The sequence below is a fragment of the Equus asinus genome, chromosome 8, assembly GCF_041296235.1.
Source record: "Equus asinus isolate D_3611 breed Donkey chromosome 8, EquAss-T2T_v2, whole genome shotgun sequence".
NCBI lineage: Eukaryota > Metazoa > Chordata > Mammalia > Perissodactyla > Equidae > Equus > Equus asinus.
The window spans coordinates 23883345-24024899 of record NC_091797.1 but is presented as its reverse complement, the minus strand read 5'-3'; the positions used below and the strand labels follow the sequence as shown (position 1 = coordinate 24024899).

Genomic DNA, 141555 nt, shown 5'->3' with positions numbered 1-141555 from the left:
TCTCCAAGGGCTCAACAGGCCAGAGGCGGGAGGCCTCTTAGCAGCTAGCACGGAAGCAGGGCCTGGGCTGAGGATGAGCGAGCCTCCGGTGCCCAGATGGACAGAGAGTGTGCAAGGCTTGTGTCTGGACAAGAAGAGGCTAGTATCAGTCTCTGCCCTTCACACCTGTGTTTGCCAGACTCAGGCCGTAGAGAGCCATCCCCTCCTGGATAAGCTCGCCTCATTTCACTGAGCCAGGAGAACTCGTAGGAAGGGAGGTTACTGAATTTGGGAATGAGCTTTGCTGGGGAGACAGGAGAAGTAAAACTGACACCCAAGGCTGTGTGACCTTGGGCAACTTGCTTTCCCTCTCTGGACTTCAGTGTCTTTATAATGATAAGAAGCAGGTTAGTCCCTAAAGTCCCTTTGTCTTGGATCCTAGAGGGCTAGGAGCTGAACAAATGAGAAAGTAGGCACTCCCCCACCGAGGATTTGGGTTGGTGGCAGGAGGAGAGAAGACAGCTGGAACCAGGAGGGCTGAGCCAGGAGCTCCTGCCCAACTCACCGTTTAAATGGGCATCAGACCCTCAGGTGTTGACAATAATGTCCCCTGACAAGAGGTGACGTTTGCCCAGTGTCCTGATGTGCTGGCACTATTCTAAGAGTTTTCCATGGTTAATCATTTAACTCGCACAACAACCCTATGGGGTAGACAATATTATTATTCCCACTTTATAGATGGAGAAACTGAGGCATGGGGCTATTAAGTCACTTGCCCTGGGTCCCACACCAGCTGAGGCTGGAACACAGGCAGCCTGGCTCCCAAGCCCATCTTCTCAACATACCCAATACTGCCTCTCTGCAGTGTAAACAGCTCTTTCCCATAGTCCTCTCCTCTGATCTGGAGGCCTAGAGCAGGCGGTCAGCAAACCGTGGCCTGCAAGCCCCAGAGACAGTGCAGCTGGCCGACTGTTCTTGCAGATGAAGTTGTGTTGGCACACAGCCACACCCATTTTTCTATTGTCTGCCTTTCAGAGTTGTCTACTCAAACAGAGTTGAGTGGATGTAGCAGAGACCAGGTGGCCTGCAAAGCATAAGACACGAACTTTCTGGCCCTGTGCAGATCAAGGCTGGCAGTTCCCAGCTAGCACCTGCACAGCCTGGACCAGGAGGCCGCTCTGCCACTTGCCATGTGACTCCAGCTAAGCTGCTTTTCTGAACCTCAGTTTCCCCATCTGTAAAATGGGCTTGTTTGGGGAATTTGGTGAGCCAGTGCATGCATACACAAAATGCTCAGCCCGGGGCAGGTGCTGCGTAAGGATCAGTTGCTCTCATTGCTCACAGTGTGATGAAAATGATGATAAAGCCCGTGACACCTCTAAGGACCACGCAGGGACCTTTATCCCCACTTCCTGGGTGGGGAAATCCAGGCGCAGGGAGAGGAAGCGGTTTGCCCAGAGTTTCAGGAAGAGTGAGGCAGAGCCCACGTCTCCCCAGTCCGAGTGCCCCCACCCCTCTCTCCCCTGCCCCGATCCGCTGCCGGGTCTCATTTGTGTTCGCTGGCGTGCGGAGCAGCCTGTCTGTTTGTGAGTTTTCCGTGTCTGTAAGCACCCACAACCGCGCAGAGCTCGCCGGCACAGACATTTGTCAAAGATGACACGCCAGTCATCCATGCCACCAGAGACAGTGACAGATGCGCTCTCTGGCGCCGCCGTCCAGGCAGCCGAGGATGGATGGGGCCCTGGCGCCCGCTCCGGCGGCTGCGCGGGACCGCGGACCAGGCAAGAGACGAATTACAGCCTCGTGAGCGGGCGGGCGAGGAGGTTCAGAGCCTCCAGTTGGTCTCGCCTCCCCCCTCCCAGCCTGAAAGCCCTTCTCGGCCCTCCCTGCTCCTACCCCCTTCTCCAGGCCTGCCCAAACCTGATGTCCGCTTAGGACTTGTGTGGGGTCACAGACAAGGAGCTGGGTGCTAAGGGATTTGAATTCTTTTCGTAATAATAAAAATAATAGCCAACACCTATATACGCTGCACTCTCCTAAATCTTATCCTTAGCCATCCCCTGGTAGAGGTACGGGAAACTGAGGCCAGAGAGGTTAGGGGAGTCCTCCAAGGTCACACAGCAAGTGGCAGAGGCAGGGCTGGAATCCAGAAGTCTGACTCCAGAGTCCGCTGCCCCTCGGGACTACAATCTGAGGGTCTGGGGTAGAGAGGAAATTACGGTGGCTCAGGACAGACAACAGGAAGAGGAAACAAAGGATCCAGCTTCCCATCCAGGTTCCGTGTAACCTGCTGAGTGGTCAGCAACGGGTCGCCCTGTCTGATTTCTCCTCCTGCACGATAAGCAGCAGCAGCTGCCCAGTCTTGCGGGTCCCAGACCAGCTCCAAGGCCAGGTGCTCTCGGTTCTTCTGGGAACCCCAGGACTGGCTCCTCTGCCTTCATACATTCGCAGCCTCCACCCAGTAATTCCAACCTGCATCTCCCCCTCCTGCCTCCCAGAGTACCATCTCATAGCTCATTAAACTGTCACCTCTGTGTCCCCAGGGCAAGTTTACAGTCCTCTGAGACTTTGTGGGGATGTTTATGGCTAGTGACAGCAAAGGGGAGAGGCCCCATAAAACAGAAGAGAGACAGACAGAGCTCTAAAAAGGTTGCTCAAGTCTTGCTCAAACGCTCCCCACGGGGGATTCACAGGCTCAGGATGACCTGCTTCCCTCCGCTTCTGGAGGAGGGCGTTAGAAAGATGCAGCCTGGCGTCTGGCTCAGCCAACCACTCGCTGTGGGACCTTGCAGAAGCCCCCTCCTTTCTCTGAGCCTTAGTTTCCTCATCTGTAAAATGGGGACAATGATGGCATCTATCCCATAAAACACAAGGGGCCAGCCCAGAGGTGTAGTAGTTAAGTTCGGTACACTCCGCTGCAGCGCCCCGGGGTTCGTGGGGTCAGACCCCAGGCACAGACCTGCACTGCTCATCAAGCCATGCTGTGGCAGTGACCCACATACAAGATAGAGGGAGACTGGCACAGATGTTAGCTCAGGGCCAATCTTCCTCAAGCAAAAAGAGGAGGATTGGCAACAGCTATTAGCTCAGGGCCAGTCTTCCTCACCAAAGGGAAAAAGAAAAAAGAAAAACCCTTATAACAATGCCTGATACATAGTGAGAGCTTGATAAATGCCAACTGTTGTTATTCCCTGGTTTTCAGTGTCCTCAATGGGGAAATGAAGGGGTGGGCTTCCTGCTGTGTAGGAGCTTCTGGCTCGAACACTATGTGATGGAGTAACACTCCTGTGATGCCTCTTTATCTCCTCCCACTCGCCTCTCTCCTTTGTATCCGTGAGCCACAGCCAACCGCTTTACTCACAAGGGTGTGGGGAAAAGGGACTATACAAATGGGAGCCTTTACATTGTTTTTTATTTTTACTTTTCTTTTTTTGAGGAAGGTTAGCCCTGAACTAACATCTGTCACCAATCCTCCTCTTTTTGCTGAGGAAGACTGGCGATGAGCTAACATCCATGCCCATCTTCCTCCACTTTATATGCAAGATGCCTGCCACAGCATGGCTTGATAAGTGGTGTCATGTCCACACCCGGGATCTGAACCGGCGAACCCTGGGCTGCCGAAGCAGAACGTGTGAACTCAACTGCTATGCCACCGGGCCGACCCCGAGCCTTTACATTCTTATTCACAGCGGTGAATTGTTCCAGCTGCAACTTCCCCATCAAATGGAGCCACCTCCGTGGGTCAGCACAGCTGGGGAACCTGAGCTATGGTGGCAGCTCCCGGAGGACCACACCCTGCGGTGACGGACCTCAGGACCTGTCCCCCAGCTGCAGTGGGAAGCAGTGCATGCTATCCCACCTGCGTGGACCCACCACGTCAGCCCAATGTTCACCATTTCCCGGGGATCCATACAGAGGATGCCCACGCTGGGAGAGAATTTCTTTTGCTGTTCAAGCTCCGTAAACACTTGCAAAGTCATTTTGTTTTTCAATCTGTGGGCAGGATGCCACCAAACCAGGGAACATCATTAAATAGACCTTGAGGGGTTCTTTCTTCAGCTTTTGGGGGATAGGGTGGGGTTTGGTGTTGGCATTTTTTTTCCCCACCAATGCTTTTTGGATAAACACATAAATCAGCATCATCTATATTCATTAGCTAACGTGCCTTGTTCAATACAAAATTACCCCTGTTTTGCATGATTTTCCCCCCTTGTGATTAATATAAATGACTTAAGTTAATTATGTTTCTCTTCATGGAAAAATGTATTTGTCAAAGAGCTGAGACATCAATAAAAAAGAAGGGCAGGATTGCAAACGAACAGTCAGTGTACGAGGGAGGAAGCAGGCTCGCCCGTCGGGTGGTGTCGCTCTGATTGAGTAGGCACACTTTATATTTACCAACAGTGACAAAAGCATTTTTCTTGGTTAAGCACTCGCGGATTCTGATGAGCTAGATTGATGTCATCATTATTAACAATGATGACACCGCAGGCATAGAGAGAATGGTTTTCTCCAGGATCCCAACGAATGCCATGGGTTAAGTCTCACCTCTCCTTCCCGGGGACATTTTACCAGCCAACCCACCAAAACTGGCCCAGCATGCGGACTTTGAGAGAGAGAGACAGGGAGGCAAATGCAGACAATCGGAGTGAGTGTGAGAGGGAGAGAAATGAAGAAAAGCCAACCATGAGGCTGTTATGGAGTCCCAGAGCAAGAAGGAAGCTTGGAGATAGACAGCCCACACGCCTCACTGGGCCAGTGATGAGACTAAGGTCCAGAGAGGGGAAGGGACTTGCCCAAGGGCACAGAGCGTGTTCGTGGCAGTACTCTTGATGCCCAGACCCTCGCCTTTTCCCTATGTTCTGCTGCCCCCCTCGCCACCAGGGGTCAAGGGCTCCCTTCTCTCTTGAGAAGGTAGGCAGTGGTCCAGCACGGGGTCCCTCAGATTGCTGGAGAGTCAGGGCCCCAGGGAGATCTCTGGGTTACCGACTGTTTCTATGGCATCTGGAATGCCTCTGCCCCACCCCGCCTGTCTTTGGTTTGGGTTTCCTGAAAGCAGACTGGGAGAGAAGATCACGGTGCTGGTGGTTTATTTGAGAGGTGATCCCAACACACTCAGGTGAGGTGGAGAGGAAGCGAGACAGGGAGGGAGGAAAGCCAATATAGGGGGGTACTATTGAGGGGGTTGCTGCTCAGGCACCTTCACTTACTCCCACTGGGAGTGACTCTAGAGAGCGTGCCTCTGTGCTGTCCCAATGCTGGCCAGGGGAGCAAAAGTATTTACTCACTCATTCCTTGGGGCTTTCATGTCCAGCCCCTCTGGGTCACCCTGCATCCAGGCTGAGCAAGCTCCCAGGGTCCTAGGAAAACCCAGAGAACCCAGGACCTGGGCATGTGAGTGGGAAGAACCAGTGTGCACGGCCACCGTCTATCACAGATGCAGGTGAACTTGGAGCAGGGCCGAGAAGACGTGGGCGGGGCAGCCACAAGGTCAGCTCCGCCACCCTTGTCTAAATGCTCCCAGCCCTCGAGGACCCTCTCTCTCCAAGTAAACAAGATCCTCTTGTCCTCTGATGATCAGAAACCGTTTATCTGGCTTTTACCACAGGTCATCTTTTACTTTATTTATCTACTTAGGTATCCTTTCTGTCTCCCCAAATATACTAAAAGTTGTTCAGTGGAAAATTTAAGGCCATAGCCATTTAGTCATTCCACAGCTACTGTGTGCCAGGCCCTATTTAAGGCACTAGAAATACAAGACCAAAGATAGAGAAAATCATTGTCCTCGAGAAGCTTGCATTTTAGGGGTGGATGCACATAGACAATAAACAAATAAATACCATAATTTCAAGTAGTGACAAGCGAGTGGTCCAAGGGAAAACAACAGGATGATGGGGTAACTGCCGTGGGAGGTGGGGGTACTGGGGACATGTGAGCAAAAGCCTGAATGGAATAAAAGAATGAGCCATGCAAGAATCTGGTAGAAGATTATTCAGTCAGAGTAAACCTCAATGCAAAGGCCTTAAGAGCAAGAATAAGCTTAGCCTGTTTAAGGAATAATAAGAAGCCTGGTGTGACACTCAGCAGAGTGAAGGAGAAAGTGGTAGGAGATGAGGGAAGAGAGGGCCAGATCATGCAGGATCTCATCTTTAAATAATGCCTGACTCAAAAAAGGTACTCAAAGCAAGTGGGCTGGCTGGATAGATAGGTTGGTGGATGGATGGATGGATGGATGGATGGATGGATGGATGGATGGGTGGATGGATGGATGGATGGGCGGGTGGGTGGATGGGTGAATAGGAATAATGATACACCAATGAATGAAGAAAGGAGAAAATTCTATGGGAAGAATCGTGTGGCACCAATTGTGCATTTAAAGCAAGACTTAGCAGAAAAAATGAATTCTATACCAAAAGTACCTAATGAGCTGTTAGGCCAAGGAGGCTATTTAAGGAGAAATATCCCTCTCTGGGCCTCAGCCAGTGAGAATCCTAGAAGTTTGAGTGTCTTTATCTTTCTTCATATTCCCTCCACGGGCCCATGGTGAGTACCCAATGACATTAAATGGCATTACAGGAGTGTCAATTAACCTTTGGTGACTAGAAGCTAGTGAATTATCCCCTCCATCATATATGACCATGTTTACTTATCAGGGCCCCATTTTTAATCCCAGTCTTCTAATTAAATCTTGCCACCACAGTCCATTAGTGAGGAATATGGAGGAGATGTGGGTGTGGGTATAATTTAATCCAACAGTTGTTTATTGAGCACTTACTATGCACTTGGCAAGTTGCTAGGTTCTACAAGAGAAGAGAGTGTTAGCGAAGGGGCCCAAGGTACTTATGCTATCAACCAAAGCAAATTCACATAGACAATGGAGAAACAATAACATATTAATTTTCACTCGCTGACTAACCAGGGTAACTTTTCCCACTAGTTTTTATTTAGGAAAATCAGACCAATCATAAGAAAATTCTGGGTTGTTCTTTTTTTAACCAAAATACCCAGGTGTGCTGTGGCCTAGATCTTGATGCAGCTGGATGTCTTTGGGAAAGTCTCCTAAACCAATCTCCTTGTGTGTAAAAGGAGTTGTTCTCATCCAGGAACTCTCTAGATTCCAGTGGTAACATTGTCTCATCTATGATCCTCCAGACATTCCAGGCCTAGACATGAGAATGAGTTTCCACAATGATGGTTCAAAGTCCCTCTAAGATTATCATTCACCAGAGAAAGGTTCCATTATGTTCACGAGAATTTGTTTCCTGAGTCTTCAAAGGGGACCAACAAGATCTTCCTGCATGTACAAGCAGTTATAAGGCACAGCACTGTATGTGCACTGAGATGAGAGAGAGTAAACCAAATACTTCAGAATTCAGAGGAAGGCAGGCTATATTCATGGGGTGACCAAGTGGGAGGCATTTGATCTGGACCCCAAAAGCTGGGTAATCTTTTGAAAGTAGGAGAAAGGAGGAAGGTAACCACTTCAAGGAGAAATCTTCCACCCTTCCTACCTGCTCGGGGTGCTACCTTACAAAGATGTGATGTAACAGCCATATTGAGGCCACAAGGCATCACAGATACAAGCAGAATGGAAGGGCAGAAGGATGGACTAAACCAGGATCCTAGGTGAACCAGCACTGTGATGGCCTTCCGCCAGCCCTTTCATTAAACCTTCTGGTTTCTTCCACGCTTAGTTAGGTTTCTGTTATTTCACTGAAAGCATCCCAGCTCTATCCTACCCTCTGTGGCACTTACCCTTCACGGTACTCTCTTCTGGGTATGTGTGATTGACCTGTACACTCCTCTGCTTTTCCTCCTCTAGGCTGTAGCCCCTTCATCTCTGTATCCCAAACTCTTCCCCCTGAGCCTTTTCCTTCTAGTAATCCTAGAACTTTTCCTTCCCCACACAGTAGGAGCTTAGATTATGATTAATAAAGGAATGAAAGAAAGACCACCTAGAAATATTGTGTAATGCCAATAAAAACCATTGCACTCCAAGGATTGCTTTGCAAATACCTTTTTCATTAAGCCAAATAACTCTGGCAGTGACCTGAAAACAAACATTTGAAACAGGCACAGAAGACTTCCAAAAATTAAAACACTTTGCACTGAGGGGGAGAAAAATGTATTTAACCAAAACAGCACCTGCAGGAGTTATTAACATTTTCAAATTAGGGGAACTTTGAGCTTTTACGGCATTAACACATAGCACATGCCATTTAGACATCGGAAGATTCAAAAAGAGCTTTTCAAAACTTGTTTGTTTTAAATAGATGAGATGCATGCACACACACACACGCACACACACGCACACGCATGCACCAAGAGCACTCAGCTTCCACACAGTCATCTGCCTCTGTGGTACTGACTCCTTGCCACCATCAATCTTTTTTGGTGCCAGAAAGCCTGCAGATGCTGTTGCTGGGGCAACGGGAGAATCCTGGTACAGACTCCATTGTTAGCCTGGCCTCAGTCTCTCCTCCTGTGATTAACCCCAACTAGCAGAACATGCCCTTCTTTGTTCTTCCTCAACTTACTGGATCCCAACTGTGTCTCTTCACTTTCTAGTGTAGGGGAGGAAGACATTTCCTCTACCTGCTCTGGGTCCTTCTGGTTGGACAATGAATTAAATTCACATGGGACAGAATAACAGGAGAAAATTAAACAAAACTTTATAACATGTATACATGGGAGAGGCTTAGGCAAACTTAGCAACTGGCCAAAATGGCAGAAGCTCTCCCCTTAAATACCTCCCTCAGCTAAAGACAAAGGAGGACGTTGAGGGTGGGGGAAGTCAGTTATGGCAGATTACCAGAAAACCACAGTAAACAAGAGTAAGATTATTATGCAGACTTGAGTCCTTGACTTCTACATTGATGAGAGTTTCTAGAGATAAGGTCATCCCCCCTTCCCAGTATAGAGAGGGAGACACCTTTAGAGATGGAGATTTCCTTTACAAATGTAAATGTCTCTTAACAAAGGGTAAGTAAATTCTACTTTTCAGAGTTTCTTTCCTGTCTGCAGTTTTTAAAAGTAGCCGGCCCAAAATATTCCTCATGCCAAAGAGACATATCTTGGGATGGCCAATTCCAGTCCTTCACACTAGCTTACGTTACTCACAGCCCACCTCCAGCCATTTTCCAAGCATGGGTCCTCACTCTCCATCCAACTGTACTCCAAGCTCCCCAAGGAGGGAGAGATGAGGTCTCATATTTCTTTTGTCAGAACCTCTTTCTAGAAGCTCTTCACTCCTTGGTTGAGCTCATCCAGTTCCATGGGTTAAATTCCACTGATGTGATGACAGCTCCCACATTTCCATCTCCAGCCAGAGCCTCTCTGCTGAGCTCTGTAATCGCAGAGCCAGCTACGTGTTTGGCTCACCATGTGGACATTTTGAGACATCTCAAGCTTGATATGGCCAAAGTAATACTCCTAATCCTCCGTGTTCTGCTGCATCCTTCAGGTCTAATCTTACTGCCCAAGGTGGGAGTCGTCTGCCTGCCGCAAGACAGGCCAATAGTCAAGAGGCAAGGTGATAGGAGAGAAAGGGTTTTTTATTACAGCTTGCTAGCAAGGGGGAAGATGGCTGACTAATGTCCAAAAGAACCATCTTACAGAGCAAAGACTATAGGCCAGTGATATACCAGGGTAGTCTCCAGGTGGGGGAGGCATCTGATCTCCCTGGGAGCAGACATCTGGTCTTAATGCCTAACAGTCTTTTGTTTTGCTGGATATGCATCAGAGACCAGAGCAATGCCCTGTACCCTGATCTTTCAGTTGTCATTGATGGTGGCTATCAGCATAGACTCTGCCTGGGGATTGTCACATGCCTAAGGAACTCAAAAGAACAAAGTTATCAACTTATAGCAGCTGGGAGGGGCCATAAAATCTACAAAGCCTATCTGGGTTAGTTAATCAGAGGTCATTCAAAGTTACAATATGGTTTTTTTCTACAATATGGTTTCCCTTATGTCAACCTTGCATTGAGCCAGTATCATTAACTTAGGCATCACTTCCCTAGACTTTATATACATTTTAAACATTATATTTTATATATACAAAGGAAGAGTCCTTTTACATATTATTAAAGAAAGGTCAGGCCCTCTCTGTCCCCTCTTTTATAATATTGGGGAGGAAGAAAATTCCTCTACCCTCTAGGTCCTTCTGGCCAGGCTACAAATTAAATTCACAAGACACAGAATAATGGAAGAAAATCAAACAAAACTTTATAACGTGTATGAGTGGGAGAAACCCAGGAAAGCTGAGTAACTTGGCCATCTAGCCAAAGCTGCCACCTTAAATATTATCTTCAGCTAAAGGCAAAGGAGGATTTTGGGGGTAGTGGTTTGGGATTCCAGAGGGGAGGAAGACAATTCACATGAAGGTGGAAAGGCAAATGTTTGTTAAACAAATTTTGCTGGGCTAAAAATGGGCTTGTTAGTGCCTTTCTATCACACCTATTTTACATTATACTGTAGTTAGCTTATGGTATCAGCTCTTCCTGGAACGTGCCTTCTATATTAAATTCTTTTCTTTTTTTGAGAAAGATTAGCCCTGAGCTAACATCTGCTGCCAATCCTCCTCTTTTTGCTGAGGAAGACTGGCCCTGAGCTAACATCCATGCCCATATTCCTCTACTTTTTATATGTGGAACTCCTACCACAGCATGGCTTGCCAAGCAGTGCCATGTCTGCACCCAGGATCCGAATTGGCAAACCCTGGGCTGCTGAAGCAGAATGTGCGCACTTAACCATGGCACCCCTGGGCCAGCCCCCTATGTTAAATTCTTTAGGCAGTTTGGGGGAAGGTCAAATGTTCTTCCTGAGTCTTCTGAGCCTTTATTGTCTTCAGCTGGAAATAATCTGCATACCAGAGAGGTGCATCTTAGGGCAGCCTGCCCTGAACCCCATCAATAAGCATCCTAGATTTTCCTTTGCAAATCTTGCCTCCCATTATCAGGGTATCTTTCTGGGTGGATAGTCCATTGACAGTTGTCTGTCTTGCTGGATTTTAAGTCCCATGGGGCATAGATCAGCCTGATTTGCTCATCACTGTCTCCTAGTTCCTGGTACTGTACCTAAATCAATAAACATTTGTTAAGGAAAGGCATGGGGTCTGCCTGCCCTACCTAGTATATGGGATCTGTCTCTGAATACGATTGGTGCACAATATATGGCCTGGGGGCTACCTGGTGATGAAAGCTTGAGCACTTTCTTCGTGTCAGGCACTGAGGTCAGCCCTTTTCTTGGGTTACCTCATGTCATTCTTGCAACAACCCAGAGAGGTAGGTTGCATTGCTATTCCCATTCCACAGATGAGGAAATATGACTCAGAGAGGAATGGAGCGTGTCTGAGGTCAGGCGCATCCTGCAGAGGGCAGAGCTCTGACGAGCCCTCATCTCACAAACACCAGCAGTGTACGGATACTGAGGGGCTCTGTAAGGAAAACGCCCTGGCTTGGTGTCAGAAGACCTGGGTTTGGGTCTCAGCTGTGCCCTTTGTAAGTGTCTTTGGCCCTTGAGCCACCTCTTGATTTCTGCAAGCCTCAGTTCCCTCTTCCATGTCGTTAACCTCCGTAACAAAGTGGGAGATGCTGCACACAAAAGCCCCTTACACTGCGTGCAGAACAGCTCTACAAATGAAGCGCAGGATTGCCGCTCCCTCCGGAGCAACTGCGCTCCGTGTGCTCTGGGCTGTTCCTCTGATCTTGAACTCTCTCGCTGCCTTCTGGTAGAATCAAACACAGGAGGCTGCAGGCTGAATGAGGTGCAGAGGTATTTTGTTTCACTCACAGAATGCTTAAACCATTTTTTTTTCATTTGTTGCGTACGCATTAAGAGCTTTCATCTAAGGGTCCAGATTTTTACCTTCTCTTGAAAAACTGGAAGCTCCTGCCATGCTGGGCCCACAGTTTCATGCAGCATCGAGTGGCATCAATCAGTTGGAGCTCAGAGGTGGTCATGCTCTCCAGTTTGTCACTGTCCCCACCTGAGGCTGGGAATCAGGTGTCACTTATCGTGTTGCTTGTTTCTTCTTCTTCTTCTCTCAGTGAGGACACATTTTTCTGCATCAGTGTCTACAGCAGAACTGGGAAAACCAAGCCTGAACCCCCAGGATAGCATAGTACGAGATGATATGAGTGAGTGTAATTCTTGGGGCAAGTGAAGAATGATTGTAGGGGCTTAATATTGCTAAGTGTGTGCGTTTCAAAACAATACAGCCTTAACAAAATTCAGCAAAAATGCACCCCCTGCCCCAGCTCCGCTCTGCTATGCTACCTCTCCGGCCCTCGTGAGATTTTGCATTTCACATGCCTGTTTTGGCTAAACAAGGAGCTTTCTGGCCAAAGGTACGCAGTGAATCTACAATACCGAGTCACTGCCTCCTCCCTCTCAGTTAACCAATGTCTTCAAGATCCTGCCCAACGACCACTAGCACGGGGTCCCCAAGACCCTGAGCACCTGTTGACAGGAAGCTTCAGGCCAATGAACCAGGCCCCAGGTGTCCTGTACCCTCTAGTTTCTGAGGTACCCAAGAATCCCAAGGGAAACCGGGTGATGACAACTAGTGAGAGAGAATAATTCTGCCAGACTCCTGCACTACACTTACCAGTTTGCAAAGCGCTCTCATTCATTCAACGTTTAATCAGTAACTCCATGTCAGGGCTCTCATAGACCACGCACTAGTAAGCACTGTGAGTGTGGTGTTATATGAGGTATGTGATTAGGAATGGGATTGTATTCTTTTTGTTTTTAAAGATTGGCACCTGAGCTAACAACTGTTGTCAATCTTCTTTTTCTCTTCTTCTTCTTCTTCTCCTCAAAGCCCCCGAGCACATAGCTATATATTCTAGTTGTGAGTGCCTCTGGTTGTGCTATATGGGACGCTGCCTCAGCAAGGCTTGATGAGCAGTGCCTTGTCCACGCCCAGGATCCGAACCCGTGAAACCCTGGGCCACCGAAGCAGAGTGCGCAAACTTAACTACTCGGCCACGGGGCCGGCCCTAGATTGTATTCTTGAGTTCTCTTTCTGTTAGTTCGTGATTAGAGTATAGAAATGCAACCGATTTTTGTAAGTTGATTTTGCACCCTGCAACATTGCTGTAATTGTTGATTATTTCTAATAGTTTTCCGATAGATTTTTTTAGGGTTTTCTATACATAAAACCATGTCATCTGCAAACACCGAGAGAGGAAACATTCTCAGAGCTAACATTTCTATAGCACTTTGCCAGGAACCAGCAGCTGTTCTAGGCACACTCCATAGAGCTACTCGTTTCCTCATCACGGTCATTCTGTGAGATAAGGACTGCTGTTCTCCCCATTTCACAGATGAGGACACTGAGGCTTCAGAGGTTAAGCATCTTGCTCAAGGCTAGTGGTGGGGCCAGCTGTCTGACTCAGAGCAGCATGAGATCAGCTTCTGTGACCACAGATTGGGAAGCTGAGATCCTCACCAGTGGAGATCCCCAAGGCCGAGACCACAAGGCTGGTCGTACCACTTCTTGGCCCTGGGAGCTTCTCCCTTGCCACTCCAGAGCTCAGAGGCACCTAGTCATAGGAGAAGAAATCAACACTGGTTGCTCTGGTCTGAGAATGCCAGGGCTGCACTAGCAGGATTTGCAGGTCCTGAGGTAACTTGCACGTCCTATTGGAAGTTTTCCTCATGGAAACAATGGAAATCAATGCAGTAAATACAGTTGTAATGAACTGGCCTGCTCACACTCGCTGCCTCCTCTAAGGAAGAGGAAATCAGGAGAGACACATATTGGTTCCAGCTCCATCACGTCCTTCTCCCTCACTGGGTCCTCCCACTGGGAATCCTCCTTGCTCCCGTCCACAGCATTTGAGATGTTCTGGGGTTTTTACTGGATGCTCTCTGTCACTGTGTCTGTGAGAATTCAGTGCGGCTAAGATTTAAGAACCAGAAGGAGTTTAACTTTGGCCAAGCATCCGTCATGGCGGCCCTGCCTTCTAGAGGACTCTTCACGGACCTCCAGGCCACAAGAGACCTAGAGAGTACCAGGTGATCATCTCATGTCACACATGTGGAAACTGAGGCACAGAGAGGCGAGGAACACACAGCAAAGGGTCAGCACACCTCTCCAGCAATGGGGCACCCTACCTTCTTAGACAGATACACAGGAATCTCTTGCACAGAAAGGCCTTGACCCCTGAGAAGCAGCATGGCACTGCCCTTGGCTTTGGCATCACACTGCTGGAGTTTGAATGCCCCACCCCCATATCCTAGCTGTACAAGACCTTGAGAAAGTTGATTGACCCACCAGTGACTCAGTCTTCTCATGTGTAAAGTGGGGATGACTGTAAAAGTATCTATTCCACTGAGTTGTTGAAAGTTTTAATAATATAGGAAAAACAGTTAGAATTGTACAAACAGTAAGTGCTCAGTAAATGTTAGTGATGGGCATGATCCTGAAAGATGGTATCCCTGGGGCTCAGAGCTGCTACTAGAGGAGCTTAGCTTCCCCAGGTTGAGAACTCTGGGGCAGGACATGAACTGATGCTGCACTGAGAACCAGTCTGTCTAAGACAGAAATGGCCTCTCTTGGTTTCACAGCTGTCGATCCTGTTCCCTGGGTAAGTGGTAAGATTGAAAGTTCTTGAAGGCAGGAGACAGCTCTAGTTATCTTTTTGTTGCATAACACAGTGTTGAGTGCAAATGGTGTGCCTTAATCCTGGATCTTTAGTCGAGGCCCACCTGCTTATATCCTGTGCCTGCCTGATCATGAAAACCAGCCTTCACGCCAGGTGGGGTCTAAGGAATTAGTCCAGTTGAGTCTCACCAGTTTCTGCCCTTGGCCCTCGGGTTTGGGTCTTGACTCTGTTCTACCACTTGAACCTCTGTCTCTGGACTGCCCACATTTGGTGTTCTTTCCAAGTTTTCTTGCATGCCTTCTCACTTAGCACAAACTTTCCCCCATGCATTTCCAGACCTTTCCATCCCAAGTGTATATCATTGACTCGGGGAAGAACTGCTGGTTCCAGGTCTCAACCCCAGGAATTCTCACCTATCCCCACCCCTCAACACACACACACACACACACACACACCCCAACCCCCTCAACTGCTACCAAGCCAGGAGGTAGACATCAGTAGTTCTCATTTCCATCCATTCACTCCCTGTCTGCCCTTGCCTAATTTCTAAGAGCTGAGAATGCTTATATTCACTTTCCCAACGTATCTGACCCAATCCTGGTCACATAGGGTAGAAGTCTGGCCTCCCAGAAGATTTCCCCTCTTAAGATAATGGAGGAATCTGTGAGGAGAATCCCCCTTCCTTCTTGCCTTGAGAGGCCCTGATGCTTGGACCTGCAGCCGCCATCTTACAACATGAGGAAAAGGCCACGAAAATTGCAGAGATACTGCCCAGAGAACCATCAAAACTGAATTGCTAAATGAACCAATTCTAGAGCTGCCAGTCTCTGGATTTCTTATTATAAGAAACAATTAAGTTTCCATATTTCTTAAGCCAATTTTAGTCAAGAGTTCTGTTACATGCAGATAAAGGCATTCCAAAGCTTTATCAGGTAAACATCGGTCTGCCTACCACAAACTCCATCGAGGTGTGGTGGATTGAACTTTGCAGATAGATTGAAGAACAGATTCTCTAATGTGATCTAATAGGAGTCTGCGCAGAAAATTCAAGAATCCCAGTATGTGGGAGGAATTTGAAATGTCATTCACGTCTGACATACAGACCAATGGAATAGAAATAAACCCTTATGTTTATAGTCAGTTGATTTTCAGCAAGGGTGCTGAGACAATTCAATGGGAAAACAGTAATCTTTTTGCCAAATGATGCTGGGATAACTGTAGATCCACATGCTAAATATGAATTTGGAACCCTATCTCACACCATATACAAAAATTAGCTCAAATGCATCAAAGATCTAAATGTAAGAGCTAAAATTACTAAACTCTTAGATGAAAACATAGTCATAAATCTTCATGATATTGGATTAGCCGATGTTTTCTTAGGTATGGCACCAGAGGTAGCAAAAGAAAGAATACGTAAATTAGACATCATCAAAATTAAAAACTTTTGTACTTCAAGGGAAACCATCAAGAAAATGAAAAGTTAACTCACAGAACGGGAGAACATTTTTGTAAATCTTATATCTGATAATGGATTTGTATCCAGAAAGTACAAAGAACTCTTACAACTCAATAATAAAAAAGAAAAAGAACCTAATTAAAAATTGGACAAAGGATCTGAATAGACATTTCTTCAACAAAAGATATACAAATAGCCAAAAAGCTCATTAAAAGATGCCCAACATCCAAACTGGACAGCCACATGAAAGAGAATGAAAGTAGACCATTATCTTACACCATACACAAAAATAAGCTCAAAATGAATCAAAGACTTGAAGGTAAGACCTGAAACCATAAAACTTCTGGAAGAAAATATAGGCAGTACACTCTTTGATATCAACCTTAAAATGATCTTTTCGAACACCATGTCATCTCAGACAAGGGAAACAAAAGAACAAATAAACAAGTGGGACTTCATCAGACTAAAGAGCTTCTGCAAAGCAAAGGAAACCAGGATCAAAACAAAAAGACAACCCACCAACTGGGATAAAATATTTGCAAATCACATATCCGACAAAGGGTTAATCTCCATAATATATAAAGAACTCACACAACTGAACAACAAAAAAAACAAACAAATTGATCAAAAAATAGGCAGAGGATATGAACAGACATTTCTCCAAAGAAGATATACAAACGGCCAATAGGCACATGTGAAGATATTCAACATCACTAATCATCAGGGAAATGCAAATCAAAACTACACTAAGATATCACCTTACACCCATTAAAGTTGCTATAATCACTAAGACAAAAAATAACAAATGTTGGAGAGGGTGTGAAGAAAAGGGAATGTCCACACACTGCTGATGGGAATGCAAACTGGTACAACCACTATGGAAAACAGTATGGAGATTTCTCAAAAAATTAAAAATAGAAATACCATATAATCCAGCTATCCCGCTACTGGGTATCTATCCAAAGAACTTGAAATCAACAATTCAAAGAGACTTATGCACCCCTATGTTCATTGCAGCATTATGCACAATAGCCAAGACATGGGAGCAACCCTTGTGCCCATTGATCAATGACTGGATAAAGAAGATGTGGTGTACATATACAATGGAATACTACTCAGCCATAAACAAAGACAAAATCGTCCCATTTGCAACAACATGGATGGACCTGGAGGGTATTATGTTAAGTGAAATAAGCCAGGCAGAGAAAGACAAACACCATATGATTTCACTCATATGTGGAAGATAAACACAAAGACAAAGAGAACAGTTCAGTGGTTACCAGGGGAAGGGGCTGGAGGGTGAGCACAGGGGGTGAAGGGGAGCAGCTATATGGTGACAGACAAGAAACAACGTACAACTGAAATTCCACAATGTTGGAAACTATTATGACCTCAGTAAAAGAAAAAAGATGCCCAATATCATTAATAATCAAGGAAACACAAATCAAAACCACAATGAGATCCCACTTTGCACCCACTAGGATGGCTATTACCAAAAAGACAAACAATATCAAGTGCTGGAGAAGATGTGGAGAAACTGGAACATGCATAAAGTACTGGTAGAAATGTGAAATGATGCAGCAACTTTGGAAAACAGTCTGATAGTTCCTCAAAAGGTTAAACATGGAGTTACCTACTCAGGAGAAATTAAAACATATGCCCAGACGAAAACTTGCACATGAATGTTCATAACAGCATTATCCTTAACAGCCAAAAAGTGGAAACAACCCAAATGTCCATCAACTGATGAACTGATAAATAAAATATGGTATATCCATATATGGACTATTATTCAGCAATAATAGGGAATGAACTACTGATACATTCTACAGCATGGCATGGATAAACCTTGAAAAGGATACATAAAAAGGACACCCGTTGGGGTCGGCCTCACAGCATGGTGGTTGAGTTCGGAGCGCTCTGCTTCAGCAGCCCAAGTTCACAGGTTTGGATCCCGGACACTGACCTACAACACTTGTCAGCCATGCTGTAGTGGGGACCCACAAACAAAAATAGAGGAAGGTTGGCACAAATGTTAGCTCAGGGCGAATCTTCCTCAGCAGAATAAAGAAAAAGGAAAAAAACAGACCTATTGTCTATAATTCCACTTATATGAAATGTCCAGAATAGACAAATCTCTAGAAACAGAAAGTAGGTTCCTGTTGTTAGGGCTAGGGAGGGGGAGGGCCTGGAGGAAGGGGGTGACTGTTAAAGGGTAGGAGGCTTCTTTTTGGGGTGATGAAAATGTTATAAAATTGATTATGGAAATGGTTGCGCAACTCTGTGAATATATTTCAAAACCATTGAATTGTACATTTTAAATGATGAATTTTATGGTATGTCAATTATATCTCAAAAAACCTTTTTTAAAAAAATCATCCATATCCAACACAAAGTCCTGAGCAAGCTCTTCCCTGATGGGGTTCCTGGGAGCTAGAGCAGTCAGGAGCTGAGGAACTACCAAATCTAGCAAGCAGAGAGAGTAAGAACTTGAGCCGAAACGGGAGAGCTACAAGAACGACAAGCTGAGTAAACCGGTTCAGGAGGCAGGGTTGGAAGGGTTCTCTAAGACAAAGACGACAAAGACACTAACCCGCACCGCTCCAGCACCCGTGGAGGACATCACTACCCATCACAGCATTCATCTCTGCGCAACCCAGAGGTAAGAGTATACCACTACTCAACCAGCCCTTTAGGCAGCCCCCACTGGCCCATAAGAACTGGCACATGGGATGAAATATGTTTGCCATTCTCCACCTAGGACAATGGTACCAAGAGGGAATTTTGTAAAATGTTTGAAGCCACATTCATGGGCAAAGAGGAAACCACTGGGCCATTGGAACAATCTATTCCAGCCCCTGAGATGATGCTAGAGTTCCTCTAAAGCTAGGATGTCCCTTCCAGGGTATCTTAGCACTGCTCGGCGTAGCTCATTTCATCTTGGAGCACCTGAGTCTGTTGGAAAGATTATATTGATTTGAAAGCTATTTCACCAGAGCTTCCCTCTCCATTCTCATCCTATTCCAATTTAATCCCTTGGAACCACATGAATTTATTCATTCAACAAGTATCTATAGCATATCCGTTCCTATCTATATCTTTGTCTACCATGTGTCAGGTACCAGGCCCCGAGAGGGCTGATGGAAGAAGAGGATACGCCATTAATATTTTAGCATGGATTGATTCAGTTGATTGTTTTGCCTCCAATAGTGGGCTGAAATCATCTTCTTGGGGGGGGGGGGAGTTTCCCTGGTTGGGGTAGACAGCATGGATGCATGGGGTGTCTGGGGGAGCATCAAGAGACAGGCAAAATTTAACTCATATAAAGCCTTAAGTACCAACAACAAAATTGAAAGCACCATAGACTCTTGAGCAAAGAGCACAAGAAAAAGGTTACTGGAAGAAATACAAGTGGACAATAAACAAAGGGAAAAAGTTCTGTCTCATAAGCAATCAAAGAAATGTAAAACAAAGCTATGAAATTTTGGTTTTCATCCATAATATTAACAATAAGTTTAAAATATAATAGTCAATGCTAGCAAAAGTGTGATAAGATAGACACAAACATATGCCTCTTGTTGGAATGCAAACTGGTACATCTGTGACAAGCAGTTGAACAATACGCTCTTTCATCCAGTCATGCCACCCTTATGCTTAGAACTCAGAGATTCAGACAGGCGTTTATAAAGATGTTCTTCAAAGAGTCTTTGTACAAGCCAAAAATGGGAACAACTTAGAGGTCCTGCAAGAGAGGAATGGTTACATACATTATGTTACGTCCACATTCTAGAATAGATTTTGAAATAGTTGAACGGCATGGGGAAATGCCCATAATACAGTGTTACACTTAAAAGTCAGGGTCCAACATCAAGATGTAGTTAGTGCCTATAAATACAAAGTCTTCACCAAACCATAGAAATATGACTGGAAAGAAATACAGTCACGCATCGCTTAACAATGGGGTAAGTTCAGAGAAATGCATCGTTGGGCAATTTTGTCGTTGTGCAAACATCATAGAGTGTGCTTACACAAACCTAGATGGCCTAGCCTACGACACACCCAGGCTATATGGTTCTAATCTTACGGGACCACCGTTGTATGTGCAACCCATTGTTGACCGAAACGTCCTCATGCAGCGCATGGCTGTAGCCACAAAGCAGACAAAGGAGTGGTCAGTAACGTAGATCTCTTTCTTTAGTCTTTGCTAGATTTTTCACATTTCCTCAAATGATCATAAATTGTCCTTGTTGGAGAAAAAAAGAAGCTGTATTATTATTTTAAAAAGAAAAAAAGAGAGCAGTCAAAGATCTTAAGTCACCCTGGCTCTTTCTGTTACCAGCTGAGCCTTCAGAGGCCTCATTCATAAAAAAGGACGATTGTACCTAAACTGCTTCACAGGCTTGCTGTGAAGATAAAATAAGAAAATGTATGTGACGTGCTTTGTAAATGGCAAAGCACTGTACAAATGTCAGCTGTTGTTAACATTATAACACAAATTAAGTCCAATAATCCGAGAGAAGAGAGAAGATACCCACAACAAGATACCTCGGGCTTTGACATAAGAACTAGGAAAATACAAGAATGAGCTAAGAATAGAAGGAAGGGAAAAGGGCACAGGAATCCTGAACAATGTTCACTAGCATCTCTCAGGAAGCCCAGGGAAAAGGTTTAACAAGAAGCCAGAAAAAAAACACCTTACAAGGCAACCAAATGTCAATAGTGCTCATGGGCTAACAAGCCACATAAGATGGTCAGTCTTTGTTTTAAAAAATCTGAAAACTGAGAAGTATTCAAATTGGAAGAAAGAGGGAGTTTGCTCATTGTGACAGGCAGATGAAAATCAGACGTAACTTAGGTCAAAATGTATTGGAAAAGCATCTTACAGGATCTGACTTGACTCCAAAAGTAAAAATAAGCCTACCAGGGGAGAAAACGTGAGTGGAAGAGGGTACTAATTCTGACGGGTCCAGGACTGGACTCAGAAGTGACAAAGACCCAGCAAAATGACTCAAATTCCTCACCTTGCAAAGGAAGATGCTTGTGGCCTGCCAACCCTGGCCATTCCCTCCTGTTTGAAACTGTCTCTGGTTTTAGCTTCTAAGACCCTCACCTGTCGCGCTTGCCTGCAGCTCCTACTCAAACTTCCCTTCCTCGTGCTGACCCCCACACTGCGCCTGCTCCAAGGGTCCTCTGTCTCTCCCTGCTCTTTCCAAGTCCCACTTTCTCCCTGTCCCCAGCTGACACCTACAAAGCTTCATCTCCACAGGGCCCTTACCTCAACTCCCATGCCATCTCTCCAGCTGCCCTTGGGCACACGCCCTTAGACGCCCCGCTGCCACTTCACGTCAGGCTTGCCTAAAGCCAAATGCATCTTCTTAAAAACTAAACAAACAAGCAAAACCCGATTCAATAGACCCTCATGTGCTCTCCCTGATAATAGTTCCACTGGGAACACTGGCTTCCTCTTGTGCTTCTTCCTCTTTTCCAAAACCAAGCTCATCACGCCCCAAATCCTATTGATACAACCTTTCATATTTTTCTTATATCAGGCCTTCCCCTGCGCCCAGGCAGTCCAGATCTTTATAGGCTCCAGCAGCGGCCGCCTGATGGGTCTGCTCATGGCATCTGCTCTCCTCAGTCCCTTCCACACTTGATCTTAGACAAAAGGCTGAGAAGCCATCCTCAGTCCCTTCTAAATGCCGCAAAGACAGCTTCCCAGGATGACACCTTCTCCTGACTTGGGTTCTTCCAACCAAGTGACTACCACACACCTGTTAGATAAAGAACAAATGCTTTGCCCGGCGTTCAAAGCTCTTGAGCCCTAGCTAAGGGCTGGACAAATGACTTGGCCAAGTCCAGTTGAAGGGCTGGGTCAAGATTAGATTTCAAACCGGAAGCCTAGGGTTATCAGTTGTTAAGAGCTGGTTGAGTGTGGGCAGGGTTGTTAATGGTCAAAAAAAGGTCCAGTCTGGGGAGGGAATGTAATTGCCAACATCTGAGCACAAAGCGGACAGGTCAACAGAGTCATTCTAGAGATGGGAAGAATGTGTACAGAGACGAGAAGCGGGAGAGTGGACTCCAGAAACAATGACCAGAGGGGCAGAAGCTGGAGTTGGAGCCAGAGGCCCTTCAGCACGAGCAGGTGGGAAGTGCGCCTGCTCAGAGCCCTGAGGCTGATGTGGGGCAACGTGATGCACCTGCAGCCAGCGTTGCTGGGCGCTTGCTGCCCGCGTAGTGCTCACTCCTCTCCACACATGTAAGGTAAGCTGCAGCTCTGACAGAGGCAAGCGTGCAGCTTCTGGAAAGTTCACCAAAACTAGTTCTTTGGGCACATTTCTCCTCTGCATGAGCCGTGCTCACTGCCCTTCAGGACAGCTACGTGTCCCCATCATTTCCCCAGCCTAGAACATCCTCGACCCCACAATGTCTAATTCTCATCCAACCCTCCCTGGCACAACTCAAGTCCCACATCCACCCCCCATTTGTGAGAATTTTCTCCCTTCTGAGTTCCATGTAAGAAAGAAGCCAGGGGAATAGAGGATTTGCTGCGTCTGAATCTGTGCTACTCCTTTGGCATTGAAACTGCCTCCGGTTGTCTGGGACATTTACGTGTTTATGGCTTCCCTTCTGAGGCAGATGCTGTTGGCTGGCTAACCAAACAGCCATTCCCAACCTTGCCTACCTCCACCAAAGAGACTGGGAAGCCTAACACTCATGTTCCCAGCCTCTCATACTGCTAGGGTGGCCATGTGACACAGTTGTAGCCAATGATAGATGGGCTCAAGTCTTGCATGGTGGGGTTGAGGGTGGGGTTCTTCTGAAAAGTACTTTTCCGAATAAAAGAGACAGAAGCAGTTGATGCCCTACACTTCCTTTTTGTTCCTACCTCAAAAATGGGCATGAAGCTTGGGGCTCAAGCAGCCATTTTGTGACCATGAGGCAACAAGCACAAGGATGAAAAGCCAGTTGCTAAAAATGGACCTACAAGGCCTGGTCCCCAAGGACATTATTGAGCAGCTAAACCAACATCGGCATTCATCCACCTCCAGACTATTTATTATTAAAAAATTAAATAAAATCATTTGTCTAATTCACTTTTGGTTAATTTTTCTGTTACTTGCAGCTGAAAGCATTCCTAACTCAATCATCTTCCTTACCAGACTGTGAGCTGTTTGATGGCAAGGGCCATATCTTCTACATCTTGCTTCCTCCGGCATCCAATATAGGAGCTAGCCTATAACCAACCTCAATAACCATCCAGCTAGCAGATAGGAAAGGATGGGAGGAAGTTTTCTGCCCTTCAAAGTGTCTACTGAAGGAGACAAGACATGCGTATTAGATGAAATAGTGGTAAATAAGTAAGATGTTATAGACCTAATTGAAAAAATATATATAAATAAATCCTGCTGACCAGATGGCACCCACCCAAGAGCTCCAAAGGGTGTAATTGCAGAAACGTTGGCCCAAATGTACGACCTGTGATTATGAAACGCCGTGGGTCCCAGAAGCCTGGATGATGGGCAAAGTCCCTCCCACCTACAAAGCCACCTGTGGGGGAGCCTGGGAACCAGAGAGCAGTGGGTCTGTCTCCTGCTCCAAACACATTGGCAGAATCTGTAAGAGACATCACAGGACACCTGAGGCCCATGAACTTGGTGGAAAGCTGGCATGGCTCTTCCTAAGGGAGACTCAGAAAAGGCTAATCTGTGAATTCTCTTTTAAAGGAGAGCTAATAGAGAGGCAGGATGCGAGCGGGAGGGAGGGGACCAGTGCACAGGGTGTATTTAGAATTTCAAAAAATCTGTAGCATCATTTTAAAGCACAGACTCATAAATATTCATCTGCTCTGGGATGGGTGAGGCTGTGACCTCGAATCTGGAAATAGACAGGAGGATTAAATAAGCACGTGTCTTAACAGAGGCTAACGGTGGGCTCCCACGGGAATCACACTGGGACCAGTAGGACTGTTTTGGAACTCTCTGGAAGAGGGAGTATTCACAGCAGCACATCTTCATCTACATGTGATCCCAGCACAAAGCTCGGAAAGTGGGGGTCGGGTTGCCAGATAAAATACAGGACTACAGGTATATTCGAAGTTCAGAGAGACAACAAATAATCGTGTAGTATAAATAGATCCCAAACGTAGGCATGCCTCACGCAGTAGTTGGGACACACTTATATGACACAATTATTCACTGGTTCCCTGAAATGTGATTGTTACTGGGTGGTTTGGGGATTTTTTGTGTTTTTCCTTTTTTTCTTTTTTGCGTCTTTTATTTTTTGCTAAATCTGGTGACCGTAGACAGAGAGAAATGGAGGGAAGCTGGAAGAGCTACATGAGTGGGCCTAGAGGACATAGAGTGGTGGCAGAGGGATGCTGGCCAAGACACTGGAGGAGGAGTGATGGCAGCCAAACCTGAGACCCTGAGCCTTCAGGACCTTGGGGGTGGGGGAGGGAGCAGTAGTTAAAAGACGCAAGCAGTATAGCCTAGGGGTTAAGAGCGCAGACTCTGAAACCAGGCTGTTGAGGTTCAAACCCTTGCTCTGACATTTACCAGCTGGGTATTTTGGAGTAGTTGCTTAACCACTCTGTGCCTCAGTTCCCTTATCTTCAAACTAACATTATAAGAGTACCCACTTTGTCGGTTGCTGAGGATTAAATGGACTGACACATGTAAGGTGCCTAGAACAGAGTCCGGCCCATGTGAATATCAGTTATCATCACATGCGAGCTGAGCCGGAACAGGTCTGCACACTGGCGTTTACATCTGTCTAGCAGTTTCCCAAAGGCCAGCCCGGCCGGAACGACCAGGTTTGCCACTCCTTTGTCAGTCAGTGCCCTGTTGGACAGCCACATCGCACACCTGAGGGCTGACTGGCTGGGGGTTGCAGGAATGTGGAGTGGGCTTTCTTGGGGGCAACCATCCTGCCCACAGGTCACACTTCCTGGTCCCCAGCACCCCAGCTCCCCTTCGTCTGTCCCTGCCAGGAGCAGCAAGAGTCTTCCTTCCCGACATCTGTAGTCAGCTCTGCATCCCCAAGCCCAGCGGCCCACAGCCTGGTGTTAAATCAAGGAGGGCCCAGGGCCAGCAGCCTCTGCGATGTGCTCTGCTGGGGCTGCACGGCGAGCACTGGCCTGCCCGGCCCCCCGTGTTGTAGACCACGGCCTGACCCCCCTCCCTCCCGGACCCAGGGCTCCTGGCTTGCTACCGACCACAGGGCAGCACATTCTTTGGCCCCTCCGGACCCCACCTGGCCTCCAGATCTGTCCTGGCTTGACCTTGGGTGATTATAAGTCCTTGACCTTCTGCTTGCCTGTCCTTGTCCTTAGGTCCCCAGTTCACCCTCTCCTGCCCACTGGACTCATCCAGAGTGGGCTCTGCCTTCCCTTGAGTGGGGAAGCAAGAGAATGAAGTAACTAGTCACTGCCTTTAGGTCAAAAGGGAGCTTAGTACAGCTCCTAGATAGACCCCACCTCCCTTCTCTGCTTCCGTAGATCTTCCGTTCCACGATCCGGAAGGGAGTGTGGGCGTGGTGGCCTGTAGGGAACACATTTAAAGTTTAAAGATAGACAGAATTTAGGAATTCTATCCAGGTCAGCTACCAGATAAGTCGGGGCTGAGGCCTGGGGCGACTTCAGGAGCAACACAAGTCCACAGGCAGCAGAGTGAGGAGCTACGGAGGTGATTCCAGAAGGAGCATCTTGGAGACAAGTCCAATTTTAAAAGCAGGAAGATGAGAAATTAGAACCCTCACACACTGCTGGTGGGAATGTAAAATGGTGCACCTGCTGTGGAAAACCATTTGGTGGTTCCTCAATAAGCGCAATATAGTATTAGCACATGACTCAGCAATTCCACTCCCAAAAACTTGTTCGTGAATGTTTATAGAAGCTCTATTCACAAGAGCCAAAACATGGAAACCACCCAAAATGTCATCAACAGATGAATGGGTAAACAAAATGAGCTATGTCCACACAATGGAGTATAATTCAGCCATAAAAAGAGGTGAAGTATTGATCCGTGCCACAATGTGAATGAACTTGAAAGCATTATGCCAAGTGAAAGAAGCCAGACACAAAAGGCCACATAGCGTATGATTCCATCTATATGAAATGTCCAGAATAGACAAATCTATGGAGACAGAGAACAGACCAGTGGTTACAAGGGGCCTGGGGGGAGGGTCCGATGGGTGGGTAACAACTAAGAGGTGTGAAGTTTCCTTTTGGGGGAATGAAAATGTTCTGAAATTGATGGTAGTGTTAATGCCCAACTGTGAATATGCTAAAAGATATTGAATTACACACTTTAAAAGGTGAATTTTGTGGTATGTGAATTATATCTTAATAAAGCTATTAAAAAAAAAAGTTGACAGGTGGTTCAATTCTGTGAGAGCAGACCAAGAGAAAGAATAAAGAAATAATTCACCGAGGAAGAAGGGAATTCCATAACACCCCATCCTGGTGGCCGTGGAAAGCCCAAAATGTGGGCGATAAACCCTCTTCTGTCTCATTGCCGGATTATTTTCCTCTCTCAGCCCCTTGGTGCTACGTCTGCACCTCACACACTCTGTTTCTCCTTGAGCGGAATCCGATTATAATTGTTGGCCGGCCCGCTGCTCCCCTGCTGGACCGTGTGATCTCAGAGAGCTGAGAACATTCTCCATTTGTCTCTCTATCTCCAGCACCTGGCATCCGGTTAGTGGTCAATAAAGAAGTGCCGAATCGATATAGATCTTACAAATCCTGGTCTCTTTTATCTAAAGATCTTACTCTCTCAGGAGAAGCTGGGAACACTAATTGCCTTGGGGAGAAGAGTCAGGTGGTTGGGGAGAGGGATGGGAAAGACTTCTTGCAGGCTCTTTTATACGTTTTGAATTTTATGCATGCCAACACATTACCTATTCCAAAAAGAAATTAATTTAATTTTTTAAATTGTTTAAACATGCAACACGTATTAGCAAAGACACAGAATTCATGCATGTGACAAAATGGAGAAGGCCAGAACATGACAGAGGTCTCAGGAGAGCAGACCCAGGCAGCACCCCTTAGTGGGAGGTTCAGGGAGTGGGGTGCAAGCCCCTGGAAAAGAATGGTGGGAGATTTATGGCTCCCTTCCCAAAACTCTAAGGAGGCCATCAGATCTCTTCATTCTCTCTTGGTAGTAACAGCAAGTCTCCCTGGGCACTGCGAGCCTCAGCAATCAGACCACTGTCGGTCCCAGCGTCAACACAGATTCGTCAGGATCACGTGGCATTCACATCCTCACCAGCACCCCACCCATCTGCTCAGAAGGCCCACCAGGGCTGCAGTGGCCACAAACAAGGAGAGAGGCCTCATAGCAGAGCATCTAATCAATTGACTGGTACAGAATGTGAGGCCCAGCCCTCATCACCGAAGGAGGCATGCCTGGAGGCAGGGGCAGAGGGAAACATTGTCCCCCTGCCCCACCCTCCTCAGGCCCCCTCCCACACAAGGCGCCTGGACCCTCATGCTGCACCCTCTTGGCCCTGGCAGTGACCCCTGTGGCAGTGAGAAAATAGAGACCACGAGACTCAAATAGTCCCAAAGGACAGTAGCCCTCACAGTGAGCCAGTATCTGGTCGGGGTGTGCTTTGAAATGTCCTGTTGATGTCCCAGGCTCCCCGTCCTCCCAGGAAGTGTGCTAGAGGCAAGTGTGTGTCTCTCGGTCACCCATCACCAGCCCCAGCTCAGACCCAGCACCGGGCAGGCACTCGGGACTCGTTTAGCTAGCGGTGAGTGAGTACTTACCGGTGCGGGCACCGCTCTGATTTATTTAATCTTGACGTCAGCCTTGTGAGGCCAGTGCTATATTCCCATTTTACAAATGAGTCACAGAGACCTTAAAGTAACTTGCCCAGGAGCCCAGAGCTAACTGAGGGACAGAAGCAGGACTCACATTCAGCCAGCTCCAGAATCCATTAGCTTAACCAAAACGCTGTACCATGATTCACACGAGAGAGGCTGAGCATGTGCATCGGGGGAAGGTGGGATGGGGTGGAAGGAAGAAAGAATAGAAGGGGGAAAGGGGGAAGGGATGGAGGAGGACCAGAGTTCCCTAGGTCCCAGGCACTTAATCTCCACTTTGAGAGGCGGCAGCTCTATTTGGTCAGTGCCTGAGATGGGCCCAGGCTGTGCAAACTCTCAAGAGATGAATAAGCCAGAATATTAGTTCACCAATTCCAGAGAGAACTATAACTTCCGAGAAAACCAGAACCTCATGTCCATCGGTGGGAGGCCAATGTCCATGGGAAATGAATTATTCTCATCAGAAGCTTGCGTGGTAAGCAAGGACCCGGTGCCAGGGAGCAGCAGGATGATGTTAATGGCTCCTGTCGGTGAGTTATGATTGCCTGATGCTCCCGGCTCCTCTCGGGCCGCCTGTCAAGCAGAGCGGATGTTCCTGTCAGCCAGACGGGCCCCCTTGCTCTGGACAGCACTGGAAAAACACCAACAAATCACTGCTCCCTGGGGTCCCCTTCCTCTCAACGATGCACAGACCACCCCCCTTTTGTTAACACCTTTGTTCCCAGACAAGGCACACTGTGATCGATTAGATTTCACAATTGATTAGGTTTCACCATCACAGATGCTTGACTCCATTATGCATGGCTTCTGCTTACTGGTTTTTCCCTCAGAGGACAACCAGGTTCTGAAAAAAAGGAAAAAACAAAACATTACTCTGACCTATGGGACATTCATACCTTATTCTCAGGCCTGTCGCTGCTTTCAGCTCCCAAGTCGGCTGTGGCTCCCTGTCCCAGGAAAGGGTCTGATTTTTGTCCCCAGAGTATGAATATATTGGGCACTGGTTGGAAGTGACACATGATGAGATGGGGTGACAGCCATGCCCTGGCGTGAGCAGGCAAATGCCGACTCCAGTGCAAAGGGATGAACTGTAATTTTTAAAAAATTGTGACTCCACTTAAGCAAGTCTGATGCAGTCCTGGCTGCTCATGAAGTCCATGGATAGGCGGCCTAGCTCACAGATTCTCCCTGGTGCACGACGAGACACTTTACCAACAGCAGAATTTTCTGATACCACTGCTCAGAGCAACATTTAAACTCACAGAGTACTTGCTGTGTTCTAGATGCTGTGTCAAACTGTAGCATGCATGCATGCATTAGTTATCTGTTGCTGTGTAACAAATTACCCCAAGATGCAGCAACTTAACGCAACACACATTTATTGTCTCACAGTTTCTATGGGTCCTGCCACAACTCAGCTGGGTCCTCGGGCCCTAACGAACCTGCAGTCTCATCTCAAGCCTCCACAGGAAGGATCCACTTCCAAGCTCACCCACATGGCTGTTGTCAAGATTTGCTTCCTCTTGAGCTGCTGGACTCCATTCCTCATGGAGCTCTCATGTGCTTTTGGTCCGAGACCTCCACAGTTCCCTACCATGCGCACCTCTCCACAGAGCGTCTTGTGACATGGCAGCTTGCTTCATCAGAGCGAGCAAGTGAGAGAGCAAGAGGGAGTACCAGCAAGAGAGAGTGCCAGCAAGACGGGAGCCACGCCTTCTCTAATCTTATCGTGGAAGTGACATCCATCACTTTGCCATATTCTATTTGTTAGAATCAAGTCACTAAGTCCCACACACACTCAAAGAGAAGGGACACACAGCGGGTGAATACCAAGAGGTAGGGATAATCGGGAGCACATGATCTCCTCAAAGCAACCCTATGAGGTAGATGCTACTGTTATTGTCTGCATTTCACAGATGGCAGAAGCTGAAACTCAGAGAGGTTAAGTAAGTTGTCCAAGGTCACACAGTTCATTGATAGTGGAACCAGAACTTGAACACAAATCTGTTTTATAACCATTCACTGGACTTCAGCCTGATTCGGGAGGTTTCTGGAGTCAAGTGATTTTCCCATAGTGATCCCAAGATCCTACCAGAAGAAAGGGCACCCATTCTGTCATGGGGTAAGGTTGGTTGCCTCCAATTTAGCATGAGAGGCACTGGAATAGAACTCAAATATTAGTGGCTGCAGCATCAAGACGAAGATCTGAGTCTTTCCCAGTCTAGACTTTAACCTCAGGCCTGCTGCAGACAGGGCTCACGCTCCTCCACCCGGCTCTGTCAGCGTACGGCAGCACCTCACTTCTGGTCCCCGCTGGTTTCCCTGGCCTGTCATTACAGCTTGTGATTGTCTATCTATTTTCCTTGGCAATCTGCCCAATGATATGACCTTGTAACTATCTGACTCAGCTCAATAATGGCTCATAAACATTTAATAAACTCTAGTATGTGCCAAGCATCAAGCGATGCGGAGAAAAATCAGACACTGTGCGCACCCTCAAGAAATTTCCGGAATCTAGCATTGCACTGTCCAAGACAGTAGCTACTGGCTGCATACGGCTACTGAGCACTGAAATGAGATGTGCTGTGACTGTAAAATAACAAAGGGTTTCAAAGACTAATATGAGAAAAGGTAAAAATAGCTCATTCATAATTTTTATATTGATTCCATGTGAAAAGATAAGATTTGGGGTGTATTAAGTAAAACATGCTATTGAAATTAATTTCACATCTTTTTACCTTTTTAATGTAGCTCCAAGAAAATTTAAAATTGCATAGGCAGCTCACTTTTGTGGCTTGTGCTATATTTTTGGGGGCAGCGCTGGTCTAGAGATAGAGTCAGATGATGACAATCATTCACTGATGGCTCGCTCTGTGCCTGGCCCTGTCTCTACACACGCTCCTCACTGGACACACGTCGTTTCATTTAATCCTCATGATAAACTCACGCCGCGGGTATCTTTATCCCTTTGCAGCTAAGGTGATGACCCACAGGGCTGAAGCAACTTGCCCAAAGTGCCACCGTAAGTGGGTGAGCAAATCCACCAGAGATGAACTCACATCCATGCTACTCAGTGACAGCCGCTGTAGTGGAGGAACAGGACCAGGAGGGGGCGCCCAAGAGAAAGTGGGGACTCCACCGTGGAGGGCTGAGGAAGCCCTCCAGATGGAGATGGCACTTGGCTGAGTGAGCCTGGAATAAAGACGTCCAAGTGGCCAAGAAGCAGAAAGGGCTTTTGGAGCAGAGGAAGAGCAGGTGGGAAGTCACAGAAGCATGAAACTGCCTGGTGTGTTCAGGGAATGGCAGACAGTGAGATGGCTTGAGCTCAGGGAGACGGCAGAGGGAGATAAGCCAAGTGAGATAAGCAGGAGCTCTGCAGGGAGAGGCCTGCATGCCACACATGGGAGTTTGGACTTCATCCTGCTGGTCGGTAGTCTCAACTCTGGCTGCACATTGGACTGCTAGAAGAACTTTTTTTTTTTTTTTTTTTTGGTGAGGAAGATTGGCCCTGAGCTAACATCTGTTGTCAATCTTCCTCTACTTTGTATGTCGGTCACTGCCATAGCATGGCCACTGAGGAGTTGTACAGGTCCGCACCCAGGCTGCCAAAGCAGAGCACACCAAACTTAACCACCAGGCCATGGGGTCAGCCCCTGGAAGAACATTTGTAAAATACCAATACCCAGGGACCATCCCAGAGAAAATAAATCAGAAAATCAGAGGAGGTGGTGTCAGGGTGGCCCAGGCCCCAGAGTTTGTTAATCTCTCCTTCAAGTGATTCTCAGGTGCAGCCCAGGCTGAGAACCTCTCCATAGTATTGGGAATTTGTGGAGGAGCTTTAAGAAATGGAGTCAAATGATCACAGTTCTGTCTTAGGAAGATCATTCTGAAGGTTTACTGGAAGTGAGTGAGCCTGGAGGCGGGGCTTCTAGGCAGAGGTCCACTGAAATAGTTCAGATCAGGGATGCTGAGGCCCAAGGGTGTGTAGCCAAATGCAGTGACTGGTTGTGGGGTTGGGGTGAGGCACCCTCAGAGAGAGGACACTGCTCTGGTTCTGGCCACCTTCAACCATCACCTCTTAATCATGAGTCCCCAGACTCAATGACATTCAACTGCCTGATAGATCTCTCCCACCAGGGGTCCCACAGGGGTCTCCAGCTCATTGCATCCCATGGAACTATTGGAACTATTATATTCCCTCAGAGCCTGCGCCTGCTTGTTGTCCTAATGCTCCCCATGGCTCTAGAAACCCCACAGCCCTCGAGCCAACATCGGCTCCTCCATCTCCCCCTCTTTCCATATCCAATCAGTCACCAAGGATGATTCTTCTGCCCTCAAAGCCCCTCAGAGTTGCTCCTTCTCAGGCCTTTCATTCAGTGCCCAAACCACTAAGATGTTCCCTGTGGCAACACTGGCTGGCTACCCAAGCCACAGCCCCATTCCTTCTTCAGAGAACCCAGACGTTAACTAGGCATCAGGCAACGATGTGCCCACCCCCTGGGATGAATCCATTTTGGTCGAGGCCGCCATTTGTAATCCTGGCTGCACATTAGAACCACTTGGGGTTTTTAAAAAAATCCCAGCGCTCAGGCCCCACTGCTTGAAATCCTGATTCAACAGGTGGGGTGTAGGGCTCAGACATTACATACATATATTAGAATCACCTTGAGATTTATAGTTTTTTGTATACATAAACTCTCCCAAGGTGATTCTGCTACATAGGCAGAGACCCATCGCTCTAAACCAGTAGTTCTATGTAAAAACTTGCTAGAAATGCACATTCTTGGGCCCCACCCCAGACCCACTAAGTCAGGCCCTTGGCACCCAGCAACCTGTGTTTTAACAAGCCCTCCAAGTTTCAACAAGCCCACTCAAATTTGAGAACCACCAGTCTACACCAGTCACGGTGACCCCGTTCCCTCCTGCTGGGGAGGGGTTTTCAGGAGGCCTGCAACCCGGTTCTGGCCGATGAAACGCGAGGGAAAGTCTTCTAGGAGGATTCTCGGAAAACATTTTTCCTACCTGGTAGGAAAAGGGAGCCACACAGAGAGAAAACTCTCCTTCTTCCCGAGGGAGGGAACAGATACACAGGTGGTGACACTGGGGTCTTCTGGCCTCCTTAGTTTCCTGGACGACCAGCTAGATAACTGCTCAGCACCAGGAGGCAGACGAGGCTTGCCATCGGGAGCACTAGGCAAGAACACGCAGGTGAGCTCAGAGCCTGCGGTGGCCCGCCTCTCCCAACACCTGCGTGCAGCTCCCAGCTGGAGCTCCCCAACGCTCGGGGCTGTGGTCACCCAAGTCCACTCCTCAGAGGTCAGTCGTTGCTGAGCTGGCTCAGGGCCCACTCATGGCTGAGGTCAGTCTACCACGCCCTCCGAAAAATGCTGTGACTACGCCCCAGCAGCTCAAGGACACTCCACAGGTGCTTTCTCTCGCCTCTGCGTGGAACCCTCTCATTCTTGTCTGGCATCACAGCTTCCCAGACTTTTGTCTTCCACCTGGACCCCACCTCTCACCTGCCCCTCTGAATCTATGCTTCAGTGGCAGTTCGGCCTGGGTTCCTCTTTCCTCTGCATCCTCCAGGTCACTCCTTACCTACTTCATTCTCTCACAGCCAGCACCCTGGACTTCCCTGCATCCAGAAGCAGAGTTCAGACAAGTGGTTCCTTTGCCTCTTAATCCTATACCACTCCCCACCCTGGAATCTAGGCCCTACACAACCTGCCTCCGACCGACCTCTCTGTAGGATCCCTCAACAGTCTACACACTCTCCACCCCTCTGTTGTTTTTGCCCCTTTGCGTTTTTCTTCATGTTCCTCCTGGGCCTGGAATGTCCTCTCCCACCCACTCTACCTGGGGAAATTCGGTCCGCCCCCTCGGGCCCACCTGCAATGACGGGACTTGGTGGAGTTCCACAGGATTCTCTCCCGGCTGGACAGACTCTCCGCAGCCTTTCAACCCCCAGGGGCTGTGAACTCTCTTAGAGTTCTCGTCTTTCCAGGCTTCTGTCATAGTCCTCGCAGGCCTGTCTCATCCCTGCTATGAATGAAGGCTCACAAAAGCTCCACGATAATCCCTTCCATCCCCTTTCAGACCTGAGCACTGTTACCAGCTCTGTGACTAGTATGATGGCTTTCCCCTAAATGCATTTGAACACCATAGCTGCTTTTTTCTGACCAAGGCAAACGAGCAAGTCTTGCTGTGAAGATGCATCCCCACCAAGCTGCTCCATTTTGCTGCTACCTTAGCTGTCAGAGGAGGGCCGAGGCCTCCAGGTCACTGGAACGATGTAATTTGTTGAGTCAGCCAAAGGGCCGATAAGCAACACACCACTCGATAGGGGAGTGACTGGGAGTGTGCAAACTCCTATATTCCTTTGCAGAGCCTCCCGAGCGGGGTGCTGAGGATGGATTTCCGCTTGGCCTGCACACCACAGCCCACTGGGTAGCCACCTAGGGCCGTGGTTGGGCTGGAACCCTCGACCCCAGTGGGTGGTACAAATATCATTTTCTGTGCATTGATGAAAAGCAAAAGGCTGAAATGACCTCCTTTAGGGGCGTCAAATTCCTAGACCCCTAAAGTCTAATGTCTTAAGAGTTTAATCCTATAAAGCTTCAACTGTCCTACTGATGAACACCAAATAAAGCGATTTGAAAATGAAAATAGGATAAAAATGAGGAATTGAGATAGGAATAGGCTGGTTGAAAATTGTGATGAAAGGTTGCAATGGATTGGGACTAGGACAGAATAGGTTAGAAGGAACAAGAACGGTGGCAGGTCTAGCATGAATCGTGGCAAGAACAGGAGGCGATCGATGGATGGGATTGGTGTGAACCGAGAATGCGGTGGGCGGGGTGGGGGAGTCAGGCTTCTTCCATAAAGCCCAGCTGGCTTCCTCAGTGTTTCCCTTTCCTCCATCCTCCCAGCCTCTGACTGGTGGCCGAGCAAGATGAGCCTTGCTCCTGGTCAATGTCCAAACTACAGGACAAAAGCGGCCCTTCCCGGTTCACTCTATTTAAGGCCGTGTTTGTAACTGATCCCGCTCTGGAAAAGCCTATTTAGCATGAAGGTGCAATGCTTCGTGACCCACTCTCTATTTTTTTTTTTTTTTGCTTTATTCCCCAGCACTAAACATGACTTCAGGATCTCCCCACTTTTTAAACGCCCAAGAGCCAAATCTTTATATTTCCACGCTGAGTTGGCCCTCTCTCTCTCTGCCTTCCCGAGGCCACGACGAGGCGAGCCGCATGGCTGTTCTCGCCAGTTCTTTTTTCGTTCCTGTTACCACGGGGCCCTTCTGCCCTCCCGTCTCCCTCTCTTGGCAACTCACCGTCCTTTCCAATTTAAGCTGAAATCAGACTCCTTCTGCCTTGTCTTTGCTTTCCCACCTCCTGTGGCCTCTCTTGTCATTTATTATTTAGCTCAATCACCTTATTATATATGCACAAGAACCATTTCTGAATATGGCTGGTGTCAAAAAAAAATGAGGATCCAAACCAGAAGCAAACTCACCTCTTCTCAACCCGCCTCCCAGCTCCATTGTCATTCTGCTCCAGTCCTGGGCCCAGGGCCCCAGAGCCGCCAACAAGTGAGCGCGGATCTGGCCGAGAAATCCTCAAGCCCAATTAACAACTTCTCAGGTTGGACACAATGGAAAATTTCCGGACGGCTACTTACAGACAGCCTTCAGTTTATGTAAGAGACGTCTTCATGAAGGCAGACGTTTGAGTGAAATTCCATATGCGATTCCAAAGAGAATAAGTAGAAAGCACACAGGATGATTGATTCAGAGGCCCAAGTTCTATTTTTCAGTTAATGTCCATCATTAACTTACTCCTGGACCTTTAGCCTCTCCAGGCCTCAGTTTCCTCATCTGTAATACAAGGGAGCTAGACCCTGGTTCCTCAAGTTTCTATCAGTGTGAAAATTCTAAAAATCATATTTACCCAATGAGCCACATGATTCAATTGGAGATCCATTCCTATAGTTAAAGTTCAGCTCGCTCCTAATCAATAGGTAATAAGGAGCACTTGCTATGCTGCTGCTCCTCATTAAAAGGAACATTAGATTAGCCTGGTGACTCCCTCACTGTGTAGATGAAGAGGCCAGAGCCCGGAGAGGAGAAGCAGCTAGCCCAAGGTCACACAGCCAGTGAGCGGCAGAGTCAGACTAGAACTCACGACTCAAGTCCTCCCCGGAGGCTTCAGACACCACGGAGCAAGGAAGATCCATCCCCCCGCCCTTTCTTACTCCTGAACCACAGAATCTGAGAGCACAATAAAAGGGTGGCTGTTTTTTGCCACTAAGTTTTGGGGTGGTTTTTTACGTGGCCATTGATAACTCCAAGACTTAGTGAACTCTCACACTGGCTAACAACTTAGCTTGGGGCCCCTGCCCCTGAGCGACCAGTGCTGGAAGTGCGTCACTCACAGCAACGTGCCGAAGGTAGAGAGGTTGCTCCTGCCGCCTCACTCCCCGGGGTCCCCACTCTGCCTTCATTGCAGTCATTCACACGGCTTTCACCCCACTCCCCGGGCCTAACTCTTCCCTTCCCCCACAGTCCTCTGTTTAAATCATGAATGTCAGGCTCATCACACTGGGTGGGAAGTGAGTTATTTACGTCTCTTCATAGCCTGTGAGCGTACAGGGGCGCGGCTGTGTTCTGTGCATTTCCCCAAGCCAACGTCTTGCACGGAGTGGGCATGAGATAAATGCATGTGGAACAAAACTGGCAAAGACCACGTGACCAGCCGCTTGCCCGGACCTCCCTAACAAGCAGCCGGCTCGGCACCTCCTCCTGGTCCTCCTCCAGGCAGGGCACGGTTGTTTCCTCTCCAGGCGGGCTCCAGCTCCTTCACATCAGCCCAAGAGCAGGGATGACGCCATGCTGCAACGGGGGACAAAGAAAGCCAGAGAGAACTCAGCCAGCTGGAACCGGGACCAGGAGAGAGTTGAACCATTCTGGAGAACCAGACGTGTGTTTTGTTAGTTGCTGACTTTATGAACGTACACATCCTGAAACCCTGGTTAATTTTCTTGTCCAAACAAGAAAGGAGGTTTAAAATTATTGGCTCCGGGAGTCATACTGTCCTTCAGCAGGTTCTGTTATAAACTTTGCAACTCCAAGGTCTGATTCAGTGGAGAGCTGGAAAAGTTCCTGGTTGCTAAGAGACCAGAGAGCAAATTACCAGCTCACAAAAGACCCAGGAAGGCCAGTAAAAAACAAAACAAGGTAGCAAGTGGGCCTCCTCAAAATCAAAATAAGGTAAATAAACCACCTAGGAGAGTGTCTGATGGGAAAAGACAATTATAAATACTCAGGCTGAAATGTAACCACGCACTATAGGTAGCTACATTCTATCTTAGGGTTTTGTCCCTTGAAGAAAACAGCAGGGGAGCCCCTTCCAGTCCTGAAATTCTGTATCTATGAGTCAGAAGGGAAAACAAACTGTCCCAGTTGATAAAAGCAAAAAAAGTGGACTAAGCCTGCCTGTTTCCCAAGCTCTCCCTGCCAGGGGGGTGAATGGGCTGCCTGTGGTTGTGGTCCAGAAACATCCTTGCAAGACGAACAAAAGCCTGCCTCCAGGAAAGGTTTCTGATTGCTGCTGGTGAGGGGCCCCAGAGCCACAATGGAGAGCGCTGGCCTGCACAAGAATAGGACATGCATGCCAGGACCCAATCTGGGTGTAAATCAAGGGTGAGAATTATTTTATTTTTTGGTGAGGAAGATTGTCACTGAGCTAACATCTGTGCCAATCTTCCTCTATTTTATGTGGGAGGCCGGCACAGTGTGGCTTGATGAGCCACACTAAGTCTGCGCCCGGGATCCGAAACTGCAAACCCTGGGGCCACCAAAGCAGAGCGCATGAACTTAACCACTACGCCATCAGGCCGGGGCTTGCAAAAAGAAAGAACAATGAGAAAAGTACCAAATGGGTTCCAGGTACTCATTTTGTTAAAGTGCTGGGATTTTCAGTCCATTTCTTTTCTGGCCGGATGATTTAATAAAATATTAAAATTCTTTCTAACGATGAAGAGGAAAAAAGCATGCACATCTCTCTCAGTGAATCACATCTGTGGTGGAAAATTCAGCTGCTCGGACAGAAAGACTTCCTAAGACCCCACTGCTCAGCTGGACAAATGGGAAAATCCTCTAAGTGGAAATGACCAGCCCCTTGAGAGAGGAGTTTGAAAATCTTCGGTGACCACAGAGGAGTCACAGTCATCTGAGTTTTGGAGTTCAGAGAAGAAATGAAGTTGGGGCAAAGAAAGGAGGGTGGGAAGGATGGGGGATCTGGAAGATAGGAATTGGGAGAAAATTAAGTTACCAATAGGCATACGTCAGGGAGCTGTGGAGCGATGTAGTTAATTGCTATGTGATTGAATGCTTTCCACTTATCAATACTTGTTGGACAGCAAAAGGATTTCAGGATATGAAGGCTCCAACAAGCATGAAATAATCTGTAGGGGAAAATATACAATTCCCCACATGGTAGCTTCCTTCAGATCTTTTCTGACAGTCTGGTTTGTCAGACTTCAAACGGCATGCAACTGCTATGTTTTAGGCAGAACTGGTAGGCTCCTGTGAAAGACTGTATTATTGTCCCTAACGTTCAGTGTCTCTCCCTGTGGGAGAAATATACACCTCCACTCTATTGTGCATAGCAGGGGCCACATGACTGGTTTGTCCCAGGAAATGTGAGCAGAAGCCACACATGTCACTTGCAGGTATAAGTTTTAAGAGCTAGCACATGGTTTTCTGGCTTTTCTTTCCCCTGCTAGCATGATGAACATTCATGGTCTAGATAGTGTCTTATCCAACAGCCGTGGTCCCCAAGAGGAGAGGACATGGAGCAGAGCTGAAATTGATGGCAGTGGACATGTAGCATGGGTGAGAAGTAAGGCTCTGTTGTAAGCCATAGAGATTTGTGGCTATTTGTGCTATTACTGCAGCAAAACCAGGACTATCTCAGTAATGCACCTCCCACGGAACTAGAAAGTGGCCACACTCGTCTTTACCCAAACTTTCTCGCTACCTGGCCACAGTCTCACCATTAAGGAACGGCCATTGTGCTCCAGGTGGCCCACTTAGAATTCAGACATGTTGCCCTGTGGATTCTCTTTTCTAGGAAATCAGAGCTGGAAGGTCTGAAGCCCTGCCACTGGGTGTGGTTCAGAAACCACACTGTGCCTAAAACACAGTGTCTGGAGGTGAGCAGACGGAAGAGTGAACTTCGTCTCTGAGAAATGCCGCATTGGAGCTGGCTCCCCACTTCTAATTTAAACCAAACAACAACCACCAAATTAGTCCTCCTTGTTCCCATCTTCAGAACTTCAGAGGGTCTTCACAAACAAAAAAGTCTGACTCCCAAAGCTATGGGAAATAACACAGGCATTTATTGATGAAATTTTGATCCTTCTTGCAAAGGCTCTTTACCCCTCCATAGCCCACAGCATCCCACTCTTCAGGGCTGCTCTCCTCACCAAACCTCTCTCTTCTCTCTCTTTCCCCAAAACTTCAGCCTTCGCCTCTTACCCCACCACCTCTTTTCCCAACTCATCGTCCTCTGTCATGTGTTACTAGATTTGCCTTCTTCCCATTCGTCTCCTCGCCCACCATCCCAACCCACAGACGAAGTCAAGGGAGCTGTGTTGGGCCAGCATACAACCCCCCTTGGAGGGGTGCAGGAGAAGAAGGCTCTGAATTCTTCTAGCATTTTGCTCCTAACAAACTTGGTAGGCACAGCACAACAGAGGAGCCCAGGAAGGAAATTAACCTTAATGGCAGCAGGGAGGAAGTGATGAGGGACAGCTCCCGGGAAATTGTGGAAAGGCGGGGTCTGGAGCAATTACTAAGTCAAAGAGCAGCTGTGGCCACAGCTGTTTATCTGGTTCTTGTGACACTAGAGGAAGCCTTAGCAAGCAGGTCCTGGGAAGGGGGTCCAGCCAAAGAGGAATTTTGAACACTCAATATGGTATTGAATGGGTCTTTTCCTGCAGTCTCAGAATTTCTGCTGATGCCCCAAAGTGAAGGTCATTAGGCAAAAGTGTCCCCACAGTCTAAAGAAAAAGTGATCAGAACTTACCTGCAGGATTTATTTAAAGATACGTGATCTAGTCCCGCCACCCCCACCTCCAGCACCCCAGAAAGTACAGAAGTTCAGAGAGAGTCCATCAAAGTAGGGACATTTCTAAGCCTAATGAGAAAGGCTGAGATGTTTCTCCTCGCCTCCCCTCCCCATGAAGGAAGGGAGGGAGATGCTCTGCCAGCCCTTATGCGAGGCTCGGGGTGCAGGACAAGAGCTTGGAGGTTGGAGGCCTTCAAGAGGGAGAGTGAGTCCACTGCCCAGCCGGATGCTGGCTGAGCTGCAGAAACCAGTAGGCTGACATGGTGTTCCCACTGGACAGGAGCTTTGGGAGCGTCCTTGTCCTTGCCCGCCACATTCTACAACAGGGAGGCTGACACCTGCTTCCTGAGAGAACCATAAAGGAAAGCGGGGAGCTGGCTGAAGTGGCCTGCAGTGGCAGAGGTGCAGAGAGGACATGGGGGCGGCTTCCCTTTCATCATTTGGTGTGACAACTGGGCAGCATAGCCTCTGCAGAATGTAGCCCTCCTCCAGGGGTGTGACAAGATCCCCCACCCAAAAGGGAAGCCCAGAGCTATAGGCGAGGTGAGGGAAAGGGTGGTAAAAGCAGAGTATGCCTCCTCCCCAAGGCAGGTCCCCAGCTCGGGTGTGAGCTGAGGGACGGGCAGGGAGAAGCCTTGAGTTGGGTGTGAGGTTGAAGCTCTATTTAGCCTCGGCTGGACTTTTCAGTGCCTGAAAGAGAGTTGAAGCAGCCAAAATAAGGCTAGTTATAATCATCGGAGGGGACCAGAAAGCTAAAGACTCTGCCTGAGACAAAATCAGGGGGCAAAGAAGGGAATTACAACACAGAGCCTGAAAACAAGAGTTGGAGAAAAATAACGCCACTTCCTAATCGTACCACATTGAGTCAAATTGATTTAAAAAATACGCATATACCAGGAGGAAGAGAGCACCAAATAGAGAAATGCTCTCTAGAGAGTGGGCACATTAAGCAACTATTGTTGAGGAAGATTGCTAAGGAAGTGTGGTCTTCCATCCCACCAGAGTATGCAGTCTCAGGGACAAAAGGGACCCGAGGGGACGAATATTGGTTCTTAGAGGGGGCAGAGCAAAAGATATTAGATATTTCAAAGTTTTGTGATCCTAAAAAGTTCAACTCTACCCAGTCAAATATGATTGCTTGGTATTCAATTTATGTAGGATAGGGAGAAATGACGTGAAATTGTTTCCTTCAGGGAACAATAATGAGGAAAAGTTTAGAAACACTGAGTTGGAGAGAGAGATAACATTCTACCCCAGTCCAGACCTGGTGCTGAGACCTTTTTCTGACTCCAAGTAGAAGCGCTTTCACTGAATTTACTTTGATATTCTGCCTTTTGAGGACTTCATCCCCTGCCTCACAAGTTGTTCTTTTTATAAGGACCTGGAAGAGAACTTTATTTCAACTCTCACTATAAAGAAAAGCAGTGTTTCTACTGGATAAATGATTCATCTTTTACATATACTAGAAAATCTCAAATTTGGTCAAGTTTCCCTCTTTGCTTTGGCCCCAGGGAAGCTCAGGGCACCTCTTGTGACAACTACAGGACTGGGTAGTACACATCTCTTGGACTTCATCTTAACTATGCTTTTAGTATTTTTCTACTTTTAACTCTCCTGCAATTCTCTCAACTATGTCTCAACTCTTCCATTTCATATATTTTTATAAGCCTTCTAGAATCCTTTGTGCAATAAGTGGGGTGTAAGTATATGAAGAGGAACACTTCTTCCCTCTTCCTCTGAAGTTTTTCTCCAACCACTGTTTTCAAGTCTATTCTTATGCAGTTGCTTTTTTCCCCTAACTCAGTGTAAAACTGATGCATATTCTGTTAAGTTTTATCTTCATCCTAGTTTTCCAGGATATCAAGATCATCTTGAACACTGATTCTGTGACCCAGTGCTTTTTCCAGTGCTCTCAGCTTTGTATTTTCCATAGTCAAGGAACACACCTTCCATGTCTTCATCCAAGTCCTTGGTAACAATGTTGAATGGACAGAGCTAACACAGGTCCCTGTGGGATGCCACTACAGACCTCTTTCCAGCCAGAATCAGCACATTGGTCACCTTTTCCCTTTGATACGGTGATAAGTCCAGCACATTTCTACCATCTGTCCACTGGGATGGCCAAGAGACTTGGTCAAATGCCTCTCTGGACTCCAAGGAGCCTCTACCCACAAAATTCCCCAGACCTGTCACTCTTGATGCCTCCCCCTCCAAAGGCAGCAGATTGGCCCTGGATGCCAGGAACTCAACTTTACCGTAACTATGCTCCTGCCACCTCCACATTAGGAATTTGACATTATATCCCCAAAATGAGAAGCCTGGGCTGCCAGCAGCACCAGTAAAATGGATACCCCACCCAGAGCTTTGTGTTTGCTTCCAAATGGAAGTCTCATTTGGGTTCTCCTGACTGGTACAGCCTGGGTCACACACCTGGCCCCAGCTACAAAGGATGCTAAAAATCCTAGTTTTCTGGGCTCTGCCCTAGGATAGCAGTTCCCATATGTCAGGAACTCCAGCAAGCATTAGAACAGTCTTCGAAGGTGCCAAGCAGTCAGACAACATGACAAATGTCCCTGGAGCCCAAAGGGCAGAGCATGGCTCCTACACAAAGCCCAGGCTGCACCCTGCAGATCTCAGGCCCTGCTCTGAGCTCCCAGGAGAGGGAACCTGATTGGCTGACCTCAGATCGGGTGCTCTCCCCAGGGTCGGGTAGTTTGGCCAGGGCTGTGGAGTGAGTGAAGCAGTGTGTGAAGGCTGTCAGTGCCCCACCTGCGTCCCCTCAGATTCCTTGACCAGCTCCTGGTGTGCGCCCACCTGAGTCAGCCAGCACCTGAGGATCTTTGTCAGAGGACTATTCTCAGGCTGCCTCGCCCCTGGGATTTCACATCCCCCTGGGGCATCCTTAATCAAAGAGTGACAGGATGAGGAGTAAACATGAAATGACCCACAAAATATTGACTGGCTTAAACTAGTTTTGCTTCCTTAAAACAGAATGTTGATTAATCAAACCTGGTGCTCAATAACAGCGACAGCACTGCCCATGTGCCAGGTGGGAACCCATAGCCTCTGGATGACCCCCGGAACCAAGAATCTTCAGAAATGTTGCCACCTGCACCCTTTACGAAGCAAGAAGTCCTTCAATAGGGAAATCCAGCTTCCAGCAACCCAGGTCGCTTGATTACCATACGTGGACTGATTGGAGACTAGTCAGTCAACTTACATGGGCCCAGCTGTAGCTTAGTAGCCTTAACTCCTTAAATTTTATCCCAAACCTTGGATCAGAGAGACAGAGTTGAGAGCCTTGCCTTCTGTCTCCTTGCCATTCAACCTCACAATAAAGCTCTTTCTTTTCTCAAAAGCTGGTGCCATAGTGTTGGCTTCTATGCACATTGGGTCGTGAGCCCTTCCTTGCTAACAAGCAGTCCCCGCCCCATCAAGACAGCTCCGAAGTGAGACCTAAGCTACTTATAGAGGTCCCCTGTGGGGCTGACCCAAAGTTAGTGTGGGACTTTGCTTTACTCTCCCTTCTCTTCCCCATCCCATTTCCCCACAACCCTGCTGATTTTTCCTGGAAACACCTCCTAACACTTTTGCACAAACCCTCCTCTCAGGGTCTGCTTCTGGGGAGCCCAACCTGAGACAGACAAGCACGGCTGCTGGAGGTCCGCAGTACTAAATGAGATACCGCTACAGAAGCAGCAGTGAGAAAACCCCCAAAGCCCCGTCTTCCCCCTGGTTTGACCCTTTCCAGACCACCCTGGTCCTGAAAGTAGGGACCTAACCTCCAGATTTCTGCCTTGGCCCTGCCCTAGTCCAGGACCAGAGCGGGGCCTCAAAGCCAACTTTCCTGAAGGCGCTCACACCCTCCCATAACCCTGCTGCCAAGAACAGCCCAGCCCGCTGCACGGTAACTTACAGATTTCACTCTTTTCCCCTTTTTGAATGTCAAGAGCGCATATGCCCATCTCTTGTCTCTGAGCACAAATCCCCTCCTCTATAATTTATCAAAGATTAATGACAGCAGCTCTGAAATCGCATGTCAGGTCGCTCCAGGACCGGAGGATGTAATTCATCAGGCTCAGAGCCCCGAGTTCATTACAGCAGCTGCTGCTGGCTCGCCTGCCTCCTCGCCTGTCCTTGACTTCGGTCCCCTCTTTGCAAGGTTTGTCCTACCCTTTCCAAGTGGAAGCCCGCTTTCCTCGCTGGAGAAGAAGGAGGTAAAATAGTAATTAGGCAGCGCTGCCCTCACTTTGTCTTCAGCCCCGAATATTAAATCATTTTCTCCAAGCAATGCCTGCCCTTAGTCTTTGCACGCTCAACAGAGATAAATAGGATTCCTCATAGAATGCATAACTCTTAGCTCATTCAAGGCATCAGACTTCCCTCCTTGGTTCTTACAGATGGGAACATGCTGCTGGATTCAGCCCTTGCCCTGTGTCATTTAGGGGACCCCCAGGGCCCTTGTATGCAAAGCTGACCTCTGTGGCACTTCCAAATCCTAGGCCAACTGTTTTGGGACCCAGCCTGTTGCTTCTCTTGTTGACAGTTGTCACTCCTTTATCCTTTGTCATCTCCCTCCTTAAGAGCCGAGGACTAAAAATTTCTTAGTCACTCTCCTTGGCCCCTGTTCCAAATCCCCTTCACTTTTATTCCTGAGGGCAGGGCTCATGAAATCACCCACTTCCATCTCTTTGCGGGCAGGCTCACCCGAACCCATCCTCAGGCAGCACTCACTTCCCGCAAGGTTAGCCCCCAGGCAATTGTCTTTAGGGTCCTTGGAATCTTGGAGGCTGCTGCCTCATCTGTCCCCTCATTTCTGATGGCTATTCTTCCTTCCATTTTTGCACTTTTCTCTTTTCATCTAGACCCTAAGAGAGATGTACCGAGTTTCTTTAGCTAAACTCCCCCTTTCCTCTTCAGCTGGATCAATGCTACTTTAAAACAACAACAAGGATGCCAGGAGGAGTAAAGGAGACTCTATGGGAGGGAGTTATCTGTGGGAGGTGGAGAAAAGGTAGTGGAAGTGTGAAGGATGAGACTTGTCCACGTATATACCATTTTAAATATTTTTGATTTTTCAATCATTTACATTTTTTACATGTTTCAAAAGTAAAATTAAATCAATTAACTATATAAAATCATACTAAAACAACACAATTCAAGTAGTTTTGGACACAGCACCCTAACTATACACCCCTAATGGGATATATTCTAAAGAGAGAACTACAGAGAAGCCATAAACCTGGCTTAGCGGGTTTGTTGTTAACAGTGTTTGTGGTGTAGTAATTGTAAAAACAATTTGCGTGTATTGTAGGATAGAGAAAATTAGTAAATATATTGACATTGTTGAGAAGTAAGTTCTGGCTGGGAGAGGAAGGAAACGTCGCTGTGGAACGTGGGAAGGGGACGGAGAACCTGTGGTGTTGGATTCGAATTGGACGTATCAAAGCGAACTAGAGATTTGCTCAAAGAAGAAAAGTACTTCCCAACTCTGTCCACTGAAAAGGCCTAGAAATAACAATACCCCAACAATAATGAGCACACTGAGTCTTCAGGTCTTGGTTTTTTTAATACCATTCGCCATGAAAAGGAACCAGGCAGGGCTCCTTGGAGAAATGACTGATTCAACTCGGCAGCAAAGAAAGAACAAGGTGAACCCAGAACACCAGGTTACAGTGAAAATCGAGAAAGTGCTTCCATTCTAATGAAGATGTGTCAAAGGAACACGGGAACCAACTGAAAGGGCTCCCACTGGCCAAATTTGAAACAATTTGAATTTTAATATTTGTAATGAATTATTACATATTGAATTAAAAAAAAAAAGTCCTTGTGTTCAGGGTGATATTCAAAAGGGTAGAGAAACTTCATTACAGAAACAAGTCTATTAATGGAGTAGAAGGAATGATAAAATTAGGAAAATTACATTTGCCATAATACAGTGTAATAATGTAGTCAGGTGAGGATCATCAGTGTACTCTCCTGCCATTGGGTAAAAGGTTGGTAAGATACTCATACAATCACAATATAATCCCCTCAGATTACTTACTGATTAAAAAGGTACAATGGAGACATACAGTGGACACCACTTAACTAGATGATCAACTTAGCATGACTAATAATGGAACCAATGACGTGAAATGCCTCCCAACGTGCTGCCATGGGAAATGCAGCCCACCAGTGCAGTGTTTTTACCAGTGTTTAACCTGATTTCAATCAGAAGAAAGAATCAGAGATCCAGACTGTAGGACACTCTACAACAGAAATGCACTCATTCTTCAAAAAATGTCAATGTCAAGAGAGAACAGAAAATCAGAGGGAACTGTTCCAGATTCAAGAATAATAAAGAGACACGCAATGATGATCCTTGACTGGGGGGAAAAGCTACAAAGGATATTCTGGGGACTACAGGGGAAACTTGGATATGGATGGTATGTTAAGTACTACTATATCACTATCACATTTCTTCGGTGTGATATGGTACTGTAGTTATGTAGGAGAGTATCTTTAGGAGAGGCATGCAGGAGTATTTAAGGGGAAATACGATGATGTCTACAACTTATACTCAAATGATTCCAACTGTTTTTAAGTACATATATATAATATATATATATATATATATATATGGAAAGAGATTGATACGTGTGGCAAACGTAAGTGAAAGGTACTAGACATTCATTTGACTGTTCTTTCAACTTATCTTTAGATTTGAAATTTTTCAAAATTAAACGTTGAAGCAGGGGATGCCTGGGCCCCACCTCAAACATTTAAATCTAAATCTCTAGTCCTCCAGAAGTGTTTGCCGCGTGGCCAGGGTTGAGAAGCGCTGACCTACGTGACTATTCATGATGGCCCACCATCCACCCTCAGCCTCCAAGGACTCTGGAAATAAGCCTCTTAGAGGTCACGGGGGCATCTGAGTCTCCAGCCGGCCTCTGCAGCTCTGACTCAGAAGCTCAGGCAGAGAAGGAGAAGTGAAAGGACCTTGCAGAAGTTTCTACTTAGCACAGGAACCCTGACCACTTTTAGGGCCTTCTGGCTCCCTCTCACTGGAAGGGCTCTCCCTTCAAGGAGCCCCCTCCCCAGCCCCTCGGCCCTCTGAGGGGCTCCCTCATGCTGCCCCTCAGGGCTGCCTTTGAGAACCTCAAGGCCAGAAGCTGTGTCTCGCCCCCAGACCCCAGCCCCGTGCTCCCGTGGCCTCCAGCAAGGATCTTGCCCGCACGCCCTCCGCAAACATGTGCCAGGTGAGCCGAGGTGGGCTCTCAGGCTGCATCCCCACTGTCGCCCTCAGTGGGGGAGGTGAAAAAGCACATGATCCTAAAGAAAGGATTTTACTTTGTCTGGAAGAGCCCAAAGGCAGAAGGTCAAAGACGAAAAGAGAGAAGAGTGGGAAGGAAGAGCGTGTTTTACAGAGGGCAGAGTCACGCTCACGCATGCTGGGCCCTTTCTGGGTCCAGGTGCCGCAGCAGCACTGTGCTGATGGTGTCTCGTGAAATCCACCCAACGCCCAGCCCCATGAGGTAGGTACTACTGTCACCCTCATTTTATGCTACAAAATATGAAGGCCAGAAAGGCTGATTAACTTGCTTAGCATCACACACCTTGAACCCTAGTAATCTGGCACCAAAGGCCACAGTCTTAACCATTGTGCTGCACCTTACTGCTTGCATAGGCAGCTTTAAGGGAAGGGCAGGAAGGCAAGAGCTCATATTTATCAAGCACCTCCTAAGACATGATCTTGTTGACTTCTCTCTGCAGCCCCATGGAGTAGGTCTTATCTTCTTCTTTTCACGAAGCTCAGCAAATGGACTCTGAGTTAAGGTGATTCAGTTCGTCATGTTGCACAAGGCTAAAAGGCACCACTGTTTGCCTTGTGCTCTGTGTGAATGCTACCCGGAGTCTGTCAGAGGACCACACATGCCCTGGAGTTGAGCGATGCAGGACCCGGGTGACTTGCCCACTTATGCTGCCAGTAATTGATGGTCCCAGGATTTGAAACCAGGGTCTCTTGGACCTCAGCCATTTGTCACTGCAGTGCTCTGTCTCCCTGGAAAACTCCCCAAGTGCTGTGTGTTGCCAGACATCTCTGCAGGGATTGCAACTCCCTTTGTGCAAGGAGAGGTGACACTTATGCCGCGCTTGTCCCCTAAGGGGGTGTCAGAGGCCTGGGCTCTTCTACACACACTCAGCTATTAAAAGTGTGAGAACTTTGTCTTCCTGGGGGGTGAGGAGGTGTGTAGGGAGGGGGTTGAGAGAGGAGAGGCAGAAAAGCGTGAGGCACACTCCTCCTGGCTCGGCACCGTTGGGTAGCAGTACACACAGCAAGGGTGACCAACTCGCCCCAGGTTTCCCACGACTTTCCCAGTTTTCACACCGACGGTTGCACATCCCAGGAAACCCTCAGTCCAGCCAACAGAGATGGCTGCTGTCTTAGTCAGCTCAGGCCGCCATAACAACATCCCACAACTGGGTGGCTTCAACCGCAGAAGTTTATTTCTCACACTTCTGGAGACTGGGAAGTTCAAGATCAAGGTGCCGGCCGATTCGGTTTCCAATGAGAACACTTCCTGGCTCACAGATGGTCGCCTTCTTGCTGTGTGTACAGCTGGCTTTTCCTCGGTGCGTGCACACAGCGGGGAGAGTTAGTAAGTCAATCCCATGATGACCTCACCTAACCCTAATTACCTCCTAAGACCCTATCCCCAGACACGGTCACATCGGGGGTTAGGGCTTCGACATCCAAATTTTAGGGGAGATGCAATTCAGCCCATAGTGGTGGAACACTCTACTTGCAGCCAGGGCCCCTCTCCTCACTCCTGGCCCCCCAGACACCCAGGAGAAAAGCCATCTATTCTACAGAAACCCACCCAGCCACAGCCGCTGGTGAAGAAGTATGTCCACTGGAATGGCTGGCTGGTCTTTGCGGCTTCCAGGCCTGGACAAAGCAGCTCCAATGGCCGGGCACCTGGCTGTCTTTTCTAAGGTTGGGTCTACCAAGAGGGGACTGCACAGAAGGGGTGGCCCTCAGATCACCTGGACACTACGGAAGAGGTTCATCAGTGCACAAGGTCAAACCCAAATGCTCCTCCCATAGCCTTCCCTGGATGCCCCAGGCTGGAGGTGAGGCAGAGGCAGGCAGACTGAGCACAGACTGGCCTAGAATCCTAGCCTACCACTCACAAGCTGTGTAACCTCTCTGTGCCTCAGTTTCTTTATCTGTAAAATGAGGGTGATAATGCCTACCTTATAGAGATGTTGTCAGGGTTAGAAAAAAACGAATTTTGAGTGATCAGCACCTAGTAGGTATCAGTAAATGGTCGCCATCTTTATGGCTCTCCTGACTGCCTGTAGCATTCCATCCTTTCTCCTGCTCGCTCTCTTTTGTTCCTTCATTCATTCAGTAAGTATTTATTGGATAACTACTATATTCTAAGCACTGAGGATGCAGCAATAAATAGAACGAAGTTTCTGTCTCCAGGAAGCTCCCATTGTGGTCTGAGGAAACAGCCAGGCAGATAAATATATAATAGCAGCACAAGTGTCCAAGGGTGATGGAGATGGGAATGGAGGCCAGAGGAGAAACTGCATGCATGAGTCTGGAGGCCAGAGGGAGGGGAGATCAGAAACATGAACTTGGGAGTCCTCAGAGTCAAGGTGGTCTTTAAAGCCAGGGGACTCGATGAGATCATTAAGGGAGGAGACTAAGAAGGGGCTGCCAGCGAGTGAGGAGGAAGTCCAGGGAAGGGTGTCCCAGAAGCCCAGACTGGAGAAGATCCAGAGGAAATGAGAAGAGAGGATTGGAGGGAGCGAGTGTAGACAGCTCCCAGTGTTACAGTTGTCGACCTCGGTGGAGTCCACCTGCTGCATGTCCACGTTTCTTTTGTCTCTGGGTCTCCCTGACACAAAATTAGTTCTCAGTCAAAATCACCTGAATGGGGGCTGGCCCCGTGGCCAAGTGGTTAAGTTCGCGCACTCCGCTGCAGGCGACCCAGTGTTTTGTTGGTTCGAATCCTGGGCGTGGACATGGCACTGCTCATCAAACCATGCTGAGGCAGCATCCCACATGCCACAACTAGAAGGACCCACAACAAAGAATATACAACTAGGTACTGGGGGGCTTTGGGGAGAAAAAGGAAAAAAATACAATCTTTAAAAAATAAAATCTACTGAATGGAAATCAGTTAAAATGTCCTTCTGTTCACAGCTGAGAGTTTTCCCTACTTCTCGGGTCCTCACTCCAGGCTCCAGAGGCTCCAGGGATGGTGAGCCCACCATTCTCCCAAGAGTCCTGCTTTCTCAGGAGTGTCAGCACCTGTGTCCAACAAGGCTTTGGATGGCCTCACATGGCAGGAGGGGCATGTGGGTATTCCTGGATCCATGGTTAGCCAAGGGAAAGGAAAGAAGAAATAAATGTTCAGGAGCAGGGGAAGGACTTGGTAAAATGGAGGAAGGAATTGAAGCCATTGAACAAAACAGCGACAACAATGACAACCGTTTATGGAGCTCTTGTTCTGTCCCAGGCACCGGGCCAAATGCAGTACACGTGCGGACACTGTCTCAGCTCAGCTCAGTCCGTCCCTGGTCATCCTATCAAGGCGGCTTTATAAATCCTCCTTCACAATGAGTAACCCTTCCGTGGAGGTCACATAGTAAGTTCCAAAGCTTGCTTTTCTCAACCGCTATGTGAAGCTTTCATCATTGAAGGAAGGAGAGGATGGATGTAGGAATATTAGGAGATAGAGACCAAGCACCCCTGGCATCGCCATCTCCTTCCAGGTCTTCAGCTCCTTTGCCACCAGGCTCACCTGAACCTTCTTCCCTGCCCTCCCCAACATCACATTTGCTGGCTGGTGGGATGTTCAGGCTAACGGGTGGAAGGCTGGGGCCAGCAACCAGACAACTCGCTCTCTTATCCACAGCTGCTCCAGAGGCAGACGCCTTCTAAACTAACTCCTGCCCCTGTCAGCGGCTCCTTAACCAACCTTCTCACAGTGGCAGCTGCTCACACAGTGTGATTTAAGAAGACAGAAAAGATACACACACACACACACACACACACACACATATATACACACATACACTCATCACCTCAAAAAGGTCTCCCCTGCTGGCTCCCCTCGGCACCTAAAATTCCACCAGGTTAAGGTCCAGTGGAGACCTATGCAGCTGTTATTGTTTATATATTAATATTTATATTTATATTAAAACACTGCACGTCTGAGAAACTGGGATTTAAAAGCTGGGGACTGGGACAGAGAAGTGACCAGCTGTGCTGGTGGAGGGAGAAGGAGATGGAACAAGCGGAGTCTTTCCAGAAGAAGGCATCTGGGGATAATGGGGGTTGGGGGGAAGATGGAGGGTCTCTTGAAAGGATGGAAGCCCAGCATGGAAGAGGGAAGGAGTCAGAAAGGTCGTGCTCTGCTCTCCTAAGAGTTGTGGTCTGGTGTAGTGATTGAGTGTGAAATCAGACAACCAGGACTCAAATCCCACCAGGGCCATTTGCTAATCATGTGGTCTTGGGAAATTTACTCAATCTCATAATCTCCACTTCTGTATCCTTAAGACGGGGATAATGACAGTAAAGCTCTTGCAGGGTTATCTGAGGCTTCAAGGAGTAATCCATGTAAGGTGCTTAGCATGGTTCCCAGCACTGAATAAATGCACAGAAAATGTTTACTATTATTATTAACATTTAACCGAAGCCTGTGACCTGCCTCCACCACCAGCGTCTCCAGCTGTGAGCTTCCTTCAGAGTCTGCCAAGGATCTTAGGGTTCATTGATGCCCTGGGTGTGAATCACTTGTAAACAGATACATTTGTGTCTCCGGTTTGAGGAAAACATCTCCCCTTCTTCCAGCAGGAAATATCTAGTGACTTCCCTGGGAGAGAAAAGAGTGGAGTACAAGAAGACAGGAAGCCTAGGTGTGCCCAGGGAGCAGAGCAAGAGGAATGTGTCCCACTGGGACATCCCACTGTCCTTGAGCTCGGCACCTGTTGAGATGGTGTGATGCAGAGGAAGGAACCCTGAGGAAACATAAATTTGTGCAACCACTAGAGAGAGCAAAATGCTAATAACTCTCAAATTTTCAAATGCACATCGCTTTGAACTAAAAAAGTTAGCTACTGTGATTTTTTTTGCAAATATCTCACATACGTTCAAAATGGTATAACTGCAAGGTTATTCACTGCAGGATTATTTGTTCTGGCAGAGATTGGAAACAATTAGATATCCATTAATTTGTTCTATGAATTATGGTCTATCCGTATAATAGGATATTATGCAACTGTAGAAAAGTATGAAGAAATGTCCATAAACTGATTATGGAAAGATGTCGAGATCCATTGTCAAGTGAAAAAAACAGAGTACAGAATAATGTGGGAAAAGTAAGAAAAAGTAGTATACTCCCATATGTAGTTAATATGCATAGAATAACTCTGGAAGAAAACTCAAGAAATGATAATATTGTCTGTGAGGAAGAGAACCCAGAGGCCAAAGACAACATAGTCACTGACTTCTCTTTTATACATTTTGAATTTTAAAATGTTGAAAATAAATAGACTTTTGTTTAAGAGCACTAGACCTGGAGTCAGACAGCTCTGGGTCCAGACGCCAAATCCACTGGTTGTGTGATGTTGGGCAGTTCACTTTAACCTCTTTGAGCCTTGATTTCCCCATATGTAAAACAAGGATGAGGATAAGATCTATATTGCAAGGTTGTTGTGAGTATTCACTGAGACAGTGTTAGAAAAATATCCCACGTGGAAGTGGCTACAACAAAGGCGGCCCTCAATAAATGTAAGATGAATCTGAATGTATTTCCTCCTACATGCTTAGGGGAGCCCTGCAGGTTAGGGGCTCACAGTAGGTGGAACAAAAGAGAAACAAAAATAAGAAATATCTATCCTACAAACAGTGGAGGGCGCGGGTCCTTTTGTGCCTGCATGCTGAGGATCTGCCCAGCTCACTGTTTACGGTGCCATGCTTTGCAGTGGGCAGTCCCTAGCACCGGGTCATTGGGTCCTCACTAAGGATCCTGTGACACCAACAAGACAGATACTCCTGGCACCATTTTGCAGACGACACTATCCCAGGGGGCTGCATAACAGACTTCATGTTATTAATCCAGCAGACACAAATGGAGTGGCAGCGTGTCAAAGTGGACAGTGCCTCAGTTCTGGGGAGAAAATAGTACAAGTTCTGGCTGGTCATTTAATCATGCTGAGCCTCAGTTTCTGCAGCCACAAAATGGAAGTCATCATGATACCTACTTTGCTTCAAGCAGTGTGACAAGGACATGGTAGGGGCTCAATCAATGGAAGCTGTCATTATTTGTGTGGGATTATTATTTGGGGGGGTTAGCAATGCATGGGTGTGCAAAAAGTGCCTTAAAAACTCAAATAAAGAATCTTTGCCTTCAAAGAACTCACAGTCTAATGGAGGTGGCGGGAGGAATAGTTGTCGATATGGGTACATTAATCTCTCTCCAACGAAGTTTCCTTTAAATAAAATCCTGGTTTGCACAAGTGTATTTCTGTATATTATGGTCTCATTATACATGTAATGTGACTTGCTCCTATTGGGCATGATCTAACAAAATAAGGTGGTCGGGTAAGGAGAGGGAAAAGGTAATAAGGCAGATGCAAGGCAGGGGAGAGGTTTTGCAAAGATCCTTGGAAAGGTAAAGGAAGATGGGGCTTCTGAGGAGCTTCCCTTCCATGGCTCTGTGAGGAGAGGGCACAGTAGACACACGGTGAGGGTGATGGCAAGGACCTTAGCCTAGGGTTATCACAGCAAGCGTTTTAGGGAGGGGAGCTGAGAAGAGTGACCCTGGTGTGCTGAGTCCGCCACACGCAGGTTCTCCTACTGTTTTTTTCTTTCTTATGAACCTTAATTATTCCAGAAGATGAGTCAACAACCCTGCGTTGTAAAGTCAAAAGGCATTGACACTGGATACTGATAAGAGCAGAACATAGTGTACTTACTCTGCTGGGAATAGCCTCACCTAATCTTCGAGACAGCCCAGAGAGCAGGTACTATTTTTATCATCCCATTCTCCAGATGGGGAAGCAGGCTCAAAAAGATTACACCATTCCCGTCCAAGATCACACAGCTCCCCAGTGGAGAAGCCAGGATTCCAAACCAGATCTGTCTGACGACAAAGCTTGTGCTCTTCTTCACTGCACTGTAGATTTTTAACGTAATTGTTGCCCCCAGGAAGCAAAGGAGATCTACATGTGCTGGTCTATCCATACATGTGATAAAATATCATAGAATTGTGCACAAAGACATACCAAAAAACGAGTACCTGCCCAAACTGGTGAGATCCAACTAAGGGCTGTGGTCTAGTTGATGGCGCTGTGCCAAGGTGAATTTTCTGGCTTTCATGACACACTCCAGTTAGTAAGATGCCACCACGGTGGGGAGCAGGGTGATGAGTCTATCGGAGCTCTCTGCACTCTTTATGCAACTTCTTATGAGTCTATAATTTATTCAAAGAAAAAAACTTAAAAAAAAATACATATAGAAACATCCTGTTGAAACTATGGGGTGGAGAGGGGAAAGGGGAGAGTCTAACTAGTTGCCAGTGAGTAAAGAACAGCACAAAATCAATAGCGGGCAGCCTCCCTCGTTCCAGATGTAAGGGGTATAAATTGGCATAGCAGCCCCCTCCCTTACTGGACTCTTTTACAGCTTTATTTTAGGGTAACCCAAGTTTTCCAGCCTTCCCTGCCTACAGACGGGCTCATATTTACAGGTGACACTCATGTTTCATCAGCTGTTGCCCTTCTTGCTACGACAGAGCTTCTACCCCACCCCAAATCCCACCTAGTTATTGCTGGGGACCTCTGGGGGTTTCTCACACTCACACTGGAGAGTCATCCACTGTATGCACCTGCTCGCCCCCACCCATCTGCAGATGCCCTTTGTCCTTGGGCGCTCCAGGGCATAGCCTCATCAGGGCCCCTCTACTAGGCGTGGAGGTCACCAGGGCCTGGCTCCAAGAAACTGCCTCCTGATAGTGGCAAACTCAACCCAAGTCCACGGGACTCCCCTGGCCTGAAGCTGTCAGTGTTCTACACAGTAGGAGGGCAGACGCCAGCTCTAAGCCATGCTTGGTCTAGGTAAGAGCTATCTGATCTAACTTCAGCCATGAAATACAGCTGGATCCTCTTCACATAAAATGTGTGCTTTGCGTATTTTATTAACAAGGATCTCTTGGAGATGCAAGACTTAACCCAGCAGCGTAGCTTTAACAGGGGTAGGGATTTGGGCAGACCATTCCCAGCGGCATCATAGTTCAGGTTTTAGAACAAGGAAGCTTGGATTTGAGTCCAGGGCCTTCACTTAGGAAAGTCACTGAACCGCTCAGCCCTCAGTTCTCTATAGAAGAGGATCCAGGAAGATAAAGGGCATGTCCTATTAAGCTGCGAGGTGCTGTCACATGTCAGGGCTTATTTTTGGTCTGGGGGGACCCGCACATCCTACCACCGAAGCTGCCCTTTGGCAAGGCCACAGGTGGCGCTGTCCAAGGTCTGGGCTTAAGATGAACAGGTTTCCAAAGGTGAGCCTGAAGGAGCTCGGCAGGAGTGTGTGTGTGCCGCCTTAGCCAGCTGGGCAGCGAGTCATTTATCCACATGGATGACTTGATTTTTGATTGAGCTAACAAGTACTTATTGAACACGGTTTCCTGAAGGGCTGCAGTAAATTGGATGCTATACAGGAATCCTATAAATTTTTACAACCCTGCATTCTTCAAATATGAGGATAGTTTAAAAAATAGCTGAGGAGGAAGGGGAAGAGCAAGCACTAGAGAAGGGGGAGCCACGGGAGGTGGGTGAGGAGAGGAGGAGGCTTGGTTGCCCTCCTTGTCTCCAAGCGCCAATGAGCGCGTCCAGCAATGAGAACTAACCAACCCATAGTGCAAATTACTGGAACGCATAATCTGTCCTGGTCGGAGCTAACATTCATCACAACAGCTCATGCTTGCTGGGTGTTGATTCAGTGCCAGGCACTATGCTGCATGTTTTATATACACTATCCTATTTAACTTTGACAACCCTGAAGACTGGCGCTATTGTTGTGGCACTACTGTTAGCTCCATTTCACAGATGCAGAAATGGAGGCAGACAGATGTTATGCAACTCACTCAAGGTCACACAGCTAGTAAATATCAGACTCAGGTTTGAAACCCAGGCCTGCCTGATTCCTGACCCTGTACCCTAACCACTGTGCCCGACTAACCCTTCTTGGCCATAGGCCTCAATCTCCTCATTTGTGAAATGGGGTCACTACATTCGACTCTGCTTGTCCTGCAGGGTTGCTGTGAGGACCCACTGAGAAATGATTGCCAAGGAGTTCTGTGAACTTACAAAGTCTTATGAAAAAGGATTAAACAGCATTGCTCCAGTTTCACTAAGATGATCCTACTTTAGAGAACAAATAGGAATCGTCAAGATTAAAATAAGCCTCATCTGCTTGGAAACAACTTCGGAGGAAGGATTTTGTTAGCTCGCCCAGCAAAGAACAGTTCCAAGCCAGAGGGCTCAGAGTTGTTTTTACACCTGACCACTTTTCCAGAGCATCTAGGAATCAACAATGTAGCAATCATGTTGTAAGGACTCTCAAGAAATCCTATGGAGAGCCCCACATGGAGAGGAACTGAGACTTCTGGCCAATAACCAGCACCAACTTGGCAGCCATATGAATGGGTCATCATGAAAGTGGATCCTCCAGCCCCGGGCAAACCTTCATAGGATGCGACCTCAACCAAAACCTGAACCAAAAACTACTCCTGAATCTCTGACCCATAGAAACTGTGAGAGATACTAAAGGACCATTGTTGTCTTAAGTCACTAAGTTGGGGGGGGAGGGCAGTTCGTTATACAGCCATGGGTAAATAATACATAGTCTATGCTTTTTCATGGCTGAAGTATAAGGTTAAGGGGTGTTAACCAGGGTTCATGGTTCCAAGCAAGAGAAACCAATTCTGGCAAATGTAAGCCAAAGGGGAATTTTCTGGGAGAGCCCCCTGGCAACCTGGGCAACAGAACCCCAGCTGTGGTTCAGAAAGAGGAAGATCCACGCAGGGACACCTCCATGGATCTGAGGAGCAACTAACCATCCCACACATCCTGTCTTAGTCAGTTCAGGCTACTATAACAGAATACCATAGACCGGGTGGTTTAATAACAAACATTTAATTCTCACAGTTCTGGAGGCTAGAAGTCCAAGATCAAGGCGCTGACAAGCTGGTGTCTGGGGAGAGCTCTCCTCCTGGTTTCTGATGGCCATGTGCTGGTATCCTCACATGGCAGATAGCAGAGCAGAGAAGAGGGAAGCAAGATCTCTCACGTCTCTTATCATAAGAGTGCTGATCCCATTCATGAGAGCTCCTCCATCATGACCTAATTATCCCAAAGGCCCCAGTTCCAAATACCATCACATTGGTGGTTCAGATTTCAACATATGAATTTCAGGGGGGCACAAACATTCAGTCCATAGCACATCCTCAATCTACTCTCTCAGGATTCAGTGTCTGGAGTGATAGTGACACGAATCGTGTCCCAGCCCCCTGGCTACACCACGCACAGGAGAGAAAGGATCTGCCCCTTTGGTATTATCTCCCTCTGAGACTACTTCCAGTGGGAAAGATGATCCCGGAAAGGAAATCGGGGTGCTGTTGGACAGAGGGATGCTCTGCAGCCAAAATCAATAAATGTCTAGCCCAGGGGGCACTGCACGGTGTTACAAAGAGAAAGACTTCAAATATTGAACCAGACCACATGCAGGCTGAGTGCTTCACATTCACGGTCTCATTAATCCTCACAACAGTCTTTCATGGAGGGTGGTATTATTCCCATCCAGACAAGGAGATGGAACCTCAGACACATTAAGTAACTTGCCCGGGTCTTCCTGGAAAGTGATGGAGCTGGTTTTTAAGTTCAAGTCTGTGGGATTCCAGAGTCCTTACTTGTTCCATATCACCAGGCTTCCAAGATTGGGCCTCAAGGGAATGGAACCACATTCTGCTTTGATGCAATCAAATAAATTAAAGAGAGTTCATTAAGGGAAAGAGACAAAGGCTGATCTGCTCCAGGGGGAAGGTAGCTGAGTGATATCTGACTAGCCTGGCCCAGAAAGAAGGTGGTCGTCATAGGAGGAAAGGAAAGCACAGACACACAAAGAAAGTTTCCAGAAAGTGAAGCTTCCCAAGGGCTCAGATCGTGTGCAAAGAAAGTGGTCCATTTCCGCCACCCAGCTACAGGTGGCTTCTTCAGCCAAGCTCAAGAAGCCCAACTTTGGGGAAGCCCCGTGGGTGGATATACAATGGGCACAAGCAAGATGTGGCGGTTTTCCTGGTAGATCTCTGAGACAACCAAGGTCACCGGGTCCCCTTCTCTGTCACACACTCTCCTATGTTTTTCTGGGATTCCCCGGGACAGGATGGCTGGCTCCTCCCTGGAGCAGGGGTTAGGCCCTCTCCCACCCCCACCTCTACTCTCTACTCCACTAATGAATTTTTGTAAAATCTGAACTTAACCCACTTCAGCGTTTCTGAAATATTATTCCTAGTTTTCTGACTGCATCTCTCCTAGACTGTTTGGAAAACAAATCTATTCCCACGTGAAGGTTGATAGCTCATATAAAGCACTTTTCTCTCCTCAGGCTAACGACTTTCTGACACTGTGACAGTAACCAGCTAGTATGGACGTTAGCTTTTTGTTGGCCAGGAGCCATAACATCTCTACCAACAAGAACTAGCACAGACTAGAACAAAGCCAGCAGGAGAAAGATACCTAAAGATAAGGAGATAAATGAGGGACCCCATAATTCTAAGCACATAATAAGTAGTCAAATATGTGCCAAGTAGATGAATAAACCTACCATGTATGGCTTTAAAAACGATGACAGTTCTCACAAAAGAGTATTCCCAGGCTTTCGTATTTCAAAGACCAATAAATTGTTTTGTTTTTTTTTTTAATCAGGAAGAAGAAAACATAGGATTACTCTTTATTTTGCCAAGTAAAGACATTTTAATAAATCTGATCTCTATTACGATTCATAAGATAATAGGCCCTTTGACCTCAGCAAAGTAGGAAGGGTATGGTCACAGAATAAAGGACAGTCTTTCTAGAGAAAGAATCATTGGCACATTGAATGGGGTCTTAGTTGTACATTATAAGGTCCCCCTCTGGCTAGTTCAAGCACAAAACAGTAAATTACAGAGTCTAGATCATTCATGGAATCACTGGAAGGGCTGAAGGCAGACTCTCAGTGGAACTTCCAGTACTGACTCCCCAAACTACACCACAGAATCAGGCCCCTGCAGAAGCTACCTAGTTGGGCAGGTGCTGCCACAGCTGCTGGACCACTTCAGCTCCTCAAAATACACACCAGCCTCATGCCTGGTTCAACTCCCCATGTTATTCAGTGCCAAGTCAGAGTCCTACACGAGTTCAGCTGACTGGCAGAACCCAAACACGTCTAGATCCCTATCTGCCAAGGAGTCTGGGAAACGTGGATCTAGTTTCCAGCCTCTGCAGTACAGGAAGGCACATGGGACGGGAGATGGCACTGAGTAAGTCAATCAGTTCACCACCGTTGGGGAGGTTTTGCTGCATGCTCATGCGGCATGTCAAGGTCTGGTCCTGGATGGTGAGGGCTCTGAGGGATGCCCTGAGGGATGTGTGAAGTCACGCTTTATTGAGAAGATTCTGAAGGCCGGTGGAATAACACCAACATCGGCTGAGGGCATGACTCTTCTTATGAAGAGAATTTAACGCCTGGGGCCACAGCATTAACCACACCCTGGCTGTAGTGGACATGTGTCATATTTGTGGCTTTCCATCAACTTTTGAGTAGCATTTTCCATATTTGGGGATATTTGCATGTAACGAGTCCCACCTCCCCAACATTAAAGTCAGAATTCAAGTTTCCAGACTCCTCTGCAGCTAGGATTCAGCATGTGACCTGGGCTCTGACAATCTGATGTTCCTACTTGGGATTTGAGTCAGAAATGGGTAACAGGAAGAAGCAGGCAGTGCATGGAGCTCCCATTTTTGCTGACATGGATGGCAGCAGAGGCCTCCACTTTCAGAGGTGGTGCTGAGGTCTGGTTCCCACTGGGAGGTGGCAGTGGTGGCGGCAGGAGGGGCTGCAGCAGGGTTGAGTTCATGATACCTAGTGCTCAGTAGCAGCAGCCACAGTGATACCAGTTTCCCTCCTTGGGCTGGTTCTACAGCAGTTTAGGGCATCATTCCTCAATTTTCTCGGCTCTCCAAATGATTGTTTATCCATCAGGATAAAATCCTCTGTCTGTAAACCCCGCCAGAGTGGATTCTCTTGTTAGTAACTGAGAACCCACCTGATGTGCTGGGTGAGCTGGGCACACTAGACTCTGAATCCACGGCCTCTCCACCAGGCTGCAGTGTGAGCCATTCCTGCTACAGAGAGTGTCTGCCTGCACCTTGGCCCCCATGTCCTTCTTGAGTCAGGTGTGGAGAGGGACGGAAGGAAAGTGCCCTTCTCTCTGACTTCCACCATCCCAGGAGGCCCTCCAGAATAAGAACGCTCTTCTTCGTTGGATTTTTAGCACCAACACTTTGTGTAGGGAAGATATTCAGCAAATGTTTGATGAATGAATGGACAAGTACACTATAAAGTTATGCCCAGCTGGGTCCATAATCCAGACCCGTGCTGTCCATTACAGTACCCACTAGCCACACACAGCTACTGAGTGCTTGAAATATGGCTACTGCAACTGAAGAACAGAATTTTTATTTTATTTCAATTGCTTTACATTTTAAAGTTGATGCCTAATTTCATTTTTGGACAACTTTTAGTTTATTTAACTTGTGTATGTAAATGTACATTTTCAGCTATAAATTTTATGAAAGCTGAGTACAGATCAAATATTTTCCAACAATTTAGCATTTTTTTTTAAAGATTTTATTTTTTTCCTTTTTCTCCCCAAAGCCCCCAGGTACATAGTTGTATATTCTTCGTTGTGGGTCCTTCTAGTTGTGGCACGTGGGACGCTGCCTCAGCGTGGTTTGATGAGCAGTGCCATGTCCGCGCCCAGGATTCGAACTGACGAAACACTGGGCCGCCTGCAGTGGAGCGCACGAACTTAACCACTCGGCCACGGGGCCAGCCCCAATTTAGCATATTTTTGATACAAATCGAGACATGTTGTAATTACAAAATACACACCAGACTCCAAATACTTCATGAAAAAAAGAATGTGAAATATGCCACTAATAACTTTTATAATTGATTACATGTGGAAATGACAATACTCTGGATGTATTAGGTTTAAAAAAATATATTCTTGAAGTTGACTTCACCTGTTTCTTTTTACGTTTTTCGCTGTGATTACTAGAAAATGTAAATTAAACATGTGGCTTTCATTGTAGTTCTGTTGGGCAGCATGAATGTGGACATGGGCATGAATGTCACTCAGCAGGCAGAGGGGGTGCTGAGGACACAGGTTACCTCTCACCCTACAGACCTAGCCCCGAACTTTGCTGCTCATTTTCCGCCCACCTCCAAAGCCGACAGGAGGACGTTCAGGCATTGGCCTCTACAACATGCATGAGAGCAGAAGTCACAAATCTGGTGTTTTTAGGGATCAGGCAGGTAACCCACCAGGGAGAGGGCTGGAGGTAAGGCCACAAGCAGTGACCAATTGCTCTATTTAGAGGCAATACATAGAGAAAAATCCCCAAGTGGACGCCCCCTGGGGCACCAGTGTGCCATTTCCGCACAAGCCCATGGAATCAAAAGAAGGTCCTTGGAGAGCCTCAAACATGGCGACTTCATTCCACGGGTGACGAGACTGAAGCCAGAGAGGTTGAGAGCTGGGCTAAGTAGCACCAGAGCCAGGGCTGAGCGCTGAGTCTCCTAGCACCCCTGGGAACACGCTATCTGTAAGCTTCAGGGGCTGGCAAGTACAAGCCAACTGGGTTTGCTTCGAGAAAGGACGGAGCCACCCTACAGGGATCAGGCAGCCTGCCACCACCCCGAGATGGCCCAGCTGCCCTTTGCCGGCACTGAAGAACCAGGCTAGAGGCTGGAAAGGATTCTATCCAGAAACAGAGACCCCCATGGCTTCTATTCACAACTCCAGAAGACTTGAAACTCTTACGATGATTTGTTCCAGGGTAGGGAGGAACACAAAATAAAGATGCATTTGGCTGGAGTGGAGAGCAAGGAAGAGACCGTGGGAGAAAAAGGGAAAACTGTACTGGACTCCAGGAGAGAAAGAGGTTCTGAGTCAAGGGAAGGGAGAGAAGGCCACAGCACCAACCTGGAGTGGCGGCAGCCCCTGGTGGGGTGGGAGGACTAATGAGAAGGGTGGGAGAGGATGGATGATGCTGGGATGGAAGAGGGAGGAGGTGGAGGGCTCCCACCCCCACCTGCGCCGAAGGCTTGCTCCTAACAGAAAGGGGAGTGAAGCAGCTCTCTGATTTACCACGCTGGGCTCGAACAGTTCTCATACTGGAAGCACAATCTACAAAACACTTCCCCTCCAACACCCCCATAGGTAAAACTTTCCCAAAAAAACCATTTGTATCCACATCTAAATTTCTCAATCTGAGCAAAATACAGTTACTAACAAAGAAAGGCGATTTTCATAGTTTATTATACAATATTGTTCATCATAGAAAAAGCTTTAATATTTTTAATTAAATACAGAATCAAATTGTTAGGGTTGCCAGAGAGATTGTTTGCCTGCCCTTGAAAAAATTAACAGCACCTGTTTGCAAACAAAAGTGCGGCTGGAAGTGAGTCAAATCCTTTGTTCTCTTTTCAGGACCCATACTGTTGATCTCTTTTCTATACAATGTCTAACACACAGTAGGTGCTGAACAAATATTTGTTGACCGAATGGGGTGTTCTTTAATCCCTAGCCTTTATTTCCTGACCCTAAACTGGATCTTGATCCATAGGGAAAAATCCCCACCCACTCATTCTTAGGGTGGCCCAGGCTCTTTCAGTAGCCTTTGATACATAACATTGGCTTAGAGACACTTTCCTGAGGGTTTCAGAGAAAGAAAGAAACACACAAAGGCAGACACAGTAAGTAGATAGAGACAAAAAGATGCCAGGACACAGAGAAACAGAGAGACACACGGATTTAGCGATGGTGTGACTGCAGGAGATAGGGACAGCAAAACAAAGTGAGAAAGACTTAAAACTCACACAGTCTGAGATAAAGAGTGGAAAAACTTGGGCAAGAATGATAATCTTGAAGTTTCTTTTCAGCTTTGATGTTTTATGACAGAGATTATGGCTGAGAGAGAGGAAGACAAAGCGAGGACGGGAGGATAAGGAGACAAAGGCAGGCAGGGGAGACAGGTGCACAGCCAGGTCTGACTGCCCATCTTTAGATCTGGCCTTGAACCTTTGTCCTACTTGCACCTCACACCCACCGGGCGTGGCTCCTTCACACCTCAGCACTCCATGCCACTCTTGATTCCTCCTGTGGGTCCAGTCACCACGTCCCCCACCCCACCTGAAGACCTCCAAACCACCCTTTGCATGTCCCAATCCTTTTTCCAACATCCTCCATGAAGCTTTCTCTCTGCTCCAGCCCATGCTCAGCTCCATCCCTTCTCAACTCCTAAAGCACGGACAGTTCATACCACACCCACACCCCTAAGCACAGGTATGTGCTGTTTCCGAGTTCACTCTCAGCCCACATGAGGGCATCTTGACTCGAACAAGAGAACTGTGGGCTTGTCAAGGCTCCAAACCCTCTCTCATATATTCCAGGATTCCCCACTATACCCAGTCCAACACCAGGTATCACTAAGTGCTCAGTGAATACTTGTGAACTGACCAGTCCCCAAGGAGTGCCAACAGGGCAACCTAACAGTCCACTGGTCTATCAAGTAGCTTCTGTAGGCCGGTCATGCTGGACCATCTCCTGGGCTCCTGCGCCCCCTGCCGGCCAGGAGGGGATCTGCATGCAGGACAAAGCAGGTCGCAAGGGTGGTCCTGACCCGGGGAGGCTGGCAATCCGGCCTCAGGTGGCCCAAGGCACCATCCGAAGGTTCTGGTGAGGTCGGCGGGCACAGCCAGGAATGGCTGCTGTGTTCTTCCTGGAGGTCGGGACACACCCACCGCCTCCCCGCGCCCAGAGTGCTGCAGACAGCGCCCCACCCTGTCCCGCCCCAGTGGGGCGCTCAGAGCCTCTCATCCAGCTCCAAGCCCGGGTTCTCCCAGGCGCCCCCACGGACCTGGGCTGGGCTGCCGCTCTGCGTCCCACTCAGGTATCTCTGAACGGCAGAGGCGCAGTCCAGCCGCTCCATGACGGTCATGATGCAGTGCAGCTCCTGCAGGCTGCCGTTCTGCTCCTCAAACAGCTCCAGGACGGCTGCGGCGGGGCTGGGCTGGCAGGACATGAACCTGGCCGGGGGAGAGGAGAGGAGAGAGGCGGGAGACCACTCCAGCGAGATCCACCCACCCACCCAAGCCCGGGGCCTCATCCTACTCTTGCCTGCCTTCCAGGGGGCACAGGGTCGGGGGAGGGCCTGGGACTTTGAAACCCGAGATTGCCCTGACTCAAAGGCTACTCCTCTCAGGCCTCAGTTTCCTTCTCTTACACCCAGGGCTCAGATGAGAGGACCTCTAAGGTTGCTTCCAGCTCTGATGTTCTGTCATTGCCTTCTCTACCTACCCTACTCCAACCATACTCTCCCCTCCTCCTCCCTCTCCCAGGCCACAACATCCCGCCTACCACTAAGGAAACAGCTGTTCTAAACCTGGGCTTTAACCAGACCCTCTCCTGCTCAAAAACCTTCCAGAGTCTCTACTGCCTGCTAACCAAGTCCACTCTCCTGACTCCAGCTCATCCACCACTTGGCCTTGCCCTGTTTTTCTCTGACCTTTTCCCCCTGCTCCCATCCAGAACCTTCCTTCTGCATACCTATCCCTTTCCCATCTTGCCCAGACCACACCCACAACTGCCTCTGCTACTCTCCCAAACAGAAAGGCTGACCCCACTTCCCTACCACCTCCTCCCCGAGGCCCTGTGTAATTCCCACATCCCAGGTGGAAGAGACCATTCTGTACCCCCAGCTCACGTCATAGCTCCCACAAGTCTTTATTATTCTTGCTTCAGCTCTTTTGTGTCTCTGTTTGTTTCCAACTTGCTGTGCAACATTGGATGTATACAATAAGGCACAAGGAACGCCTGCCTTTATTTTGTTCTTTGTATCCCTGACTACAGTGCAAGCTCCTGGGTGCTGGGACCATGTCTCATTCATCTCATACCCCAGTGCTTAGCATAGTTTTCCAGGACACGCTAGGTACTTGATAAATGTTTAATAACTGAGCGACTTTAAAATCCACCCTGTTTTCAGCTGGGTCCAGCCCTAGTCCCATTTCCTGGGTGGAGTCTTCCCTAACCATTGCGCTTACTGTCTGGTTCTAGGGTTTAGCTCGGAATTGTTCGCCTACTGACTTCTCTTGACAGAGCCCATGGCTGCATTGCCACCACTGTTGCTAACGTTTATTGAATTAACACGTGCCAGGCACTCAGCTACACGCTTTACACACATCATCTTACAGTCTGCCATTCTACCCCTCAGGGCACACCACATCAAGCATGCCATATGTACCCAATGACTCGCATGTTAACTGATTCACTTTTAAATATTTATCGAGCACCTACTATGAGCCAGGCATCAGTCTAGGTACCGGGAAAACGGTGATAAACAGAAGGAGCTGCCCTTTTATGGGAAATAGGGTGGGGAGTAGCCATTCTCTGACTTTTAAGTTGCTCCCTTGTCTGTGGTCCAGTCTCCAAGGTGTCCTGAGAACCCCCCACCCCAGTGCCCCGTCCTCTCCCATCCGCAGAGCTCGCCCCCTTACCGGATTTTCATGCCGCAGAGGCCCAGGTGGGAGGCCAGTCGACGCCAGTCATTGCCCGTGATGCTGTTTGGCTCCAACAACATCCGCAGCTGCTCAAAGAGCTCTGGGGGCAGCCTGAGGCAGGGAGAAAATGGTGTTGTCAGAGGGGCAGGTCAAAGAGACCCAGTCTGGTTCCACACACACCCCAAATGCTATACATGCCCTTTAGGCACTGGGGCACGAACCCCAAACATCCCCCAGGGAACAGCTCAAGCAACCCCCACCTCACCTATTGCATGGGGGTGGCTGGGAGATGGGGGGTGGTGCTGCCCAGGATTCCTCCTCTGATGCCTGGAATCTGAGGATTTCCGTGTACTTGGTCTCCAAGCCCTGAGCCAACAGAGGGTCAGGGAACACACTTAGGGATCAGAAGACATCCCCCGAGCAAGAAGCTGGGGAACCTACCTCCACTCCTTCAGTCCCCCAGAGCCACTTTGCCAGCAGACACCTCCACCCCTCCCATCGCCCCTACTCTCTGTTTTCCTGACCCCAGAATCTTCAGCCTTAAGTTTGCCTGGTGAGCTCTCTGGGACCTGGGACATGATACCAAACAGGCTGCATCCTAAGACACCAGGAGAAGTCTGGGGAGAGGGGGCGTCCTGGGGCAGGGGGAGGCCATCTAAAAACAGACACTAAACTCAGCATACGCGTCCCTTCCCTCCATTTCTCCTTTCCTCGGTTTCTCTTCCCCAAGCGACACCCTGAGGGGCATCTGCCTCCTCTCCTCTAAGGTGCCACCATCTTTCCTCAGAGATACTCAACCCCAATTCTTCACATCTTCCCTCGGGAGCGTGGGCTATCTAACTCCCATCCCACCTACTCAAGACCCCCTTCCTGGGCACTCTCCACACTAAAGATACACAACATCATCGCTCAGATGTGGACAGTCAGCCTAGAAAGAAAGCATTGCTCTTTGATGCCCAAGTCCCTCTGGGCTGGGAGAGGGGGTTAATAGGGTTTGGTTCTTTTACTCTTCTTCTGGATTCATCCATGGATAGGCAGGAGAGAGTCAGGGATGGAAGGTAACTTGGAGGCCAGGTGGTCTAAGCCCCTGGAAGAATTTCACCTTCACCTGCTTGATTGTGATTAGGGTCATACTTACTGGACACCAGACCCTTTGCCCAATTTGCCCAAGACTCCCCCAGGCCCTGCCTTCTTCTGCCCCTCCTCTCCAACTCACGTCCTGGAAGGTGTGCATGGTGACGATGATCTCATTGGTTAGCGCTGAGCAGTACTTGCTCTTATCGGCTACAAGGAGAAGAGAACATGGCAAGTGAGAGAGGGAAAAGCCTGGCATAAGAGAGTGGGAGAAGTGAAACGACTCTACAACAAGGCTTTGGAAAGCTGAAGAAGCTGGGCAGGGCACTCCTCCTTTCTCTCTACAAAGATCTGTTGTGGCTCCTCGCCGTTAAGAGGAGGTCTGCATGCATGGCAGAATGAGGAGCTGCAGAGCCCCAGGGTGACGAGGAGAGGAGGAGAGGGCAGGCAGTGGACTCGGGGCTCCTGGACTACCTGTTTTTCTCCGGAAGCAGAAGGAACGGAAGGGGCACTTTCCATGCCAGATGTGGAGATGCGGAACCAGCTGGCAACTGCTGTCATCCACATTTTCCCAACCTGGGAGGGGGCAGAAAGCCAAGGGCCTCAGAGAGTAGGACCTTCTGTGAGTGTTTAAAGAGGCCTCCTCTGTGGCAGGTGCCGAGCAGGGTGCTATGGGTGAGGTCGAGGAGAGAGCCAAGGCAGGAGTGTGTCTCATGTGGATGGGAGTCCCCAGAACCTGGACAGGGGACCTCACGAGTGGTCTTCCTTCTGCCACCACATACAGACCTCTCCTCCCCCCTCCACCACTCCCAGAAGCAGCCATGCTCATGTGCCCAGTCCAAAACCACACGATGGGAATCTAGGCCCCATTGGCAATTCCAGTAGCCCCAAAGGAAAGCGGGCAGAGAAGACTAGGAGGACTCCTCAACACCAGCTCCATCCAGGAGGGACGATAAAACCCCGGCCCCTCCCTCCCTGCTCCTGGGGGTGCACTGCCACTCCTCCCCCCTGCCCCCTCGTATCACCCTGTCCTGCCGGGGAGGGGCCAGGGCAGAATGGGCCACAGGAGGAGGAAGTGGGCAGAGCCTGGGGGCTCCCGGAGGCAGCAGCAGAAGCCAGAGGGTCCCCTTGAAGCTGCTGCCTGCCCAGGAGTCTCAGAAGGAAACTTGAGATTCCCAGATTTCCACCCCCGGGACGGCCCAGACCCCTACTCCGGCGGGGCTCCCCACTGCCCCGCCCCCTCACCCTTGGAGATGTAGCTGAGCTTCAGGTACTGGTCCCCTCGGGCCCCCGTGAAGTCGAAGAGCTGGCAGGGCCCGCGCAGGCACCCGCCGTGGGGCTGCTCGTTGGTGATGGCCCAGCGCAGGGCGCAGGGCGTGTTGTTGAGAAAGTAGACGCGCACCTGCAGGTGCGACTGGCCCGGCTCCAGCGGCGAGCAGAACACGGCCAGCTGCAGCCATTTGCCGGCTTCCCGGCCCATACGCGCCTCCGCCACGCAGGTGAAGAGGCTGCGGAGGGAGACGGTGGCACGAGCTAGCACGGGGAGGCTGGGACCCAGCTCATCTGCCACCCGGCTCCCGCCACCGCAGGGACCGCTGGGGGGGCCTCCAAGGAGCCGAGGAGAGCAGTGCAGGGCGTGTATAGGGAGGAACTGAGGGGGAGGGGTGGAATGGTAGGCGGACAAAAAGTGAGTCACATCACAGTGACCATCACCAAGTAGGGAGAAGAGCTAGCAAGTGTCCTCAGGCATGAGAGAGCGCGAAGGTGAGCTCAGGGCCATCATGCTTGGGAGGGGTCCCACACACTGCTCTGGTCAGTGGGTGGCCAGGAGACTGAGAGGCAGAAGGGCCTAAGATCCTAGAAAGACAACTAAGGACAGACGAGATGGGATGCCGTCTCGGAGAACTGGAGGGGACAACCTGCTCTAGATAGTTTGGAGACAGTCCTGAACAGAGATCACGGCAGGATACACTGTCCTGGACAGGGTTGGAGTGAGACAAGCTGCCACAGACACTAGGACACAAGGACCAGGAAAGGACACAGAAGGATAAGGGATTTGCAGGCCACCTGGGACTGATAAAGGGGCAGTTCCATACAGAGAGATGAGGATGATGCAGACAGAGAGAAGAGGCGGGAAGGACAGGCAGACGGGCTCGTGCCTACCTGAAGTGGGAGATGTGGATGCGACACTCATCCTGGGAGGTGTATGCCCCCGGCTGCCCCAGGGGCCTCCAGTCCTTGGCATCGAGCAGGGCTGTGTCACTGCTGTAGGCGCGGGCATGGCTGCGCTGCTGGGCACAGTGTTTGAAGGTGAGGATGCAGGGCTTCAGAAATGAGGCCCCATGAGGGCCACATGCCACCACAGGGCTCACCAGCCCCTGGGCTCTGGACAATGACGGGGCATCCGACAGGTCCCACACCAGGATCAGTGACACCTGCTCCTGGCGGCCCACAGCCACAGCACCTGGGGAGAAGGAGCACCAAGATGGGCCTGGCGGGCCGGCACAGCCCTGCCGCAAGAGAGGCCAGGCCATAGTGGGAGGGGTGGTGGGGCAGGAGCCAAGGAGAGAGGGGGCCTAGCAGGGCACACGGTGGGCAGAGTGGAAGGAGAGCAAGACGACTGTGAGCTGATTTGTGGTGTCACCCCCCTTCCCTCCAGGGCTTCTGCTGGCCCATGCAGGGCCTGTGTGGATTTGCAAAAAGTGCTCTTCCTCCAGAAACTTTCCTTTCCTTTATTGTCATAACATACTGTTCATTAGAACAAGGCACTTTACTTCCACCTGCCAGGAAGTTGTCATAAAAATAAGCAATATATCCATCTTCGGAGTCAATAAAGTCATCCTAAAAATATAAACAATTTTCAAAAGAATGAAGATGTCTATGCATGATGCTCCCTGAAATGTGGTGCCCTTGTACAATGCACAACCTGAACAATTGTATGTGGAGAAGGGAGCCGGGCGCTGTTACCTGGTGGGATGAACAGGGAGATGCCCATGTCCTGGAGAATCAGGCAGTCTCCGTGGTAATCCACCTCTTTAGCCGAAAACACCAACAGCTTGTGCATCACCTGACGGATGACGGTCTGGCCTTCTGTGGGCCTCTGCAGTTCCTGGTAGAAGGCATCTTTCTCTGAGGATGTGGCTGGTGGGCACTGCCCTGGGGACTCATATTCTGGTAGGGGATCAGTATGGGACACTGGCCCCTCTTGGCTATCCGGCTTCCAGCAGGTCTGCAGCAGCCAGCGAGGACAGTGCCATCGAAGGCACTGGACCAGGAGGAGGACACTCGCCACCGGGACCCCCACCAGCAGTAGGAATTGGGCAGGTTGGAAGGAACTCTCATGGGAGCACATCTGCCTGGTCAGTGGATGATGCCAGCTCCTCCGTGCCGCGTGCCAGCCAAGGCCGAGGGCCTGGGGGAAAAGAGGGTCAGTGCCAAGCGAAGCCTTTCAATGTCACGCAGGCCAAGTCTTGGCTTCCAAGTGGCTGCAATGACGGAGTGAATTGTCTTCATTCCAGCGCACCCCACGCTCCCCAGTCAGATCAATTCCTCTAACAGAACTTCCCCCACCCCTCACTCAAGAACCTGCCATGGTTCCCCATGACCTAGCACATCAAATTAAACTCCCTTGAGGCAGAAAGAGCTTGGGTTTGGAGTTAGAGGATGTGAGTTCAAATGCTACCTTGGTCACTGTGGTTGAGTGAGCTTGTCATATTGCTTAATATGCCTCAGTTTCCTCATCTGTCAAAATACCTACATGTGCTGATATAGAAAATTCTTTAAGTGGAAAAGCAAGTCACAGAGAGCTAGACATCTTCTGATCCCATTAATGTAAATAACAAAACTATATACAAGTATAGATATATATATATATATGAGTGTATATATGTAAATATAGAGAAAGTCTGGAGCAGTGCTATGCGATAGAAATACAATGTGAGCCACATATGTAATTTTAAATTTCCTAGTGGCCACATTAAAAAAGTAAAAAGAAACAGGAGAAATCAATTTTAATAATATAATTTATTTAACTTATATTCACAATATCATTTTGACAAATAATTGACATACTATTAATGAGATATTCTACGTTTTTTTCCACACTAAGTCTTTGAAATCCGTGTATATTTTACACTCACGGCACCTTGCTATTGGGACTTGCTCTATTTCGAGTGCTCAGGAGCCACAAGCGCTAGTGATCCCTGTCTTGGACAGTGCAGGTCTGGAAAGATATACCCCAAATTATTCCCATTGGTCATTACTCAAAGGAGAAATTGAGAGGAGGGAGGGATGAATAAGGACTTTCCATTTTCTTAAACCCTTTTTGCTGCATTCTTTGGATTTTTCTCACTGAGTACGTATTTCACGTTAATTTTGCAATCCTTTTTAGAAGCGATTAAAAGCAAAAAAAAAAAAAATTACCTCAGAGTGACTGTGAGGATGGCATGAGATCATGTGAAAAGCATTTGTAGATGATGAAACACTGTCCAAATATGTTTGTTTATTTATGCCCCTCCTTTTGCCAAAAAGGTCAGAAGGTAGCCCACTGAGATATGTGAAATACAACAGTAACAAAAGTTAAAAGTGGAAGTGAGTGAGAAAGAAAAACAAAGGTGGGGGCCTCCAGGGAGGCTGGAGTGAGCAGGGCGAAAGCACACGCTGGCTGCCTGCTCACCTGTTCACGGCCGGAGCCTCAGCTCAGGGCTGGGCCTCCTAGCGGCCTCCCTGAGCAGGTGCCAGCTCTTCCTGAGGCCCTCCAGAATCCACTGCCTCCCCTCCTGCTTTCTCTCTTCCTCCCTTAATTGCCAACACCCCACACTCTCCTCACCCCTCATTAATTCTAGCCTCTGGCTTTTGCTCCTGCCGTCCTCTGGTTCACCCTTCACCTGCTCTCCCCACCTGCCTCATCTCACCTCCTGGACCCCCTCCCGCTCCATAGCACCTCCCGCTGGCTCACCAGCGCCTGACCATCTCGCCCGTTGGAAATCTCTGACGCCCTTCCCACCATCCTGAGTAACTCTTAACCATGTGCTATCCTCCATGGTTTTCCCACTCAGATGAACACTTCCTGAGCACCAGCTGCGTACCAGGTACTGTGGGAAGTTCAGTCCTGCCAAAGATGACGTCTTATTCAGCTCTCAAGGAGCTTCTGGGGGAATGGGATGCATTCACTCCACAGCTGAGTTCTGGGAGGCACGACATCCTCCTTTAAGGTCCTTTGGGCTCCCCAGGGTTGATTCATTAGGGTCTGCACTAGAAAAGCTTCTGGCATCCATTTCTCCTACCCCCTTCTCTCAAACCACCCAGCTGGAGCTGAGGCCTCGCCCAGCTCTTCCCTGCCCCCTTCCTTTTCCCTGGGCCCACGAAACCTAAGCCCCGCTCCTAGCTCCTCCCAGACAGAGCAGGAACTCCTCTGTATCTTCAGGATTGAGGGCTGGGGCAGGATGTGTTTCCTCCGCATCCTCATTGAAAACGTAGACAGGAGGGGAAAGTGTGGCATTGTTCCTTTGCCCTAAAATCCAGCCGCAGCCCGTGCAGCAGCTGCTTCAGCCAGGCCTCTTGCGGAGCACGCGAGTGAGGCAGGGGAACTGGCGATGCCCCAAATCTGGTGGAGTCGGGGTTGGAGCAGCAAGCTTCCCTTTGCGTCCCATCCATTCCTTTAGGTTCTTCCACATTAAAGATAATTGGAATTATAACTGTAATAATAATAACTAACATTTATGGAGCTTCTCTGTGCCACTGACTCAAAGCATGCTATGTGGCCTGTCTCCCTTGAGCCTCACAACAGCCTTATGAGCGGGGTGTTATTTTTATCTACATTTCACAGATGAGGAAGGCAAGTTTTCTGCCCACACTGAGGACAGATGGGAGATTATTAAACTACTTCCCCTCTGAAGGCAGAAGGGAAGGATGAGCAGGGGTGATAAGGACTTCCAGAAACACTCCCTTTCTCTCCCTGCCCCTTCTTTTTCCCTAAGTCTCTTCCATTCCACCCCAGAAGAAATGAAGTTGGAAGAGAAAGAAAGAAAAATAAAGTAAAAATAAATAGAAGGAACTAAAGGCATGTCGTTGGTTCCACGGTGAGTGACGCCCCCACCTTCTGCCCACCATGGCACCAGCAGTAGGGGATGGACCAGCTACTGTGAGAGGGGACCTACTCTGTTTCTACAGCAACAACCTTCCCAGGGCCTCCAAAGACCAGGGTCCAAATCCCCTCCACCCCATTAGGCGGTGCAGCAGAGTCCCCTTGCCCAGCCCCCCAACCTGGAGCAGTTGGTATGTCTGCTCCCCAAAGTCCCCTGGGCGTCTTACGAGGATCCCTTTCATTACCTGGCCTGGAGCAGGTTAACTCCTCCCCCTGCTCAGCCCCCCGTTTTCCCAGGCTGACAGCTCTCCAGGCTGTCACTCCCTCCCCCCCTGGCCCCAGGAGCAGGGAGGGTCCCGAAGCCACAGCACAGCAACCACCTCAATGTGAACTGGAGCTTCCCAACCCCAAGCCTGACTCCTTATTACCCATGCCTCCAGTCTGTCTTGCCCTAGACCCCAGATCATCTGGGGAGCACTTCCCCAAGATGAGGGTCCTCTGGAATGCTGCCATTACCTGTCCCTAGGAAGTTGCCTCCGCCAACAGACAGATCCAGGCTCTTGCTGCAAGGCTCTGCTCATATCCTTAGAGGAAACTCTCAACCTTTCTCCCATGTCACTGGTTCTCACCATGTCTACTGAACCCCTGATACATCTCCAGTTATTAAGAGACATAAAAAGTACCAGACTGGATAAATTCAATCCCAAGTCATGGGCAGCATTCATCAGCATAGTATACATTTCCACAGTGCAGAGACTCGTCTCCCTGGTCCTCACACCCACTGGACAACGGCCCTCCCCCAAGCCCCTTTTTCCCCTCCTCCTCCAGCAGAGGGTCTCCACACTCTGGCAAGCCCTGCTGAGCTGACCTGCCTCCTCCTTGAGCCCCAGGTGACCCCTGCAATAATTGCAATAATGCCCACCCTACCCCAGCTGCCCCAGGGGGTGCTCACCTTACCGTGGAGGTGTTCCTAGAGGCTGCTGGCTTGTCCAGGAACAGTAGTTCCTTCCCTGAGGAACGGAGAGGTCAGCCAGACCTCGTCGCCAGGCCAGCAGACAAGAGGAGGTGGGCGGAGCATCCAGACAGGAGTGGCCTGGTGCTTCCCGGCAGAGTCCTGCCTCCCAACCGCCTTAAAGAGGGGTGAGGGAGTCTGTACCTGTCTGTTGACAAAGTCCAGCCAAGGTGGGGGAGTAGCTGAAGATTCCAGAAGTCAGTGGACTTGCCAGTCTAGGTTTGGAAGGGAGGGGTCAGAGAGGGAGACAACCTGAATGCAGGTGCAGCCCCAGGTACAGGTGAAGCCCCTCCCTACAGTGCCCTCTGCTGGTGAGTGGCCGTCCCCAGCCAGAGGCTATTGAAATGGCAGAAGGGAAGAGGAGGGAGCCCTAAGGAGAGCTTCTCAAACTATAATGTGCACACGAACCACCTGATGGATCTTGTTAAAACGTGGGTTCTAGTCCCGTCAGTCTGGGGAGGGGCCTGACATTCTGCATCTCGAAGAAGCTCCCAGGTGATGCCAATGTGGCCGGTCCAGGGAGCTTAGAGGATCTCTCGCTCCACCCCTTCCTGCACAGAGATGACAGAGGAGGCGCTGAGAGGGTTAACGACTCTCAAGTTGAGGCAACATGGGGCATGGCGTGTACACACATCTGCTCCCTACTCAGTGCTCTTTCCACTGCCCACACTCAGAGGTGGCAGGGACACTGCCACCTGGGGGAGAGCTGAACTTCAGGCCCTTTGCCAGCCCAAGTTCTTCCTTAGAAACTCTGCCTAGGAAAGATGCTGCCACCAGAAGAAAAGCTTCCTGTGAAGAGGGATTTTTTTTTCCCAGCTGTTTGCTGCTGTATCCGCAGCTCCTTGCACAGCGTGATCCATAGTCAGTGTTCAGTACAGACTTGTTGAATGAATGAGCAGACCAGTTGAGAGAAAAGAGGATGCATTTTGGGTCCAGACTGCCAACACCAAACCCTGGTGACCCACCCCTTGGCTATGGAATCTTAGGCGAGTTCCTCACCCCTCTGTGCCTCCCTGCCCTTGTCTGTCAAAGGCAGATAATAATATCTACCTGTGAGGGGTAATCACTGTCATTATTGAGCTAATAAATGTAAGGCGCTCACCACAACATGGGTGCTCCTAAGTGGTAACTATTATCACGTGATCTGGCCTCCTGCAGCTGAGGAACCACAGTGAACTCGCTCAGCGACCCACGGCCCCAGTTACCATCGCCCATAGAAAATCAGTAACTGCCACTGCTTTCATCCCAGTTAATGATTCTCTAGCCTTTTGTCCCTGACTGCAACCCCCTCCCAGAGCTCTGCTGCCTCCCCCGGGGTGGAAGCGAGAGGATGGGATAAACACCTGCCAGGGGCAGCCAGGTTGCCACAGTGGAGAGATGTGCAAAGGAATGGCAGAGAGCAGCCAACCTGAGAAGACCTCGTGCCCAGAGGATGAGCAAGGAAGAGGTGCTCAGAACTTGGAGAGGGAACGTGGGGGGAGGTGTCCGTCTTTGCTGGAGAAAGCTCTGAGTCACACAGGAGGCTGCCCTCTCCTCTGAGTCATAAAGTTCTAGGGGTTTGTGAAAGCTTCGTCAAGCTCAAGTTCCAAGCCAGGAAGGGCCATGCCAACTAGCAGGCTATGAGCAGGGGCTGTGTGCACGTATCATGAACTCATTTCCAAAGCTGGTCCTTGCCTCACTTGGGGACAATCCCAGCTGCAGGAAAGTTCTGGGGAAATCTGAAGCTCCCCAACACCCCTGTGGATACAAATCTGGTTCACGGGATGCAGAGACTACAGGCATCAGTAGCCGTGCAGCCTGGGGCTAAGCTGTCTCAGGAGACCCAGGTCTCACAGTGCCAAAACGTCAGCTGTTCCATCAGGGGCCCAAGGTCTAGCAGACCAGGGGACCCCTGCTGAGAGGGACCCCTCAGAGCCATGCAAGTAACGACCTGGACTCCCCAGCCAATGTCACCACCCTTGTCATTGGAGAAAGGCTGGGAGCTCCACCCTTCCCACTGTCCCCCACCCTCCTCTGCCTTCCACACTTTGTATATCATCGGGGACCCAGTCCGGGAGGTGTGCTGCCTGAGGTAAGGGGACACAGGCCTGGGAATAAGGGGGCAGTGGGAGTTGTGGAGTACAGGAGAAAAGAGGATGGGGTGAGGAGGGGGACCTCCCACACTGGACAGAAAAGTAGAAAACACAGAGAGGGAGACAGGAAGGCAGAAGATGGACAAATGGATAGGAAGGAGCAGAAGAACATGAATGGAAAGATGCACAGGCAGGCAGGCTGGTCAGCCCTGTGCCTGGAACCTCCAGGACGTGGTCAGGGGCCCTGGACAGGAAAGGATGGAGTGGGCAGTCATTCCAGGACACTGAGAATAACCACATTTTTTTTTTTTACTTCCAATCCTGTCACTCATGGGGAGGAGGCTGAAATATCATGTGCAAATGAGAAGAGTGACATTGGGTGGGGATCTCAGTTAGAGGAGGGTCTGTGCATCATCCCACAAATGAATGACACACAAAGCAACACGTAAATGAGCATGGCAACTTTTTAATCAAAGACCAGGCAGTTGTTTCCTTGAGAAGTGAGGCCACAAGAAATCTAGGTGCTTGTGTTTGAGGCCCTGACCCTCTGGAAGTGGAGAGATGGAGGGGGAAGCTCCCCCAGCCCCTGTGATAAACAAGAGCTAAGTTTTCAGAGAAAGGAACCCACAGTGTCACTCGGCTGGGTTTGAAGTGGGACAGGAGCTGGGGCTGGGAGGGCCCATGGAGTCTGCCAGTCTGGTGTAGTGAGATAAGCCCGGGGCAGATGGGTTGGCCCATCCTTGACTAGAGAAGACCCCCAGGGATCTCTGGCTCCTGCCTTCAGAACATGGTCCTTCTAGGTTGGTTGTGTCAGCTTGGTTGAGTTCAGTCTAAGACACTGTCCCCGCCGAGGGCCTCCTCTGGGTCTGGCCAAGTGCCGCCTACTGTGGGAAACAGAGAAGACCGGTCACATCTGGACCTGAACTCCAGGAGTCAGATACTTGTTGGAGGAGGGGAGCCCTTCGCTCCAAAGTAGTTATCAATAGCGGACAGTCTCCTCCAAGTGCCAAATGAGTGGTGTGGAGGAAATAAGTGCACAGAAGCCAGAAAAAGGGGCAAGGTGGTGTGGGCTCAGAGGAGCAGGAAGGAGCTGGCCCAAGGAGGGGGATGGCCTCTGTGACTAGACCTCTGAGGGGCGCAGGCCAGGGAATAGTGTTGGGAGGAGGTGAGGACAGACGGTGACACACAGGGGAAGCCTCACCATTAGCATGTTCTCTGCCTCCCCAGATTCTGCCCCCTGGAGGAGGATGAGGCCTCAAGGGGCCATCCTTGTGGCCCTTCCCCAGGTGGGGCTCATTGTGGTCTGGCTGCTCGCCCATTATCAGATGTCTGGTTGGTGTGACAGCCCGAGGAAGCTCTCCTGGTGCCCGTCCTACAAAGTCTTGTTGCTTGTGTGGACAACTGTCTACTCCGTCAAGGGGTGAGCACCCGTTTCTCACGCCTGCCTGGGGTGCGAACAGTCCCCCTGAAGTACTGTGGCACACTGGACTCAAAAGGAACGGCACCCCATCTTGCCTCTTAGGGAGGATCCCCTCTGCACCTGCCTTGGATGCCAGATAGCCCTCCTCTTCCACCCTCCCCAAGTCTCCTCGCCCCCCACCTCACCGTGCCGAACTCCTCCTGCCACCTCCCTGCTGACCTTCGAATGATGCCTAGATCCACTTGCCCCCATTTCGGCTCACAAGGGTTCCCTCTTAGTAACAAGAGTCCTTATGCCAGAGGGCTTCCTCCACTTGCTATGGAACGCCCTCTCTCTGAGTGTTTCTGCCACCATCTCTCTTCAGGTATGCCTCCTACCTGGTGTGGAAGGACCTGGGAGGGGGCTTCAGGCAGCCCCTGGCTCTGCCTCTCGGCCTCTATGCTGCGCAGCTCACCCTCAGCTGGACCGTCCTGACTCTCTTTTTTGTAGCCCACACCCCTGGTCTGGTAAGGCGCACAGGGCTCGGCAGTGGGAGTAGCAGAGGGAAGGTGAGACCAGCAGACCCCCAGAAGCAGATAACACAGCAGGTCAACCAGGCGCAGGCAGGGAGCGGGTGGGCAGATGTCTCTGAGCCCCTGTGGAATGCACAGAGCCCCGGGAACTTGGCTCGCTGGGTCCCAAGCGCTGCAGAAAGGTCCAGCGCTGGTTCTCAGGGCAGCATGCCTGAACGCCCCGCGCTCTGCCCAGGCCCTCCTGCTCCTGCTGCTGCTCTACGGGCTGGTGGTGAGCACAGCGCTGATCTGGCACCCCGTCAACAAGCTGGCCGCCCTGCTCCTGCTGCCCTACCTGGCCTGGCTCACCGTGACCGCGTCCATTGCCTACCGCCTGTGGAGGGAAAGCCTTTGTCCAGAGCACCAGCCTCAGCCCACGGGGGAGAAGAGCCACTGAGAGGCGGGAGGCTGGCCTCCCCTGTGGTAGGGATGGACGAGCCTCCAGGCCGGCTGTAGGGCTGGGGCAGGGAGAGCGGAGGAGGGGCAGGCGGTCAGGAACTGATGAGTCCTTGTAGGTGGCACATCTCAATGTGGCCACTGTCCTGGGAGCCCTGCTGCCAGTTTTCATTAGGTTTCAGAGAAATGGGAAAGAGGGAGGAAACTTATTTTACACTTAATATAAATTATTAAATCCTGTATCAGTAAATATTTAGTAATATCAATTAGCAAAATCCTGTTACTGACTTAAAGGGTGTGATGTGGAGTGTATGTTGATGATGTGATGTGCAGGGTTGCAGAGCAGGGAGAGAAGTGTCCGTCCGTGTATGCGCGTGTGCACTCATGGATGAATGTGTGAACGCATGTGCGGGGAGGGTGGGCACAGCATCTCCACTCCACTCACATACTCTCCCTAAACTGGCCAAAAAATTTAAGACTTACATTTTTAATTACCTGAAAAACAAAATATGTTGAAAAGTTACATAAAAGCCAAACAGAAAAGAATATAAAAAAAAGAAAAGAAGATAAAGATAAAGTAAAAAAATCTTATAATGTCAAGTTTATATATTATGTATTATACCTGTTATATTAATTTATATATAATATATAGTATGGTTATATGATGCATTATATTATACATTACATATGTCATACGAAGACCTTATGAGATTATCTCTAAGTAAGATAATAGATCATTTTTTATTTTTGTTTCCATATCCTCATACTTTCAGTTTTTTACATCAATTAATTACTATTATAATAAAAAAAAACTTGGAAAAAAAGAGATGTCAGCCTCGGGGTGGTGAGGAGTGAATTCAGTAGGAGCTGCGTGTCCAGGCTTCTCTCTTGCTTCTCTCCTTCTAAACCTTCTCATGGCTGTTTTGTTTTCATCTCTTCCCTCCTCTTATTTCAAAGCCATGATGGTAGCAAGGAGTGACTGTCCCTGGGGCTGCCTCTCCAAATCCTGGACAAAGCCTGCTGGAAGACCCGGACGCCTTGCCGTAGGGGGTCTCCCCCTACTGCATGATGGGATCACAGAGGGAGCTTTTAAAACTGTTGACCAGCCTCTCTAAGGACGGGCCTGGGCATCAGTGTTTTTAAAACTCCTCAGGGCCTCCTCATGGGCAGCCCCCTGAGAACCACTGCTGAGTGTGTACCAGAGCCATTTGGGAGCTCATTAAAAATGCATATTCCTCAACCCCGCCCAAGACCTATGAATCAGAAGCTTTGGGGTGGGCTCCAGGCGTCTTTAGATTTAACAAGCCGCCAGCACTTTTGTCAGCTGCTCACTAAAATCTGAGCGCTCTAGGCACGGATGGTCTCTCAGGGTCCTTTTCGCTTTGATGACCTATGGTGCTGTAAGCTGAGTTCTGGGGCTGGAACTAACTATGCCCTCTCAGGTGGGAGTAAGGACCACACGGTGGCGGGGGCGAGAAGCAGCTGCAGGACACTACAAAGGAGACTGGCTCTTTCTGGAGCTCATCAAGCGGGAGCAAGCAGGTGGGTCTGCATCCTCCCCTCGTCCTAAGGGCGCGCTCTGCCCAGCCAGGCAGGCAGGCACCTGCGCTCCTGGAGGGCACACACAGTGTCCCACCCACCTGTGTATCCCCACCCACTGCACACAGCAGGGCACAGTAGGTGTTCACACATCTTTGCCGATTGATTGACTGAATAAATGAACACATTGTCCCATTGAAAGAAAATGATGACCAGCATCCCACCAACACCTGCACCCTGCTCTGGACCAACTGAAAAAACCTCTCTTCAGGAGAAGGAAGGGCATTAGTAGTTTTTGAAACTTCTCAGGTGGTTCTAATGTGCAGCCAGATTGAGAACAGCAGCCGTAGGGCAGTGCTTCCCAAAGTGTGGCCCGTGACCTCCTGGGGCACTTGTCGAAGGCCTGGACTCCAGGCCTGCTCCAGGCCCACGGGATCAGCTCATCTAGGGGCATGAGAGCCATGGGGTGCAGTGGCTTGCAGTTCTGGCCCTGGAGACAGACCAACCTGGGCATGGATACTTTCGTTTATTAATTGCTAACTGGGTGCAACTTACGTCACTGTCTGTGCTTCATTTTCCTCATCTGTAAAATGGGGACCTCATAGAATTGTTGGGAGGAATAAACGAGTAAAAAGGAGTCTGGCACAGAAGAAGTGCTTAAGAAATGTTAGCTGTTGTAGGAGGGGAGCCCTGGAGCAGCCTGTTCAAGAAGCAGGCAGGGTCCGAGTCACACTACAGTCAGAGCCCCGCCCTGCTCCAAGACCCCACAGTTCTTCCCAAACTCCCGAAGAGCCAGGAGAGCGGGGGCCTCCCTCCAGGTCTGTGGGCTAGCCTGACCAGCGCCACACGCACACAATGACTGGCTCTTTATCTTATATATTCATGTGGATTTTGTCTTCACCTCAATCAAATTATTGAAGGCTGCTTTTGGTTGAATGTATAACACCATTTATACATGTAACTGTTTTAAACGTATAAACATAACCCATAAATACTGACTAAGGATGGGCTTGGCAGCACACTGCACGGGTTCTTATCCCGGCTGCACTATCGCTGTGTGACCTTGGGCAAGCGAACACTCCAGAAGTATCTGTCATTATCATCATCATCTCATAAGGGCATTATAAATACTTTCTACCAATCTTATTCACCTTGCCAACTAATTCTAGAAGTTAAACTGACCCTCCAAGATGCACCGTGCCTGTCGTGTGACTTTGACCTCCCCAGGTGAACTGATGCCACGACCCAGGGGTCCAGATGCCTCTAGTTTTGGGTACTTGGCCCTAGAAGGAAGCTTGATTTGGGCAGTGCCCCAAGCCCTGGAATAGCATGACCGTCTGACATGGCCTGAGCCAAACCAAAGGGCTTCCTGGCTTTGTGCAGAAACAGCCGGAAAGGGCAGGATCCCAACCCTAAACTCTCATCCTCTGACCCCAAAATCATCCTTAAAATCCTCCTCTGCACCGGCTCCCTGGTCCCTGGACGGGAGCCTCTAATCCTGCCGTCTCCCCACCTGCCTGGGCCTCTTGGCCTTCCTCTGCCCCACCTCCTAGTCCTGAGCACACACTGCCTTCCGCTCTTGTTACCCAGGGTTGTGCCTAAATAGAGTCGGAGCTGCCTCCTGTCTTTGCCAGATATATCTCAGGATTCCACCATCCAAATCGCGGGTGTGCTTCTCTGCCCTTGGGCAGTGGTGTCTGGACACGATCTGCTCAGTGGGTCAGGGGAGAGAAAAGCTCTTCTCAGACTGTGCAGATCTCCCACCCAATGTCTGGAGAGGTGGGGAGTGGTGCCAGGTAAACAGCAACCCCAGGAGGCAGGATGTGTCGTTCTGCTGTATCCCAGTCCCTCCTCCTTCCTTTGCCAGTGTCTGCAGAATGGAGACATACAGGGGGACACGACAGGGCGGACAGATAGGGGTTTGGCCAGTGGATGAGGGCTAGTCGGCTGGCTGGGGCCGGGGAGCAGAGTGCAGGAAGTGTTTTCTCTGTGCATCTGTGGCCCCTCCTCCCTCTGGGCAGGGAGAGGTGAGGCCCCAGTGGAAGCCTACGACCCTTCTGCTTTAAGGATTTATTGCTGATCCTAATTAGTGGTGCATAAGTTACCCGTCCAAACAGAGCCTGGCTTTGATCGGAACCCCTCAGATCTGGACCTCCTTCTTTTATCCTCGGGGAGAGTCCACCAAGGGCCCTTCCCCCTCCATAGCTTTCAAGGACCTTTCACCCACTTAGGCTCCCTCTTCCAGCGTCCAGGCCAGGAAAAGCCCTCTTTGTCACACCAGGAGCCTCAATCGTGTCTATTCAGCATCATTCGTCCTTCTAGCGTCCATATCGTCAAGGTCCCCCAGCCCAGCCAGACATTATCTGCTCCAGGGAGGACCAGAAAAGCTCCTATCCCCTCCACTGCCCCACCCAGCCCATTTCTCATTCGAAGGGCTAGAATTCTCCTCTCAAAAGTTGATTGTTAAGTTTATCACTTTCTCCCAGTAGGTTCTCTGGCCCTGCAAACACCCCTTCAAAAAGAAACGCTATTAGTCACCTAAAATCTCTGAGGTTTAGTTTCCATATCTTTCAAGTGAAGTCATGAACATTCATCTTGTTTGATTGCCATAATACAATAATGAATGTAAGGGGCCTAGCACATTCTCATTTACTGGTAACTATAATTGTTAGTTTAGCCATTAGTTTGTTTATATTACTAGTGCCTCTTGTGAGACAAGGCAATATAGCAAGTGAAAAAATCAAACCCTTGTACACATTTCAAAAAATCTGTGACTCTCTTAGGATAGCCTATGTATGTAAGTATGAACCTAGATACTCTATAGCCATTATTTAACTAAAGGTACTTTTCTTGGAATTTTTCCCTGTGCTTTGCAATATCTGTATTGTCATGCCATTACCAGAAATATCAGAAAACTCCATGAAAAAACAAAATATAATAGAGGTTAAGTGATGATAAAAATAAATTTTAGTTCATGCAGGTAAAAAACAAAAAAGAAAAAAGAAACACTATTAGTCACCTTAATGTGCCTGATTCTTATCGGATCATTTTCCTCAAAGACTCAAGTGTGCCAGCTGCGGGAGCTGGGCGGCACCAGGAGTGGCCGCTGGAACAGAGGACCGCAGCCACCAGGACTAAAGTCCGAGGTGTCGCCATTTTCCCCGGGGCAGCATGCAAGTCGAGCATTGCGTCCCGCACAGGAGAGGACTGGAACCCTTGGCCTGCCCTGTGATTCTGGTGCCTTCTCCGATACCAGTCTCAGACTCTGGGAGGCCCCCAGCCCCCACCCCCCACCCAGCCAAGGCTCTGGACACCCCCGTGTTTATGTCAACAGAGCGGTTGCTGGAGGGTGCAGGCTCTCGCCCGCCAGGGGGTGTCTGGTGCCCGTGGCCTGTTGTTTGTGTACCTCGTCTCGGTAGTGACCGGGGGTGGGGACACCCATGCTGGGTCTCTGGGGCAACGGGCTGTTGGGGTCCCAGCTGTTCCTGCACGTAAAGCGCCCACTCCATCAACGTGCTCCCGAGGTGTCTTCTTTCACAGAGCGAGAATTTAAACCTTCCCCTGGTGAGGTTTCTATTTTCCGCCAGCCCCCCTCCCGGCCTCTCCACTCCTTCCCAGGGAGGGCAGCTCGGCATCCGGCCATGCCTGACCCTGTCCCCTCCTCCTCAGCCACCTCCTACAAACCTCCGAAAGTTTTCTGAAATGACCATGGGAAATGGGACAGGGAGAGGCAGGCTGCAGTGTGTCCTGGGCCTAACCCAGCTCTGTCCAGCCACTGTCGCTTGACAGAAGGTGGCTGTGACCTGCAGAGACAAATTGAGAGAATGCCCTTTGTGGTTTCTGTCCCCACTCACCAGATGGCTGGTGCCTCTATTCCTAAACACACACACACACCCCCTCATAGACCAGTTGCTTCCAGAGCTCCATCTCCTTTCAAGAACTTGCCCTCTAGTCCCCTTCTCTCCCCTCCTCCCTCAGAGCCTGGCCTCAGGGGTGCTGGCAGCAGTAGGGATTAGATGGTAAAGAGGTTGGAGCATGACTCTGGAAGCACACAGCTCTGCTCTCATTAGCTGTGTGACCTTGGGCAAGTCACTTAACCTCTCTAGTCTCAATTTCCTCACCAATAGAATAAGGATAATAGTACCCCCACATTCTTGTGAGCAGTAAGTTAATTTACACGAACTTGCTCGAGCAGCGTCAGGCCCCCAGTAAGCGCTGTGCTAGTGTCAACTCTCAATGAATTCCAGGCAGCATAACACATGGAGCTTGGAGGCTCATAGACCTGGGTTCAAATCCCAGCACCCCACTGACTCCTTGTGTGACCTTGAACTAAATACCTTATTTCCCATTTTCATCCTGTGCAGGAGGGGCGTACTGATAGAAACTTACCCAGACATGTTACCATGGGGAACACCTGCCCTAAAAAGAGGAGAGTGGCAGCTGCAGGGGGAGGAGTCAGGCTCCCCGCACCTGATCCCTCAGATTAGCTGCTGCACTCTGGGGCCCGCCAGGGAAACTGGTCTGACTTGGAAAGGAGAGCCAGGGACCAAGCAGGAATTCAGGCCCCCAGGAGGTGCCATAAATAGCCAGAGCAGTCAGAGGGCCTCCGGGGATGGGGGGCCAGCAGGGGGAGGCTGGAAAGGAGCAGTGGAAAAGGAAGCTGTCAATCATTAGTCCAGGGGAAGGCCCAAGGCACTCTCCCAAGTGTCAAAGGAAAAACTAGACGGGGTGGAGGGAGTGAGGAGTCACCTCTTCAAAGAGGACCAGCCTGGGACCACCTCTGCACCATCTCCCAACATGACTCAGAGTCCGAAAATGTTCACTGCACTGTTCATTTCCACCCAGCGGGTCTGCAGGAGCCAGCCCTGCTTCCTCATTCTCATCCCTCTGACCAACCTGGAATAGAGAGCAATAGCTTGGCCTGTGTCACAGGTGGGAAACTGAGGCCCAGAGATGCTAAGTGATTTGGCCAAGATCATACAGTGAGTGAAGGGTTGAGATGGGGATATGAACATAGATTTTTTCCCCCTCCCAATGCAGGGTTATAGACAGCCAAAATATAAGAAGCTTCCTCAAGATGGAAGCCTTTCCTGTGGGAGAAGAGTGAATTAAAAGGATCCTCCTCCTTGCTTCTCCCCACCCCTGCAGACATTTTAGTTTTCTTCAGCTGACCCAAGCACGTCACTTTAGCTGTGACCGGAAGCAGGAGAGGGACACGGTGATAACGTGTTAGAGATGTATTCATCAGAGCTGGCCGGGTGCAGCCCTGGAAATAAGGCCGACGTAGGCTCAGAAGACCTGGACTCAAATCCTCGCGTGACCTTGTGCACAGCGCTTCGCCTTGCTGAGCCGCAGGTCCCTTACTTGGAAAAGGCGGCCAGTGTGAGATTGGTGTGAGGACTGACTGAGATAACGCCCGCTCGAGTGCCTGAGGAATGCCCCAAAGGTCATAAAGACTGGGAGTCCCGGGGCAGGCAGCACCGCACTCATCTCTGTGTTCTTGCCTGGCACATAGGAGCCCTCGACAAACGTTGATCAAACAAAAGCATGACGTGAACTCTCTGCATTTAAATGCCGTGTGTTTGTGTGATGATGATAATAATAATACTGTCTGTTTGCTGCAGATCAGCTATCGCTGCCTTTTCTGTGTGGACACAGGCACTACTACCACCACCCTGTGTTACACCCCTGGAAAAATGCCTGAAGGAAACAATCTCTGGATAAGCATGCTCTTAGTAATACGCCCAATGGATAGGGTGACCATATAGTGTATTGTCTACACTAGGACACTTTGGGCAGTGAAAGGGGACGCTAGTAGTAATTTGGCCTGGACAGTAGGTATAAACTAAGACTGTCCCAGGTGAATCAAAATGCTTGGGCATCTTACTCACGGGGCCCCGTGCTGCTCAGAACTCTCTGGAGGAGAGAGCCCCAAACCCTCCAAACCCTCTGACTCCTACCCTCTAGTCAGACCCGGAAGGGGAACCCTGCCTCCTCACCGCCCCACCCAACGCCACTGGGAGCTGTGTTCAGGCCAGGTCCCCAGTGTTCTTAGCTTCCTTGCTTTCAACCTGTAGGTGACTCTGACCCCACCCTTCCATTGCCCTGAGAACGTTCTAGAGTGTTTGCACTGCCCCAAACTTGAAAACTTGTGGCTCCTGCTAAGCCATCATGGGAACTGGAAAAATCATCTGGCCATCTTTCGATGCTGTTCCAGCTCAAGGATTTTTCTAGGGGCACCAGTCATCTCTCATTAGGTTCAACAGGCTTCTAACTGGCCCCTCTGCTTCTGTTCTTTCCCACTTTTAGTCTATTCTCAACAAAGCAGCATAGGTGATCCTGTAAAAGTATAAATTGGACCATGTGTCTCATCTGTTCAAGGACAGTGGCTTCCCATATCACTCAGAGAAAAAGCCAAGGTCCTTGTAATGCCCATGAGGCCCCCACCTATTTAGCACTTGTTTATCGCTCTAGTCACACAGGTATCCTTGCTCGTTCCTCACATAGACCAGGGATGCCCCCACCTCAGGGCCTTTGCACTTGTTCTTCCTCTTCTTGGAACACCTTCCCCTTAGATAGCCACATGATTATTTCCCTCATCTCCTTCAGATCTTCTCCCAATTGTCACATTTTCAAAGTCCTTCCCCAGCCACCCTATAAAAACGTAACCCCATCCCTTGTCACTCTGTCCACTTTCCCTGCCTTTTCCCCTTAGCACTTAGCACCACCAAACATACCACATATATTTCTTATCCTGTTAGTTGTTCAACTCTCTCAAGCTCTGTGAGGCAGGGGTTTTCATTTGTTTTGTTCTTTGCCATTTCCCCGGTACCTGCAACAGCACCTGGCATATATCAGATGCTCAATAAATGTTTGTTGAATGAATAAAGGACTGACTGAGAGGCAACATAGCATGGTGGTTGAATGTTTGGCCTCTTGAGTAAAAAGGCCTGGGTTTTAATCCTGGCTCTGCCTCTTAGGGGCCTATGACCTTAAGCAAGGCCCTGAACCTTCCGTGAGCCTCAGTTTCCTTGCGTGTAACATGAGGATAATACACATTGTCCCCCAGGGCTGGTGAGAGCATTAAGTCCAATTCCACGTGTAAACCACTAAACCCACTGCCTGGCCTATTTCCAAAACTCAAAGCTTAGTAAATGACAGCATTGTTGCCATTGGAGGCTCCCAGTCGATTTGACACGGCATTATGTGTCTGTAACAGGCAAATCAGCATCCGCTCCCTTTGAGGAACAACTCCCAGTTTCTTTCTAGATCAGCAGTTCTGACCTGGGCCATCCCAGGACCCTCCTTTCCTGACCCCAAGTTTCCCCCACCAAACTGGCCTAGGTCTCTTTGCTGCCACCACCCGCTTCCAGCACAAGCCTCCTCCTGCTTAAACCTCTGAGAGGATGGCCGCCCTGGGCCCCTTCCACAACCCCCCAGTGGAGCTGGGAAAGTTGAGTGGGAAACAAAGGGGAGGATATAAGATGAGGGAGGGGGAGAATATGAATATTGTGTGAGCTGGGGGGGGGGGGAGAGCAGGCCAAGATATCCCCATCTGCCAGCTTCCTGTCTTTGCCTACTGATAAATAGGGGATACTAATGGCCAGATTTTCCATTCCCCTCACCCCGCACCCACCCGTCACTCAATTAAAAAAAGATAGAGAGAGAGGGCCGGGGGGGAGGGGCAGGAGGGCTCTGGTTATAAAGCCTGGGGCCCGGGGGTGAGCACAGTCAGCCTGGCCTGCCTGGTCCCCTTCCGTCATCCCCGGGCAGATTTAGCTGCTGACAGCTGCTTGGGATTCTGCTGCCAGCCCCTGGCTCCAACATCCGCCTCTCCTTTCTCAGTGACTCCTGAGCCACAGCCTCCCCATGGCCCAGAAAGAAGAGTCCCCTGAGGCCGCTGCGCCCACCTCCCAGAACGGCGAGGATCTGGAGGACCTGGACGACCCCGAGAAGCTGAAGGAACTGATCGAGCTGCCACCCTTCGAGATCGTCACAGGGTGAGAGCCGGGTGTGGGCCAGGGTCCTCCTGCCTGGAAGAGTGTGCGCTGGGGTGGGGCGGGCTGGGGAACTAGGAGGGCAGCAGCAGGGGTCACGGTCACAATCCTGCAGCCTTGAGAGTGCACAGGTGTGCAGGGTAGGGGCTGCAGGGGACCCGCAGTCTATCTCTTGGTTTCTCGGGGTGACACCCTGGACCCTCTAATCAAGGGAGGTAGGAGGAGCTCCATGGAGCTCAGAGCCTGAACCACCCCCCGACAGGCCCCCTGGTATTGGGACGTCAGCTGCCTTTCTGAGTAGAAGCTGTTTAGTCCCAGGGAGTTTGCTAAGAAGGTAGGATGACACTGATGCATTTAAATATGGCCCCAGTCAAAGGACCTCCCCCCTCAGCTCTCCTCTCTGCTTCTGTGTGGGCCTCTCCTCTGTCTCTATGTCTCACTCTTTCTTGAGAGCTTCTGTCTGGAGTAGAAGATCCTGAGACAGGGGAGACAGATCCCTCCTTTCCCACGGCGGAGTGAGAAGCAATGTTTTTCTTGTTGAATCTTTTCTGCATCTCCGCAGGGCCTGTCCACCTCCACCCCCACCCCCAGGGAAACAGAGAAGTTACAGTGCAGGTAACACAGGCCAGGGCCAGGAGCTTCTGGGCAGAGAAGGGGTTCCAACACCCTCAGCCACAGCCCGGAGGAGCCAGGACCCAGAGCGAAGGGTCTAGAGGCTCCAAAGAGGGGGGTACAAACAGGGGCCCTCTGTCTTGTCCAGATTATGTCATCTGCGGGCATGAAGCCAAGTAGCTTTCCTCCTCTTCCCTCTCTGTCCCCTGAGCAGAAGACCCTGCTAAGTTCCTGAGCAAAGAATAAGACGGGGATACGTGGGGCCACGTTTCCTTCTGGAGCCCCAAGTTTCTCTTCCTGGGAGTCTCCAGCAATGACACAGGCAGAGTAGGGGCCACACCAGCAGAAACTTCTGGAAGAATGGAGGCGTGATGCCCTCAGGGGGCAGAAGGAGCCCTGGGTGGCAATTTGGACTGCTGTTCAAGCTTGGCAAGGGGTTTTCCAGTCCCAGCCTGTTTTTTCATTTGTAACATGAGGAAGTGACACTAGTTGATTCCTAAGATCCCTTGCAGCTCAGATACTTTAGGATTTCTAAGAGAACCTAAGAGAAAATGCATCCTAGTTCCTGAGGCAAGAGTTCAGGTAAGAGGCCCTGGCCCAAAGAGCTAATGCCACTTTTTTCGAAGGACTGAAGGAGCAGCAGGGCACAGATTAATATAGGCAGAGGGAGAGTGTAGGCCGCCAGGCAAGGAAAGTCCTCGATTCCTTTTCTGACACCTAAGCGTGCTCGTCCAGGCTGCCCTTGGTCACACACACAGGCACGTGCACACACTCCACTCTGTGTCGTGATCTCCCCAGCACAGGGCAGGCCAGGTCCAGAACAGAGTTAGACTGTGGCTGTTGAGTTGAACAGGCCTTGGGGTCTCAGGGTGGTGGGTTTGAAAGGATAAAACCCCTGATGTCACTTAAATTTGTCCAGGGCTTTCTCACTACAGCATACTTTCACACAATGCTAGGAGAGGGAGACACATTATTGCCACACGACAGATGGGGAAGCTAAGTGACTCAATCAAGGAGATTGAGTGACTTGTCCAAGGCCACAGAACCGCTAAGTGGCAAGTCTTCTGACTCCAGCCAAGTGTCCTTTCCACTGGTCCCTTATTCACTCTGGGTCCCAGGTTTCCCACGCAGAGCTCCACCCATCTCCATCTACGAGGTAGCGAGGCTCAGAGGCTTCCCTGGCCCAAGGCTGAGAAATGAGGCACAGCGCGCAGCTTCCTGGGTGCTCTGAGAGCCGCTCTGGAGGGAGGTGGAGCCCTGAGTGTTTCCCAGCCACAAGTAACAGCTGTGGAGCTCTATCTCCTGGGCCCCTCCGGGTAAACAGACGGCTTAAAATAGCCCAGAGGTGCAGCAGTGTCTGTGCAGGGACAGGATGAGGGAAGAGCTTTCCTCCCCTTCTCCCTACTGATGCCCCAGAGGCAAAGGGGTCAGCTCCTCTCCCAGCTGGACCCTCCCAGGGGATGGGTCTATCCCCACCGCTCCTTCAGTTTGGGCCACAAACTACCAGAAGAGCTGGCAGCTTTCCAGGACACAGTGTGAGGCAAGGAGGGAGTCAGGCAGGAATAAGGAGAGAGACGCCCTGCTTGTTGTGATTCTGGTTTGAATAGGGCACTCAGGATAGAAAGCAGACCTAAGAATGTTAACAAAATAATGAAGTGGAAAGTGCTAGAAAAAGGTCTAAAACTGAGGTGGTGTGCCCAAGTCAGCTCACACTGGCTGAGTCGATTGTGTGCATCTCTTCCCAGCCCTGCATTCAGTGACTTCATGTTGGTTTCTTGAAATCTCTGTAGTGGGAGTGTTTACAGAAATCAACACAAGTTAGAAATCAGGGCTTTCTTCTTTCAGAAAGCTGGATGTTAAAACCAGCACATCGCTGAAAGAGAGAACCCTCTGAAAACAAGAGGAAGAGTAGAGAAGGTTTGGTAGTGCTTAAGACCAAGCTCTGTGGGGTGAGGTGTGAGGCCGGGAGAAGGCACCATCCATCACTACTAGGTTTAATTTCTTGAGTGTCGACCACTGCCCCAAACCTGAGAGGCTGATCACTCTTTCAGATGAGGAAACCAAGCCTCAGAGGGATGAGTAATTTGCCCAAAGTTAGTGGATGGAGTAGGGCGTGACCCCCAGGACTGTCTGACTCCAAATCACCACACTGTGTCTAAAAAAGCCATAAAGAGGAGTCTTTTTATATTCAACAAATATTTATTGAAAAGGGATAGTTTATTCACTGCCCGTTCTCCCCACTAGTATTTAACCTCCACGAGGACAGGGACTTTGCCTTTTAACTGCTTTATCTCTAGCGCCAAGAACAGTACCAGCTTCTAATAGGTACTCAAGAAATATTTGTTGAAGAACTGAACGAACTGATGAGGGAGCGTGTTGGGCTTTCCACCAGGCCTCGGATAGGGAGTTAATGGGGGAGGGCCTCTTGAGGAGGGGCGTTCAGGATGTGTGGAGGGCCAGGAACGCCAGGCTTAAAGGACCTTCGCTGGTCCCTGCTTCCTCTGAACCAGCAGCCACAGGAAAGCTCTGGGCACCAGAATCGTCGTCTCCTCATCCCTCCACCCCCGTGATGAGTGACTGCAGCTCTGCCTGGCAGGACCCCTCGATGAGTGTTTGTCTTTGTCTCTGGTGTGTTGTGTGTGCTAGTGCGTAAAGCTAAACCTGCTATCACGTTATCTCGGTTATCATGGAACAGAGATAAGTGGCACAGGCAGTGATTCTCCTTTCACCCACTTCTTTAGCTCCCAGTAGTTTACTTCAGCCACGTGAAGAACAGAGAAGAGGCAGGGTTCAGGGGAGAAGGGATGGGCAAGGAGTGAGGGACCTTCGACACCACTGTTAATGCCACAACCCCCTCACCCCTTGCCCTGGACCCTGGAGCGTGCTGGGGAGGAGTGCTCCATAAAGAATAGAAAACAGCCACTGACTCTGGCCGCCTGGCCTCCACGGAGCGTTGTTGGAAGGTGTGAAGATGGTGCTTCCCAGGCAGAAGGGGTGGGCTCAGGGCTGGCCGCCAGCAGACTCCCTTCCAGAACTGCAAATCTGGAGCAAGCACTCAGCTCCAGGAAGTCTGGCTGATAGAACTCTCTGCTTATCCACACTCCTCCTTCTGGCTATGCCCACTCCTTAGCATCCACTTTGAAAGTGGTCTGAAAAAGGGAAAAGGAAGCTGAAACGGGCAATTCTGCCTCTTTCAAGCAGGTCATGAAAGGCCTAGAGAAGAAAGCTGGATCAGTCAACACTCAGTTCCCTGTGAGAAGATGTCCCATTCCATGGATTATTCTGGAGCAAATGTTTAATCTTAGATCAGCTTCTACTGTCCTCCAGTTGGCTTCCTTTCACTGTATAGATGTATGCTTAGGAAATGCAAATGTTTCTTAATGTGAACAGGAGAAAACACACATATGATTACATTTACTCACATCCCTTCTCCCTCCATCAAGCAGACCATCTTCTCAACTTTTAGATTTAGGATTCTTGGTTTCCTGCCAAGGGAATTGTGATGCCCAGCAGCCTGGCTCTAAGCAGATGAAGTGTGAATGACCTTGTTTGCAAAAAGTACAGGAATTGGTGCTTAAAGAGGTGCTGTCTAAGGCTAGGGGGAGGGAGTAGGAATAATGCTGTTGGTTTCTGTGCCTGTAGAAGTGACTGAGTCCAGGTGAAGAAATCTACCATTGGTATCTCTCTCCTGATCACCACTGCAACACACACACACACACACACACACACACATTCCGCTTTAGCAGTAAAATATCTGCTGGGGTTGAGAGTAAAGGACTATAATATAAGTAAATATGTTACTCAGGTATATCATGCTACTAGAAAAAAAAAAAAAAAGATGATGTGATTATCCAGGATATTAATGTCACTATTTCCTTCCTTCCACTGGTGGTCATAACAGTGTTGACTGACTTTGTGATTCTGTAATATCACCAGAGATGGCCATGTTGTCTAGCTCCCTGGAGAAATTTCAGACTTCTACCACCTCTGTTCTCCTGGTTTCCCCCCAGGGCATGACTGTTTCAGCCTGTGGGAGTCCCAGAGAACCTCAATCAACCTTTACGCTCCTTCTAGAAAACCAAGAAGCCCATTGAGAAGCCAAGTAAGCTCAGTCTCTGAGCAAGCCTAAACGGAAGACTGGGAGCCTAGACCTTCCGTGACTTCCCTTTGCCCCTTGAAAGCACTTCCCTTCCCGAGGCAGTAGTCCAGAGGCCCTGCCGAGGGATGGAGCAGACCTTGGGGCTGCTGGCTGGAGGGGTTGGAAACTGATATTTATAGAGAGGTCAACTTTCTTTCTCTCCCTTGGGTTTCAGGTTTCTCTGGGTCCTCTCCTCTTGCCTAGGAAAGAGGAGGAGGGAAAAACATCAGAGCTTAAGAGGGGCTGAGAGAAGCAGCCGTCTCAGACCATCCAGCCAACTTGTGATTGCATGCTGGGCCAAATTCATACTCTTGTCTGGGCGGTAGTTGGCAAGGTTGAAGCAATACTTTTGGAGGTTCCAGAAGGAAATCTGAGGGACCACATGGGCAGCTCTGGCTGAAGCCCCCAAGCCAACCAAGTAGCCATGAATACTTCCAAGGGTTCCACCTGAGAATCTATCACACAGGTAGCTCTGGATTGGACTTGGGGAGGGGGATGGTCTGGCCAAAGGTCTTAAAGAGCAAAATAGGGTTTGGGCAAGAAGGGTAAGCTCTGTGCTTCTCAGGAGGCAAAAGCCACTTCAGGAGGTGAAGGTGCATTTAGCAACTGGGCAGAGTTCAGGAGTGGTCTGGTGGGGTGAGTTTTACTGGGCAGAGCTCACTATACGTGAATTCCCGGCAGGACTGAAAGAGGAGAAGGGAATCATCAGGCCATCCATTCTCCCAGAATGTTAAGTAAATAATAAACACATCCAACCAGGGACAGAGGGACTTAGAGAGCTAAATATAGTACCCAAAGGAATCCCAGGGCTGGGTCCTCAAACACATCCGTCTCCACAGTGGAAACTGAACTTGACAGCAAGGAGCATGGAAAGTTGGGTGGAAAAAACGTGGTGCTGGAGCGAGCAGAGGACTGCAGGGAGACAGCTCAAGTTTCCTCGACTCTCTGGCACCTGCTGCTTAGCCCTAAGGAGCCCAGGCCCTGGGACACCAGGGATTCCCCTGCAGCCCAGGGAGTTAGGTGACCTCTCTGGGGAGAGGGGAGGGGTGTCGAGAAGCGACAGCAGAGTTAATGGTTGCCATAGGGCATAGGGGCAGCCACGGAGATTACATTTTTAAAAAGAAAACATTCAGCCTCTGCAGCTGGTACTCAGCCCCTCCTCTCCTTCTGACATAGTCAATCTCTCCTGTGACAGCTTCCTCATTCTTCTTGGCCTTCAAACCTTCACATATCTTCCCTATTTTAGAAAAACACACATGTCCACATAAAGATAAAAACAACCTTCAACTGTGATGCCCTCCCTAGCACCTCTTCTTTTTTCTCTTCTTCTTATTACTACCAAGCTTTCCCAAAACCTGGCCTTTTTCTGCTGCTTTCGTTTCTTAATTATCCACCACCCCTTTGAAGCCACTGGGCATATTCATCACCAAGTCTGGTGTCCTCAGACACCAAGGGGGCTTTCTAAATTTTAGGCTTTTCCCCAGCTTCACTCTATCTGCTTAAAGCCACTGTTCCGGGCACATCATTTTATTGTGCCTTTCTTTACTTAAGAACATGTAACAATTCTCTTACCTCCTGAATCAAGGAGAACCTTTATCATATGTCCTCCACTCTACCTGCTCATTTTTAGCAGACTTCTAGTAGTCTCAGCTATCTTATCGACATCTTCTCTGTCTAGCTACAATCTAGCTGCTAGATTACAAGCATCTGGAGGGCAAAGGCCAAGTCTTTTACAATTTTGAAATGACTCAATACTATATACAAGCTAAATCATATCAAGATGCCCTTAGACAGTCTGACCTCAAAGATAAAGTTTCTTGGATAGTGATGTAACAACCCTTCTTTCAACTTGAGGGAAAAGACAGACCTGAGAAAAAGTCACTAGGAGAGCATGGGACTGCAAGTTGTAGGCCATTCCATATCTAAGATGCAATGTACATGAGTGACAAGGAGGAGAAATGAAAGCATCAAATGTTTTGCAAAATCTTGGTCTTGCTGTCATGAGAAATTTTACATGCTTGCTACTTGGTAAAATTACTATTTGCACAGTGCTTTTCAAACCTGGCCACATATTAGAATCATCTGGAGAGCTTTTGAAAAAAATGCTGATGCCTGCCCCCACCCCACATGTTCTGATTTAATCGGTTTGGTGTTGGGTGCAGGCATTGACGTGTGTGGAGTCTCTAGGTGTTTCTAACGTATAGCCAGGTTAAAGATTGACTGATTTAGAAATGTAGGAGTGTGTTGTGTGCTGGGAGTGATGGTGGAGTGTTTGGAGACCCTTCCCAATGGGGTGACCAGAATGCACACCTCACTAGAAATTCTCTCCTTTCCTCCAGATAAACCCTTCTGGATTCTTTCATGCCTTTTTGTCACTGGTGTTAGCGTAGGCAAGGCCCATTTTAATAGTAAGCATGAATATAGCTCTGAGGTACTGATCTTGGAGAGCTACCTACTCCAGGCTGGTCCTAGAAACAAGAACTCATCATTCTCCCTTCTTCCCTGTCCCTTTGTCTCCTTGACCCACAGGGAGCGGCTGCCTGTCAACTTCTTTAAGTTTCAGTTCCGGAATGTGGAGTACAGTTCTGGGAGGAACAAGACCTTCCTCTGCTACGTGGTTGAGGCGCAGAGCAAGGGAGGCCAAGTGCAGGCGTCCCGCGGCTACCTAGAGGACGAGCACGCCGCTGCCCACGCGGAGGAAGCCTTCTTCAACACCATCATGCCGGCCTTTGACCCGGCCCTGCGGTACAACGTCACCTGGTACGTGTCCTCCAGCCCTTGCGCGGCCTGCGCTGACCGCATTATCAAAACCCTCAGCAAGACCAAGAATCTGCGCCTGCTCATTCTGGTGGGGCGACTCTTCATGTGGGAGGAGCCCGAGATCCAGGCGGCTCTGAAGAAGCTGAAGGAGGCCGGCTGCAGACTGCGCATCATGAAGCCCCAGGACTTCGAGTACGTCTGGCAGAATTTTGTGGAGCAAGAAGAGGGCGAATCCAAGGCCTTTGAGCCCTGGGAGGACATTCAGGAGAACTTCCTGTACTACGAGGAGAAGCTGGCGGACATCCTCAAATAGGCGACCGGGCTCAGCCTCACGTGAGTCATGCATGGCACCATCGCTCCACTAACTGTCGGCTTGGGTGGAAGGCTTGAGGTCAGGTGGAACGAGCAGTATGTTTGATTTTCCTCTGGAAGGATTTCATTTCTCTGCTTTGGGTTCATTGTAAAAACATTTCAGTAGATCCCTCTTCTCTTCTCTTTCCTTTAAATCGTTCTCCCTAAATCCTTTTCCCTCCTACCCTTTTATGTGAAACTAACTTTCCCCATGACTTGGAATGCTCAAGGATGACAGAAATCTGAAAGCTCTGATGACACACTGACTGTCCATAGGAGGATTTAGATGGTGCAAGGACCTGTTCCCAAACAACCTCAGAGAAGATAGTTCAATCCCCCTGGGCATGCCCCCATGTACATGCGTCCGGACTTTCTAAGCCCTGGACACCTCCTAGATGCCCTGCTCCCAACATTTGTAATCTTATCATTCCATTTTTCTCAAAAGCAGATTTTTCATTTCTTCAGGAGCACTTTTTTTCATTTTTGGTACTCTGGAAATTCCCAAAATAGATTTGTATTCAACATTTTTTTTGGCGAGAGTAGCTTTCATCTTTTCAAACAAGTGGTTCCACTTTGAGGGAGATCAATAATTGCTGTGTGAATGTGCAATGCAAGAACATTTTTCTTATGTTGAGAAGACCTCAGCAGAACTCACAGAAGGCTGAATGTGGGAATGGGGATAATACAGCAACAAGTTCTTGTATGCATGAATGTTTAAAGGGTTAAAACAATATTTATACATTAGGTGGCAGCTAAGAAGTAGCCACCTACAGATATCAGGAGGTGATCGGAGAACAGGAAGTAAAGATTAGCTATTTAAGCAAATAATTAGGACACAATTAAGGCCAATTTGGCCTCTTGCTGAGGGTAAATTAGACTCTTACAGAAACAGAACAATTACCCTCAGGAAAGAGGGTAAAGGATCCTTCACCATCCTTTTTTGAATTTGGTCCGATCTGGTTTGCTCCCACAGAAATGCTATGACAAAGTCCCTTTACAAGGGCTCAGTTACTGATCAAAATCCTCCAGCAACAGAGAGAGGGTCTCCATCACCCTCTTATCCAGCTCTAATTCTGGAACAACTCACATATTAATAAAACACGAATGCAGCCAGCTTCCATGAAGATATTCCATTGATTTTTGGTGCCTCTTACTCTTAATACTCAAGAGAAGATGTCACTTCATAGACACGTTTCGGAAACATCGATGTTCCAGATCTTGACGGTGGCAGGTGTTTGCTATTGGGCATGCACACAGGGGGCCTGATGATTCTTAAGCTGAGCATTCGCCAATCTGCGAACTCACAATTTTCAGCCATTCCTTACAAAGAGTAGGACCCACTCACTGAATTCAGTGAGACAATGATTGGTGCTCCCTTCACATAAAAGAAGACACCACTCTGCGTGGTGGTGAGTAGTAATAAAAACAGATTTCTAAGGGTGACCTCTGGAAATACAGAATTAACTTTTAAATTCTTTGACGATTTTGTCAGTGTAGGTACTATCACTGTAATTATAAACTCTACATAGACTCTATAGGATGATGGCTGCTAGCTTAATTTTAACTCCAGTACGCTTTCTTCTTAAACATATTTCACAGTCGGGGGCCACTTCTTCTAGCTGCCTAACTAGCAAGTCCTCAGGGATCTGTGTGTGTTGTTTATTTTTCCATTAAGTCAAATAACTAGGTAGCTGAATTTGCTATAAAAATCAAGCATTTCAAGAGGGATTAAAAAGAGCTTTTAATTTTGGCTAATTGAGGGCTGTATCTTATACTAATCTAAGCAGAAGTAAAAGATAAATCTGTGAGGGGAAAAATCCATTTCTAAGTCAAATTATTTTAAAATAAAATCGTATTGGACATGTGCCACATTATAAGCCTCCTTCCATTAGTGTACATAATTGTATTATCTGGACACATGAACATGTGTCCATGTACTGAGTTGCTCATGCTCCTGAAGAGAAAGGTCAAAATGCACCAAGTTAAAAAAAAAAAAAAATGTTGGCATGAAGTAGAGTTATAATCTAAACGCCAAAAAGAACAATTCTTCTTAATTAAAATACTCCCAAGAGATGGGCATTGGTTAAAGAAAACTTGCCTCACATTTCTTCTTCCATCTTTTAAAAATGACAGAACAGGGGCTGGCCCCGTGGCCGAGTGGTTAAGTTCGCGCACTCCACTGCAGGCGGCCCAGTGTTTCGTTGGTTCGAATCCTGGGCGCGGACATGGCACTGCTCATCAGACCACGCTGAGGCAGCGTCTCACATACCACAACTAGAAGGACCCACAATGAAGAATACACAACTATGTACCGGGGGGCTTTGGGGAGAAAAAGGAAAAAATAAAATCTTTAAAAAAAAAAAAAATGACAGAACAGGATTTAACCATCCCAACTGTTCTCTTAACTCAAGAGAACAGTTAAAGCAGATCTCTTCTGGGGCTTTCTGTGTGAACCACACCAAAAAATGAAACAAATCCAATTCTGGGTAAACTAGAAAGCACAGGAGACTACAGAGGAGAAATTCAGGGACTTGTTGAGCAAGGCACACAGAAACCCTAGCTCAAAAAGAAAACTCGTCATTGTTTGGGGCCAGTGGGGCTCTCGGTAACATGCTTTCTGTTCTCTCACTAAGGTCTGCCTGCTGCCACCAAGAGACAGCAGTGACATGTATGGCCATCCAGGACATGCCTGACTTCCTAACACCACTTGGAGCTGGACAACATTTGACACCAACCAATCCTACTGCGCAAGGCCTCCGAGGACTCAAAATACACTCCTCATATACACTCCTCATGCTGTAAATCACTTAAGCCATGCCTCTTTCTCTCTCTAAGGCTGCTCTCGGGAAAGAGGAAAGTGAGCTGCAAGAGGAGAAATGGCGACCATATATGGGCACTGGGCATCGTGGGGCTGAAGGTCCCAATTCTGCCCCAAATGGGCTGCTTAAGGTAAAGAGCCTCAGACTGAAGGTCTGCCAAATCTTTGAAAAATGTCCAAAAACACATTTTATGTTAAGTTGGTTTTGTTTTTTTTTTAAGAAAGAAAAACAGCAACATTAATAAAAGAAGTGGTGTGGTTTTTGTGTGACCAGGTCTTTTGAGGAACTTGCACATTTACAAGTTATTATGGACAGTGAGCAAATCCCAGGAATAGGGATGTCCCAGGCTATAAACCACGCCATGACTTTGTATGGTAAGGCTTAACCCAGGACTTCTCTAGGCGACACAGGATGCCAGCTCTCCCATGCAGACTTCCCACCCTGGTTTTGACCTTCGTAAAATATTTTCTTCTGACATTACTTTTGAATTCCTTTTCCCTTCTCTGAAAACAAGAACTGTGACTGAGGGTGAAACAAAAGGCATGGGAAATCTGCTTATAAGGTATCAATGTCCTAATTGCCTATTAATAGGCAATTAGCTTCTTTTTTTACTGAGGAAGATTTACCCTGAGCTAACATCTATTGCCAATCCTCCTCTTTTTTTGCTGAGGAAGATTAGCTCCGAGCTAACATCTGTGCCAATCTTCCTCCATTTTTTTGTATGTATGATGCCTCCACAGTGTGGCTGGTGAGTGGAGTAGGTCTACGCCCGGGATCCAAACCCTCAAACCGAGGCTGCTGAAGCAGGGCACAGGGAACTTTAACCACTCGGCCACAGGGCCCGGCCCACAATTAGCTTCTAGATTAGAGAGGAGACAGGGGGAAGCAGGATTGCAACGTTCAGATACACAGAATGTAAGAGTAGTCAGTACGTGCTACTCAGTGATGGCAGGATGACATCAAAAGCCCCATTTCTTAAAAGGTCTGTTGGAGTCTTATATAGAGGCAAAACTTCACATGTGAATTTCTGGGGTATTTGCCAAATGCTAACCAGGTTTCCAGGAATAATGTGTTCATTCTGATTATCAGGCAATGCCTCCTTTCCCCAGGCTTTAAGTGTGATAAGTCATCGGAATTTGACCCCAAGACTATCTGCAAATGACAAACCACTTTATCACATCCCTGCCCAGTCCCAGAGTTCCACTTACAGCCAGTCCTCCAGGAGACGGGGTTTTGTTAAAGGAATCATCAAGGCTCATATTCTATGAAAAAAAATTAACCCTTAACCCGTTTAATGTAGAAGCTTAGAAAACCAGTGTTTTGAGCCAAGTGTTAAGATTTATTTGCATACTTAAGCAAAATACTTGAATTCTAAGTTTCCTTATCACCCCACTCTTATATTCAGTTTTACACAGACTTTCTCTCCTTTTCTTCCTTTCAACTTTACTGTATGGGTGGGGACAGAAGCAAAGCTCCAGGAAAAGCCTTAGCCTAAAAGCTTGACAAAGAACTTGCCCCTACTCCAGCAACATGGAGAATTTCTGTTCCACGGATACACAAAAGAAGTGCAATAATTTTGGAAACTGCTGCCTCATATCAGGCTGAAATGTGATAAGAACCCAAGTCTAAAGTACAAAGATTCTATTTAACAAGTGTTTTCCTGGTGTTTCAACAAGCCCCTTCTAAAATCCACTTCTTTTATACGTGGGAAAGCAGCAAGTCCTGTGACAGACCTAGATTCACTCTAGGGAGAAAATCAATAGTAGGTCTGGCTATTTTAACTCAACACCACAGTAAGGGGGAAAAAAACTCCACTAGCTTTCCCAATGCCTCTTACACTGAACCACTGGCTAAATCCAGGACCCTTATGCTCCCACCATGAAAACATGAGTGGACAAAGTGCTGCTCGGAGCTTAGGAGGAAAAGGAGACTAATATTTACCATTCTTGATCCCAGCTGGCTGCACATCAGAATCTTCTGGAGTGTAAAAACACAAAGAAACCTGGCCATCGCCCAGCTCCTTCTACTACCAGATTAGATTTTTTTTGGAGGAAGTACACTTTCTTTTTCTATGATTCATATGGATTTTATTGTGAACCACTGATTTACTGAGTCATTACTCTGCACTAAGCACTTTGCCAGGCATTGCACATATTACATACTATTGAATTTGTTTCATGATTGAATTCAGACAGACTCAGTCACAGAAACTATGTGGTAGACAGAAGGGAGAAAGAGTTCACCGTGAGATTATAAAAACCTGCCTTTCCAGTATATTAACCTACAGCTCTTATCCATTCTTATTATTTCTCACCTAGCTGTTCTTTCCACTGGACCCTCTGTCTAACTCTTACAAATTAAGTGACAGGTAAATCCTTCCATCGCCCAAGTCCAGAACAACACAACACAGACATGTGCACAAAACCTCATTGGGCCCCAAGAAAAAGATATTTATTTTTCCATTTTTGTCACCACAAATTCCTTGTTAACAACGTAAAACTCGTTTTTGTAATTTAAACAAAACCCATAATGCTCTCCTGGGATGAATTTGATGACATACGACATTACCAAATGCACAAATGACAGACAATGCAAAATTAACTGAACTATTCATCCTTCCTGAAATTTCTCTTAAACACCAGAGGAGTAGAATCAATGCTGCCACCTAGTGGCAAGCCAAACAAATCAGGTAGCCTTCTGAAGCAAAACGGGAGTCAGGCCCAACAGCATGTTTCCCTGCCTATTATCAGGCCATCCACTCCTCACCTTCCTGCAGAAAAAAAAAAAAAATCAGAGCAACATTTCCCAACCGATCCCTCCTTCAGAGTCCCAGAACCATGGGAATACAGCAACCCGAGTCTGGCCTGTGACACAGACTACTTCACACAAAACTTTCCTCTGACCATGCTAAGGTCAGTTTGCCCAGTCCTAGCAGGGATGACACAGGAGAACGTGGACACATCCAAAATGCTCCTCTGTTCAGAGTGTGTACACGTTAATTCTGATGTCTGTTGCCTCAAACACCTCCTCAATCATCGCGGATACATTTTCCCATTGCAAACGATCAAGACCACACCCAATCCTGAAAAAGACAAAACATCTCCATTGGTTGTGATGAAGGCATCTAGGAAATCGCTCCTTCCCTCTTCTTCAGGCTACAGCTACCCATAGCATAAACACTATCTGGCCTCACACCCACAGGCAGCCACGGTGGGAGTCTGGAAGTAAATTCCTGTTGTGTCACCCAAGGCTGTTCCTAGACAGCTCTATCATCCTATAGCTATCACTTCTCTTTTGCCTAATAAGGTACCACTTTCCAATTATTTCAGCTACATTTAAAAACGTATACCTGCCATGACATGAGACTCACTATCCCTCTATAGCTACTGATGAATACTAGCTGTGGGTGGATGGGAAAAGGTTGGTGTTTTTAAAATACACTTACGATAACAGAATGTTAAGGAAGATAAAAGAGAGAAGAGGGATAAAGGACAGGATCTCTGCAAAAAGAAGTCAAGATGGAATGCCGACAAATGCCACGCTGATTCCAATTTGGGTCTTTGCAACATCCTGGTGAGAAGCTGCAATCAGCCCACAAAACTCTACTACCTGGCACCTTGTTTTTACTGACCCTCAACATCCCTAGAGAAAAAAGAAAGGCTCAAAATTGCTAATTTCATACAATGTGATAATTAGGTCCCCCAGAAAATTGTTATTAAAAAAGAAAAGTTTTTGATACATAAGCCATGAATATATTAAAGACCAGTGTACGATGAGGGAGCCTGTAGCCACACTCCTAAGTAACTTGGGGCTCAGAATAAACTGGCATGCATGGTCAGCACTGACTCAAAACTAGAGAGGAGAAGCAGTGACTGCAAGCCCGTTTCCTGGAAAGGAAGCAAAGGGGATACTGAACCCCCAACGTCATTCCCTTAAGTTCCCAACAGCTAGGGTCTTAGATGTTACATCAAGGACATATCCTCGGGCTACAACCCACACTGACCACAGACAAGCATGCAATTTAAAGTGCAGTGATAATTCGCAACTTTCTTCACACAGGACTAACAGGTTTGGGACCCTGAAGTGGCCCAGCGGGAAATCACAATTTCTCGGTCTTGGCTCTTTAGCTTCTACTGCCTTAGGAAGAGAGGCTACGCTTCAGACAGAGGATGCCCTGGATTCAACCAACATGACTGAACGATGGTTCCTCCCTACTAAGCAGGCTGAGGCAGGCGTGTGTTTTCATCACCCTGATTCATTCAACCCAGGCTAAGAAATGGGTGTGCCTTGGCCCAAGGCCTGACAACTGGTTCATTGGTGATTTTTAAAAGTTTTGAAATCTGCCCACCTTAAAGTCTATATTCCCGGGTAAGCTTTTACGTCATTTGTCTTTGTGTAAGATAGTAAACCCCACCAATCAATTAAGTCTTCACTTAGGGCAGTGGATTTCCTTGCCTGGGCATGGAGAGGTCAGTGACTCCATTCTTCAGACAATGGGACTTCATAGCCTCTAAACTCTTCTGTAAGTTTTCATAAGTTGGTTTGTGCGAAGCCCTTTTCTTTGTAATCTGAGTACAAAGAACAAATTCAAACTTCCATTAGTCCAAAATGATAGCCCAAGAGAAGCCATCACACTCTCCCAACATCCTGACAATTACGTATATTTTTACAGAATAGTCTAGAGCAAGGATGACAAATGTCACACTGTCCCTTCCAGTTATGGGAGGCCCTCAGGAAAATCGACTACATAGGGCCTGAGAAAACCAGACACTGCCATGTAATACTCTTTTCCTTCTCCCAAGAAGCCCAGGAGATTAGCAGGCTGTGCCTATCATCTATGGTTTTTAAGCAAGGTGGGTGAAAGTCTTTGTGCCACTTCCAAGAGATAAGCTGCATATCTGTAAGAACCCATACAACCTGAAAATTTCCTGTTAAGTCTATTTATTTAGAAACTGTGCTTGCTTGCTTTTTGTTTCTCTAGAAAAGAACAGAGAAACTGGTAGCATTCCAAACAAGAATTCATGTTGGTCTTAAGGACAGCATTCAAAGGGGCTAGAACATGTCCCCACTCAGCATGCTGTCCAAATTAGGCTTATAGTGAACTGGCCGTAAGCCACCCAGCACCAACACCAAGAAGCTACACTCTTTCTGGGGCTGAAGACCATTTGGACGGTGGGAAAATCCCACACTGAGGCAGCGGGCAGGAAAGGAGCTGAGGATTATCCGGCACTGCATTTGATGGGGAAGAATGAGGGAAGAACCCCTCTGGACAAGCTGTCTCTTGAGACACTATTATTTCTCTCTTGCCACGATTAGGAAGGAATTCAAGCACGGAAAGCATCCCTAATTTCTGCACGTCTTAGAACACAGGCCTTCGGTGGGCATCACAGTACTCTTTCCCATGGAGCTGGGATGCAGCCTCGTGCTCCTTTCTAACCCAGAGCTCCAAACAGCCACCACCAGTGGATGGAGATCAGAAGCGTTTTGACATCCTTGGTTGACTAGAATGGAACACCACGATCAACACAACTGCAGTGCGGCCCATCTGTTCACCAATCCTTAGAACGTACTGAGAATTGGCCCCGTCTTACCAAGTAATATATATATCGCCCATCTCTCTTCAGAACAGCCACTTCTCCAGATTTCTTTTCTAAGAAAAACAGTTATTTAATAGTAGAAAGAAAAAAGAAAACCAAAACACTGGTCTCCATTCTTAGATTTTAAAAAAATCTTTACTGTCTCCTGAGAACACTTCGCCCCAGCAGCCTTCCTAAATACTGTACTCCTGAACTGCCAGCTTTCTTAAGCACGTTTTCCTCATACCCCGTCTTTTGTCCTGCCTCTATTTTCAAATACATCTTTATTTTGTTCACTAAAAAAACTAACGTCTATTGCCTTGAAATGTTTTAGAATGTACAGCATTTTTTACTTGCCAAAGGTGTGTTCATTTGAAAATGATCTTTTTGGAACATAGATGTATACAAAAGTTCCCAATTAAAGAGTTTTCAATCAAGAGAAGGTGTCATGTCTACAAATAACTACAATAGAAAGCAGCAAGAAATTGCTTTTTTAAAGGCTGGGCTCAGAATCACCAGTGGAGACTGACTCAGTAAGCCTGGACTGTGTTCTGAGCAACTGTTTCAGAAGCTCCACGTGCGATGTGAATAGCATCTCTGGTTTCAAACTATCAGTAGAAAAGTGATGGGACGAGCCTGTAGAGAAGAGGTTTCCAAACTCCTCTTTGAAGAACAAGTACAACGCAGATAAAGAGAGAGTCTTGAATGCTAAGCTAACACCTGTGGACTTTGCTAAACGCTTCAGGTTTCAGAGAAGTGGAGTAATATTATCAGCACAGTTTTATGACAGAGGTGGAAGAGATTAAGAACTTTTACAAGAATTCAAATTTGGTGTGTTAAGGACCCAAACTAGAGACCATCTTTGTAGAGGAAACAGTCTGTAGAGTTAAAAGTCCTAAGTGGTCAGGAACCCCTTCTTTGCACGTATATTATCTTATTTAATAATTAAAGTACAACAGGAGACCAAGAGATGCTCTAGCCAGGGCGCAGGAGTTAAGCTGTTTCCACAACTCACGTTGACTTATGAGCTCCTGCACTCCTCCAAATTTCTTCTTGAAGAGGACAGCGATCCCAGCGCCCATTCGACAATCCTCACTGATACAGTGGGCTAAAGAGTCTGTTTTGGGGCATGCAAAAAGGTCTCCTTTCACGTAAGTGATCTAAAACGTGCAAAAGGGAACGAAATGTTTTATTAGATACAGAAAAATACTTAGCTGTTTCTTTCACTTTGCTTTACTGTGTCCCCCACCACTACCCCGCCCCTGCCCCTCAAGATTTAAAGCCAAATCCTCGGAATTTACTTTAAGGAGTTAACTACCACGAATTAAAGCATGTGTAAAAGGAAAGAGATGGACGGTCTCTGCCTAGGATTGTATTAGCCTTTCCGAAGTAAATCAGCTAGAGAGAGGGGGAAAAAAGGCAATTCAATTATTGGTTTAATTAAAAAGTGTTTATGCTTTTGACCTCAATTATTCTGAATTTCAGTTCACCAATAAGTTAACAGTCGTTACGCACTCTGCTTCCTTCAGGATCTTCATTAGGGCTGCCGGCCATGATACGGAGTCGCTATTTCCAGATCGTAAGGGTATCTTCAGCTACGAGAAGGGAAAAGGAAGTAAAGATGCTCAGGCAGCCTATATATATTCTATTCAGATTGCCCTGACCACACACATTCATCATTTTCCCAACGTTCATCGCTGAAGGCGAGTTCGTTCGGCCTCTAGGAAGGCAACACTCTCCGGGTCAAGGAAGAGGGAGGAAGCCCGGCTCGGCTCTCGCGCTCTCCGGGGCGGCCCGCGGCACCGGCGCGGGGCCGGACGGTCCAGGGACACGCCTCCTTCCTCGTCTCTCCCGCCCGAGCCAGGCGGATTTAGGGCGATCGCCTATTCCCTGCACCCCGCCAAAGTATTTCCCCAGGGGGTCTGGCCTAGAAGCAAAAAAGAAGAACTTGGCCACAGTCCCCTTAAGTCACCACGAGGGATGCACGGGCGAGGGGGACCGTCCAGCCCAGCGAGACGCAGGCAAGGGACCGGGAGGGCTCGCCCCCTCCTTCCTGTGGGGGGAGCCTAGGCAGCCTCCCATTCTCCGTTTCCTACCCCAGGGCGGGTCAACGAGGGCGTGGAGCCTGTCCTGGAGTCCCGTGGAAGGGAGCGCGAGGCTCGCCCAAAGCCCCAACGTCCCGCGGCTTCACCTGGAAAGGAGTCGGCCGTTGGGAGTCCCGCCCCGCGGGGAAGGGCTCCAGATCCGTCCCTGGTAGGTGGGGAGCGGCGGACGAGCCCAGACATGGAACCAATCCCGCCACAGCCTTTAACTGCACGCGCCTAAGATGGCCGCCCACCACCCGGGAGCGGGGCGGAAACGAGCCCCTCTAGCTAGCTAGCCGAACCCGCACTCTTTGGTGGTGGCCGCCGAACTTCCGGCGGTAAATACCGCGGAGTCTCCCGCCGCGGCCCGGACATGCGTAACGACATAGCTGACCGCGAGGCGGGCAGAACGGCGCTTGCGCGTTAGCCCCAGGGGTGTGTCTCCAGCGGCCGCATAGAAGGGGGTGGGCAGTTGGCAAAGGAGGTAGTTAGCGCCTGCGTAGTACTATGTTCAGGGCGGTGTTTGAGTTGAAGGGTCTGGGGCTTCTAGAAGGCGCCTGCGTATTCCTTTGGCCTGAGGTGGTGTCAAATCAGAGAAATGGGCGTGGCCTCAGGGGACGCCTGCGCAGTGCTCCTCCGGCTGGGTGTGGGGCGAGCCCCGAGTTGGGGCGAGGGGGCGTGGTCTCAGAGGCGCCTGCGCGGAGGCGGTTGGAGGGAGGCCCGATTCCCCTTTGTTCGGGTTCGCCATTTTGCGAGGCAGCGGCAGTGGCGGCGGCAGCGGCGGCTGGAGCCTCTGATTGGGTTTCGGGGTCCGGTACTGGAGCCAATCAGCGCGGGCAGCGAACCGGGGGAGCGAGGCACGGTGAGTGTAAGGAGCCAATATCCAGCGGCCCAGAGCCGGCCCCAGCGCCCCGATTGGCGGGTCTTGCTGACCACTCAGGAGAGGCCCAGGCGCCCGTCGAGCCCGGGGAGTCGAGCTGAGCCTCGCCGAGCGGGGCGGCCGGTGGCCCCGGCCCGGAGGCTGCGAGCGGCCCGGGGCACTCCCGGCCGAGGCCTGCAGGGGGCCGCCCCGTGCGGGGATGGCGCCCTCGAGGGCAGGCATCTCGGGGTCCAGACTCCTGCGGGGTGCCTGTGCCAGTTGGGGCAGCGTCCTCGTCCGCCCGACCCTTAGGCCCCGGGTCTCAGGCCCCAGGCTCGGGGTGGCGGGCTTGCTTGCCGCGAACGCCCCTGCGCTCCGGTAACACACGTGCCCGGGGCCTCAGCCGTTTCCTCCCGGTCTCCGACCTCACACTTAGGCTCGCCCCTGCACCTTCCCCGCTCGGGCCCTCGGGCCGGGAAGTCTCCCCCGCGGGGCCCGCGCCCCCAGCCCTCCGTGAGCGACGGGTGGGTCCGTCTGCAGCCCGCCGGGGTCGGGCGGGAGGCCTGGGAGGATGCGCGCCGCGGCTGCAGGGCCCCAGGTGCGGCGAGCGAGGGGGGCCCCGGGCGCTCCGCCGGCCCGTCCCGCCGGCCCCCGGGCGGGGGAGGGAGCCGTTCGTGCGCCCACTCCCCTGCCCCGCCGCCCCTCCTCCCGCGCTCTCGGCCCGGGTCCCCGGCCCCGCGCCGTTACCACCCCCTTTTGGCTCGTCATTTCCTCTCCTCCCCGCCCCGCTCCCGGGCCAGCACCGCACACCTCCGTCCTGGAGTCCAACCCAGCGCTCTCCCTCTTTTGCCTGGGCTGTACGGCCCGGCCATTCGGTGCCTGGAACCTCGTCCTCGAAGACTGTTAGCCCTGCGCATTCCTTTTCCCGAAGGCTGCACAAGTTGCTTTTCATCTTAGTCTCATCCGCTGCTCGTCTTGTGAACCTTCCCGTCCTTGGGAATGTACTGTTCTTTCACCTCTCTGTCTCTTTGCACGTGTCAGGCTTGCCTCGTTAGCTCAGTCCGCAGCCATCTCTTGGTTAATTTTTTTCGAATGTACTTTCTAATCCCACGTTAACGTTTTCTCGGCAGATGTTTATAGAAACTTAGTGTTGTGGGGTATTCATTAGGGTGGAAGGAAATCTCCATTGACACCCACGTCTCCAGCGGTTAGTATGGAGCAGGCACAGATCTGCGTCCAGGGGAGGAAGTAGGTAGAGGTAGGTAAGAACCTTCCCAGCCTGGTGGAGCTTGACAGGCGAACGACTGATTAATTCCTGACTGCTAGCGCAGTAACGGCCAAGTCCACTCCTATGAAGGACTGATGTGTGCGCTACCAACAGCCTCCGGCGAAGGCTCAACATCACCACACTTTTGTTTGGCCTTGAATCTTGATGGGATTTTTGTACAGGACAGAATGGAAAAGCATTGCTGACAGAGAAAAGAGCGTATATGCAGAGGCACCAAGTCGTGCTGTGCCTTTAAGAGGGAAAATAGGATAGGGCAGTGGGCCATAGTGGTGAGAGTTTAGGCTGCAAAGCCGAGTTGGTAAAAGCATTTGTATATCTTGATAAGGAATTTCTCAGAACCACTTATTTTTGTGGAGATTCAGAAGAAATCTAGAAGTTTCTTTCAAAGATTGGAAAAATGAGTTTCTGACTTGTGGGGTCTGCCCCATAACAGTGGCTGACTTCTTTTGGGGAAGAAAGGAAGATTTTTCCCCCAGGACTTTATAAGTTTTGACTCAAGTGAAGCACCTAGTGCAGTTGCTGGCTTCGGTATATGGTGCCCGTTTTTCTAATCACATTTACTAAGCTCCTGCAACTGGTAGGTTTCAGAAAACTAGTTCAGTGCTTTCTACTCCTAAAATTTTGGAGACAGTTTTTGTTTTCGCTTTTAATGATTTAAAATTCATTTCATTCTTACATTATCCACATTAAAGACAGAACAGCATGTCTTAGATATTTTTTAGAACACCTAGATTTGTCTTTGGAATGCATGTTTTAACCTTGGTATTTAAAAACGGGTATGTCTGGTCACTTAAACCGCCAAACACTGTCGCTAGACTTCTTTCTAAAGGGTTATTGGAGTCTGGTCACTTTTTTGCTAAACACCTAGAGCCTCGATCTCTCTGCAGAAGAACTTCTTTGCCTGGAGTTTTGAGAGACAGTAGTCTAGCCTCTGGTTTTCTCTTGACATGGGGCCTTTTAGTCTGCTGTTCCTATGCCGAAATTTTTCTATCCTTGTTGTTATGCGCTCTCTTCATTTGGAGTACTCGACCCCCTCCCACTTCATCGCACAGACGGTATAAACCATTCTCATGCTTAAGACTGGGTCACATGCCACGTTTTCCTAAAGCCTTCCTTGATTTTTCTGTCCCCAGCTGGAAGAAATCTCTGTCCTCACAAAGGCATCTCTGTTCTCCAAACTCTCATATTCCCTTTCTCTCTTAGAGTTCTAGTACATTTTTACTCCTTTACTAAACTTAAAGACTCTTTGAAGTCAGAATCTTTTTTTTTATTTCTAAAACCTCCAGGAAAGTGTCTGGCACGTCGTTAGTGGAGGGAGGGAGCAAGTTAGGAACTCCAATCCAGAAACGTCTCAGACAGTAGGGAAACCAGACATACTCTGTGCTCTAGTCTTTTATCAAACACAGATCAGGACCCATTTGCTGAGTTGTGAAATCCGTTTAGTGGGCCAATGCTGGTAATTTTTTGTAATGGAATAGAAAATATCAGAGTGCATGTTATAGAAAGATAAGTATTTGTGAAGCTTTTGTTTCAGTTACTTTTATATTATGTGTGTAGTGATTTGTGACACGAAATGTGTTTCTTAAATGTGAATCATGGTCAATAAAGTTTGAAAGCTACTGTTCTAGTCTTTACCTGGTAGTGTTACCGAGCAGTGGGATCCCTCTGCTCACCGCGATCTGAGCCAATCAGTCACAACAAGTTAGGGATCAAGAAAGGAAGTTTTAATTTGATTAGCTGCTATAATCGGGAATATGGCAGACTGATGTCTCAAAAACAACCATCTTCAAAAATTACAGAATCTTGAGGCAGGTAGATAGGGAAAATGGGCAGGAAGCAGGGGGTTTCCTTCAGGCATGATGGACTCCAGGGTCTTTGATTGTTCCGTTCTTCTCTCAGCTGGGACGGGTGCCTTGTAGGTGTGTTTCCCACCTGTGCTCATCCTGTTCCTGGAGAGAAACTCATAGAACAAAGTTTTAATTTATCAAGCTATCGGGGAGTACATATGTAAGCAGAGGCCATAAGTCCGGAGAAGATGTGAATTTTTTAGAGTAGTGCGGAGCAGCGAGTAGTCACACGGAGGAGGGGCTGGGGCCATTTAGAGTAACAAGATGGCCCCACTTGCTCAGTTAGAGTAGTGATTGTCAAATCCAGTAATTTCGAGGAGGTTTTCACATGTGTATGCTTGAGTTTCTGGAAGTTTTAGCTTTAAAATGTGTGTAGGGCCATATAGAATGGGTTCCTAGTGGTTAGCTGCGTTTCACATTCTGCACCTTGAGTTGGAGGGGAAGGGAATTTTCATGCTAGCCAGAACACATACTTTGTCTCTTTGAGAAGAAACATTCAAAACTTAGAGTTAGGAGCAAGAGCTAGGCAGACTAAATCTGGCTAACTTAATTTTGTCAGAATCTTGGGCAGAGAAGCACTTGAGGAAAGAATAGTGGATTGTATTGCAGTTCTGCTACCTGATGCTCACAGTAGTGGGAAGATAGAGATTCACGAAGCTAATTGTATACCTCGCTCAACATTAGCAGTCTGTATCGTGCTCCAAGCTGAATGACTCCCTGGTTCATGTGAGAATTGCTATTAGATTTGAAGCTGCTTCCTTTTTTTACCCTTCAAACTATAGTGGATTTGAATATTTTAAAATTGGAACATTTGTATTACCAGGATGAACTAGTTAAGAAAATCTGCATGACAATATATTTATTAGTCATTCCCATGTAAATGACATTTCCAGATGTAAATTTATGGAAATTAGTGGTCAAGGAAATAATCTCCTGCAGGCGGGGTTTTGGGGTGGAGGAGATGTTGAAATATTGAGGACTTTCCTTCATGATCCTTATTTGTTAAATCAACTTTATTGAGATGTAGTTTACATACAAGGGTAATCATTTTAAGTGTACATTTTAATGCATTTTGAGATATTTATATACTTACACAACCACTACCACAATGAAAATAAACATTTTCATCACCCCAGAAAGTTTAATGCTCTATTCCAATCAACTTCTCAGTTTCCCCTCTCCCCTCTTTTCCGGTTCCAGGGAACTGCTGATCTGCTTTCTGCCTCTAGATTACTGTTGTCTTTTCAGGGTTTCGCATAAATGGAATCCCATACATTTGTATCATGATCTTTAATTCTTTAGTTTGATTATTTTAAAAACATAAGTGTTGTATGTACTACAGTTAGAGACAAAATAGAATTTAGGGAAGACCATGTACTTCTCTGACAGAGCCACTTTGTCTGGCTGAAAAACCCACTTTCTATACTGTTTCCAGAATCCTTCAGGAGCCGACTCAGCCAACAATTGAGAAGAGACTGGTGTAAAAATCAGAAAGCCAGTTTGTCAGTATGCAATGAGAAATAACTATCAAGTTTACTTGTGTTGCTGATCATATTTGCTCCCTTTGGCTAATTTATATGAAAATCCTAATTATAGTTAGATACTTGCTTGGTTGCTTGGTGAACATTCCCTTTACAGCGAGGGTAGTGAGTTGAAGAACTGTATGGCCTCAGGTCATTGTGCTGTGATGGCATAGTCATCCTGTCACTTACTTATGGCTCTTTTACACTACATATGTTTTGGTTATGAGTAATAGGCTTGATTAATTTTTATTATTATTTTTCTCCCCAACATTTTAGTATAAGAATTTTCAAACATAAAGTTGAAAGAATTTTACAATAAATACTTGTATACTCATCACCTAGAGTCTACCATTAACTTTGTACCATACTTGTCTTATCAGATATCTGTCCATCTCTCCAGCCATTCATCCATCAATCCATCTTATTTTTTGATGCATTTCAAAGTGAATTTTAGGCATCAATACACTTCCTAAATACTTGGACATGCACTTGAATATATTTTGATCCCTTTCACACCATAATGGGACACCTTACAAGCGATTAATCTCATCCACCATGTTGGATATATGGAAAGTGGTGCATTGTTTGCTGCTGTAATGTGCAGCTCTTTTAGCTCACGTAACTTTATCATTTAAATTTTAGAATTTATGAAGGCCTGGAGAAAAATTGGGGGCAGAGATTGCTTTACATTTTGTTTGTATGTACCTATACCTTCCCCACCTTTGGTAATTTATGTAATTTTACATTTTTTAATCAAGTCTGTCTTTTAAGGTTCTCATTGCTTCAGTTTATCTAATTGTATCCTTATTTCAAAAAGGAATCTTCAGCTGTAAAAAGCATATGAGAAGGGTAAATTTAGACATTGACTGAATATTTGATGACAGTAAGGACTTACTCATTTTTTAATGTTTGAAATGATATTGTAGAGACACGGTATCATTGTGATAAATGATAAAGACCAAAGTGTCTACTCTTTAGAGATAGAAGCTCAAGTACTTATGGATTTTTGGAATAATAGGGTCTTGGATTTGCTTCGAAATAATCCAGGGGTATGTAGAAAGTGGATGAGATATATGTGAAACAAGATCGACCATGAACTGAGAATTGTTGAAGTTGGGTGATGGCTATGGTGGTTCATTAAAATGTTCTCACTACTTTTGTATGTATTTGAAAATTACCATAATAAAAAGTTAAAATTAGGGGCCGGCCTGGTGGTACAGTGGTTAAGTTCACACATTCTGCTTCAGTGGCCTGGGCTTCACTGGTTCGGATCCTGGGTACGGACCTATGCACCGCTTGTCAAGTCATGCTGTGGCAGGCATCCCACATATAAAGTAGAGGAAGATGGGCACAGATGTTAGCTTAGGGCCAGTCTTCCTCAGCAAAAAGAGGAGGATTGGCAGCAGGTGTTAGCTCAAGGCTAATCGTAAAAAAAAAAAAAAAAGGTAAAATTATACAGTAAAGGGTGGGATATTATTAGGCATTCAAATTCAAGAATGGGGAAGACTTAAATTCCTTTTAGAAAAATTATAGCCTTAATATATCATGTAAAATTTTTCCTTATGGCTTGTCTATAAATAATCATTTTTACCATTAGTATAATTCCTTTTTATTCCTTGCTCTGGATTAAAATGTAAACCTAAACCCTCACCATGGCTTGCTTTCTTAACACTATTTAATGGAGGGTTTTTTTTTTTTTTTTTTGCTTTTTCTCCCCGAATCCCCCAGTACTTAGTCGTAGGTCCTTCTGGTTGTGGCATGTGGGACGCCGCCTCAACATGGCCCGATGAGTGGTGCCATGTCCGCGCCCAGGATCCGAACCCACAAAGCCCTGGGCCGCCAGTGCGGAGCGTGCAAACTTAACCACTTGGCCATGGGGCTGGCCCCCCAATGGAGATTTTGATAAGCAAAATGTTTGACTTCAGGTCTAGATAATATATTTAGTAAATCATAAATCTTGAAGTTTTAAATTGCTTACCGTATGTAGTGGACTAGAGAATGTGTTTGGTATGACCAGCAGTAAATGTGTGTTATAAATTAAAGAGTTTATTCTCTGAAATACACGTGCAGACTTGAAAATCCTATTAATTAGGCTTTGTAACAAAGTGATATTGTAGCTTAATGAGTATTTCTAACGTGCAAGTGTTTTTCTAATAGTATTGAAAGGTAAGGTTGCTGATAAGAAATGACTAAAAATATTTTTAGAACATGCAATAGCATTGTGATATTGTTGTCATGATTGTGCCATGTAATACTAGTTCAAAATGACACTGAATGTAAACATTTTCTCTTCACTTACTCTGCTTTCTTGAAAATCAAGTACATCTATCAGTTATCAAGGTTAATCATCTGGCAGGGCCTTTGTTGACAATCTCACTTTAGTTTTCCTCCCTGACTTTCTAATAGGGGTGCATCTCGAAATTTTCTGAGATCTCCAGAGTGAAACTCACTGTGGACGAGATTCTACCTTGGAGGGACCATGGAGCAGTATACAGCGAACAGCAATAGTTCAACAGAGCAGATTGTTGTACAGGCTGGACAGATTCAGCAGCAGGTATGATTTCAGCCGCTTTAAACATTACGTTAGTGGAGTGGTAACAGCACCACTCTACTGGGGAATCGTTTGAGAGGCACCACGTCTTACAAAGAACGGGTCTGATGACTTGTGCCGAAGTACTTGTTGAAGATTGGATTTGTTGTGGTTTCTCTCATGTTCTGTGTGTTCTGAACTCTATCTAGTCCACGACCACTTAGAATTTGCTCTTCATGGGAGCCTGGTTAATAGTGAATTGTCCCTCTTATCTTATTGAAAGTCAAACACCTACTCTGTTTTCACCTGGAAATTTGGAGTTTTTCTCTTTTCTGGATTCAATTTGGTTGTTTCTCTTCTTGATTAAGCTAGCTTGTGATCTAGTAAGGCTTTGGCCACCATAAACAGACCAGGATAGCTTCCAAGAAATCCACTGTTCCCTGATTTGATCCACCACAGTGCTTACTCTGAAAAGCTCTGGTTTAACTTGAGGGTAATATTCAGACAGGCACTCTTAATGGATAAGCGCGTATTAGAAAGGAATTCCCTGCTGCTGGTTTATTCTTAATTAATATAGGCTGGTTTCCTGAGTTATACACAGATTACATTTTCTGATGTTCTCTGCCTGGCTTTATTTTAGTAAAACTTCACTTATTTTTTTCCCTAGAAGAAAAGAAATTTATTATGCATCAATCTGACCTTAGGCCAAGGTTGGGAATGTTTTGTTTCCAAAATGGAATTTACATAATGTAGAAAAGTAGTTAGTAGGGAGGGCAAAGGAAGTTTGGATGCCAGGTTGTTCCTAGCTAATGATCAAAGGAAGGAGCTACTCTTGGGTAAACGAGATCAGTGACTTAAATTCCTTTGCTAACTTTTCCTTCCACGCAGCTGCTGCGGCTCTGGCAGCTCCCTTCAGCTGCCTTAGAAGAGGGGACTCCACAAGGGCCCATTCACCAGTGCCCTGCTGGGTGGTCTTGTCTGTCAGAACTTAACATTAGAAGATAGAAAAATTAGGTTGAATCTCTGAAAACGTTGCTTCTAAAGTAGTCTAGTTGAGTAGAAGTAATCTTAGATTTGAGGTAGAAGCGCAGTGACCTCACGAAGATGATTTTGGTTCACAGTGATTGCTTGTTCTTTCTTTCTGCTGATTGCATTAAGTCCCAGAAATTCTTCGTTGTAGCTTCAAGGCTGTTAAAACCTGATAACTTTGTTCTTGTGAACTCATTTGAGGAAACAAAAAGAACATTAAAATAACTGTATAAGCAGAAGGATCAAATGCCTATTTCTGGAGGGTTGGACTGCGTTAAAAATTTTTGTGTTAATGATGACAACTATTTTGATGTTTTTTGAGTCATAGAAGTGTTTTGAGTTCCACCTGGGGACAAAGGGCTAATATCTTTAGTCCTGCTACCTTCAACAAAACAGCTTCAGTATAGGGAGTCGGTACAGGTTGAAAGTCCTGTGTAGGGTGGGACTGTTGAAAGAAGACTCCCTCCCTGTCCCACAAGAGGTAAGGTGATCTCATGTCTTGAACTATACATTTCCTTCCTGACACATTTCAAGCTCTTCCTGTTCCTGTTCTCAGCAGCAGGGTGGTGTCACTGCTGTCCAGTTGCAGACTGAGGCCCAGGTGGCATCCGCCTCAGGCCAGCAAGTCCAGACCCTCCAGGTAGTGGTGCCCTCTCTGATTCTCTGTAAGCACTGCATGAACTTCTCCTCTCCTCATGTCTGGTGCTGTTTGTAGTAGGATCTCAAGGAGGAATGGCAAAGTCAGTTGCATGTCTTTGATGCTGCTAACTTGTCTTTGAGGCTTATAAGCTGCCAGTTTCTAATGTTTCATGACAAGTTGTATAGTGACCCCAGAATCAATTTTCTGAAAGCTTCATTTGGCTCGTGTGTTTCTTTGGGAGTGCCTGGGGAAGAAATGGTATGAGTGACAGGAAGAAATTCTTACAAGTGGCATTAGAACCTTTTTAGAGCTCAAACTCTGTAATCAGATTGCATGGTAAAATTTCATAAATTTGTATTATAATGGATAAAATATATGCACGTTAACTAGGCTAGATTGTGTTTTATTTTTATTAAAAAGGCAGCTCAGCTGCAAAATAGTCATTGTCCTTGGCAAAGTTTATCTAATCTCTGAATCTGTCAGTCTCTTAACTGCTGCCTTTTCACTACCTTTTCCTTGGAAATCCATGACCTGTTTTATTACTAAATCTGCAAAGATTACCCCATACCTCTTGGTTGGACAGAGGTGGGATATGCCTTCTCTAAGCCTTAGGTGTTATAGTAACCATAGGAATTCTTAGTTAACTAATGCAGTTCCCTAACATTATGTATCGTGAGCTTAAACATCCTAAATTAGGGTTGTGTTTTGGCCAGTTCCTATATAAAAATAGGAGTAGGAACATTAGTCTTTTCTCTGTCTATACGTTACTTTGACTCAAATGACCATATTTTTGAGAACTTGGCAAGATTTGAGTGCCTTTTTCTCCTTCCATTGAATGGAAAGGACTCAAAGTAGGACGTAGAATGTAGAATTGGCATCTCACTTTATTACTAGTGCTCTAAGCATCCTGCAGTTAACTACCCTTTATTATAATCATTTCACTTTACCCTTTCAGCCCCACCCCTACACCTGCCACCCATAGTGTTTGATGATGGTATAAAGCAAATTCTGAAGATAAATTAGGCTGAAAGAAGCTGAGCCTGTAGGTACTCCCAAACTATATTCAAATCTCCGAGTTCAATAGTTTGTTATTCATGTTTTACATGCTTGCTTCATCTTATTGGTATGTAAAACAGTATTGTCATTAACCACTTGTGGAATGGGAATGTAACGTGCTCTTAACTGTATGGCTTCTTGTCTGATGCATGTGTCCTTGTAATCATTCATATGTTATAAACACAGTGGGCTCCTTAGAGTCTCAGATGGCTTATTACGTGCACATACAGCATGTCAGTGAGGGGAGAAGTTAAGATGATGGATAGCCAGAAAATTATTAATAGTTGTGCCTTAAAACTTATGTTTCCCACTTAGGGAGATTTTATTTAAAAGAAATAGAAACACTTTATGGAAATAATGGAAACGTTTCCTCTAGGGGTCTCATTATTTTGGAGAATTTTAAAATAGTTCTTTCAGTTATTCATGCAATAAAGATTCTAAAAAATCTTTCCTGATAGAGTACATGCCAGCGTTGATGTAGCAAACGGAATTTGATTTGGGATGGGCATGTAAGGAAAGGAGAAAGCGTGAGAAAGGGAGATTGTACAGTCCTTAAAAGTAAAGTGGAATTTCTCAATGAACAGTTTAACAAAGCCTAGGATTTGAATGTTCGTGAAGATTCTGATAGATTGGTGTTGGTGGTGAAAGGAGGGAGTCTTAATATCTAATATGCTCATCTAGGACATACTGATCTTTTATTTTAACTAATTACCATTATTTGAAGATATTTTCTCTGTCATTAAAAATGAATATTTTAGTCATAAAAATATTCTTTTGTTCTGTTACAAATAATTCCCCAAAACAAAGATAGAATCTGAAAGTGAAAGTTTCAGATTTATAGCTGTTCTGTTGAACATTCCATTTCGCTTCTAAAGTGGCTTGGGTTTTTGCTTCCAGAAAGCATTCTGTTAGCTAAATAATTTTGTATTGCGACTCAAGGTGTTACAGAGCACTTACAATGTCCTGGCTTTTGGAGTATTCTGTTTACTCATAGTAGCTTGAAAGTTGGGAGTTTTTTGGTACAGTTGAGTGCTCTGTGTAATTTCCATATTTGTCATTGCTTCTGTTAAATTTAAAATAATTGTACAGATATTGCAGGGTCCAGCATGAAGAATTACTCTATGGAGATTGCAAACTGACCAGAAAATATTTCTAGGTGTTTTTACTAGTGGGCTCTTTAAACAACCATGAGACTAGAATTCCCAGTGTAAGGTGAAGAGGCTAAAAGATGTACATTTCATTTATGCTTGAGAGACTGGAGTGAAAAGGTCTTCTACATAAGCTTCCAGAGCTATTTGCTGCCCAGCCTCCTGGAGTCCTTGCTGAGTACAGTTTGATTTACTCCTTCCAGGTTATTTAGAATTTGCGCTCAACCACCGTCACCTATCCCTCTCATGCCTCTTCTCCAGCCCTCACGGGAGCTCATTCCTGCATATTGATCTAAAAAGGCAAATAGCCTTGATGTTTTGATTAAATGCTTCTCATGGATATAGCCTGTATTTGGTGATAAATGCCTTATATATATTGAGACTTCCGAGAGACTCTGGGTATACTCCATTGTATCTGACCTTAAAGTATTCAACAGGCATTTAGTTAAAGATATCAGAGATATTCGAAGAAGATAACTTGAGGACAAGGACTCTAGACTTATTTTCTTAGGGTCTCTCCTACCTTTTCCCCTTCTAGCGAGGCAGCATAATACTTCCAGTGATTGTCTTTTGGTAAAAACACGTTATGTATTATGTTATTTCATTGTTCTTATTTTATTTCATTCTAGGTCCAGGGGCAGCCATTAATGGTACAGGTCAGTGGAGGCCAGTTAATCACATCAACTGGCCAACCCATCATGGTCCAGGCTGTCCCTGGTGGACAAGGTCAAACCATCATGCAAGTACCTGTATCTGGGACACAGGGTTTGCAGCAGGTGAGTAGTATTAAAAAAAAAAAATGTTTAGACAGAATATCAGAACAGAGATTTTAAAGAATAGTTTGTCACAAACTGTTTGACAATTGATATTGCATTTAATTGCTTCCTACCCTCTATTTGCATTTAGTTGATATTCCACCTTTGTAGTACCAGTGATATAAAGCAGAACTGTACAGAAATTGGACATCTCTGGTAAGGACTGAGATACTAGGCAAGATCTTGAAACAATGTAAAGATTATATATAGAGATGAAAATCTGTTTCATAGAAGTATTTCATTAGTGTGACCTTGGGTGGCACTTTTAGGCACAGGGGAAGGGAATTTACAATCTGCTTTGGAGATTGTTGTTTTTGGTCAGAAATGTCATCCTTTTCATTTCTTTCCGTGTCATTTATAATTTGAATTATCTAGCAAGTGATGAAAAAGAAAATATTTGAGTCCAAACCCATCGCACACACCTAAAAGCTATACTTTAGAGTAAAATTTGTAACCTGAAATACTTTATTTTAAAAGAACTGAAAATAAATAAATGATATTTCTCTGAGGAAGTTAGGACAAGAACAAAATGAACAAAAAGTATGTTAAAATTAATGAAGTAGAAAACTAATAAAAATGTAGATAGGGTAAATAAAAGCTGATTCTTGAAACAGACCAGTAAAGTAGGTAGATAAATCTCCTAGAAAGACTGATTCAGAAACATAAAACAAAGGTAAACAAGACAAAGATGTAGAAGAGATTAAAAGTATGTACAACTCTTTGGCATCAAATTTTAGGATTAGAGGGATAAATTGGCAAAAAATTAATTGAGTGATTATATCCAGTGCTAGAATGGGTCTGGAGAAAAGGAAACACTCATTAATTTCGGTAATTGCAGATTCTGAAGTCATTTTGGAAAGCCATCTCACTATTGAGTACATAAACCTTCAATCTACCTGGCTCATTTCTGAGACTCTCTCCTATAGGAAGAAAAGCATCAATACATAGGGAGAAATGTACAGAGACATTTATTGCAGGACTGTACTAACAAAAAAAATATTTTGTAACCTGAATGTCTATTAATAAGAAAAGAATAAGGAAATGGTTGAATAAGTCATACTATATTCATGTATGGAGTATTATGTCCTTGATGGAAAGGGTGAACAGTAACCATGGGGGCGGTTAATGGTGAAAAATAAATTGCAGAAAAATATGTAAAGTGTGATTCCCTCTTCATAATTAATAGCCAAACCCCCATGGGTATATGTTTATGAGCATAGAAATCGGGATGAGAAAGAACTATTAACTTTTTACTATGTCTGTGTATTTTGTTTTAAGAGTTAGAATGATCACATGAATGTCTTAGTTTTTCAGGAAGAATTTAATATCAGTTGAAATAAATCAACCATATCATACTGTTTGATAAATCAAATTTTTAATTCTTGCTTATTCCCTTGTGATTTTTATGAGTACTTTTTGAGCACAATTGTACCGTGCATGTACTTTCTTTTTGCTTTTCTTTTTTTAAAATTTAACTTATTTCCACATGATTTTATTATTTTTAATTCCTACATAATCATCAATTTGATGAATCAGAATTTACACTTTACAAAGTGTATTTAGGGTTGTGTTGGTTTTGTTTTGTTTTTTTGCTTTTATAGGTAAGATTACTTAATGTATTTGAGTGTGGTAGCTTTATTTTTCAGTTGAGTTAATTCTTAGGGTAATTTCTTTGGACTAGAGTGATTGCTTGAGCAAAAGGTAAGAGCATTTTTAAGGCTCTTGGCATATTTTTGCCAAGATGGAGTTGTAGTTAGGATTAAAAATAGTTTCCACAGTTCTCCATGCATAAATGTATGAGGCTTTAAATACATTTTCAGTGTGTGCTCTCTTCACTTCCACACTGCTATTCCATTTCTGCCCATCCTCTCTTTGCCTCCTCTCCAGCCCCCCTTGCCACGCCTTCCTCTCCACTCTCAGTGGGCTATAGTGCTAGGAACAGTGTGCTGTGACTGTGGTGACCTGACTTTCATTCCCAGGTTTGCCATTAAACAAGCTTTCTGATCTTGGCTAAGCCGTTTAATTGGTAGTTTTCTCATTCACAAACCCAGTTTATATCAGGTGATTTATAGGGTTTGTTCCAGCTCTAAATTCTATGATTTTATGGAGGTTTCTTTGTTTGGCTTTAAGAGAGTTTGAAACGGTTATTTTATTCTCTCCTTTCCAAGTAGCACTGTAACTAATCAAACCATCCTGGTAAAACTATTTTTTGTCAACGTACATAACAAAGCCTCTAGGTAAGATTCCATAGCCTCCCTTAGCATGCTGAAATTTCAACCCCTTTTTGTAAGAGTTGGCTTCTCATTAGTGTTTTTTGAATAACTATTTCATTTAGAACAGTACTTGTTCACCTTTTTTGAGTTGCATTCCCTGTTTTAGAATTCCAGTGAAACCTATGCCCTCTTCTTAGAAAAGGTGCAGATGTCCAGATATGTGCAAAATCTTGCATACAATTTTAGGTTAAGATCCTTGGTTTAATATAGATAGTGGAACTGGATTAGAGAGTGCAGGCATAAATACAAGAGTATTGGAAGTTGATCTATAACAAATATAATATAAAATATCAGTGAAGAAATGGTTTAAGAATGATAAAGAAAATTGATCTCTACCTTTTTACTATATACAAAAATACTTGCTAGATAGATTAAAGATTTAAATGTAAAAAACCATACTTGGAAACTTTTAGATTCTCTTTATAGAATTTTCTTTATGCAGTGGGGTAGAGAAGGATTTCTTAAAGACATAAAAAGCAAATTTATTTGACTACTTTAAAATAAAAACTTGTATACATCAAAATGTGTCATAAATGAAGTTTTGTAAAAGACAAGATGCAGACTTGGAGAGATATTTTTAACACACATAACTGGGTTTGTATCCAGAATACAGAAGGGACTTTTATATGTTGGTGTGAAAATAACAGTCCAGTAGAAAAATGGGCAAAGAATATGTATAGATGGAAGAGGAAACCCTAATGACCAGTAATAGGTATTCCTTGCTATCCAGAACACAAAAAGAAAATGGATTCAGATCAGCAAGTAAATTTACTTATTTCTTCATTTACCAACACTTTCTAAGTACCAAACCTTTCTAACTATGAGCTTAGTATTTGGAAAAAGTAGTTAAGAAGACTGAGGCAGAGGATACGGGGGAAGATTGTGGATGAGGAATCCCCAGGAGTCTGTCTCCCCACTTAGACAACAATTGCACTGGCAGAATCTGATGTAACTGTTTTGGAACTCTAGAATCTATTGAAGGCTTGCAACTTCTACGAGAAAGCTTGTATGTGAAATTGAGGTCAGTTTCAGTCATTTTCAATGGGTAGCGCAGTAGCAGCTACCCAGCTCCTGGGTAGGCAGCTGTGCAGTGGTTCCTGGAACAGCTTGCACATAGCTTATAGGGACTGGGGTGGGCAAAATGAACCCTGTCCTCCAAATATCAGAGATCACTGATTGCTGCTTCTGATCACAGAGATGTAGACAGAGGTGGGCAGCCACCATTGTTGCACTTCCCCCGTTACTGTAAGCTCCTCCACCTCCAACTAAAGTGACTTCCAGAGCATTTAAAAGGCCAGTACCCTTCCCCCTCCCCCAGCCCACCTTCTATCTTTTTCTCTTTTTCCTCTTTTGGGAGCCAGATACTAAAGACAAGGATGTTCAAAAGCAACTGCATATATGGGGAATATTAGAAAGTGACTGTACATGTCCAGGGAAAGGTGTGGGCTCTGAAAAGACCTGAGAAGATACTAAGTTTATACCTCAGGCTGATTCTTGGTACAGAGACAGCCTACAACAATTAGAACAATAACCAAAAAAGAGAAAATCCTGGGAAGGAGGAGAATCTGATTTCCACAGTTACCGCATTATTTGATTCAAATGTCTAGTTTTCAACCAAATATCACAAGGCATAACAAAGAAACAGGGAAGTACAGCCCATTCAAAGGAAAAATTAATCAACAGAAACTGTCCTTGAAAAAGACAGATACACTAGACAAGCACTTTAAGATAACTGTCCTAAAGAAACATGCTCAAAGAACTAAAGGAAATTGTGGAAAAAGTCAAGAAAGCAATGTACAAACAAAATGGAAATAGCTATAAAGAGATAGGAAACCAAAACGAAATTCCACAGCTGGAAAGTACAATAACTGCCTAGAAGGATTCAAAGGCAGACAAATTTGAGCACACAGAAGGAGGAATCAGCAAGCTTGAAGATAAGACAATGGAAATTATGGAAACTGAGGAACAGAAAGTAAAAAGACTAAATAAAAGTGAACAGAGCCTAATGGACCTGTGGGACACCATCAAGTGATCACCATGTGCATTTGTGGGAGTCCCATAAGAAGAAAGAGAGAAAGGGGCAGAGAGACTATTTGAAGAAATAATGGCTGAAAACTTCCCAAATTTGATGACAGATATGAATATAAACATCCAAGAAGCTCAACAAACTGCAGGTAAGATGAACTCAAAGAGACCCACACCAGGAAACATTATAATCACACTTTCAGAAGCCAGAACTAAACGGAGAATCTTGAAAGCAGCAAGAGAGAAGAAACTTGTCACCTACAACGGATCCTTAATGTCAGCAGATTGCTCACCAGAAAGCTTTGGAGGCCAGAAGGCAGTGGGCTGATATATTCAAGATGCTTATAGAAAATAATTGTCAACCAAGAATCCGATATTCACCAAAAATGTCCTTCAAGAGTGAGGGAGAGATTAAGAGATTCCCAGACAAACAAAAGCTAAGAGAGGCTATTATGACTAGATCTGCCCTGAGAGAAATGCTGGAGGGAGTCCCTCTGAGTGAGATAAAAGGACACTAGATGGTAACTTGAAGCCATCTGAAGGCATAAAAATCTCAAAAGGTAAACGCATGGGCAATCATAAAACTAGCGTTATTGTAAACAATGGTTTTTAACTCCACTTTTTTTATACATGATTTAAGAGACTAATATTTTTTTTAATTATTAGTCTAAAAGCTAGTAATATTGGAATGTTGACTTGTAACTCTACATGTTGTTTTGTATACAATATTAAAGACACTAAGACATCTGAAAGAATTATTTATGTTTGGGGACACATAATGTATAAAGATGTAATTTTGTGACAACAACCACCAAAAAGAGTGAGGACGAAGTTATAAAGGAGCAGAGGTTTTGTATATCATTGAAGTTAAGCTGGTATAAGTTCAAATTAGAGTGTTACAACTTTAGGATGTTAAATGTAATCTTAATGATAATCACTAACAAAATAGCTATAGAATAATCACAAAAGGAAATGAAAAAGTAATTTAAACACTTTCACTACCAAAAAATCAACTAAACACAAAGAGATGTAGTAATGCAGGAAATGAGGGGCAAAAGAGCTATAAAGCATAATAGAAAACAAATAGAAAAATGTCAGAAGTAAGTCCTTCCTTATCAGTAATTACTTTAATACATTAAATGGGTTAAAACTCTCCTATCAAAAGACAGAGATTGACAAAAAGGATGAAAACATATGATCCACCTATTTGCTGTCTACAAAAGACTCACTTTAGATCCAAAGACACAAACATTGAAAGGGAAAGGATAGGGACCGGCCCAGTGGCGCAGTGGTTAAGTTTGCACATTCCGCTTCTCGGTGGCCCAGGGTTCGCCAGTTCAGATCCCAGCTGCGGACATGGCACCGCTTGGCATGCCATGCTGTGGTAGGCGTCCCATATATAAAGTAGAGGAGGATGGGCACGGATGTTAGCTCAGGGCCAGGCTTCCTCAGCACAAAGAGAGCAGGGGTGGCTGTACTGGTATCTGACAAAAGAGACTTTAAATCAAAAAGGCTTACAAGAGACAAAGAAGGACATTATATATTAATAAAAGGTCCAATACAACAAGAAGATACACAGTTATAAACTTTTATCACCTAATAACAGACCAGCAAAATATATAAAGCAAAAACTGATGAAATTGAAGGGAGAAATAGCTCTACAACAATAGTTGCAGACTTCAGTACCCCCCCTCAATAAATGGACAGAAGTAAGGAAGTAGAGGGCTTAAACAGCACAATAGACCAGTTAAATATGACACAGGTGTACAGAATACTCAACCTAACAACAGCGTACGTTTTCTTCCCAAGTGCACATGGCACATTTTCCAGGATAAGACCATATGTTTAGGTACAAATTAAGTCCCGATAGACTTTAAAAGATAGATGTCATATAAAGTATCTTCTCTGACCACAATGGGATGAAGTTAGAAATCAACAACAGGAATGAAACTGGAAAGTTCACAAACTTGTGGAAATTAAACAACACATTCTTAAATAACCAGTGGATCAAAGAAGAAATCACAAGAGAAATTTAAAAATACCTGTAGATGAAGTAAAACGTAAACAACCTACCAGAACTTATGGGATGCTGCATAAATAGTGTTAAGGGGGAAATTTATATCTCTGAAGGCTTTTACATTAAAAAACAAAGAGAGACTGCAAATCAACAACCTAACTTTACAACTTGAAGAATTAGAAAAGGAACCTACTAAACCCAAAGCTAGCTGAAGGAAGGAAGTAATAAAAATTAGAGAAGAGACAAAGAATAGAAAAACAATAGAGAAAAAGTCAGAGAAACCGAAAGTTGGTCTTTGAAAAGAGCAACAAAATTGACAAACCCTTAGCTACATGGACTAAGAAAAAAAGAGAAGACTCAAATTACTAAAATGAGAAATGAAAATGGGGACATTACTACTGATCCTACAGAAATAAAAAAAGATTATGAGAGTATTTTGAACAACTATATATCAACAAATTGGATAACCTAAATGAGTGGACACATTCCAAGAAACACAAAACCTCCCAGGAAGAAATAGAAGATCTGAATAGACCTGTAACTATGAGGGAGATTGAATCAGTAATCAAATAAAAGCCCTCATGGTTTCCCTTGTCAGTTTTATCAAACGTTTAAAGAACTAATGCCAGTCTTTCTCAAACTTTTCCCAAAAATTAAAGAGGGAGCACTTCCTAACTCATTCTCTGAGGCCAGCATTACCCTGATACCAAAGCAAGGCAAAGATACTACAAGAAAAAAAAACTAGACAGAAAACTACTACAATATCCTTTAAGGACATTGATGCAAAAATCCTCAACAAAATACTAGCAAACTGAGTTCAGACTATATATCAAAAAGATTATACCCCATGATCAAGTGGGATTTACTCCTGGACTACAAGATTGTTCAACATACAAAAATCAGTCTACCGTGTAATACACTGTATTAACAAAATGAAGGAGGGAAACCACATGATTATCTGAATTGATGCAGAAAAAGCATCTGGCAAAATTTAATACCATTTCAGGATAAAAACACTCAGCAAACTAGGAGTAGAGGGGAACTGCCTCAACATAGTAAAAGCTATATATGAAAAACCTGCAACAAACATCATACTCAATGGTGAAAGATTGAAAGTGTTTGCTCTAACATCAGAAACATGGCAAGGGTGTCTGCTTCTACCACTTCTATTCAAGATAGTACTGGAAGTTCGAGCCAGAGCAGTTAGGCAAGAATGAGAAATAATAAGCGTCCAAATTGGAAAGGAAGAAGTAAAATTATATCTGTTCACAGATGGTATGATCTTAAATGTAGAAAATCCTAAGGATTCCACAAGAAAACCTGTTAGAACTAATAAATGAATTCAGCAAATTGGGAGGATACAAAAGTCAACAAAAAATCAGTTGCATTTCTCTACATTAACCACAATCTGAAAAGGAAATTTAGAAAATTCCACTTATAATAGCCTCAAAAAGAATTAAATATTCAGAAATTAACCAAGTTGGTGAAAGACCGGTATAATAAAAACTACAAAACCTTACTGAGAGAAACTAAAGACATAAGTAAGTAGAAATACATCCCATGTTCGTTGGTTGGTAAACTTTATATTGTTAATATGTCAATACTGTGCACTGTTGGTGGGAATGTAAATTGGTGCAGCCGCTATGGACAACAGTATGGAGGTTCCTCAAAAATTTAAAAATAGGACTGCTGTATCATTCAGCAATTCCACTTCTGGGTATTTATACAAAGAAAATGAAAACTCTAATTGGAAAAGATATGTGCACCCCCCTGTTTATTGTGGCATTGTAAATAATGTTTCCAACACATGGAAACAACCTAAATGTCCATCGATGGATGAATGGATAAAGAAAATGTGGCTTGTGTGCATGCACACACACACACAGTGGAATGTTATTCAGCCATAAAAAAAATGAAATCTTGCCATTTGTGACAACATGGGATGGACCTGAGGGTACTATGCTAAGTGAAATAAGTCGGAAAAAGATAAATACCAAATGATCTAATTTATGTGTGGACTCTAAAACAAAAACCAAGCTCATAGAAAATAGATTGGTGGTTGCTCAAGGAGCAGGGTGGTGGGTGAAATGGGTGAAGGGGGTCAAAAGTTACAAATTTCCAGTTGTAAAAGGAATAAGTCATGGGAATGTAACGTAAAGCATGGTAACTGTAGTTAATCATACTGTATTGTATATTTTGAAAGTAGCTAGAAGAGTGGATCTTGAAAGTTATCACAGCAAGAGTTCTCATCACAAGAAAAAAAATTTGTAACTGTGGATAGTGACAGATGTTAACTAGACTTACTGTGGCGATCATTTTGCAATATATACAAATATTGAATCGTTATGTTGTATACGTGGAACTAATATAGTGTTATGTCAGTTATACCTCAATTTTAAAAAGAAGTACTACCCAAAGCCCACATGCAAAGGAATGAAATCGGATCCTTATCTAACACCATATACAAAAATTAACTGAATGGATTGAGGCTTAAATGTAAGACCTAAAACTATAAAAGTCTTAGAAGAAAACATAGGGCAAAAGCTTCACAACATTGGATTTGGCAGTGATTTCTTGTATATGACACCTAAAGGCACAGACAACAAAAGAAAAAGGTAGGTAAATTGGACTTCATGAAAATTTAAAAATTTTGTGCATCAAAAGATACTATCAACAGAGTAAAGGCAACCCACACAATGGGAGAAATATTTGCTAGTCATGTATCTGATATAGAGTTAATATCAAAAATAATAGAGAACTTCTAAAATTGAGCAACAAAAAGCAAACAACCCAATTTTAAAAAATGGGTAAAGGACTTAAACAGATTATTTCCCCAAAGATGATGTACAAATGGCCAATAAGTAAATGAAAAGATGCTCAGCGTTGCTAATCATCAGGGAAGTGCAAATCAGAACCATAATAGAGATACCACTTCACACCCATTAGGATGGCTACTAACAAAAAGACAGAAAATAACAAATGTTGGAGAGGATGTGGAGAAGTTGGAACCTTCTGCACTGTTGGTGGGAATGTAAAATTGTGCAGCTACTGTGGAAAACAATATGGTAGTTCCTCAAAAAATTAAAATCAAAATTACCTTATGATCTAGCAGTTCCACTCTGGGTATATACACAAGAGAATTGAAAACAGGATCTCGAAGAGAGATTTCTACACCTGTGTTTATAGCAGAATTAGTCACAATAGCTAAAACTTGGAAGCAACCTGACAGATATGTGGATACACATACAATGGAATATAACTCAGCCTTTAAAAGGAAGGGAATCCTGACCTATGCTACAACATTGATGAACCTTGAGGACATTATGCTAAATGAAATAAGCTAGTTACAAAAAGACATACTATGTGATTCCACTTATATAAGGTAGGCAGAGTAATCAAAATCAGAGACAGTAGGTAGACTTGTGGTTGCCAGGGGCTGGAGAGGGTAGCGAATGGGGGAGTACTGTTCAAAGGCTATGGAGTTTCAGTTTCACAAGATGAAGAGAGTTATGGAGATGGATATTGGTGATGGTTGTACAACATTATGAATGTATTTAATACCACTGAACTGAACACTTAAAAATGGTTAACATGCTAAATTTTGTGTTGTGTATTTTACCACAATTTAAAAAAAAAGACTTAGGCAAACTATCCCCTAACAAAGGAGGATCCATGAGTGTCTCTGAGACATGGAACACGCTGGCCTGATTCCTGCCCTTCCATCAGCAGGCCTTTTTCCTATCAGCTGGTAAGCTCCGTGGTAACGTCCTCTTCTCTTCAGACCAGTGGCTTCCCAGGTTGAAATCATGGGTGGAAAGCAACCTGGCTATAGAAATCCATCTCTGTGAGAGTACCCTCTCTGCTTCCAAACGCCCTGTTCTGTTGAAACAATGCCCAGATCAAAATTGTCTTGTGATGAAATGAATGAATGACTGATTAAAGAGCTATTGAGGGAGGTGTCAGGGAAAACTGTTCAGTAGCTGTGTATTTGAGAGTGTACTTGTATATAAAATAATAGCAATTTTGAACTGTGGGACGTTCCTATAAAAGCTGTCTCTTTTGATCTTAAAAAACGTGTCCAGTAGCTGTTGTATGAAAAAAGAGAATTCTGTATACCCAGCAGTTAGTGTTGTTGCAGTTTTTTTAATTACAGAAAATTTCTAAGAAATTTTTCTGAAGTTACTTGTTAGGTTTATGATGGTCCTCCTAATAGCCATAGCTGTTAAACGAGAGAAAAGAAAGAAAATAGATTTGGATAGCACAGGATCACTCTCTGTTCAAAATTACTGTCTGAGGTTTAGCTGTCTAGACCCAGGAACCAAAAAGAAAATGCAAATTAAATCAACAAAAGACTAGGAAACATTAATGACAGTACTGGGTTTTGGTGAGGATGTTGGAAAACCTAGGGGGAATATCATTTGACACATTGTATTAGTTATCTGTTGCTGCATAACAAATTACCCCAAAAGTTAATGGCTTAAAACAATAAACATTTCCTCGGGGGTCCGGAATCCTGGCACAGCATGGCTAAATAACGTGACTCAGTTCTCCCTTGACTCCATTGTGGGCTGCAGTCAATGCGAGATTCTCTGGGGGAGGATCTATTTCCAAGCTCACTTTCATGGCTCTTGGTGGGCCTTAGGTCCTTGCTAACTCTTGGCTGGAGACATCAGTTCCTTGCCATGTGGGCTTCTCCATGGGGCGGCTCACAACATGGTAGCTGTCTTCTCTCAGAGGGAGTGAGAGAGGGTGAGAAGTTGACAAGATGGAAGTTATGGTTTTAGTTATAATGATTACCTATTAGATAGGAAGAGAATGTTAAGTGAAGCAAATGGGGCAGAAAGTTAATTTGTTAAATCTAAATGGTGACTGCAGGGGTGTCTAATATGATAGTTTCAACTTTTCTGTATGTTTTAAGGATCCCATATATACATATTTATAGAATCCCAGCTTAGAAAAATTAGAAATAACTTAATTTTTTCAATACTTTAATATAGAAAAGTTCAAGCATAGACAAAAACAGAGAATGATATGATGAATCCCCATAACTCAGCTTCAACAGTTATCGGCACATTATCAGTCTTCTTTATAGTTTCATCTGTATTCCCCTACTCTGTCAAGGATTGTCTTGCATATATATTATATCATTTCATCAGTAAAAAACACTTGAGTGTATTTTTAAATGAACATGCTTTTAAAAATAGATAACTATGCCAGCACTATCTTTTAAAAAACTGACATTGATTCCTTAATACCATCCAATATCCAGATATTGTATGCTCATATTATTAGTGGTCAAATTATTTAGTGGTCATAATTCCTCCATTGTTTCATAAATGGAAAACAAGTTATCTCTAATTCATAATAGAATTTCTGTCTTTTTTCCTCATTAGAGCATCTCCTGCTTTCTAGAGGAATTTTGTAACTAACAGTCCAGAGCCAAAAGAGACCATTGTCAGCAGGGTACTAACCTTTCTCTGTGCTCTCTCCCACAGATACAGTTGGTCCCACCTGGACAGATCCAGATCCAGGGTGGGCAGGCTGTACAGGTACAGGGCCAGCAGGGCCAGACCCAGCAGATCATCATCCAGCAGCCCCAGACAGCTGTCACCGCTGGCCAGACCCAGGTAATCCACTACCTCTGTCCATACACACACACACACACACACATAACACAACACAACACAACTGATTTGGAAGGGTCAGACAGCTGAGCCAAATATTTCACATGTGGTAGAAATGGGGAAGAAAGCCATGAAAAATGTTTTTTTAAAAAAAAAACCTACATGGTCTTGTTCTTTGTGGTGTCTTTGGAATCTGTTAAGTTTTTTTGTCATGATATATTTCCTGCAGACACAGCAGCAGATTGCTGTTCAAGGGCAGCAAGTGGCACAGACTGCTGAAGGGCAGACCATTGTCTATCAGCCAGTTAATGCAGACGGGACCATTCTCCAGCAAGGTAAGTGTGCCCGTTCATTTCTGTGGGACTTGGGGGCATCTTTTTCATCTCTTGGGCAAATGACTGCTTTAGAAATTTTGCAGTCACCTCTATATGACATATTTTTGAACAACAAAAAATATTTCTTCTAAGTCTTCGTTGATGGTTCCTTGTCACCAGTACATGATCAACTTTGATTCTATCTGTAGGAGTTCCTACTGTGGTGGTTAAAAGACTAGTGCTAGGGATTATAAAGATTTTAATCCTTTCTGGGAAGAAATGTTTCTAAATAGAAGATTGGAAATCTGGAGTGAGTTTATTGCTAAAAGGAGAAATAGATCAGAAGTCAAGTTGGCATTTGGAGTGTTGTTGCTGCTTATGTTTTTTTCCTGAGCCACTTCATTATTTATTATCACTATCATCATAAAAAGACTTATTACATGCCTACTATGTATGTAGCAGTTTGCTAAGAAAGAAGTGTTTTCTTCTCAGAGAGCCTCTGGTGTAACAAGGGAGACACGTGTGAACAAATAAATACAGTGCAGACCCCTTATAGAGGTATGTTCTAGGAATAGATCTCGCATAAACAAGGGAGAGAGGAGATCTGTTTAGCTTGGGAGGAGAATGGACTTCAGAGAGGAGGAGATGGCTCAAACTGAACTTGAGAGCTTTTGCAAGCATTTGTCAGTTAAACCTAGAAAGGACATCTCAGTTAGTTTCCCTAACTAAAGTTTTGGCTTGTGATGAAAATTTAGCAGTATACACGATGCGGTGAGTGCAGTAACTGTGCTCTCACATGACTCAGGAGAGGGCCTGAAGTGGATTGAGCCCTGGCAGGAGCTCAAACAGAGAGCGGTAAACAAAGCCTCAAGTGCTGCTGTTGATAGTTTGGGGACTCGGGATGCTTGATTTAGTTTTAAGTTTTAGTCCTGCAGCTGGCTGACTCATTGTCAGTTTGGGATAAACAAATTATAAGTTTATAAAGTCTCCATCCCGAAGCAGGGTGTTCATATGTAGAGGAACAGTGGGTATAGTCGTAGTCAGACTGATCCATAGAAGGGGAGGACTCCGAATTTTCTCACCACCCGTTGAAAACTGTCACTGGATTGCCGAGGGAAGTCCATTTCAAGGATAGATTTATTCAGAACTGGAACCCGGACAGTGAATGGAATTTCAAAGATTGTGATTACTTGAATTATATGCAGCAAACCAGGCAGAGAGTGGGAGAGTGCTTTTTCTCCCCTTGTGCTGTTTAGTATGTTTTTCCAGGGTGAATGAGTGTGTGCCCGATGGAAGAGGGACTAACTGTGTTCCCTTCTTTCTGTATACCTGTGTTTTGTTTGTTTTATATTTTATTTTCTTAAAGTTACAGTCCCTGTTTCAGGCATGATCACCATCCCAGCAGCCAGTTTGGCAGGAGCACAGATTGTTCAGACAGGAGCCAACACCAACACAACCAGCAGTGGGCAAGGGACTGTCACTGTGACACTACCAGTGGCAGGCAATGTGGTCAATTCAGGAGGGATGGTCATGGTAAGAAAATTGATTCTTCACTTCACTGTTCTTATCTGTAATTTATTTTTCCATATATTTCTTTGTCTTTGAAAATTTCTTAAACTTGCAATTTGATATCTCTCATTATAAATAGTGACTTCATGGGATTGAGATTGATCCTTAGGGCACTGACAGAGATCTACTTTTACAATAAACATTACAACGAACCATAGTTCATTCTAAGCACCTACTATGTGCCAGGGACTATTCTAGGTGCTGGAGATACAGCAGAGGATAAATAGACATAAATATGTGCTTTTACGTGATCTTACTTAGAATTCAAATAACAAAGGGAGGGATAGACTAATCTTTGGGAAATGGAAAATATGTTACCCACAGTGAATGAAAGAAGAAATAAGCTAAAAATCAGAAAGATTGTAATCAATAGAGAAACGAAAAAATGTGTGATATAAATATGTAGGGATGATAGGGAAGGAGAGTTGAGTGGTGTGAGTGAAAGTCAAAATTGGATGTCCGTATACAGTACCTAAGATGGATGAAGGAAGAATGAGTAGTAGAAGCTTCTGCAGAGGTGGAGGAAGCTCCCAAAAGAAACAACATAGCCGTTCATAGTTGTTAGAGTTGGGAAGGGAGAGGGGCACAGGAACCTGTTGTTTCCTTGTACATTTAGTACCGCGCTTTGTTTTTGTTTGTTTAGAAAAATTAGGATTGAATTATATAGTAAGTTAACTATTTGATTAAATTATTTGTGCGACTATAGGCATTTGGAATCACTTGGTCAATCTGTACCTATCTCTGTACTGTTTTACTGTCTTATGATTACTGTTCCTGACCATTAGATGGCAGCAGACATTCCTAGAAAATGGAGCTGTGGCTGGACAAGAATTTGGACATGGTTGTGTCGTTTCTCAGAGTGGCTTCTGGGACCCCTATGACATAATCATCTGGAATGTTTGTTTGAAATGCACACCTACAGTGTAAATTAACTAAATGCCCTGTAAAAGTTAACTCTTTGTAGCATTCAAAATAAAATAGATTAACAGGGACCAAGAAACTGTTTCCTATGTCAGACTTCATTGCCACTATTTCATATTTCATATGCTATGATGTTCTCTTCACACAGATGGTGCCTGGTGCTGGGTCTGTGCCAGCTATCCAAAGAATCCCTCTGCCTGGGGCAGAGATGCTTGAAGAAGAGCCTCTCTATGTGAATGCCAAGCAGTACCACCGCATACTTAAGAGGAGACAAGCCCGGGCTAAACTAGAGGCAGAAGGGAAAATTCCAAAGGAAAGAAGGGTGTGTATAAACACAGCGGGAAGGATATAGGAAGAGAAGGGCAGGGTTCTGCTTTTGAAGTTACTTTTTATTTATATGGTTTGTTTCCTTAAGTACCTTGCAAAGAATTGAAGTTATATAGCTGCTAATCTTTTGTAAAAGTAAGCATTTGTTATTGCTATATGCAGCTGCAACTACACTAACAAAAAAATAACAGTGGCTTAAATAAGATTTCCTTTTTCTCTTTTTTTTTTTTTTTTTTACATAAAAGGAATTCAGAGATTATTTGGCCTGGGCTAGTAGCACATTTCCACAATCCTCAGCACTCATTCTCCTCCTGTCTTACTATTGTAATTTTCTTCGAATGCTATTATAGTCCATATGGCTGTTTGAGCTCCAGCCTAGAAACAAAGGGAACCTCTGCTTTAACGAAACTTTCAAGAAGTTCCAAACACCTCGTTAGCTAAAATTGAATTATGTGGCCACACTTAACCTGGAAATAAGGCTAGGAAGTGCATTTTATTTACAGAACAACCATTTAGCCAACTAAAATTTCGTCTGTTATTAAAGGGAAGGAGAGGCTGTATATTGAGAGGTAGGTAGTGATCTCTGCTATACCTTCAGGGAATCTTTTTTTATTTATTATTCATTTAGCATTCACATTCTTATGATTAGCTGCTATCTAGTGTTTTCTCCATAACTCAAGGTCATAATTACCCCTGGTGGCTTTGATCACAGTTTTCCCAAACTTGTGAGGATGGAATTTGTGCATTAGATAACTGTCTAGTTACCTAGTAGTTTTATTTCTCTTCTTTTAGAAATACCTGCATGAGTCTCGGCACCGTCATGCCATGGCACGGAAGCGTGGTGAAGGTGGACGATTTTTCTCTCCAAAGGAGAAGGATAGTCCCCACATGCAGGTGAGAAGACTTGTACCTTTCATTCTTCTCTTTATTGCCTTGTATTTTCTTGGGTGGAAGCCTTCACCTAAGGCTTGCTATTTTCACACTAGGGACCAATCACATTCTCTGAAATGTGTGACATTGTGTCTCTTAGATTCCCTTTCCTCTTACAAGCACTAAAGGTCTTTAATACAGTGGCCGTTTTTCTCTTCCTGATCTTTGCCAGTTCATTCCTATTAATTCTTTGAAATTCTCGCTTTTCTTGATCTTCAAAGAACACATTTCATTGTCTCTTAGTATAATATTAGCAGCAGCAGCTAACACTAACTGCTGTGTGCTGGCCATTATGTTAGCACTTTTATAAGCTTTTTTTTTCATTGAATCTTTACAGCAGCCTCAAGCCCCATGAGTTAAGATTTATTGTTTCCATTTCACAGTTGAATCTGAGGTTTAGAGAGGTTAAGTAGTTTGCCTAAGGTAGAATACTTAATAAAATGGTGCAACTGAAATTCAAACCCAGGCAGTATAATTCCAGAACTTACTCTAACTACTATATTACTGTGGTTCTTAGGACATACAATTCCACTGATTGTATCTTGTCGGCATTTCTGAATCAATATATCCAAAATAAAACTTGGTTTTTATTTTATTTTTTTATACATAGACCATTCATTTATCGCAACAAGTGACATGCCCATCCACCCAGTTATTAAAGCTGGAATTGTTCAATTCCTGAAGAAATCCTCTTGGTTTTACCTCTAAAATATAATCTGAATCAGTTTACATTTTTCCCTCCCAACTGCTGTCAGCCTGGTCTAATCCTCTCTTCTTTTGCTTCACTTAATCTAACAGCTGTCTACTGGTCTCCCTTCTTTCATTCTTGTGCCCCTCTCATCCATTCCCCACATCTTCGTGTAATCTTTTAAAAATGTATATCATGGCATATCACCATCCTGCTTTAACCCCTTCCACCCGCACCTTTTCTCATTTGCACTTAGACTAAAATCCAAATTGTTTACCATGGCCAGCAAGGTTCCACATGGTCTAGCTCCTGTCACCCTCTTGTTTCATTTCCTCCTCTTTGGTCTTTATGCTCTTGCTATACTGTTCATTGGTTTGTCTTCTGCCATAGGACCTTTGTCTTTAAAATAGCCAATCTGTAAAGCTTTTCACTCCATCTTTTTGCGTAGCTATCTCCTTATCTTTTAGGTCTTGGTTTAAATCTGAGAAGCCGGGTCTAGAGTAGGTCTCTTCTACCCCATTATTTTCTCCCATCTTCCTTTTCTTTTGAGTGCAATGATAATTGAATTGTTTTATTTGTGTAATTGTGCAATATTTCTCTCCTTCACTAGACCCTAAGCTTTGTAGACAGTAGAGGATTGTTTTGTTTTCCATTGTATTTATTGGACTTAATGTAATGCCAGTCCAGAGCAAGCACTCGGTAAATGTTTGTTGAATTAATGTATTCCTTCCATTTACTGGTAGTTTATTCTGTGTGACCATTACATTCCACCTGAACTGTTGCCAAATCGATCTTTATGAGATAATGCTTTTTTTGGAGGAAGATTAGCCCTGAGTTAACATCCACCGCCAGTCCTCCTCTTTTTGCTGAGGAAGTTTGGCCCTGAGCCAATATCCGTGCCCATCTTCCTCTATATGTGGGATGCCTGCCACAGCATGGCCCAATAGTGGTGCATAGGTGCACACCCGGGGATCTGAACACGTGAAGCCTGGGTTGCCGAAGCAGAGTGCGTGAGCTTAACCGCTGTGCCACCAGACCAGCCCCTATAATGCTTTTTCAATCACATCAGTCCCCTGCTCAAAGAGGCAAGCTAGTTCCTCATCTCTTACTATCTAAGCACCTTTGCCTCATCACGCGTCTCAACAGTCAGAGTAGATTTCCTCACACGTGAGCACTAACTCCTCCTTTAATGCTATTCCTCCTTGTAGTCTGAGAACCCTTCCTTTCTCATTATTCTCATATTCCTCATTATCCATGCAGTGTATAGATGTAGAGTGCCATCTATGGGCATTGTGCCAGGAACTCCTAATTCTGTGTGCTAATGATAGCCCTATGTCTAGTTACTTAGCCTCTTTTAGCCTCAGTTTCTTCACTTGTAAAGTGAGGTGCTCTTGATACTTAACAGGAATGCTGTAGGGATTTCATGCAGTAAGCCACATTAGGTACCTACTTAGCACAGTACCTAGTACCTAGTGAGAGCTCAGTAAATGCTGGTTATTGTCTTTGCTCATTGATTAAGACCCAGCTCACAGGGCCGGCCCGGTGGCACAGTGGTTAAGTGCACACGTTCCGCTTCAGCAGCCCGGGGTTCGCCAGTTGGGTGCGGACATGGCACCGCTTGGCAAGCCATGCTGTGGGAGGTGTCCCACATATAAAGTGGAGGAAGATGGGCATGGATGTTAGCTCTGAGCCAGTCTTCCTCAGCAGAAAGAGGAGGATTGGCAGCAGTTAGCTCAGGGCTAATCTTCCTCAAAAAAAAAAAAAGACCCAGCTCCCCTCCTGCCACCTCCAGAAATCTTTCAGCTTTTTTTTTTGGATCACACCATTTGAGGCTTCATGGCCTGGTGTGGAGGCACTGAAGGAGTTTATTGTGGAGTGTTGTAAAAAGCTTCCGAGGACTAATCCTAGTCTTTACTCTGCAGATTTTAAGTGACAGGCAGCAGGGGAGTTTATTGAAAAGATTAAATGGGAGCCAAGAGATTTAGCAGTTAGTCCTTGCTGGGCTCCTGACTAACTTTTTTAACTCTAATCCAGGCAAATCACTTTACCCACTATACTTCAGGTTTCTCTACAAAATGAATGCATTAAAGTAAATAAATTCCAGTGCCCTTTCCAGCCCTGCTAAGTGCTCAGTATTTTAAATATGATCAGAAAATAATACCACACAATATAGCCTGACATAGTTCTCTGGGTCTTTTTCTTAGCCACCTAGGGACCCTTAAACCTTAAGGTAGAGCACATTATAGGTTCTTAGGAGAGAGATACACTGTCAACTGTGGAGTGCCAAGCCAGACTTGGAATCTTTTGACGAATGAGGTTTATTGTCTCTTCTTCCGTAATGGAGCTGCACTTCAATCCTTTTATGCAGACTTTCATGCGTTACAGGCCTTTGGTTTACTTAGCAAAGTTGTGTGTATTCCCTTGGTGATAAGTAGTGAGAAGTCCCTGTTGCTTTTGCAAAGGACGTTAATCATTATTATGCTTTCTTTGTCTCTAGGATCCAAACCAAGCAGATGAAGAAGCAATGACACAAATCATCCGAGTGTCCTAACCCCAGGCCATGTGATGGAGCTGATCAAGGTCATGTTCCTCACCACTGTTCCAGGAGATTGATCAACTCTTCCGATGGGACACTGATGATCACATTCTGCCCTTTTCTACAGGACAGAAACCACTTAAGTTTTTAATAAGTGGCTCAGTATTATAATTGCAGCAATGTCTGGCAAACTGAAGTTGCAAGCCTTTGTCTCACCCTTTCAGTCAGGACCTATTTCTGACTGTTGATGACAATGACATTTCATGGATTGGGATGATGCAAGGGAGCCATGCCAGCCTAGCAGTACCACACACAGCACTTATGTTGACTGGTGAAGCCAGCCAGCCATCTCAGCAGGGGAGAACAACCTCCTCCACCTAAACTGCAATCAGGGAAGCCGCAGCCCACTCCTTCCCGAGGAATCTAAGCAGCATCCATCCCTCTGAAGGGAGGTCTCAGGCTGAGGAACTGAATGGACACTTTGTATTCAGAGATGGCTTCCAGGCAAGGAAGTTCCCTCTCACAATATGGAAACAATAAATTCTCTGAGATACTTTCATCTAATCTGTGGTAATGAGAAGAATCTCTGTCTGCCCAGATGATAGGTTGGTATTTTTGGACTCCGGCCAAGAAAAGCTAACCCTGGGGATAGAATGATAAAAGACTCAAGCACTAAAAATTTAAATTGCTCAATCTTGTTTTTAGCTTGACAAGTTGTGGTCTGCTTGTCCATCTGTTGACAGGTCATCTGGACCATAGTTCTTGCTGTGGCTACTTTTAAGACAATGTAGAGGGTGTTGAACCTTGAAACTGCCTTTCCTGAGTAGAGAACAAAACTATACAACAATTTCTATGCTGAAGTGCTGAGGACATTTGTAGTAACTCCTAAAGAGAGCTAAACTAGAAAGCTTCAGTCGTAGGCTTTGTGACAGCATTTGGGCAATAGAAGGGTTCATATGTGTTTCAGTCTAGAAGAAGAGAGAGAGTGGCATACATACCCATGTGTTGTCATATAGCATGATTCTCCAGTGGACGGATGCCTGGGATGGATCATTAAGAAAAAGAGAATAATTTACATTTATGCTATAACCTTTAAACAAGCATGGAAAGGGAGAAGCCTGAGATTTGGTCCTCGACAATTTCTGGAAAGCACTGTTCATTCACGCTATCTTGGACATATTCCAAGTTACCGGCTAGAAGCTGAGGAGGATGTTGGCTTCATCTTGCAGCGCTTTGTGCTGGCCCCAGAGAGTAAACTTTCTCATTCTTCCCATGGCAGCTGATTCTTTGGTGCCAGTTTCCATTTGTTTCCCCTTTTCTCCACAGGCCTTGTGCAGAAGGCTTTTCACATTGCATCCATGTTCTGGGATAAATTGCAGACTGGAAATAGAGATGCCTGCAGGGTCAGGAACTGGGCCACAGTTCCCAGAATGGGTTGTGCCTCAGAAATCTCTCTCTTTTCTAGATGTTAAACCTGGGAAAACTAAGATGATATTTTGGAGGAGTTGCTGCCTTCTCTGGAAACAAAGAAGGAAAACCTAATTCTTCTGAAGAACATTTGCGTTTCATTTAAATACCAAGAGAAAAGATTGGCTCTTTCTTTGATTTCATTCTAATTGTATTAAGAGGGAAAAGAAATTAAACCTTCTAAAAGAAAACATCACAAAGGGAAATCATTGTAATGTTAGAAATAGAGGGACAGAGCTGTGTAAGGAAGTGAAGTGTCTCCTGAGTCTCTGGAATCTAGTTGTCTGTCCTGGCTTCCAGATGTCAGGAGGGGCTGACTCTTTGATAGGCTCACTAGAAACTTCTGGCTCTTTGTATGAGTTTCAGATATTAGTTTTATTCAGTAAGCCCCAAATTTTTCAGATGATAGATTACTAAAAACAATAAGGAATTTATATCGCTTGTTTCGTTCAGAAGTCTTTAAGATGCAGAGTTCAGAAAGAAATCCTCAGACCTAATTTCTAATACTTAAGCCAACAACAGTTCTAAAATGTTATTTATTTGTGTCTGTAAGTTTGTACATAGTATTACCAACCTCATATTGTTGATTTTTTTTATCAGTTTTGAGTTTTGTTTTGTTTGAAATGATATGCTTCAGTTGTCGTTTTGTCATTGCATTTCAGATAGCTCATGGCCCTTTTAGCACACCATAATACACAAAGTGAGTGGTTGAGGTTTGGAATTTTTCTTTATTTTTACCAGTTCTTTTATTCATTTGTCATTGTGACTGTAAGTGATGACTTCACAGATGCAGAAAGAGTGAATGGATGAGTGAATAATTGGTTTAATGCATCGTTATTTCACTTCTTGAGTGCTTTTTTTTTTTGCAGGATAATTGTAAATGTATATATTTTAATTGCACTGGTACATTGAACATGTCAGTGTCTTATACCACTGGACCAACACAGCATTTTCTGGCTATTGGGTGCCTGATGATAATGTTTTGATTTTCCTTTGGGACTCAACTATGTAGAAGGCTTTTCCCCCAGCAGTAGGGGGAGTACAAAGTGATCGATCATTGATGTCATTGCAATTACTATTTTTTAAAATAAATTTATAAAAACACTAAAAAGTGATTTGGATATTGAGGAGTCTAGAATCCCCTGGGTTCTAGGTTGTGTTTATAATGTTGAAATTGTGATCTCTGTGGACAGTGTCACACTTGCAATGTCCAGGTGTCTCTTTTCCTTCCCTTTTGGCCCTCCCACCCTGCTGAGGAGATCTTTTCTGTCATCTATGGGCTGATCACATATTTGGTCTTACTGGAAGTGTTAATCAGAATGCGATGAAGTAATTCCATGAGTAAAATAGCCCTTTAAACAGCATTAATTTATTAGGTATTGTAGAACTAAAGATAGTAAAGATGAAATTTTTAGATTTTGTTTTTATTTTTGCAGGAAAACAAAACAAAGATACTTCTCTGTTAAAAATCCACAGCATGCTCATCCTGTTAGTGCTTTGTGTGCTCCACAAATCTGAGCAATAGGCTGGCAGCCTCAAATGGGCCATTATCACACAAAAAGTCAGGGAACCAGGAGCTAAAAGAAAAACAGTCCCGGGGAGCACTCGCATGAGGCACTCAGTAAACCTGTCCTGGCATACAACAGAAATAGAAGAAACCCCCTAACAATTAAGGAAAAGGCCTGTTATATAGCTTTAATCTAATTGTGTTAAATTTAAAAGTCATTCTGAGTTTGCTTAAGTCTGATGCC

General features: G+C 46.5%; 5 protein-coding genes across 21 annotated transcripts; 3 read left to right on the top strand and 2 right to left on the bottom strand.

The window, feature by feature from the left end:
• Window positions 1–62662: 62662 nt before the first annotated feature.
• UNC5CL (unc-5 family C-terminal like) lies at window positions 62663–74147 on the bottom strand. Of its 2 annotated transcripts, none has more exons than XM_044776632.2 (9): window positions 74009–74147; window positions 69934–70378; window positions 69130–69430; window positions 68212–68474; window positions 67441–67542; window positions 67109–67176; window positions 66158–66258; window positions 65890–66003; window positions 62663–64422 (listed from the first exon to the last, which is right to left on the bottom strand). In XM_044776632.2, exons 2-9 carry the CDS (start codon window positions 70316–70318, stop codon window positions 64200–64202), a joined length of 1557 nt encoding a protein of 518 aa, XP_044632567.2. In that variant the 5' UTR covers window positions 70319–70378; window positions 74009–74147; the 3' UTR covers window positions 62663–64199. The 2 variants fall into 2 exon arrangements, with proteins under 2 accessions (XP_044632567.2, XP_044632566.2); XM_044776631.2 differs by having other exon boundaries at window positions 74004–74142.
• A 1154-nt stretch (window positions 74148–75301) lies between these two features.
• TSPO2 (translocator protein 2) lies at window positions 75302–79740 on the top strand. 4 transcript variants are annotated; one of them, XM_070514973.1, is made up of 5 exons: window positions 75302–75510; window positions 77363–77555; window positions 77920–78061; window positions 78303–78529; window positions 79460–79740. In XM_070514973.1, the coding sequence occupies exons 1-4, from the start codon at window positions 75441–75443 to the stop codon at window positions 78501–78503; spliced, it is 606 nt and encodes a 201-aa protein (XP_070371074.1). In that variant the 5' UTR covers window positions 75302–75440; the 3' UTR covers window positions 78504–78529; window positions 79460–79740. The 4 variants fall into 4 exon arrangements, with proteins under 4 accessions (XP_070371074.1, XP_044632568.2, XP_070371076.1 ...); XM_070514975.1 differs by lacking the exon at window positions 75302–75510 and adding an exon at window positions 76093–76134; XM_044776633.2 differs by lacking the exon at window positions 79460–79740 and having other exon boundaries at window positions 78303–79035.
• Window positions 79741–87714: 7974 nt separating this feature from the next.
• On the top strand, window positions 87715–98934 carry APOBEC2 (apolipoprotein B mRNA editing enzyme catalytic subunit 2). Its single transcript, XM_014831015.3, has 3 exons — window positions 87715–88041; window positions 95318–95881; window positions 98533–98934. Exons 1-2 carry the CDS (start codon window positions 87911–87913, stop codon window positions 95859–95861), a joined length of 675 nt encoding a protein of 224 aa, XP_014686501.3. The 5' UTR covers window positions 87715–87910; the 3' UTR covers window positions 95862–95881; window positions 98533–98934.
• A 2213-nt stretch (window positions 98935–101147) lies between these two features.
• On the bottom strand, window positions 101148–108634 carry OARD1 (O-acyl-ADP-ribose deacylase 1). 3 transcript variants are annotated; one of them, XM_070514972.1, is made up of 6 exons: window positions 108048–108634; window positions 105810–105889; window positions 105310–105454; window positions 104310–104368; window positions 103174–103286; window positions 101148–101800 (listed from the first exon to the last, which is right to left on the bottom strand). In XM_070514972.1, exons 2-6 carry the CDS (start codon window positions 105846–105848, stop codon window positions 101698–101700), a joined length of 459 nt encoding a protein of 152 aa, XP_070371073.1. In that variant the 5' UTR covers window positions 105849–105889; window positions 108048–108634; the 3' UTR covers window positions 101148–101697. The 3 variants fall into 3 exon arrangements, with proteins under 3 accessions (XP_070371073.1, XP_014686375.1, XP_014686376.1); XM_014830889.3 differs by lacking the exon at window positions 108048–108634 and adding an exon at window positions 106486–106784; XM_014830890.3 differs by lacking the exon at window positions 108048–108634 and adding an exon at window positions 106391–106780.
• NFYA (nuclear transcription factor Y subunit alpha) lies at window positions 106692–139890 on the top strand. 11 transcript variants are annotated; one of them, XM_014830881.3, is made up of 10 exons: window positions 107101–107240; window positions 114302–114449; window positions 116014–116097; window positions 118928–119074; window positions 130924–131055; window positions 131282–131387; window positions 132733–132899; window positions 134005–134178; window positions 134976–135077; window positions 138299–139890. In XM_014830881.3, the coding sequence occupies exons 2-10, from the start codon at window positions 114375–114377 to the stop codon at window positions 138350–138352; spliced, it is 1041 nt and encodes a 346-aa protein (XP_014686367.1). In that variant the 5' UTR covers window positions 107101–107240; window positions 114302–114374; the 3' UTR covers window positions 138353–139890. The 11 variants fall into 11 exon arrangements, with proteins under 11 accessions (XP_014686374.1, XP_014686372.1, XP_014686367.1 ...); XM_014830885.3 differs by having other exon boundaries at window positions 116011–116097; window positions 132751–132899; XM_014830883.3 differs by having other exon boundaries at window positions 107106–107240; window positions 116014–116094.
• The last annotated feature ends 1665 nt before the right edge of the window (window positions 139891–141555 follow it).

What these genes read in the sequence shown, in the direction of transcription:
- NFYA (XM_014830878.3), top strand. Translation starts at nt 114,375, where the DNA reads ATGGAGCAGTATACAGCGAACAGCAATAGTTCAACAGAGCAGATTGTT. An exon ending in AAGTCCAGACCCTCCAGGTA is followed by an intron (nt 116,098 to 118,927) that starts GTGGTGCCCTCT and finishes ATTTCATTCTAG; the next exon opens with GTCCAGGGGCAGCCATTAAT. An exon ending in AGGATAGTCCCCACATGCAG is followed by an intron (nt 135,078 to 138,298) that starts GTGAGAAGACTT and finishes CTTTGTCTCTAG; the next exon opens with GATCCAAACCAAGCAGATGA.
- APOBEC2 (XM_014831015.3), top strand. Translation starts at nt 87,911, where the DNA reads ATGGCCCAGAAAGAAGAGTCCCCTGAGGCCGCTGCGCCCACCTCCCAG. An exon ending in CCCTTCGAGATCGTCACAGG is followed by an intron (nt 88,042 to 95,317) that starts GTGAGAGCCGGG and finishes CTTGACCCACAG; the next exon opens with GGAGCGGCTGCCTGTCAACT.
- TSPO2 (XM_070514973.1), top strand. Translation starts at nt 75,441, where the DNA reads ATGTGCAAAGGAATGGCAGAGAGCAGCCAACCTGAGAAGACCTCGTGC. An exon ending in AGAGGATGAGCAAGGAAGAG is followed by an intron (nt 75,511 to 77,362) that starts GTGCTCAGAACT and finishes CTGCCTCCCCAG; the next exon opens with ATTCTGCCCCCTGGAGGAGG. An exon ending in TAGCCCACACCCCTGGTCTG is followed by an intron (nt 78,062 to 78,302) that starts GTAAGGCGCACA and finishes CGCTCTGCCCAG; the next exon opens with GCCCTCCTGCTCCTGCTGCT.
- UNC5CL (XM_044776632.2), bottom strand. Translation starts at nt 70,318, where the DNA reads ATGTGCTCCCATGAGAGTTCCTTCCAACCTGCCCAATTCCTACTGCTG. An exon ending in CTCCCTGTTCATCCCACCAG is followed by an intron (nt 69,431 to 69,933) that starts GTAACAGCGCCC and finishes CCTTCTCCCCAG; the next exon opens with GTGCTGTGGCTGTGGGCCGC. An exon ending in CTCTGCGGCATGAAAATCCG is followed by an intron (nt 64,423 to 65,889) that starts GTAAGGGGGCGA and finishes TCCCCCGGCCAG; the next exon opens with GTTCATGTCCTGCCAGCCCA.
- OARD1 (XM_070514972.1), bottom strand. Translation starts at nt 105,848, where the DNA reads ATGGCCGGCAGCCCTAATGAAGATCCTGAAGGAAGCAGA. An exon ending in AAGATCCTGAAGGAAGCAGA is followed by an intron (nt 105,455 to 105,809) that starts GTGCGTAACGAC and finishes TGCACGTTTTAG; the next exon opens with ATCACTTACGTGAAAGGAGA. An exon ending in ACTGACCTCTCCATGCCCAG is followed by an intron (nt 101,801 to 103,173) that starts GCAAGGAAATCC and finishes TGTCTTTTTCAG; the next exon opens with GATTGGGTGTGGTCTTGATC.